Source organism: Hirundo rustica, chromosome Z, assembly GCF_015227805.2.
Source record: "Hirundo rustica isolate bHirRus1 chromosome Z, bHirRus1.pri.v3, whole genome shotgun sequence".
In the NCBI taxonomy this organism is placed as follows: Eukaryota; Metazoa; Chordata; class Aves; order Passeriformes; family Hirundinidae; genus Hirundo; species Hirundo rustica.
In genome coordinates this window covers 10195341-10339519 of record NC_053488.1, presented here as the reverse complement: position 1 = coordinate 10339519, position 144179 = coordinate 10195341, and the positions used below count along the sequence as shown (strand labels likewise).

General features: G+C 40.1%; 2 protein-coding genes across 6 annotated transcripts; one reads left to right on the top strand and one right to left on the bottom strand.

The window, feature by feature from the left end:
- The first annotated feature begins 76713 nt into the window (after positions 1 to 76713).
- Positions 76714 to 135395, top strand: KIF2A (kinesin family member 2A). Of its 5 annotated transcripts, none has more exons than XM_040089460.2 (21): positions 76714 to 76854; positions 100923 to 101017; positions 102220 to 102339; positions 102766 to 102820; positions 105022 to 105087; positions 105700 to 105800; positions 108237 to 108332; positions 109106 to 109160; positions 112195 to 112357; positions 115365 to 115455; positions 115616 to 115679; positions 116086 to 116177; positions 116413 to 116555; positions 117263 to 117467; positions 120434 to 120544; positions 124688 to 124755; positions 126501 to 126614; positions 127779 to 127929; positions 129497 to 129598; positions 131682 to 131817; positions 133631 to 135395. In XM_040089460.2, exons 1-21 carry the CDS (start codon positions 76791 to 76793, stop codon positions 133714 to 133716), a joined length of 2178 nt encoding a protein of 725 aa, XP_039945394.1. In that variant the 5' UTR covers positions 76714 to 76790; the 3' UTR covers positions 133717 to 135395. The 5 variants fall into 5 exon arrangements, with proteins under 5 accessions (XP_039945394.1, XP_058280004.1, XP_039945393.1 ...); XM_058424021.1 differs by having other exon boundaries at positions 105022 to 105144; positions 126501 to 126584; XM_040089459.2 differs by having other exon boundaries at positions 105022 to 105144.
- Positions 135396 to 135407: 12 nt separating this feature from the next.
- Positions 135408 to 143510, bottom strand: DIMT1 (DIM1 rRNA methyltransferase and ribosome maturation factor). The gene is made up of 12 exons (XM_040089463.2): positions 143393 to 143510; positions 143197 to 143270; positions 142241 to 142327; positions 141780 to 141841; positions 141581 to 141674; positions 141435 to 141484; positions 140514 to 140637; positions 139736 to 139828; positions 138966 to 139030; positions 138669 to 138732; positions 138068 to 138174; positions 135408 to 137331 (listed from the first exon to the last, which is right to left on the bottom strand). The coding sequence occupies exons 1-12, from the start codon at positions 143445 to 143447 to the stop codon at positions 137289 to 137291; spliced, it is 918 nt and encodes a 305-aa protein (XP_039945397.1). The 5' UTR covers positions 143448 to 143510; the 3' UTR covers positions 135408 to 137288.
- Positions 143511 to 144179: the final 669 nt, after the last annotated feature.

Sequence of the window (144179 nt, the reverse complement as noted above, 5' to 3'; positions counted from 1 at the left end):
AAGTTGGTAGCTTCTTGTGGGGGAAAAGGGTTTGGGAGTGCCTCGCCCCATTTTGGGTTTGCATAGCTGGGCCGCTTCACATCCCAAGTGGGAGAGGGCTGCGTGCGGCCCTGTTGCCCTCTCCCCCTCCCGTTTCCCTGGTTCTTAGACCTACATTCTTTGGCAAAATGCTCCTTCTTTCCACATGCCCAGCATGGCCCCCTAGGTGGCAACTGCTGTGGGGGGACCGATGTTGAAGGTGCCCTAACTGGGGGCAGTCCATTGCAACGTGGCCTGCCCTGCCACATTTAAAGCATGCCATTACACTAGTTACTGCGGTATGGACGGCTGCCTGGATTGGGGCAAAACGCTCCCCTTTTGCAACATGCCTGATCATGTCTGCGATGTTGGACCCGGGTGGTAATGACCTTATAATGTCCTTGGTGGCTGAATTGCATTGTTGGCACAGGCGCTCTGCTAACACAGGACCCTTTGCCTCTGAAGACAAAGCTGAGGAGTCAAGTGATGCTTGGAGCGGATCTACAAATTGTGTAAAACTTTCACTCTCACTTTGCTTTATTGTGGACCATGATGATGGTTTAGCAATGACCATGGAAGCAGAGCGGATGGCTTCCCTGGCAGCACGGGTAGTTGTCATGACCTTGTGGGCCCGTAGGCCCTTGGCTTGTGCCTGGGGGGTGATCATGGTTGGGTCTGTGCCCATGAGCCGCTGCAGGCTGGAGCCGTATAGAGGATGATCCGGACCAGTGACCAGAGCTAGTTGCTTTGCACAATTGTCCTCCCACTCTTGTTTAAAAACTATCATCCCTGCCCCATCAAAAATCAATCTGCAGGTTTGCTTTATATCAAATGGCAGTATGTCATCCCCTCCAAAAACACTATCAATGAGAGTAGAAACCATAGCTGAATTGATTCCTCTGTCAGTTATTGCTTTAACAATTGCTTGAACATCCTTAGGATTTACTGGGGAGTATGTTCTCTGGTTTCCACCTGCCCCTCCTAATCGGACTGGAAAAGCCAGTGTGGCCGATGGACCCCAATCGGCACATGCTATTTTTATTTTTCTCCAGTCTGTGAGAGGAGTTCGTTCTTTTTCTGACTTCCCCTCAACCCGAGTTGAAACATTGTTGTTACTAATTTTATGTACTGTTACTTCCTCTTAGTCGGAGCCGGAGCCAGAGTCCCAGTCATCTGAGCTAGAGTCCAATTCAGAGCCAGAAGTGGACTGACTGGCTGCTTCCGGGCTCTGGAACATTTTGGTCGGGCTCCAACCCCTCCCCTTTCCCTCAGGGCTGGGCCGTCTCTTCCCTCTTGGCCACCACCCCTTTCTCTCAGGGCTGAGCCGCCCCTTTCTTCCCCCTTGTCCTGGGTTACAATGTAAAATGTGCCCAAAGTATGTGTTCTATCACCATCTACATGAAATGTTAAAACTAGGTTGTGCACTGTTTCCCGTGCCCCCTCCCTCCAGACTATCTTCTGTTAATGGCCCATCAATGCCCAGCTGCATGACTCATAGATAACTCCCTCCAGGAGCTATCTCTGTTTAATAGGCAATCAAGGACCCATTGCAAGACTGATAAAATGATATCAGCCCATTGTGAGATGCTCCACCCAGGGGGAGGAGCCAAGCATTCCCACCTGGATAGAATCTGGGATTTGGGACAGCACAGGCAGCCTTACCCACTGGATTCCCAGAGGACAAGAGCTGCCAGACCTTTCTGCAGGAACACTGCTTCAACAAGACCACTTCATCTGGACTGCTGCCACCACGGTGTCAGGTTGTATTCTGACTCTGTCAGTAATCTTTTGTACCATTGCTTGTGTTTTATTTTATTTTATTTTACTTTTTTTTTCTCTCCTATTAAATTGTTTTTTCTGACTTGGAGTCTCTCGCTGATTTTGCCTTAAAGCCAGCACACCCCTTTTAAACTGTGTTCCTTAAAAGAATGTGCTTTTTGGCAAGCGTTCTGACTAGATTTAATTCCCCCTTTCTTCTGCTCGCATGTGCCCGCGTTATCAAGCAAACTGTCTTTGTTTCTGTTAACAACAGGCACTATGTAAAAGACCTCCTTTGTTTGCTGCTTCTTGGTTATCTGCCAAACATTCCAATCTAACTGCATTCTTATTCTCTCCCAGGGGTTTGATGCAATCCCTTGCAGCATAAGGTGGGGGTCCCTCCTCAGCCCTTTCTACCAGCGACCCCGCAGCAGCATTCCTGGCTTCCTCAGCTAAACAATCATAAAACAATTTTACCTGGTTTTTTTCTTCAGCAGCTAATTCTGGGCTTGAAGGCTTTGAAGGAAGATTTTGCTCCTGCAAGTCTCTGCAGTAGGCAGAATCAACCTTATCAGCAGCCTGAACGCAGTCACTGATGGTCAGATCGCATTTTTTTACACCCTGATAATCCCCTTTAAAAATTTCCTCTGAAAAATGTCTTCTAAAACAGTTTATATCGCAGCTCCTACACCGAGCTGCGGCGTAAATTTTAGACAATTTTGTGCAGCTTTCCACGTCTCTTGCTCCTGCAAAGCCCTTTGTAAAGCTTGCACAACCCTCCCCCATGACCTAAGATACTTTCCCAACCTAGAAGACATGGTTTCTTCAGCTAGAGATTTTGTATAATGATCCCAAATATCTGGGTGGAGAATATCCACCGGATGATCAATGATACTAAGTTGCAAAAGCCTCGTCACAGCAAGGGTAAAATCTTTTGCTTTACAATCAATTCCCCACTGCTTATGAATCTGAGATACGACCTTCATGAGGGCTTCCATCCTCCTCGCGGGTCCTGGGGCATCCCCCTCGCCAAGCTGGCCCAGCCGCTCGACCATCATTCACCTGTCCAGGCGACTCCCGATCTCTTGGGGTTTCAGCACCACTTGCTGCCTCCGCTGAGGCGTAGCAACCTGGTTCCAGGAACGACACAGCAGCCACAGCCAGGCTGCTCGGTCCATCAGCTCACAGACACCAATGTGGTGGACAGCAAATGGTGTTTTATTAACAGGTTACATGGGGTTATAAAACCTCTGTTTGCTACATCACATCTGTCTGCTTACGTTACAAATTACGTGTTGCTTACCTTATCAAGGACACTAAACAACTAATGGTTGAGAGAGGGGTTCTGTCTGCCCATACAAGGCAACATCTTCTGACCGCCTGTCCCTAATCTCCCACAAAAGTCTTAGAAAGAGTTATCTTTATTTTTGTGCACTCATGGGTCAGTAACTATCTCCAAAACCACAGAGTGGTATTCCAGCTACTTTGTGTTTAATGCTGGTTTATTAGGGTTGGGAGATAACTTCCTACTCTTCCCATTCAGGACCAGCTCTGCTGAAGACTACAGACATTAATTATAGCTGTACCTTCATTTTTTTTTACTGACACACAGCTGAATTTTTGTTACAGGTTCTGATTGCAAGGGAGGCAGCTACCATGAAGAAGAAATTCACCTTATAAGAATACCATTAGTGGTCTTGCACAGGCATCAAGAATTCAGGCAGAGTCCTGCAGCTTTGCCCACTCGAACAAGTTTCCACTGTAATTTTACTGAGAAAATAACCTACAGCAGAACTGAGGTAAGTGTAAAGGTAATGGTAATTATCCAAGTATAAACAGAAACGGTTAAAGAATCATCCAGTGTTATAGCCTTTTAGTTGACAAGCAAAATCCAGTTACTCAAATTTTGTACTAGCGTGATTCCAGAAAAAAAATTACACAAGTTCGAGTAATTTTCCAAGCTGTTATTCCAAAAGAGGTGAAGTAATTACACAACAATCTAAGCTTCATTTCTTCTCTCCAAAACCTGAAAACATGTAAAAGACATGGGTTTTCTTTAGTGTGCAGAGAAATGAGAGAGAATGAAATGAAGAAAGGGTATGACTAAGTTAGAGGAACAGAGAAAGGAATGATACAGGGGGAAGGAGCTGAGACCAGAAGGGAAGACCAGAGGGGATAACCACAGAACACCAGGAAGAGCACCAAGTGGGAAGAGGTGAAAATAAACAAGAGGTAGAGCACACCCTTGATTTCTGAAAATTCTGATGAAGATATTTCCTTGAAAAGAGCATGAGCTTAGCATGGGACATCAAGAACTATGTCGAATCAGGAGAGTTGTAGATTTGCAAGAAGAAATTAATACCTCATGCTCTGTTTACCTGATATCTCTACACCTCATAAATTCAAGGTGTCTCAGACTGGTTGTTCTTGTAGCACCCACAGAGGATAAACAGGCTCTTTCTAAACAGACTACCTGACTAGCATCTCACATCATGCAGGCAGTTATACCATTGACATTTATAAACCTTCTCCTATACAGAATATCCCCAAATCCTATCTGATAGAAATAATTTCTAAACTGAAGTGAAGTTGAGGAAGGAGTTCAAATGGAAATGTGAAAGTAGTGTTCTTAACTTTCAGTCCAGAAACTGAAAGTCTTCAATTAACGTCATTGAAGAAAACAAAATTTCTCCAGGTCTCTACAGGTGTAATTGAGGGCAGCACCTGTCCCTGTGCTGCACTCACCTAACATTTAAGAGGGCAGCGTGCTCTTCTCCAGCTGTAACTTTCATGATCTTTCAGTCTAACAGAAGTGGCTCAACAACTTTGAAGAATATTTTCTGATCCAAGATGGAAATTGAAGCGAAGAGAAAGGAGGTAGCCTTGCATTGGAGGTAAGATCACCCAATTAATTCCCTCAGTTCCACTAAGCTTCTGAAGCTAGCTTAAAAACTCATATGTAACCTGAAAGTAAGTTAACATAGACCCTCCCTATTTCAGAGAGGGAAAAAAAAAAAAAAAAAAAAAAAAAAAAAAAAAAAAAAAAAAAAAAAAAGAAGAAGAAGAAGAAGAAAAAAAAGTGCTGTATTATGCTGACTAGCTGCAGCTGGCAGAGGTCAAAGAGACCAAAGCCATTATACTATTGCTCTCTTCTGAATCTGGAATGAAATCTGTTGTATACACTGCAATGCAGTCAACAGTGAAATTACTTCCAGTTGGGTTGCTGCTATTTCTGCTAATCTCAGCTAGAGTTTAGCTGGCTGTTTTCTCCTGAAGAATCAGTGTAAAGAGGGGGAAGATAATACACCGATGAAAAGTACAGTTTCTGTTCAACATCCTATACTCAACAGCATTTACTAGGCTCCTCTAAATATAGCACTTCTTGTTTGGTGGTAGATGCTGCACACAGTTCAGATTCATGGTGCTGTGTGGGAGCAGTGACCTTCCCAAATGCCTTTTGTGCAAATCACTCCCATCAGTCTTCCTCATCATTAGCTGCATCAGTTTCTTCATCAATAGTGAAACAAAATTGCAATAGGGAATTAATTTCCACTGGCTATGTTCTTCTTTTTCATTTAAGTATTTTTCAGTTTTAAGCACACAAGTAAATTAGGACTCAGACAGACTTGTAATTAAAATGACTGAAAATCCAAGGATGAATCAGATGTGTACTGCTGCACAATTCCCACCAAAAATGCTAGTTAACGGAACCTAGATAGCTTCCCTCAAAACATCCCAGCTTTATCCTTTTGCTGGCCCCAGAAGCAGATTTATTGTTCCTAACAGCTCCTGTGAGGAAACCTGGAGCAGTGTAGGTGTCCTCATGCAGGAGCCAGGCTCAAAGTCCTGCGGCAGGTGTTGCTGGCCTGCCCATCCCCTCCGATGGTTGCTGGATGTGTTCAGTACCTCCCAGCAGCAATTACCAGAGCCACAGGCGATTTCCAGAGCCCCTGTCCATGGCAAAGCTGATAGTCATTCCAATGGCAGGCTGCTGGATTGAAGGAGCCTCTGGCTCCAGTGAAATTTGGGCCAGAGAAAGATTTCCCTTCAAAATACCTAAAACAACTACAAATCCATGAAGCTGCATGCCTGGTTTCAGGGCAGTTCTAGTATCCTTCCAAGGTATGAAAATCACAGTCTGTATCAGCCATAAGCTTTGATTAAGAGACTGAGGGGAATCTTATATCCACATGCAAATCCTCACGGCCCCAACCCTGCAGTTTATAATCCTCAGGCAGATGACTCAAGTGGAGCCTAATAACTTTAATGTGGATTGCAGCCATGCATTTTAAATTGCCAGAGATCAGAGGATGAAATTATAAGAACACAGGGGCAGGTGTTGTCTACTGTATCTTCTACAGTGTGGAGCACATTGTCAGCATTTAACAAAGGATAATAAAAATATAATAATAATAACTATAACAAAACCAATAGTAATTATGACAAAAAAAAAAAAAAAAACAAAAACATAATACTCTCTATAATATTCAGCTTCAACTTTCCTTGAGTTAAAAATATACCAATATTTATTGGAATAAACTCAGATTTGTGACTTACTATGCAGAAAGATGAGCTCAGTTTGAGAAAACTTAACCTGGAATATTGAATTATTTTGCAGAATAGAAAACATCTTCATACAGAGTTGTTTAAATACATAATAATAAAAAAATTATACCTTGTGCAGCTTCCAAATTTCAGATCATAGTCTAGTGATGGACCATTTCAGGACTGGAGGAACTCAGCTCAGATTCAGCAAACCCATGGCTCTCTCCTCAGCATCTAGCCTGGTCCTTTCACCCTCCCCAAGGCCTCTGGATCACCTTTCCCCAAACTCTAGAGGTATGTGGGCAGCCCTCGGCCAGATCCCTCCTCTGAACCTCATGGTTTGCTCAGCCTGGAGAAGAGGAGGCATGGGGAAGACCTCATGGCTGTTACAGCTCCCTTGTGAGGAGAAGACGAGGGGCAGACACTGATCTCTTATCTGTGGTGAGTAGGACAGAACATGAGGAAACAGCCTGAAGCTGTGCTAGGGGAGGTTCAGGTAGGATATCTGGAAAAGGTTTTTAACCCAGAGAGTGGCTGGGCACTGGAACAGGCTCCCCAGGGCAGTGGTCACAGCACATAGCCTGACAGAACTCAAGAAGTGTCTGGACAACACTCTTGGTCATCTGGTGTAATTTATGGGGCTATCCTGCGTGGGGTCAGCAGCTGGACTTTGGTGATTCTCACTGGTTTCTTCCAACCCAGAATATTCTGTGATTCTATAGAATGTAGAGAAGCAAAAATTTGCAGCTATCCCACTCTGTTGTTAACTACTAAAATATGAAAGTAATTCAAATTCAGTTTGCTTCAAGATCACTATCTTTTAACTGGATCTTTCTCTGGGAAACATAAGGGACTTCATGTTTTATATTTTCTCCCCTGTAGACTTATATACCAAATAATTTTTATTATTAATTTTGGTAAGATAAATAGCTCAAGCTCCTGAAGTTTGTTCTTTACAGTATTTCCTCTGTGTATTTGCTGGACCTGTTTCTAATTGCTAATTGCTAATGCTCTTCTCAGAGGAATGCAACCAGCCCCAGCAATGCCACACTGCCGGTTTTGTTAATCTTCTTGCTCCTATCTGATACTTCTGTGCTTGCATATGAGGACAGGTCAGGGTGAGACCTCTTTTTGTGTCTTTCATGGACACAGTTTCATCACTACTTATTTTGCCTTTCACAGACTTTAGATTGTTGTAATGCTAGACTTATCTACAGCAGACCAAGAAAAACATTCAATAAATCATGCATAATCCTGATTCCTGTGCAGTTATTCCAGAAAATTCCATGAAGATCCAGAAACTTTTGTAAAAATATGCTTTCTTCTGAAATACCCATGTCCTTAAGAAAAGAACTGTTTTTCAAAGCTGCTGTTAAACTAGAACATATATATATGTATAGGTATATATGTATATGCATGTATATGTGTATGTATGTGTGTGTGTGTGTATATGTGGTGGTGCAGAACTGTTTTATTAGATTTTTGTAAGAAGTTTATGTTATGGTTCATTTCACTGTATCCCCAGTTCTGTATCCCTTTTGTGTTGTCTGTATAACAAGGTGTTTTGTGTCAATCATCCCATACCTCACATGACGTGTAACATCCCCTCTGCCCCTACCCCCTCTCTGGGGCAGCTTGTCAGTCACTCCCGGGGTCCCTCCCGGATTGTGAAATCTCCGGCAGAGGGCTTCATGTGATAGGTAGCCTGGGGGAAATTCCTTTGGCTCTGGATTTTAGTGGTCTGAAGCTTGGGGGTGGGCACACCTTGTTACCCCCTGAATCCCCTGATTTGTGGTCTTTTTGTATCCTCCCTGGGACCCTCCCCCGCTTATAGGGGGTGGGAGGGAGGAGCAAACTCTCTCAGCCGCGGGGTTCTCAGCCTGGAAGCTCTCAGCCGCCGGGTTCTCAGCCTGGAAGCTCTCAGCCGCTGGGTTCTCAGCCTGGAAGCTCTCAGCCACTGGGTTCTCAGCCTGGAATCTCTCAGCCGCTGGGTTCTCAGCCTGGAAGCTCTCAGCCGCTCGCCTCGGAGCTTGGAGATCTCTGCTAATGAACATCCTTTAACCTGCTAAGCTGAGAGCCAGCCTTTTCTCTTCTGCTGCTGTTGACTGTCACCTTTGGGTCCAGCTGCTAAGCCGAGAAGCCAAAACAAACTGGAAACTTTGTGTCTGTGTTGACCCGAGCTAGCTGCGGGTCAGCTCCCACCCGGAGCGGGGACACAACCGGACGCATGTATATATGTATACGTAGGTATGTATGTATATGTATATAAAAATCTCAGAAATTACTTGTATTTTTGACCCACATTCTGGATAGATTCAATGTGCTCATTTGGGGGCTTCAGGAGAATATTGCTTAGAAACAGGAACTAGGTTGGAGAAACTATGGAGAAACTCCCTTAGGTGTGATTGATTTAGAGTTTAAATCCTGTGAAATCTTATCTACCTACAGATTTTAGTTTATATATTGCAGACCAATAAAAATTTGAAATCCTGGAAGACCAATTCCTTAACCACATCCTATCACAGCACATTGTGACACATTACAAGAGATTCTACATAGGAATTCATTAGGTCTTTCTCAAGTGTGAGATGTAAAGACCGTCATAAATCAGTATTAAATACTATAAACTACTCATATCTTTGTTATTAGATGATTTATATTACTTAATATTGGACCTGTAATTTCTATTCCCACTTGAAGCCTTTGGGGTGAGCATAAAGACTTGCATGGAAATGAATAAAGAAATGGAAGAGAAACATAATTTAAAAAAAAACAAACCCCAAAAAACTGACCAACTAAAGTAAAGTAAAATCAAACAAACCAACAGCCCAAAACTAAACAAACAGGAAATGCTCTTAAGCCTTCATATTCTTGGCAAAGGCCATGACTGAGGAGGCCATTCCCCAAGAACTTGATCAGTGCTGGTACTGCTGGCTCCTGAGCAGTTCTCTCCAGCAACACAAATTTTGCTTTAGACAGCTCTAGATTTGTTTATGTTCTTGCTGAGGGCTTTAATCTCAGTTTGGCCACCAACCACTGTTTTTGTAGCTTTCAGAAAAGCCAGGTATATTCTGTGTGTTAATTGCTGACTCGTTAGTATTAATGTGTTTACTGCAAGCCACTTGTTATAAATGTGAGAATGAACAAAGTTTTTTTTTAATCACTTTTTCTATCTCTAAGCAGAGATAAATTATACTTCATAAACTATCTATAAAATTAAATTTCTTGCAGACTATTACTTTTCTAATAATATATGGTACTTCTGTAGGAACATATTGCCAATTACAAGTCTTTCTTAAAAGGCAATAATGTAACTCGGTGAAGAAAACCAGCTCAACTTCAGCAAATGTCCTAACCTTTGAGAAGAGCAGCATGACCTTAGAGGATTGAAATTACCAATCTTCCATTAAAGAGACTTCCATTAAAAAAGCACATTTGATAAGGGCAAGCTACAACGAAGAGTGCATTTCTGTAAGCACAAAAGCAGCACAATACATTAAAAATAAAATTCAAAAACTGAGAGGCAGTTGAAGGGGAGACCTTTTCTAAGCCACCCAGTCCATCTGGTAAGTCCTATAGATTTATATTTAGCTACTGTTTACTGCATAACTTCTGTGTGAGTACACTTAGAATCTAAGTTTTCTCCCTTTACTTAATAGTAGCAATCATCTACAGAATGCTGGTCTATAATGGAATTACTCCATTCAAACATTTAAAATCCCTTATCCTTTTAAATACAGACTCTCTCTCTACAGACTACATGTTCTTTCCTCCACATTAGTCATGTAAAAGAGAACAGAATACGTACTCTTGTAGTGATGTAATAGTTGTTCACTATTAGCACCCAACCACTTTATAATTTTCTTACTATTTAAAATATTTTTACATTTTCTGTCTTAAATAATTGTTTGTTCAGGTATGTAGCCATACTCCTCTGCAATATGTCGACTTGATGAAGTAGTATATGTTTCATATTGGGAAAGAAATATCAACTGCTTCCTCTTAAATGGCTTGAAAATATCTAGTGAAGGATCCTGCTCTGCTCAGATTTTTATCCTCAATACAGTGCCAGTGCACCATCTAGGAACTGGTGAAGGAATGAGCTAACTGTCCAATGTCTGAGGGCTCTTCTTGCATTCTTGACTGTGATGATGTTAATTAGCCAAACCATGAGTTGTTTGATCTACTGCTGTGATTACTGTTAACTCTAATGTTCTGGCTCCCTGATGATATTTTTTCATTCATTTATTCATTAACTTCAATAATTTCCTGTTTCTGAGCCATTTACACCATTACAGACATCACATTATTGACTAGAGAGAAAACCCTAGGTTACAAAGACCATCTAATTCAACCCAGGAAATCTGTTTAGTTTTTGATACAATACAGACTGTCAGAAATCACAATTTCCCTCTTCTGGATCATTTGGCTCAGGAAAACTTCAACAGCCTGCTGAGCTGAAGTGGAAGCAGAAACACAGTAAAATAGAAGGAAATGAGACTGGGCTATCATGATCAGCCCATGGACCAAGCACAAGTTCCCAGCAGCTTTTGGAATCCAGGGCATTACTTTGGTTGCCCTAGAAGGCCAGAGACCTGGGCAGAGGGGTCTGGGACCTGGACAGGGGGGTCTGGCACAGAGCCCAGGGAGACACTGGCTTTGATCCCACTCCATGGGAAAAGCTTCCTACACTGCAAGATGAATTACAGGCCACAAGAGTGTGAAAGATAGTAGTTTAGCTTATCACAGGGTGAAAAACAGTGGGTTTGGGTTTTTAGTATGGAAGTAGATGGGAGCAAGATGGAGGATTTGGGGCGTTGTCTCTTGCTTCTTCTTTCTTCTTCATTCACTCCATTTCCTGTAGTGACAATGGTGCAAAGTAGTTTAAGGAGATTGGATCAAAGTAGAGATGGCCTGTTTAGTGTAAGTGATAGGTATTGGCAAATAATGGTAGAGTATGTAACAATTAGTATAAGAGACAGCGACAGCAACAGCCCAGTGTGGGGGGAGTCGTCAGATGCCTGAGCAGCTGCACAGACCTTAGCTGGGCACAGAAAGAATTGTAAGATAAGTAATAATAAACAAAGCACACAGCCTTGAAAATCAGAACCCTACGACTCCGTCTCTTTCTTGCGTCCAGCTCAGGGCTCTTCAGGAGGCAAAAAAACTCTAAAACCACCTGAATCTCAGGACAAAAAACCGAGAACTGGCGTCCCTGGGTAGGCCCTGGAAAGGGGCACCAGAAGGGTCACAGTGAACCTTCTGCAGTGAACATCACAAGCCCTCAGAAGATAAAAAGCCAGATGGTCAGCTCCGGAGAAGATAAAAGGAACAATTCTGGCCAGAGCAGCTAACCTCAAATTCATCCCAGACCAACAGATCTCCAAGGGCCCTGGAATCTGTCACCCTGAAACCTGCTGGTCAGGGATCAGGACACCTCTGAGGTGAATTCGACAGCAGCTGCACACAAGTCTTTGTGCTTTGGTAAGAACAGTTGGATCTAGATCATGGGGGGAGCCATTGCCCAGGAATAAACCTCTATTTTATCTGCCCTAAGCGGGGTGGTGTCAACACACAGTGTGGCGCTCAAAGAAAAAGAGCTTCAGGCATTGATGCTCTGGGTAGGATGTAATTATCCTCATTGTGAGACACATGGCCTATTTGAGCCAGGACAGGAAGCAGGAAGCAAATAGGGAGTTATATCATAGAGCCACAAAGAAGGACAAGATAGCTGCAAAGCTCTTGTCTGAGCTAGAATTATGTTAGAAGCCATTTCGAAGAATGCCAATGGAAATCCCCAAATTGGGCAATTGCAAAGTAGCGAGGAGGGAGGAAGTACAGCTTCATCTGCCGGCCAGTCAGCGGGAGAGGACAGACAGCTACTTTCCCCAGGTTTAATACCTCCCCCGGGAGATGGGGGAGGGGAGAGCCCTCAGCTCTCCCAGGATTTGCCACAAACAGGTTCATCAGAAGCCCCAAAAGCCGATCAAATGCCAGTCCCAGGAAAGAGGAAACTTTTAATCCATCCCAGTGACCAGGAGGAGATGGACATGCTTTATTTTGAAGCAGCTCCCGCGGACACAACACTTTTACTCCAAGACGGGGGCGAGACAGGTCTGACACAGAGTCCACCTTGGAGTCCCTTCACCCTCCCCACAGTCACCGCGCAGCAGCAGCCCACCGCTCCTTTCGCTTTCCGCACAGGAACAGTTGGGGCAGGGGGAGGAGGGAGCGGGGGTGCCGCTGGGAGAACAGCAAATTCCAACTGAGTTGGTAGCGGAGGGTGGGACGGTGGCGCGTGCGCCGGGGGCGATCCTAACCTATCTTGCCGGGGCGCGGAACGCAACCGAGGGTGGTCGGGAAGCGCGTCAGGTTGGGAGGGGGTGGATCGCGAGGGAGAACAGTTCGCGGACAAGTGGCACGGGTTCGTGCGCCGTGGGACCAAGACATTGGGGGAGGCGGGGCCCGTAGCGGCAGCTCAGCGCACGACAATGACGCAAGCTACGGGAAATAGCACAGTTCAAGATACATCTGCGTCGCAATTCGAGGGCGGGAGGTCGGGGTGGGCGGCGCCAAGCAGGGTACTGCAAACCCCAGAAACATCAGCGGCGGGTCCAGGCGCAGGGGCGGAAGGGGCGGGACGGGGCCCAAAACGCGGTCTTGCTCTGGGCAGGGCAAATTCTGACGCCGAGCAAGAGAAGGTGGCCTCTGGGCGTGAGCAGGGAGGGGACACTTTGCCAGGCGCCGCCAGGCCGGGACAGGCAGGGGCGGGACAGGCGGAGGCGGAGCAGGCAGGGATGGGGCATGGCCAAGGCGGAGAGTTTCTCCAGGGTGCCACCCCCACGTGGCAAACGTCATGGAGCTCGACTCCGCCCACCAGTGGCACACAGGTGGCGGTACCGCCTGCGTGCGGCGATTCAAACTCAGCTGCTGCGTTCCTGCAAATGGGCGCGTGTCCAAAATCATGCCAGGTTTTACAAATGCGCCCAGAAATTAAAGGCTTTTTGCAAACTCGACATACTTTGTCAGGGGCAATGGAAGAAGTACCAGGCCCATGCAGTACCGTGAGCCACCAGAAGCTAGCTGCAGACATGTCATCGTCACCTAGGGGCGGGACTGTGAAACCACAACGATCACAATGAGCGTCAGGCAAACCGAGTGGAGCACCCCCCAGCAGCGAGACAACCACGTTGCACTGCTTTTTTCCAGTTTCATATGAAAAATCAACTTCTCCTTCGGAACAGCAATTCAAACAAAAGCAGAGTGAGCCTTTGTTGATGGTGAGGGATGATGGAGCTGCTCAAGAACAACAAGAAGACATGTCAATCACTGATGACGACATCATCCACATCTCTGCTTTGGAGGCATTCCTGTCCGGACAAAAAAAGCATTTGATTTTTCATGTCAAGCATCATCACTTTTGCTATCTAAGGACTTTATGAAGCAGTTTTTTCAGCAATTTAGAGAAGCAGCTTCAGAATTTCACCAGGACTCATTGTCTTCTCTCCCTCAACTTCTTCCTCCAGAAAAAGGTACCCAGGTTCTTTGGGAACCCTTTCTTCCCTCATGTGTTCTACAATTACCTGGGAGGCCCACTCTTTCTTTTCAAGGTGTTGCAGAGAAATTGCATGATGCCCAGCAGTCCCTGGTTCCTGTTCCTCAAGCAAAGGAAAAGGAAACAAAACAGGATGAGGTAAAGCCACAAAAACAGGCAGATCCTGGAAAGGATGAAGCAGCATTAAAGCTGCAAACACAGCAATCAATTCCGGTGTCTGACAAGACACAGATATTTTGTGCACAGGTATTTAGTGCAACAGATTGGACTGAAATAAGAAAGAAGGCGTTGAAAGCAGAAACCCTTAAGATTATGGGCTCAAGAAGTGTGGCAATGCCAGTGACTTATGATACACAGGATGTGAATCCAAGATGAGAGCGATTGGATCTCATGAAGTCATCAAAGATCTGATGAAAGCCATTTGTGATAATGGATTGGGGTCTCCGTACTTCAAACAGCCATCTCCTTAAGGTAACAGCCATCAGCTGGAAACAAAATCTGTTCCATAGAGTGCCAAGAGCTCTCTGCTGAAAGCTTGGGGTCCAAGACACAGTGAAGGTGTCAGTGACCCTGGTGTACTTCATAGAATTTGTTTCCAACCTCTTAGATAAATAGGAAAACATAGACAAAGTGAAGATGATTTAGATTTGGGAAGTCAGGAGGTTTAACATCATGAAAAGCCTGATTGAAGGCAGTCATGCAGTTTTATCCTTCAAGACGGGTGTTTCAGGGAGGGTAGACAGAGCGTGGCACAGCTTTGCTGGGAGCAGCATGTGGTGTGTTCAGCACAGGTGTGCACTGTGTGGTGCATGGTATGTCATGTCAAGCGTGCAGTGCCCTTTCCGGTAAACTAATTTTATCCCAACCCATGATCTTTACTTTTTGTCCCTCCAATTCTCATCTCCAGCCCTCAACAGAGAGGGGAGAAGGAGAGGAGAAGGGGCCAAGCAAATGGCATGTGGTTTGGAGAGTCTCTGGGAGCACTGAACTGGGGAGTGCCATTCCTAAACCACAACAGGGTGCAATGGTGCCAATATGAAGGTTTAGATGCATGACCTGTAGGGTCAAAATATAAGAATTAAATATTTTTGAATTACTAATGAACCTTGGTCTTGTTCATCTTGTGTGCCCAGATACAATCCTTCTGTCATCTTCTGCCCCATTCATCATGCACAAGGGATATACAGACAGGGGTATAAAGATATCAGTGCTCTGACTGTTGATGTTTTTATTTCTTCTTAAACTTTGCAAGCAAAACAAAGAACACAGAAATGCAGAATAGGTGTGATGATAGTTTTCCTAGTAACCATGGCATATATCTTACTTAGGCCTCCATTGCATTAAGGACTGTGCTAAATGAAGAGGGATACAGCCTCTGCTTATGAGAAATTGGTAAATATTACAATCTCAGAGGAAGGAGGATATGTGAGTGTGATAAAAAGCATGTGAGGAGAAAGGATCTGAGATTTCAAAGAGCAGTTTTACCCAAATCCACGGTGATACTCCTTCAAGTCTTCCCCTATAATTCACATAGCATGATGACCTTTAAACACAGCTTCCTTGTTCTGAGTTGGGCAGTGATAAACTAAAAGAGCTATGTTTAGCATGCCCCTATTTTCATGCTAACAACATCATAAAAGCCCTTTACCTGGTACAATCATCAGCCTTTTCAAAAACTGGCAGCTGTGTGACTACTGAAGGCCTCTGGCTATCCTTTACTTCCTGAGTCTCTTTTTGTTCGTTTGAACTGCCATACCTTTTCTTACCTTAAGGGTATAAACCCTTCAAAGAAGGGGTTGTCTTTCCCTTTTTTCCTCCTTGTTGCTTCAGTCTATTAGAAACCAGAAGAGACTGTATTAGAAACTAGAAGAGACTGTATTAATGAGCATGAGAATCCTTATTTATGTGAATGTGTTTACTCAGAAAACACTCCAGATATTCTTGACATACATTTGACTGTACAGCAACAGCAGGGACACAGCCCAAAACCTAACTAAAGCAGCAGCATTTAATCCTCAGCCTCTATCACTTTATTATTATCACAGTTTTAACAGTCAGACACAAATTGTGTTACCTTCTTTTATCTCAAAACCCACTCTCAATAAAATTAACTTTATCAATAAGACAGTCACACAGTTGGGTGTGTTGTGAAATGTCTGGAAGCTAAAATGTGAGGGCACAACAGAGAGTGGAAGAATACACGGCCTCTGAAGGGGAGTAATAAAACCTTGGCTAAAAACTCATCACTTTGAAAATTTTGAAACCTCTATAATAAATAAACCTTATATCCCTTGGTAAATAAAATAAACAAACCTTATAACCCATGCATCCATTGCAGGTGACTTGCTTATTTTGTTATTTTTTCTGGATTTTTAATTTGACTGAACTAGATCTTGTCTTGATCCATGTATCTGCTATGCTTTCCTCTTTAATTTAAGGCAGCGGTTTGAGTGTAAGGAGCAGTAGGGGTCAAGAAAGTAAAGGTATTTATGTATTATTGGGAAATTGGATTTTCAAAGAAATCATCACTTACATAATGAATATAAAGCAGATGTAAAAAAAAAGGAGCTTTAAAAAAGAACTTTTATATGATGGTGAATAGGAGGATAACAAAAATATTTACTTCAGCTGAGGAAAATGAGTTCTTCTGTTCTTTGAGTGCTGAAGCATTATGCCAGAAGTTTGGGAAAGACCAGAAGAAGAGTAATATATCTAAGATACATGCAGCTAATGATCTGACGGAAATTGTTGAATAAGAAGAGCAGACAGGCAGGACTGGAGTCTAGAAAATGCTGGGAGGATAAACATGGCTGAAGGTAGATATGCTGAGAAAGTGAGAAAGAAGTGTTAAAAATTGCAGTTCAGCTGTGATCCAGAACAACAATAATAACTGTGATCCAGAAAACAATAATATTGGTGTGTCTGGAGCCTAAAAAAAAAGCATGGAAGTTGGCAAAAGATTGAAAGGAGCTCAGTTTTGGCCAAGTTAATTTTAAGCTAATCATCCAATATCTGAAGAAAAGAAGAGAGAAATATTTTATATGATCACTTATAGGTGACAGAATAGTGTAAAAGAATAGTTTAAAATATTGTTTTATTAAGGTTATTGGGGTTTTTAGGTTAATTGTATTAGTTCAAGTATGTTAGGCAGAGGATATCATCAAAGGAAAAGTCGTAAAGTAGACAGGGACCAAGAACTGTTCTTCGAAGGAGAAAAGGGGGGGAATTACCGAAAATAAATTTTGAACTGGTGTTAGGGAGGATGAATAGATACAAGAGAAGACAGCAGCACAGCAAGGAAGGTCAGCAAGAGTTTCAGGTGCAGAGTGTACTCAGAAACATCAGAAAGAGTAGAGAGATAAAGGTAGGGGATGAGGTGTTTCTCTGTGAGGTAGTGGATACAGGCTTTCATCAGAGGCGGGAAGGACAGAATGAAGGCTAGAGCTGAATATAAGAGTGGAATGTTCACAATGCTTGGCAGGGTGCACGTTTTCAGTAAGGTATCAGCTAGTGGCAGGGAGACTGTGAAACATTGAACAATCTCCTTGTAAAGCTTGCTTTCTGCTGGTATTGTACACTTTATGCTCGTCCATTTTTAAGCACAAAGTGCTGCACACGAGTGCTACACTCGTACTTTCAAAAAGGCTTTATAAATACATTTGTTTCACTGCTACCCGTACTCTTCATGTTCTTGTTCCTGCTGGCAGAATGTAGACTGCACCTGCCAGGGCCAGAGCCCTCATGTCCTGATGGATCCCCCATTGTTCAACATGGTCATGTAGCAGTGTCTACCACTTTCGCTTTCCGTTAAATTCATTTTGAGATTGATGTATTTCACTGGTAGCATATCTTGAAACTTTCTGTTTCTTGAAACTTTCTATTGACATAATTTAATTACTGTACATAATGTGACAACTTCAATAAGAAATATTGTAGTCTACCTTATTTGAATTCTCTCTTTGCAGAAAGTGTCCTTGTTCTTTCAGCTTCTGTAATATATTTTCAACAGTTTGGAACAATTCTGGGTACCATATTTATATAGTAAGGAGTTTTCACAGATATTCAAGTTGAAGATGTCAACACATTGACCATTTGGAAGGTCTTCTACTGAGCTGTAGGATTGTAAATTAATGGTTAATTTGCTTAAGCTCTTTCTGTTGTCCTTTCCTCTCCTTACTGCCTTTCTAATCAGCTAGTGCTCTTCCTTACATTCTCCAAAATTTGCCCAGATGTACAAGGAACTGCCAAGTAAATCAGATGTGTCACTGTTGTAATTCAACAACTTGGTGAAGAGATTACTGATTATAAGAACTCCTAATATGCAAGAGAATGTGTTTAACCACAGCTACTGAACCAGTATGTAAAGAGCTAAAGCTGTTGATGAAGACATCCAGCCTTGCCATGAAAGGGACTAAGACTAAGCTCAGACCAAGAAGTGTCTCTGAAATTCTCTGACATGGGGAGGCTTGAACTTTGATGCTCCAGAAAGAGCCTTATTAAAGCAGGAGGTTCCCTAGTTATGTACACAGGGTTCTGCTTTCTTAGCAATCCATGTTCAGAGTAATAATTTGGAATATGAGACATGGAACAGGCAGAGCTAGGCAATGGATCTTGCTGAACTCAACAGCAAAACACCTGTTCATTTACAAAGAAAAGAAGCTTCATTTCCAGGCAAATTTATTGCTGACATCAGCAGTGGCATAAGGGAGAAAATATGTGTCTTGGAAACTGTTTTCCACTAATTTGCAGTTCTATGGATAGGAGTACTTGTGTGTTATTTTTTGAAAAAACAAAACAAAACAAAAAGAGGTGGTGACCTAGAAACAAATTAGCAGGAAAAAGTAGGATGTAGCAGAGTTTGTTTTACTCTTAATTACTACTTTCTCGCATTTTCTCCTGTCAACAAAGAAATCACAAAATTATAATAGTGTATTTGAGATAAAAATTTAGCTGAAGAAGCATCATAGGATAATAGAAAGGCAAACGTGCCTCACAGTGGAATAAGATTGTAAAAACCAGAAAAAAATGAGAAAAGAAATATTTCAAAGCCTAGATTTTGCCAATAGACATTATCATTCCTTATAATAACAAATACTATCATACATATCTTTTCTAAAGAACAAAAGAAATTTACTAAAATATTGTTCCAAATTTAATTCTTGACTGTTTGTAATGTTTATATGGAAACACATGATCCACAGTATTGAAAGGACATGTATGGATTGAGTTTACACCTGAGCATTCAGATGACTTATAACAAATTTATTACTTCAAAATTGCTTCCTCTGTTACATAAAAGCCATTACTATTGGCCAGAATAATTATCAGGGAGACAGTATCTAATTGGCTTAATTGGTCGCATGGCTGGCCAAATTTCTTTGTGTATATTTATCTGAATTTAAGCTTTGAGTTTTACAGAATAGAGTCTATGACAAGTTACTACAGTGATTCTCTCATGCAGTAACCTACACTTCATTTCAAAACATGAGCATTTTAAAATAAACCCAACATTTTGCAAGCTTTCATGCAACATCAAAATCACACAAAATTTTACCCACAAATAAGCACTTATTTTTCTACTATGAAGATGCTAAATCATGCTATGAGGAAGGACAAAATTTTTATTCCTTAGAAGACATTGGAAAAATTCAAATGGATTTGCAAAACACTGTACCTTAATTCTGCTATTTCCTTTGCTATGTACATTTAGCTACCTGAAGGATTTACATTGTCACTCACCACCTTTGTTTCCCTGTGCCTTCCAAACCAAATTTTCAACAACAGTGAAATACCTAAAGGGACCTCAGTTTCAGTAAGACAAGAAAAAAAATCAAGTGCCTGTCTCCAAATGACTCATCTGGTTGCAGAACCCCTGTGACACAGGAATACTTCTGTCCATGACTGTTAGTTTGCTGTGAGGCCCCTGGTGCAGTTTATTAGAATGATTTCCTGTTCTCAGTTGCACATGAGAAGAAAATAAGCTTCCTCTCTCATTTTCTTCTCCCTTGAGCTCTTTGACCTTTGAAAAAGAAACATATGGAATTAAATTCTCATTGGGTAAAATATGGTGATTCCACATAGCATTATTTCTAGTTGCTGGATTAGGCATGGGCAGCTGGATGAGATGTCTGTGCCCCTCATCTGGAATTCAGCAACAGCATTTCAATCAGTGCAACCAGCTTCCTTCCACTGTCTGCCTTGGAGGTCACTGCAGATGCCTTAAAAATAAAGCTGGTCATTACTAGACAACACAAAATATTTATAGCAAGAAATACCTTGACAGAGGCATTTCATACAGCACAGGGCATTTAATTTTAGTTCAAACACCAGGTTGTGAAGTTATTGAGGTCTTGAGTGTTTTTGTCTCTTATTCCTCTTATCCTCCTTGATAATATTGATAATATAATAATATTGATAATAATATCCCTGATAATATTGTGTGCTTATATTCTGAAAAATATTCTGTTGACACAACCTTGCACTAGAATCTACAAAAGTACAAACACAAGTATTTTTTATAACTCACTGCTGATCTTTATTATTTAATCTTACAAGAATACCATGGTTTTATAGCTTAGATTTTTGCTGAACCAAATTAATGAAAAGATTACACTGCAGAATATCTGGAAACAGCACTGGAGAAATTTCATTTTCTCAGCACTTCATTTGTAGTAAAACTGGTGTGGTTGCACAATTCTGCAGCAGTGATTTGTGAAGGAAATTGTGAGGCTAAATGTACTGAAAATTTAACACATTCCCTGAGTGACAAAGGAACTCAAGGCAAATGTTACAGTAATACTGACAACACCAGTAGTGCTTGTTTAAGCATTTGCTTCATAAACATTAAAATGGAGTATTAAAAAAAGAAAAATCACACCAGTCTCTCTTCCTGGATCAGCTTTCTTGTGCTGGTTCTATTTATTCTCTTTTAAAATAAAACCTTGCCTACTTATTAGCCTTGGTGTTCTCTTCAGTGGCACTTCCTGCCAGATGCCCTTGTCCTTGACATGAGGGAGATTTTTGTTATTGATTGCCTTCCAATATCACCTCCTGCCCTCAGAAACTGCACAATGGACTATAGGGAAGTCTCTGACCTGAAGACAGTATATTCTGTCCTGTAGCACTGCAGAAAAGGCACCTTACTGGCAGGTGAGAGTGTTGGCTTTGTTCACTCATGGGGTTTTGTGTGGCTTTGCATTTCATCCAGCACACTGGCAAACTCAGGCTAAGGGATCTGGAGTCCCATGGCCAGAGAGACTGGATATACTCTTTGCCTGGTGTCAGAAAGCCTTGGAGAGTCCTCAGATACTGTGAGGCACTGGACTGCTGGTGATTAATGACTCAAAAATTGACCACTTGCAGTAATCTCACAGGTGCTGTAAGAAATTGGACTCTTGGTGCTAATGGTTCAAACAACTGGCTGGGTGCCTTATTAGTGCACAGAGTGACCTCCCGGGTGCAGGGTGCAGAAGAGCCTGAGATAAAGCTCTTCCAGATAAGAAAGAAGGCTGATAAGGGGCAAACACTTCCAGGTGAGATAAATCGTTCCTATCATACCAGTGCCCTCTCTCACAGGATGTGTCAGCTGTGAAAACTCTCCTCCCAAGTACTGGAACATTCATAGGTAGGAGGAAGGATTCACCTTGGCTGATGGGCCATGATTGATACAACTACATTAATTACTTCAGAGACAGCAGCAGCCTCTAGGAAGATGTGAAAGATGCGGGAAGTGTCCAGTGATCCAGCATTACCTCATCAAAGGGAGGTATAGGGGGCATTCCCACGTAGCCTCAGAGTAATAAACCCCATGGACATGGTGTTTTGCAGACTTTTTCTCTTGCCACTTGATGATACAGACTGCAATCACTAAAAAGAATGGAAGAGGACCAAGAAGATGTTTTTGGAATCTACAGAGTTGTAATATTTTTTCTACTTCCTATGTTTCTGTCACTTTCTTTTTCTTCCCCCCTCACCATCTCCTCTCCATCTTTCTACCTCATGTCTGCTGTCTTCCTTGCAATCCTTAATGGCAGCTGAATCAACAACAGCTATGATTTTAAAATTATAACTCAGATCCAGTATTAAAAAAAAAAAAAATCTTCACATTTATCTGTTGTTCTGGTGATGTCTGCTTGCAAAGGCCAGGTGAAATCCTCAGGTTTCATGGTGTGATTCTGTAGTAGTTTCACACCAAGTGTTGTGTTAGAAGATTATATTAAAGTGAGAGACTGAGCTGTCTAAAGCATCCTTTCTCGGATCTGATTTTGCTTTCATTTCCCATCAGTCCTGTCAATATTCTGTCTTCAGTACCCTCATAGATTTTATCCAGCTGGGATTTATGAAAAAAAAAAAAAATATATATATATAAATATAAATATATATATATATATATATAGTGGAGGAAAACCTGCTCTCTCCTAAAGAGATATCACTTGCAAAAAATCTGGGGAGTTTTCCAAAGAAAACTGACGGGAGAGTTTAGGTCACTATTTGAAGTGACAGGAGGTAGACATACTCATTACAAAGTAGCTGCAGTAGCTAAACCTTTGACTGTCAACACTTTCAAAAAAAAGAATGACTACTTTTTCTCATGTGAGTTTTTGAATTTAATAACTGAGAAAAAGCTGTGGCAGCCAAGCACCATTGGTGGCAACTGTGTAGGTGCCTATTGGTACCCACAGGAATAATTAGAGTAAACTGGAATGCTAAACGTCAAGACTAGGGAGACATGTACAGAGTTTTAGCTGAAAAGCTTTAGAAAAAAATTGTGTTACCCTGAAAAAGATTTTTAGTGCTCTGAAGGGTTCATAATCACAACGCACATTGGAGCACATTAGAAGTGGCTGAATTCCAGTGCCAAAAAAATAAGCTGGAGGATAAGAGGTGCACTCCAGGACTTAAAGCTGCACAAAGAATAAGCAGCTCTGGTTGTGGTTGGAGTTGTGGTTTCACAGAGGAACCATCCAGGGGGACATCCAGTGCCAGCACAGCTCAACCTGGACAACACTCAGTGCCAGAGAAACCTGCAACAGTTCACAGCTGGCAGGAAGTTGATTTTTATTCCATTTATAATATTTTTAAGGATAAAAGCGAGGGCTTCTTTCTTGACACTGAGAGAATGTTTGAAGAAAGGGTTTGAAGGGTAGTGTTAAAAAAGAGAAGAAGAAGAAAAAGGCTAAACACTGACTTCTCCAATTCTGGAATGTCCTTTCAAAACATCTTTCTTATATTTCTCTGGCACTGAAGAAGTACCTATAACACTAAAGACAACAGTAATTGGAATTATAAGGAGAACAGAAATCAGACCAAACTAGGTATTATCCTCAAAATTTAAACTCTAAAAAATAAGATATACCACATGTATAAAAGGGCTAAATCTCAACAGCAGATTACTACCAAGCATGTTGTGTGCACTGGGTGCAAGTGGCAAAGGAAGGAATAGCTTCCCACACTCCCAGCTGCAGAAACTGGATTGCAAAGTCAGGAAGAAGACAATGAAAACAGACAGAAAGGCACCAGTGGCTATGTGCCTCTAAACATGCAGTGCAAGACCCTTCTGGCCCATCTCAGTTGTTTGACTCAGTCTTTCTTAGGGTTCAAACATACCAAGGCTATTCTGCTTTTGATAGAAGTGACCATGCCTTCAGCTCCCAAGAGGTTTCTGGAATGATGTTCTGGATGACACAGTGGTGACTCAGGAACCACAGCACTAACTCTGGTGTGAGAGGAATTGTCTAATACTCATAGCAGTAACATGCCCCATCAGCTTCTACACCCTAAGGGCACAGTTTGCCTTCTGACTTGTGGTGCTTGTGTGCATGGTCTCCTCCCTTCAAAAGGAGCCCTCTGCTATATTTCAACAATGAACTAGAGATGCCAGGAATTATGAGAAAGGAGTGTGGACTAAACCAGAGAAATTAGATAGTTTATATCTATTTAAAGATACATGTATCATTTCAGACTAACAAGCAAAAAAAACCTGCTGGGTATTACAGGATTTGTAAAAAACAATTACAAAAGAAACAGGTTTGTGTTGCGGCTGGGTTTTTTGTTGTTGTTTGTTTTGTTTGTTTGTTTGTTTGTTTTTCAATAGCATCTTAAAAGCTAGAGAAAGAGGGACATAAGTATTATCTTTCTCAGTAACCATGAAAATGGGATTGGTCTCTATTGTGACACTGAAGGGCGGCAGTAACAGGCTTGTGTGCATTGGGCTTCTCGTACATCCTGGTGGACACTGCTGAACAATATTGCATGTTCACAAGTGCAGGGTGTAGAGGTTTTAGTATTTATTTTTTTCTGTGGGAGGGAGAGATTAGGAGAAAAAGGCAAAACAGGCTTAAGCTTAAAAATGAACAAAAATGGTTTTATTAACACACACTAAAAGAAGGTGGGTGGGGGAAGTGAAAAAGAAAACTTAAACCAAAATGGAATGACACTTTAAAACACTCTTCTCTCTCCTTACAAACTATTAACTTTCTTATTAAACAACATAGAAAGACACAACTTGTGATTTTGAGTCAGTTTCACTATTTAGACATAATCACTCATTACTTTAGGAGAAGAGTCTCTCTGAGGTTTTTCATGAAGACATTTGCCACAAGACAAAATAGTCCAGTGCTCCCAAGATCACACATCTGCTACCACCTGGAGTTTTTGCAGACTGTGACGTTCTATCAGCAAGGCCTCTCAGTGTATCTGGGGTACTATTTATGAATACTTCTTCTAGTCTAAAATCATATTCATCTCAAAGGCTGAGACCTCCTTTTAACCCAGGAGTGGGGGCTTTAAAGTTCTCAATTAAATCTCAGTTACATCAGTCCTCAATTATGATTAGAATTAACATTCTCCCCAGCAACACCCAGAAGCTATAAAGTACAGTCCTTTTCTCCACAGTTTACCCTAGAGAATTCTGGTTAAAAATGTCCACTTCTTCAATCTTATTCCAATATTATCTGTTCTTTCACTTCTAAGCCACTGACTTTATTCGGTGTCTGTTCTACATAACCTCTGCTTGCTTTCTTCTTTCTCTCAAGGAAGAGCTGTGCTTTAAAACTCCATGTAGCTAGGAAAGGGTTAAATCTGCCTGGGCCTGCAAGGGCCATGTGCAACCACTGGGCCGCATGAGGCTGAAGACGATGCAAAGCCGTGCTGATGGAGGAAGCTGGTAGATGTCCTTTTTTCCACCCCTCGGTCTCATCCAGGGCAGTCCGGCTCGGAGCTACCACAAAGCTGTAAAAGGGCTCAACCCAGGCTCTCTCCGTGCGGGCAGCGGCCCTCAGAGGCCCAGCTGGGCCCGGCCCGGCCGCACAGAGGGCAGCAGGGCCCAGCCCAGGCCTACCCGCCGCCCACATGTTACCTCATGGCTGATTCCAAAGTGAGAGACCCATCTGCTGCAGACTGGAGTTTTAAATGTCCTTTCCGAAGTCGCATTGACATTCCTTATTGGTCAAACTAGCTGCCAATATCTTGGCTAGCTTTCTGATAGGTCCCTGTCCTCCCCCCCCCCAAAACCACTCCACGGTCCTGGCAGGGAAAAACATTTCACATTTCTTTATAGCCAGAAAACAAAACTGTGCCAACCTATGATACAGGGGTCTTTCTGCTATTAGCTTGGCTTTCAGTTCTGATTGTCACCACCACTCCCCTATTTACATACATGTAACATTTCCCAAAGACCATACTTTTCACAGGTTTTTGTTTGTAATCATTGCCTAAGGAAACCAAACACATTTACCTCCACTAATCTTGCTGGAAAATCTCCAACACTTTTGCCTCCATTTCTTCTCAAGTCAGCCCTAATGATTTCAACTATTTGAGAGCATGCAGTAATATTCATGCAACACATTTCTGACTGTGGGAGTCCTAGTAATGTAAAATCTCTGCACTGCTTCTGCTTTTTCATCTGGTTCATTTGCAGACTGAGAAATACTTCTCTCAATCTATAACTTTATGTGAATCGTGTAGAAGTGAAAATCCAGGTGACGCTTTGGCAGAAAGGAAGGATTGCTTTAAGTGCTCTACAGCATCATGACATGCTTAATTTTTGTTTGTTTTTTTGACCTGTTATAAGCTGACAATTCTTATCTGTGCTACTGCTGCCTGTTTCATTGCCTAGCCCCCTCACAACACTGCAGTTCATTTTTTCAGTTACTGGATAGAGATTTTCATTTATCCTCATTGAATCACAGCCTATTTATTTCAGTCCATTTAAACTAATTTAGATCTCATTTTCATGATCCTTTTGAATGCCACCCCTGTTATCTAAAACATTTTCAATCCTTCCTAGCTTAGACTTTTATAAAATATGTCAGGCATCCTCTTTCATTTTTCAACCAAGTCTTTATCCAATGGTAGGCAACTACACAAGACTGAAGCCCATAACATGCCGCTCAATGTGTGTGACCAAGCTGGAGGTGAAGCAGTGATAGCTATTCCCTGTGGTTGGTTTTCTCAAGATCTGTGTCATGTGTTTTGGTAGTTTCCCCTGGACAGCATGGTACTAGTCTGCCTATGAGCATGCCATGGGGACTGTGCAAATAAGCCCACGAAAGTTAAATATTACATCTCTACTTTATCCCCTTACCACAAATCTATTTACACTGTCATTGAAGGAAATTAGACTGGTCTGACACAATCTGTTTTTGGCAAATCCATGCTGCCAGTTACTTAATATTTTATGAACTTCTTGGCATTGTCCCAGAACGTGTACGTTAGCAAAACGCTGATAGCACAATTAGATTGTAACTCAATGGCAGTAAGTCAAGAGAGGAGCTCCAACATTCTTCTGGTTTTTTGTATTTGTCATCTTGATAAACATCATCACTCAAAAAGCCCCATGACTGCACTCCCTCCCCTCTGTTTGAAGAAGAGCAGAAAAAGTGATGTGGCCAAAAATTTTAGTGTGACTCCTGTCTTCTCTTAGCCAAGTGTGCTCACCCACACATGGGACACTTGTACCACTAAGGACATTGCTGCTAAGGACATTCTGTGCAGAGAGACCTTAGTTTGTCCCTGCTTCAGAAAAATTGCAGCTGCGCTCTGAGGTTCTATAAGGTTAATGGCTTAAATGACAACTTTATTTCACTTCATATTGGTTGAACCAGCTGTGCAAACTCTTTTCTGATGGTCTGGGGATAAAGATGTGAAAGAGGGAGCATGAGGAGAAAGGACAGGATAATAAAATGTTTAAGCATAGGAATGTGCAAAACACACGAGTAATGCATGTGGGAGATTAGGGACAGGCAGTCGGAAGATGTCGCATTGTATGGGCAGACAGAATCCCTCCCTCAACACTTAGTTATAGTGTCCTTGATAAGGTAAGCAACACGTAGTTTGTAACATAAGCAGACGGATGTGATGTAGCAAACAGAAGTTTTAAAACTCCATGTAATCAGTTAATAAAGTGCCATTTGCCGTCCACCACATTGGTGTCTGTGAGCTGATGGACCGAGCAGCCTGGGTGAGGCTGTCGTGTCGTTCCTGGAACCAGGTCGCTACGCCTCAGCGGAGGCAGCAAGTGGTGCCGAAGCCCTGGGACATCACCCGGGAGAACGGGAGTCGCCTGGACGGGTGAACGACGGCCGAGCGGCTGGTCCAGCTCGGCGGGAGGGACGCCTCCGGACCCACGCAGAGGATGGAAGCTCTCGTGAAGGTCGTTTCTCAGATTCATAAGCAGTGGGGGATTGATTGTAAAGCAAAAGATTTTACCCTCGCAGTGACGAGGCTTTTGCAACGTAATGTTATTGACAGACCGGTGGATATTCTCCACCCAGATATTTGGGATCAATGTACTAAGGCTCTTGCCGAAGACACAATGTCTTCCGGCACAGGAAAAAATCTTAAGGCGTGGGGAAGGGTCATGGAAGCGTTGCAGAAGGCTTTGCAGGAACAGGAGACCTGGAAAGCTGCCCAGAATTGTTTAAAGGTTTCCCCCCAATTGCGTATCTCATCAGCGACGCAAACTTTCTCAGAGGAACTGTTGTTGAGAATTTTCAGAGTGTAAAAGAATGTAGTTTGAACGTTAGTGATAATGTTCAGAGTGTTGATGGAGTTGGTTCTGCTAAGTGCAGAGGCTTGGAGGAGCAAGGGCTTGCTTCAAAGCCTCCAAGCTCAGGGTCATTCGCTGAGGGAAAAAAGCAGGTGCAGTCATTTTATAACAGTTTAGCCGAAGAAGCTAGGAATGCTGGAAAAGCGGGAGACGGACCTCCACCTTATGTGCCACAAGGTGGCGCTGAATCTGTGGGGAGAAGCAGGAATGCGGTTGTAACAAATAAGGAATGTGTGCAAGATAGTTCTACTACAGAAAACAAAGAAGGTCTTTTAGATAGTAGGCTCGTTGCCAATGAAAACAAAGAGAGTTTGGTAACGCGGGGGCACGCGAGCAGAAAAAGGGAGGAGAGCGCAAAGAGAGAGCTGAAGCTAATCTTTGCCAAAAAGCACGTTTTTCTAAGGCAAGAAGCTCCCACAGTAGGAGGTGGGGGGAGCGCAGGTGCAGGGGGCGGCTCAGCCCTGAGAGAAAGGGGCGGGGGACAAGAGGGAAAGGGCAGTCCAGCCCTGAGAGAAAGGGGCAGGGTCGGAGCCCGACCAAAAAGCTCTGGAGCCCGGAAGCAACCAGTCAGTCGACTTCCAGGTCTGAATCGGATTTCAGGGCAGATGACTGGGACAGCCGATCCTCTTCAGCCGACTCCGACTCCGGCTTCAACAGAGAGGAAGTAACAGTATATAGAATCAGTAACAACAATGTTTCTACTTGGGCTGAGGGGAAGTCAGAAAAAGAACGAACTCCCTCACAGACTGCAATAAGATAAAGATGGCATGTGCCGATTGGAATCCATCGGCCAAACTAGCTTTTCCAGTCCGATTAGGAGGGGCAGGTGGAAACCAGAGAACGTATCACCAGTAAACCCTAAAGATGTACAAGCAATTGTTAAAGCAATCACTGGTAAAGGGATCAATTCGCAATGGTTTCTACACTTATTGATAGTGTTTTTGGAGGGGATGACATGCTGCCATTTGATATAAAGCAAACCTGCAGATTGATTTTTGATGGGGCAGGGATGATAGTTTTTAAACAAGAGTGGGAGGACAATTGTGCAAAGCAACTAGCTCTGGTCGCTGGTCCGGATCATCCTCTGCATGGCTCCAGCCTGCAGCGGCTCATGGGCACAGACCCAACCATGATCACCCCCCAGGCACAAGCCAAGGGCCTACGGGCCCACAAGGTCATGACAACTACCCGTGCTGCCAGGGAAGCCACCCGCTCTGTTTCCATGGTCATTGCTAAACCATCATCATGGTCCACAATAAAGCAAAGTGAGAGTGAAAGTTTTACACAATTTGTAGATCGGCTCCAAGAATCACTTGACTCCTCAGCTTTGCCTTCAGAGGCAAAGGGTCCTGTGTTAGCAGAGCGCCCGTGCCAACAATGCAATTCAGCCACCAAGGACATTATAAGGTCATTACCACCCGGGTCCAACATCGCAGACATGATCAGGCATGTTGCAAAAGAGGAACATTTTGCCCCAATCCAGGCAGCCGTCCATACCGCAGTAACTAGTGTAATGGCATGATTTAAATGCAGCCAGGCAGGCCACGTTGCAATGGACTGCCCCCAGTCAGGGCACCCTTCAACATCGGTCCCCCCATGCCAGTTGCGACCTAGGGGGGCCATGCTGGGCATGTGGAAAGAAGGGGCATTTTGCCAAAGAATGTAGGTCTAAGAACCAGGGAAACGGGAGGGGGAGAGGGCAACAGGGCCGCACGCAGCCCTCTCCCACTTGGGATGTGAAGCGGCCCAGCTATGCAAACCCAAAATGGGGTGAGGCACTCCCAAACCCTTTTCCCCCACAAGAAGCTACCAACTTTATGGCACAACCAGCGACCCAGCCGTATCTGTCCCTGTCCCAGCAACAGCAAGGACCACCCCCTGGGGACCAGACCCCTGGGTGGCCTTGGCAGTGAAGTGTGACAACCCACCAGTAATATGGGGAATTTGTACTCGCTATGATGTTTTAGATGACATTGCCATCAGTGTCCCCTTTCTGATTGATACCGGAGCAGACGTCACTGTTGTTTCTGAGACAAATTGGCCCCCACACTGGAAATTACAAGACGTACCCATGGTAGGTGGGGTCAGGGGATTGAGCCGAGCTCGCAAGAGTGCCCAATTAATAGCAATTACACTCCACACTGAAAAAGGGCCAGAAAAAACCATCACCCTTTTTCCATATGTCATGTCAGGAGTCCCACACTTGCTGGGGAGAGATGCGTTAGCCCTTTTAAAAGCCAGGGTGACAAATTTACCATAAGGGCCACTGCAGCACACCCACCCCCATTGATCAAGCTAACATGGAAGTCATCTGACCCAGTGTGGGTTGAGCAGTGGCCCCTGTCAAAGCCTCGAATAGATGCTCTTCTTAAGCTAGTTGATCGTGAATTGCAGAAAGGTCACGCAGAGCCTTCTACTAGCCCATGGAACACTCCAGTTTTTGTGATACCCAAACGGAGCAGCGAGGGGTTTTGCCTTCTCCATGATCTGTGTGAGGTAAATAAGAAAATTTAACCAATGGGCCCCATGCAAACCTCGCTGCCCATGAACTCAATGATACCAAAAGTGCAGCCTTGTGCAGTGCTTGACATTAAAGACTGTTTCTTTTCCATACCCCTGCATGATGAAGACAAAGAGCGGTTTGCCTTTTCCATCGTCTTCCCGAACAGCCAGCGCCCTATCCTGTGCTTCCAGTGGAGGGTTCTCCCCCAAGGAATGGTCAACTCACCCACCATCTGTCAGATCACAGTAGATCAAGCACTGGAGCCAGTCCAACGCAGCGACCCGAACATGACCATTGTCCAATACATGGATGACATCCTGATTGCTGCACCATCAGCAAGCCAGGTAGACCGGGTAGTGTCAACAGTCTCAGAGACCTTAGAAACAAATGGTTTTGAAATTGCAAGCGCAAAAATAAAAAAGGGACCATGTGTAACCTTTTTAGGAGTGGGGATTTCAAGCTCCTACATAACCCCTCCTCAGATAAAAATCCACCGAGACATCAAGACGCTGCATGACATGCAGCAGTTAGTAGGATCCCTACAGTGGCTCCGCAACATCATCCTGATTCCTCCTGAGGTCATGGACCCCCTGAACGACCTTTTGAAAGGGAAAAACTCGTGGGAGCAGAAAACACTGACACAAGAAGCAACACGCTCGCTTGATTTTATCAAGCAACAAATGTCAGGGAGCACACTCACCAAATGGGATGCAGACGCACCAATCGATTTATATGTCCACTTTACAAAGAAAGGAGGAGTAGGAGCGTTGGCCCAAGGGCCACCCGACAAAGCTCAACCGATACTGTGGGTGGTCTTGGGGAAACCGTCACGTGCTTTTTCCCCAGGAGTTGAGTGTCTTGGCAACCTCATCATGAAAGGCAGGAAACTTGCCCTGAAACACTTGGGCGCTGAACCCACCAAAATATATTTGCCCTTCCGCAAGCAGCTTTCTGCACAATGAACAACAATATCAGAGCATCTGGCCATGGCCCTTGCTGGTTTTGGAGGAGAGATTCGCTATGCAGGAAAGCCCCCTTGGACTCAACTGCTTGCAATCGTCCACATTGATCTCCTGCCAAAAATTGTCGACCGACCGCAGCCAGGACCGACGATCTTCACAGATGCAACTTCGCTAACCTCAACTGCAGCAGCAGTGTGGCAGTCAGGAGAACAGTGGCAATGCATCAAAACAACTGACCCTACGCTCTCAGTTCAACAACTCGAAGCAGGCGCCATTGTACTGGCGTGTGGACTGTTCCCAGAAGAACACCTCAACATCGTAACTGACTCTGTTTTCGTGGCCAAGCTCTGCCTAGCAATGTCAGGGCCCGGTGTGGCAGTGTCCACAGTAGCTATGATGCTCGAAGAAGCATTCTTTTCACGAAAAGGCACCACATCTCTCATCCACGTTAATAGTCACAATCCAGTTAAAGGGCTCTTCCAGATCGGCAATGACAAAGCAAATGCCGCTGCAAAAGGGACTGTGGATGCTGAGAGATGCCCATCAGCTACATGAGTCTCTTCACATTGGAGCCAAAGCACTAGCGAAAAAATGTGGGATTTCAACCGCCGATGCGAAACACGTTGTGGCCACATGCCCTCACTGCCAAAAATCACCACTGTGGTCCAGCAGAGTCAACCCCAGAGGCCTCAAAGCCTCAGAAGTATGGCAAACAGACTTTACCCTGTGTCAATTGCTAAAACCCGAGTGTGGCTTGCAGTGACCGTAGATACATATAGCGGAGCGATTGTAGCCACACAACACCTAAAAACTGACTCCAAGGCAACCATTCAGCATTGGCTGACAGCCATGGCATGGCTGGGCATTCCAAAGCAAATTAAAACAGACAATGGCCCAAATTTTGTTTCAAAATCAACTCAGGCATTTGTTGCTAAATGGGGAATCACTTTAGTACACGGCATTCCTTACAATAGTACTGGGCAAGCCATCGTTGAGCGAGCAAATCAAACCCTGAAAGCAAAAATAGAAGTAGTAGCAAAACCAGAAGGTTTTACTAGTTCCATTCCCTCAGGAGATCAGGCACGTATACTAGCAACCGCTCTGTTAGCACTATATCAGTTCCCTAGGGGGGATGAGACAAACAGCCCAGCCCAGAAACACTGGGCCACCCGAGTACTAGAGGAAGGCCCGCACGTTGTAGTTAAAAATGAACTGGGAGAATGGGAACAGGGCTGGAGACTAGTGCTCATAGGGCGAAGGTACGCTGCTGTTAGAAAAGACGGTACAGTAAAATGGTGTCCACTTAGGTCAATCAAACCAGACCTTCAGAATAGAACTAATGAAAACTGTGAGGTCTCATTTGCAGGATTGGATCATTGGACGCCCCCGTGACGCGTACACTCCAGTACTAGAAGAGAGTGATGAACCGCCGAGCAACGCAACAGCACCCAAAAATCCTGCACCGGTGAGATCCAAGCAACCACGGTGTCTTTGTGTAATTTTATTTTTGGGTCTTGCGGGCAGGGGACAAGCAAATGCAGTCTATTACCCTCACCAACCATTCAGATGGGTCTAGCGCCATCTCTCGAGTGATGAGGCAATCAAAGAAATCATTACAGTAGACAGCCCATCCTTTGAGTTTAAGCTAACAGACATACTTCCCCCACAGCTAGGATTCCCTAAAATTGGGGATTCTTCACTGTACCAAACCTATTGGTGCCCTGCCTCCAACCCAGGTAAAAGCTACTGTAGCCATCCGAAGTACGGGTACTGTGGGTATTGGGAATGCAAAACTATCGTGACATGTGGTCGTGCAGAACTGTTTTATTAGGTTTTTATAAGAAGTTTATGTTATGGTTCATTTCACTGTATCCCCAGTGTTGTAGCCCTTTTTGTGTTGTCTGTATAACAAGGTGTTTTGTGTCAGTCCTCCCACGCCCCTCTCTGGGGCAGCTTGTCTATCACTTTGAGGAACCCTCCCAGGTTGGAAATCTCAGGGAGAGGGCTTCAGGTGACAGGCCTCTTGGGGGGAATTCCTTTAGCTTTGGATTTTAGTGGTCCAAGGCTTGGGGGTGGGCACACCTTGTTACCCCCTGAATTCCCTGATTTGTTGTCTTGTGGTACCCCCCTGGAACCCCTCCCCCACTTATAAGGGGTAGGCAGGGATTCAAAGTCTCTCTCTCAGCATCTCAGCCTCGGAGGTCTCAGCTCGGAGCTCGGAGCCGCTCCGCTCCTCAACTCTGGAGCTAATAAATATCTTTTAACCTGCTAAGCTGAGAGCCAGCCTTTTCCCTTCTGCTGCTGTTGCTGTCACAACACTTTTGGGGTCCAGCTGCTAAGCCGAGAAGCCGAAATGAACCGGGACCATTCTGTGGCTGTGTTGACTCGAGCTATCCAGAGGTCATCTCCCGCCTGGTGCGGGACGGAACCAGACACAGAGTTTGGTGCCCAACGTGGGGCTCGAACCCATGTCCCTGAGATTAAGAGTCTCAGTGACAAGCAATAGATGGCAACCACAGCAACCTGACAAGTTTCTGCAAGTCAGGTACGCTCCCGATGGCTGTCGCGAACCCAAGTTTGGGATGGACGGAGTAATATACGCACCCCGAAACGGAAGAAAACGCACCTGTAAAAACTATGCAATGACAATTTTGCAGCCGACCCATGCGAGTTGGGCCACAGGAAAACTATGGTCAGTGTTTGTTCGTGCCTTTTGCAACTTCTGGGTGAATGTGCAAATTATTAGACTCCCACCTTCAATGCCCCTGTCATTCAAACCCTATCAGAATCTTGCAGCACGCAGACACAAGAGAGAAGCCACACCTAGCACCTCCTCCTCATCTAGTCCTTTAGCAATTTACCAAAAATCTAAGTCAGCTCCTTACAATCTATTTCTTAATATGTTAAATGCTACCTTTTTGTCATTGAACCAATCCAACCCAAACTTTACAAAATCATGCTGGTTATGTTATAATGCAGAACCTCCTTTTTATGAAGGTGTCGCCCTTGATGCTCCTTTTGAATATCCTGCAGCAAACAATCCACACAACTGTTAGTGGGACACCCCCCGGAGGGAAATTACCCTGAGTCAAGTCACAGGCCGAGGCAAATGCTTTGGCAGTGTAACCTTAGCAAAGCAGATGGGAAATATCTGTACTGAGTTCATCCAACCTAGCCGAAAAAACTGACAAGTGGGCAGTTCCATTCCTATCAGGAATGTGCATCTCTCAACAATCTGGAATAACCCCCTGTGTGTACCTTGGTAAATTCAATAACCTTGCTGACTTTTGTGTCCAAGTTCTGATTGTTCCTAGAGTCCTGTATCACCCAGAAGAAGAAATGTATCGCTCATTAGAAGAAACTGCCCAGCTCCACAAAGGAGAAGTAATAACAGGTATAACCATTGCAATGCTCCTTGGCCTAGGAGCCACTGGTGCAGCCACAGGTGTTTCAGCTCTCATGACCCAACATCAAAGACTTTCTCAGCTGCAAATGACAATCAACGAGGACTTACTGAGAATTGAAAAATCCATCTCCTCTCTGGAAAGATCTATCTCCTCGCTTTCAGAAGTTGTCCTGCAGAACAGGTGAGGACCGGACCTCTTGCTCATGCAGCAAGGAGGCCTGTGTGCCGCCTTGAGAGAAGAATGCTGTTTTTATGCAGACCATACCGGAGTCGTGCGAGACTCCATGGCCGAACTGAGAGAAAGACTGGCCCAGAGAAAGAGAGAGAGAGAGGCCCAACAAGGATGGTTCGAGTCATGGTCCAATCAGTCCCCATGGCTAGCCACCCTTGTTTCCACCTTAATAGGCCCTCTCACCATGGTACTCTTGGTATTGATTTTTGGGCCTTGCATTTTGAACAAGTTAGTGTCGTTTGTTAGAAGCCGTTTAGAGAAAGTCGACATCCTATTTGTCGAACACCTGCAGTTACCATAAAGTGCGGTTGCTACTTACATTTTATACCGCTTTTGTATCCTATTATACTAACTTTACAGCTTTTGCATTTTGATGACATTTATACTTTTATAACATTTATACTTCTATATGTTTTTTACTTAATCATGGGCGGGGGGGAAAATGTGGGAGATTAGGGACAGGCGGTCAGAAGATGTCGCGTTGTACGGGCAGACAGAACCCCTCCCTCAACACTTAGTTGGTTAGTGTCCTTGATAAGGTAAGCAACACGTAGTTTGTAACGTAAGCAGACAGAAGTGATGTAGCAGACAGAAGTTATGTAGCAAACAGAAGTTATAAAACTCCATGTAATCAGTTAATAAAGCACCATTTGCCCTGCACCACATTGGTGTCTGTGAGCTGGTGGTCCGAGCAGCCTAGGTGAGTCTGCCGTGTCGTTCTTGGAACCAGGTCGCTATGCCTCAGCGGAGGCAGCAAATGTGCATCATTAACAGAGAGATCACAAATGCTTATGGAGGGCACGTGAGAGGACAAAAATGGCCAGATCTGTGTGTGAATTGCAGAAATGCAGTGAACACAGCCATAGTTCATACTTATGTTCACTTCTTTGTTAATTTAAAAAATTACCTTTCTGAAGAGAGGAGAAAATATTCTACTTGAATCCATGTGGTCTTGTGTTTAACACTAATGGCAGGCAAACCAAAGTGGGTCTGGAGATGTTTGATCTGCCTTCTCCATTAAAGAAAGTTCTAATCCCACCAGCATAAATGCCATCATGTGAACAGTGGGTTCCATTTATGCTCCTTCTAGTCAGTGAAAAGCCATGGGCGCAGTTTGTGGACTTATGAGCTTCTCAGGTACCAGAGCCACTGTGGGTACCAGCATACCAATAAGAATAAAATCAGTACTGCCTTCTCCCCACTGTTATTCCCCTCTATAAAAAATTTTGAAAGAGAAAGTTGAAACATGATCCTACTGCCTTACATGAACATTCTGCCTCTTTTTTTTTTTTTTCTTTGCCATACTACAGTTTTGCATTTCTTCCCATCATTAAGCCATTTGTGTGAAATACTGAACTGATTAATGTGGCATTTTCCACTAAACTGTTTTAGGAAATGCTGCACCTTACCAGAGGGATGCTTTTGAATGATTTAATCTCCTTAGTATAATTAAAATTATGTTCTGAAGTTAGTACCTATTTTCCCTGGAGACACTCATCAAAATGTCAAGTGTTTCTTCTAGTGGAAGAGCAGTCCCATACTACAAACAAATATATTTATCCACTGTTGCTTGCAAGCAGGAGACCTTTGCCTCTATTCTTTGTCACTTCATTTTTTAACATGAGCAAATAGCGCATGAAATGCTGAACAGTCTTTATGCACAGAATGACGGAATATTTTTAAAAGCTTGAAGAAAAGAAATGAAGCACCATAGTTAACAATGATTAGTAGGGTTTTTTTGGTTGGTTGGTTGGTTGGTTGGTTGGTTGGTTGGTTGGTTGGTTGGTTGAGGGTTTTCTTTTGTTTTTTGGGGGAGGGGTTTGTTTTGTTTTGTTTTTGTTTTTGTGGGGTTTTTTGGTTTGTTTTTGGTTTTGTTTTTGTTTGGGTTTTTTTGTTGTTGTTGTTTTTTGTATTTTACCAGTGATTTCAGTGTGACTCTTAAAATCGAGGTAAAAAAATCTGCTTATTTAAAACCAGAACAAGTATGAAACAAAATGTTTGTTCCCACTATTTTGTCTTAGAGAAAAGCAGGGGTTTGGTGCCACCGCCTGGAGAACTGCAGCAATTTCGCCTGTAAGTCAAGTTTCTGACAGTTGTTGGGACTTAATCCACAAATTTATAGCTGCGTCTTGGGCAAAACTCTATTTTAAATGATAAGGACTGGCCTTTTCCTGAAACCTTCAGCTCTGGGCCACATGACAACAATTATCTATTCTGAAATCCAAAAGTACCAATTGGAATGTATGTCCACAGCCACATTACTTGGTACTGTTGGCCAGAATTTCTAGAATGTATAGCAGCTTATTTTATTTGCTTTTATTAATTTAAAAGAAAACCCAGATAGAAGTTATGGCATGCACTTAGGGAACTGAATAAATTTCAGCTAGAACCCATAATATAGGTGAAGAACTTGCATCCGTTTCACACGTTATTATTTATAATTGCTCTTCTTGCTCAATTTGGATGTAAAGTTCAGTACAGTGTTAGCTAGAGATAAAGATAAAACAGTTAAATATCTGTTGATCATTAACTTTCTCCTCCTGTCATATATGAGCCATTGAAGTTATTATATGAAACAGTGTATGTTTGTGCAATAAGCAACACATGATCAAAGTTTAATATTGTCCTGTCTAACCAAGGCTACTGGGAAGTATGCATCTAGTCTGAGCTCATCAGGTGAGATCCTCCCTAATCATTGAGGACAGAGACACTGCTGGAATTCTTTCCCCTGCAAAAATTTCCTAAACCTCATGCAACAAATTACCCTCTGGAAAAGCCCATCTGTCCTCACCACCCCTAGCACAGCCTGCATACCCATCACACAGTAGATAACTCAATTTGCAGATGGCCAGATGCCTGGTGGTTGCACCTCATCCTCTTTCTAACAACACAAAAGGGTTATAGAAGCCCAGTGAAAGCAATTTCTCTATGTTGTACAACAGACATTAGGTGAATGAGAGCTTTCAGGTATATCATTGGAGGAAAACAGTTCTATAACTAAGTCTATAAAGATGTAGCCTTTATTCCCAGTGGTGGCATTTGCATATATACATATATATATTAGTCATAACCACTCCACACTTCCTGCAGCTAATCCTCCTGTTTACCACAACGCTTGCAATGCTCCTGTTACAAGATCACCAGACACAGGGGGAATGGCTGTGTCACAACACTCAGTAGTTTGTTGTATAATATAATTTCATTGGTATCTTTTAAGTACACTTGACATTTAAACAGTCCCATTTCATAGTTAACAAACATTTCAACCCTAGCACATCAATGCCACACAAGGTTACTTGCTCTTACTAATCCAATAAAGGAAGCCTATTACTTTCGTATGTAATGGAAAACCACAACAAATGTCTTTCATTTATTTGTCTATTGTATCAAGCATGCATAGCCTTTAATCTGTTAAGAAAGTTTTAAGCTGAGCCTCTTTAAACCCTACATGCTCTTATTTTGTGTATGTCCATTAAGTCTAAACCCCACAGCATTCAGCAGTTGCCTATGCACAGGCAGACAAATAGCAATGCAGTCACACAGTCATCCCAAGGATGCCTTTGGGAGATTGTGCCACCCACATGCATGATCTTTCTATCTTCTGATAAACCAAAATCATCAAGGATCAGTTTGGTGGGATTTTTTAACCTTTATCAAGAAAATAAACCTCTATGGGTTTAGTTGTTTAAATAACCCTGAGAGTGTCAGTCGTACCATAATGGTGTCCAAATACCTGTGTATGGGATGATTTAAAAGAATGAGTTACACTCCATGGTTCTGGATTCAGAAGTACCACAAAACACATCCATCGCAGCAGTGTTACAGCGTTACACAGCATTATTAGCTGTTACAAGAGCCCCTGCAATGTTTCCGTCATGGACCAGCCCAGGTTCTTCTAAAGGGCTCCTGGAGCAAGTTCAGCCATGCCTACTACCACCCTGCTGGGTATCTCAACTGGTCCTTCCCACCTGCACCTGGTCCCGGCATCACTGTCCCACATCTTTTCCAGCCCAGAGTGTAAGAGGTGTCCTGGCTGGCATGGCCCAGTACCAGGCAAGCCAGCCTGCCTTCATGTGCAGGGCACAAAAGAACAGCCCAAAGTAGGTAGTCCACTGAGAAAAGGCTGTTAATAGTGATTTTTTTCATTCCTCACCTTCATTAGAGGGGTAATTTATTTATTTGCTAGCATTTTTGTTATCTGTAGAATGAGGATTACAGGATGTCCTACTTGTACAGTTCATGTGGAAAGCCAAGATGATTAAATAGTGGATATTTGTAAAGGGATGTGTCGGGATTTAACCCCAGCCAGCAACTAGACACTACATTTAGTCCCCCTGGTGGGAAGGGGAAGAGAATCAGAAGAGTGAAAATTAGAGAACTTGTGTATTGAGATAAAGACTGTTTAAGTAAAACAAAAGCCATGCACACAAGCAAAGTAAAACAGGAAATTAATTCAGCGTTTTGCTTGGGCGGGCAGGTGTTCAGCCTTCGCTGGGAAGGCAGGGCCCCATCACACATATTGATGACTAGGGAAGACAAAGAGCATCCCTCTGAATGTCCACTTCTTTCTTTTTCCCCCAGCTTTATATGCTGAGAATGACACCAAATGGTATGGGATATCCTTTTGTCCCTGTTACGTCACCTCTCAGCTTCCCATGCACCCCCAGGAAAGGATGGGGGAAGGCATTTTTAAGATTTATTTCACTTCACATTATCCTACTCTGATTTAATTGGTAATAAATTCAATTAATTTTGCCAAGTTAGGTCTGTTTTCCACACGAGAGTGATCAGTGAGTTGACCTCTCCATGTCCTTTTCTCAACTCATGAGATTTTCGTTATAGTTTCTCTACCCTGCCCACTTGAGAAAGGCAGTGATAGAGTGGCTTTGGTGGACACCTGGCTTCCTGCCAGGGTCAAATCACCACAAGAACAAATCCAGAACATAGTCATATGTTCACACATTGTGAAGAAAGTTAACCCCAGCACAGCCAAAACCAGCACAATATGGTATGGAAATGATGGAATTGGCCTCTGGTGTAGGGAACTAGCTATGAAGTGGAATATTTTCTTCTTTTCATCTTTCATCAATTCAGCAATACCTGACAGGAACACTAATCTGTAAGTTGAAAATACTATTACCTCCTTTAATATAAAATAAATCTTAAATATAGAAAAGCCCTAATAATATCACTATTGTCCAAATTCATAAGGATGTCACCGAATGTGGTGTTTCAACTGTGATGGAAAATAGTCTTTCTCAGTGTATGCAAATGGAAGCACCAATCACTTGCACTAACTACACCATTTTCTGCAACAGAGGAAACCTGGTCATTTTAGATACATCTGCTGTACTAATGTGAATTTATTCTATCCTTGGGTTTCTGGTGGAGTATGTAACAGTTGATCTTGCCTAGTTTGTTTTACAGGACCCTTCACAAGCTCTTAGACCTCTCAGAGTCACACATACAGGCTGGCAGTATGAAAGAAAATGGCTTAAATTGCTAAATATAACACCAAAAGGTCTAGAGAGAGACAACATACCAAAATAAGCACTCATTGATTTAATAAATGGACTGCATATAAAGTACTCTTGGGTGTTCTTAGAACTACTACTGATACATATTCATAATCTTTTAATTTACAATAATTTAATTTAATTTTAGTTTACAATAGCGAATGAAGAATAATATAGGAGGTGTTCTAACAAAAATATGTTGTAGGCAAAAATTGTTGAAGGCGCTGTGACCAATACACTTCTAGTTACTGCATTCCTACCAAGAAGTATGATATGATAATGTTCCTCAGAAAGGATGCAGAGAAAGATCTAGTCTTGACCTTTTAATTTGAGGGAAAGAAAAAAGAAGTATGAATATTTTTATTAAGAATACTGATAAGTATTTCCTCTAGAATGAGGTGAAACCCTGTTCAGCCTCATGCAAAAATAATTTTTAACATTTTAAAAGATGCTTAGCTTGTATCTGTTGGTTTTTGTTTTTGTTTTTGTTTTTGTTTGTTTGTTTGTTTGCTTGCTTGTTTGTTTGGTTGTTTTGGTGTGGGTTTTTTTTCTTTTTGATGGTGGTGGTGGTTTGGTGTTTTTTTTGTTTTGTTTGTTGTGCCTTTTTTTTTTTTTTTTTTTTTTTCTTCTTACTAATATTATTAATTTCTAGGATTTCAACCTTCTGAGGCTGCTCAATGGCCAGTTTGCAGAGCCTCCTGCAACTAGCCCTGCTGGGTAGCAGCCTGGTGATGGCAGTGCTCTTGCAGCTCAGAAAGAGGAATGCCATAATCTCACCCATTTTCGGAGAGGGGATCTGGATTATCACAAAATCTGTGCTGGCCAGTTAGGAAGTCACTTTTTACAGGCCCTTCTTCATCACTTTGGCACTCTGCAGCTGGTGTGTGGTTTGGAGAATGAGTATTTATATCTCGTCCAGATCTGAGACCTCTCTAATGTAGCAACAAAGGTTCCCACCTCAGGAAACACTGAATGCTTCTTAACTATCACATTACTCCCATCAGTGCAGTGGATGTCTGTTTTAAATTGGGATCCTTTGAGCTGGATAGAGGGAAACAAAGACTTTTACCTCAAAGAGGTTCATACATATAATATGAAATAACATTTTCCTTTTTCAGCATTTTTGTCCCCTGGATTCCTATCCTGACTGCTTTGTAAAGCTATTTCACACCACCTCAATGTCTGCCATGCTGTTTTTATGACCCCAAACCATCTGACTTGGATTATTGCTGAGCATGGACAAAAAGTTCAGTGTCCTCTGTGCAGAGGAAGCTAACCCAGCCTGGCTGGACCCCTCTCCACACTCTTGAGCTTCTCATTGTGCCTAGACCTCCTAACACTCTCCCTGCCCTTGGCTGCTTCCACTTGCTGAGTCACCCACACAATCAGACACCCACACAATTAGACTTCCACCTCTGTTTAATCATTGCTCAGAGTCCTTTAATTTGAACTGTCTGCACTTTGCCCTACCAGGCAGAGATTTATGTGGGCACAGCACACAGTCACTGCCAAGCAGCCGAGCTCCTGCACTGTGCACAGGCAGGATCGCTTCCCAGTCTCTTTTTCAGTCAGTATTTGCCTTTATGTGCATGTAAATAACAGTTTTCCTGTACTGTCTTGCTCCCCAGGGAAGACCACAGCTTTCCTATGATATCAGGTTCTGCCTAAGGTTGGTGGTAAAGCTTTGGCTTGTGCAGAGAAGGAAAAAAAAAATCTTATGAAGTTCCACGTGGTATAAATCATGTGCTTAGATACTGTGAGGGTGAATGTCATTAAAACATACCCAAATCAGGATTGAATTTGACCCTTATTTTTTTCTTCCACACGATCTTCAACATGGAGACTGAAATCTATTCCTTCACTAAAGTAAGCATCTGCAGCCTGTTAAAGAGCTGATTTAGTATAGTAATGCTTGTGAGCATTTAGATTATTAACATTTAAATATATTTTTAACTTATTTTAGGAAAAAATCCTAAATTTGAGAAATGAACCTATGAAAATGAGATTAATTTTGCACAAATATATAAATATATTCACATAAATAATGTTTCATGCTTCAATAAATTTAGTTTAATAAGGACATTTATGATTATGTCATATATCAAGAAAAGAAACCTGAATTACTTAACTGGGCTCTGAAACTCAGCAAATTGTATGATAATGAAATATTTAAGTTTCCACTGTAATATTTTTTTGAGATATAAATAAAGAAATACTTTGAACGGTCTATAAACCTATCCTTTCAAATGTTGAATTCAACTGTGAGAAAAAGCTTATCCTAAAAGAAATATGGAAGAGGTTTTGAGAGCTGAAATTAGTACTTCTCTCAGCTGCAGTGTAGGATATCACAAGCAAGCACACACTTAACAACGGCCACCTCTTTCCAAGTATAGAACCGAAGCAAGAGAGGTCTGACATCTACATTGACACCAGGGCAGTACAAAGCAATTGAAATGCCCCTGAAACACACCCATTTCCACTCACAGTTTTCACTGTTTTGCAAAGGCTGTGCACCAACATAACAAAAAACAGATCTTATCCCCCAGACTCCGTTTTGATTGCAAGTACCTGCCTGTAAGAGGAAACAACTTGGAGAACCTTTGAACCAAAATTTTTACCCTACTTTTGAAAAAGTTGTTACAGGTCTGGTTTCTTTTTCTCCGCCTAGGTCAGGATGAATAATATATGGGAAATACAGATTTTGGGTTTGGACTTGGATGTTTATTGTTTCTTATTTATTTAGTCTCATGTGACTTGAGCTCTAACTAGCAAGTTAGAGAAACAAGGTAAAACGGAGTGCTTCTTACTCTTTCCAAGGTTATTTAAGCACTAATTAACCAATAACAAGTTGACATCTATATTTTTATACTCTTGACCCAACAATGACCAGCAGAGGCCCACAATGAGGACATTTTTCACCCAGTTACAGAAAACCACCTAAACCCATGAAGAATAAGGAAGAAGATGAAGAAGAGGGACTTAGACAACACCCCAAATCCTCCACCTCAACTCACATGTATTACAATATACTAAAATCTTAAATCTGTCTTTCCAGAATTCCAACAGGTTGTCACATCTAGAGTTTAATTGGTATCATTCAACATCACTTTGGCCCTATAACTCTTTGGCTTAGAATATACTGGGGAGAAAATGACCAAAGGGTTTGTGCAACTAGCTCCTGAAGAATTTATTTTAAAAAACACAAAAATACTTAACTTACCAAGCTTGAACTTGCAGGATAGGTTTGAACTGGCAAGTAATATGTGATTATAGAAATGGAGCAGTTTTATCTGAGTGTATTTTCTTCCTAAGGATAAATAGTGATTACAGTAATAAAGACTAAAATTCCAGAAGAAAATACATCCATAAGGTTAAAAGTAAGACATACAGGTGAATTTTGACATAGTGTCTACTTTTAGCCTGGGCCAGATACCTTCCTCCTCACAAAGAGGAGTCTTACATGATGGGTGACATTAGTGCCAGTCCATCCTTGTGCTTCTGCTCACCTGCCACCAGCCCTCATCCAGAACCCATCCAGCTGCTGCAGGGTGGGTATGAAGCATGTCTCCAGGCACACACCAGAGCCAGGGGCTGTCTGCCTGCTGTCAGCATCCCCCAACCACTGTGTGCACCTTCACAGCCTGTCACGTGCTACATAGTTTACCTGAGGCTGGTGAGAAACCCTGTTATCAGGACAGAATATTCAGGTTCCCATGAATCCAACTCAAAACCATGACAGCTTCTATGAAGGTGAGGGAAGACCATGCCTGGAACTAGCTGTATTTCCAGTGCACAGCAGCAGAGTGCATGATTTCTGAGCCTACATGGCATTAATGTTGTTCCTCTGAATGGGTCTGCTCAAGGCCCTGTGTGCATCTTTTTTCAAAATCCACCCTTCTCCCTGACCTGTGTGGTGGTGTGGTTCCCCCAGCCCCAGCCCCAGCTGTAGCCATAAGCACCAGCGGGGGCTGTGATGGCTGCACACAGTTTACGCTGGATTTTGGGGAATGGATGAAACCTGAGAGCCAAGGGCTGTCTGGACCAGTGACCCTCACATCTTGCTGCTGTGCAGCCGTGGCTGTAAGCCATAAACCGTGGGCAGCCCAGGGCCCAGGGGCTGTCCTGCAGGACACTGGGCTGCACACCAGGATCTCCTCCTGAGCAGGAATGTCTGCCCAGGTAATGCCTGGAGGGTGAGTGATTCCTTGCAGCAGCACATTCTCAGTAAGTGATTAACTTTGACATCTCAGCTGAGTGACACAAAGCATTATATACGTGTAATCCTTCAGACATAAACCACGGTCCAAGTTTGCACCGCTAGGACTGGATCCAGCCCTACCTAAACTCCTCTCTGAGAAGTTTGGAAAGCAAAGGGGCCCTGTCAGAAACTCAGCTCCATGAATGAGCCCCCCTGACAGCTTTGTCTCACTCTGCCCACCATGCTGTCTATAGTCAAGTGCACCTTGCTGTTAAATCTTGTTAAAACATAGGCACATCTACTGCTGAACTTTGCTATATCAACAAAGCATATTGTGTCTCCTCTCTTACAAGTGAACTTCCCCTGCAAAAGTTTCACAAATCCACCAGCATTTTCTCTTCTTTCCTATATTTCATGTTACCTGTGTGCTTTCCTCCTGTACGTCCTCCCTCGGGAGTCCTTCAGGAGGTGAGACTGACAGTGGAGGGAAAAGGCGCCAGTAATGTCTTGAGGGCCACGAGGTCACAGATGTTTCTGACAGCACAAATTTATTAATTCCTTCAAGAATATTACAAAACTGACCATGTTTGGTCCACACTAAGAGACAAAAAATAAAGACATTTTGAGGTAACGTGCCCATTACAAGCCATCATGGCAAAGAATTAACAACAAGATAAGGCCAGAAGATGATCATGACATCCCCTTAGGAAGCCAGGAAACAAACATTTTCTAGGTCAATAAACCCTATCCCTTTCCATGCGGAGTCCAGGCTACAGATGGTGTGTTTTCAGGATTGGAGAGGCCACATATTATCCACTACAGCAGAACAAGTCAGTTACATGAACTTACATGAGTAGTGTGAACTTGCCTTTAATAGGTCAGGTAAGATCCAATAGAGACTCTTCATTTTTCCCAAGACCAAACAAAATGAGAGGGTTCTTGTCCCTTGTTTAAACCCAAAGGACTTAAACAGACAGATTTCTAGCCTTTTGGAGTTTGCTGATCCTTCCCTTGCAGTTTGCAGTTTCTCACGGCTCTGCATGCCAAAGTAAGATGCCTGGCAATAGCACTTACCTGCCAAAGACATAAAAAATTACCCTGAGACCTTGTTGTTGATGGGTGTCTCTGTTCAAGTCCAGAAAAATCAAATAGAGGAGTCTCTAGACCAGGATTCTATTTCAAATGACAATAGCTGCATCTGGCACAAAATTTCACTTTTCTGGTGTTGGAACAAGGCACGGTGGATTGAAGTGATGTTGGGCAAGGCCCATTTTCCTTGATGGTGTGTCATCAGCCAGTTCTCTCTGCCCTGGATATCAGAAATGTCCATAACACATCAGAAAAAGGCCTGTAGCTGGGGAGTGATGATTCAACTCTTCATCTCCAAGTGTATACTTTCATGCTTTCCTAATGTCTTCTGGTGTCCTAGGCAGCCAAGCAGCTGACCCTTCAAGAGCTAAACACACGTGGCTGAAGGAACTCCCCCTTCACCAGGAAGGGTGCCAGAATTTCTCTCTTATGGGAAGACCGTTCTGTATAATTATAATGTGTTGAGCCCTGAAGCATGGTCAGTATAGGGGCATATGGAAAGGGAAAAAAGTCTAAAAGCCAAGTTTCTACAGTGAGGCAGTCAGCTAGCTCACACTGGATGAACTGCAGTGCAGACATTAAAAAATCAGTGATAATGGACTAAATCTGGAGTTTGATGCAAATAAAGACGTGTTCATTGAGGAATCTGACTAAAACTGTGGCCTCTAAACTGTAGCTCTGCATACAGCACCAGGAGCATCGCTCAAACCGAAGAGGGTGATTACACAGTTGAGCATTGAAGAAGTCTTGTCATGGGCTCTGAGTGCTCAGACATGGACCCCTGGCTCTCATATAGAAAAGGACACAGATTTTACTTTCTTGTTCAGAAGGAAAATAATTTATTTCTCTTGCAAAGGTCTACCACTGTATATCATAAAATCACAGAATGGGTAAGGCTGGAAGGGATGGCAGTGGGTCCATGCCATTTTACTTGTAAGCCATCAATGTACAGGAAAAGAAAGGAGTGGTTTGTTGTCATAGTCAGAAAAAACATGTCACATGATGGGTTCTTCAAGCAGAGGCAATTTATAAATGGTAGTGTTGCTTTTAAGTATCCATTAGTGACCTAGCTCCTTTCTCACTCAACTGTACTATTCACTCTAATTCACAAATGATTTTTCTTCAGCAGCATTAGGATTTAAAGCACTAATGCTTTTATTCAAAGCAAAAGAATACATTTAAAGGATGTGATACATATTATTAAACAACTTAAAACAGAATAGTACATTTTATTTTGAAGTGAATGACTTGAAGAAATCTTATTCTAGGGGGCAATTTTATTTTATTCTTTGTCTCATACTGAATGTATATATTTTGGAAACATCCCCAGTTCCAACAAAATACAGACATCCCAGGGTCAGGCTTTCTTGTCCCAGAGCTGCTATGGTCTCTGTTCACCATGGGCTGGGAGCAGAGTGTGCCTGGCACAGAAACAATCTGGGAAGCTTATGTACTGCCTGCTTAATTGTAAACATTTCTTTCCAAATCCTTTTCTAATCCAAGTCTGATAAGATTGAGCAGTGAAAATTCTAGTCTGACCTGTCCAGACTTACAGATATTTTCTTGATGCTGAGCACAGGACATCTCTAGGAATTAACTTCCTCATGTGCCCTTTATTTGAACAAATTCCTTTAAAACTATTTTAGCTGAGAAGTGCAAAGGGTGTGATAAGCCTAATACACTACCTTTTTTTTTTTTTTTTTTTTTTTTTTTTTTTTTTTTTTTTTTTTTTTTTTTTTTTTTTGCCAGTGTTTTTATGATGGAAAGATCCTCCCTTGTTTATTTAAAAATCTTTGCATGAATCAACAGAAACGTGAATTCAGGATTTTTAGGTACCAGCAGTAACCTCTTGTAGTGGTTTTACATTTACTAAATTCTGGTTTTAGTACTCACTCTTTTTCTGTGGGAGAGAGACTAGGAGAACAGCAAAACAGGCTTAACTTTAAAAAATTAATAAATAGTTTTATTAATACACAGCAAAAGAATGGAAAAAGAAAGTTGGAAAATAAACTAAAACAAAATAGAATGAAACTTTAAAAACTCTCATATTTCTCTTTATAAACTGTTCACATTCTTACAAAGCAACATAAAGAGAAAAAAACTTGTAATTTTCAGTTAGTTTCATCATTTGACAATAGTTTTTTATTATCTTTTTAGGAGAAAAGTCTCTTTTAGAGTCATGGATCTTACTGATAACCTAGAATGGTTCTTTTGTGGATTTTTAAACTGTTACAAAACAGCTGCCCGGAGAAACCTGCCTTTGTAACCCCTCCCATTAGCAGGTTCTCAAGCTGCTTATGGGTCATGGGTTTTAGACTTTTGTATATTGGGGTGTTAGTTTTTAAAGATGAATAGCTCTAAAGGATTCTTTATTTTAAGGAACAGAGATATCTTTTTACTTATTCACTGGCACAGAGGGCTTCTTATATTTAGCTTTGTTCAAGCATCTTATAGGATTAATATTACTTAGTCTATCACAAACACCTTTGCTCAAATCCACACACAAATTTAAACAATCATCTCCTTAAATGTATATCTTTCCTATGATTTAAAGGAATAATTTAAATATAAAGTTTATTTCTACATCTTAAATAAGAATGGAAAAACTAACTCTTTAACCCTCTGTCTTAATAGTATTTTTACTCTCATTTTACTGACTTTATGCTGTTTTTTTCTTTATGTTTACTCTGTCTCTTTCTTTTTTCTCTCAGAGAAGAGCTAAACTCTGGAAGCTCCATGTTGCCAGGAAAGGGTTAAATCTGCCCGGAGTCTTTGTCTCTCCCTCTGTAGCTCCTGGTGTTAGATGTTCAAGGCTGCGCTGATGAGGGAGGAAGAACTCACAGAAACATCAGAGATCGGAGCGCTCAGGTGTCTGGAATCACAAAAACCCAGGCAGGATCATAAATGCCTTCTCAGCCCACCCCTTGGTGTAAATCGGGGTGGCCTCGGCCCAAATGGTGCCTGTAGCTCTTATCAGGGGCCCGGCAGAGATCTCTCCCTGCTCCAGGGAAATTTGGAGAAAGTAGCTGTTGTAAAGCAGCGACCTCTCCTTCCCTCCCACCCGGGAGCCGATGGAATCCGGCCAGCCCTCAGGCCAGGTCCCCCATAAAGGGGGAGCAGCAGGCCCAGCTCCATGTTACCTGTCTCTCTCTGGCCAAAGGAAAAAAGGAAAAAGGCCAACCTGCAGGAAGCCAAGGGGGTTTATATGGTACTTCCCAAAGTCGTAGCCAACAATTTTCAGTGGTCAGAAGAGATGCCAATATTCCAACTAACTCTCTGATAGGTCCCTGTCCTTTCTAAAGCAATTCCCATGTCCTGACCCATAAAATCATTCTACATTCTTCTATGACTAAAAAACTGAACTGTAATAACTCTTGACACCTCTACAGGTCGCATCAAAACAATTTAAAAAACAATGGCAAATGACAACAGGGATGATGGCTAAATTAACGGTTCAATGAAATCATTGTTTCTTTGAGAGAATTAAGACAAACCTAGTCATAGAATCAGTTATTTTCTGGAAGTAGGATTGTTCAAAAATTCATTAGCCTGAAATATTTCAGCCATCACTGAAAACACAGTGTGCTGAAGGAATTATGATCTCTTTCACAAGCTAGTTTTACATAAGAGACCATGAGCTTGAACAAACCAAGCTACCTCTACATGGACCTAGAAAGAGAACAAAGTCTCATGTTCTGATTTTGCTGAGTTTAAATCCTTCAGATCAGTGATTTCCAATCTCTTTCAAGTTATGGAGAACTACCAACACTCAAGACCTCTCAGGGCGATTCAAGATACTGACATCAGTCTCCTGGACTTGAAACTGAAATTCTGTTGTTCTGTTTTTAATGGCTTCCTGCCTGTCACCCTGCAGCAGCCCCCTGAGCCATCACAGGAGTGGCAGAGAGGAGGGAACTGTTGGTTTTCTGTCAGGCTAGCCAAAATGACGTCTGTCTCCGTAAGGATTCACAAAAGAACAAAGCATGCAACTAAACAAAAGCATTCTCACGGATGTATAAAAGGATAATATACACTGGCTGAGACTGAAGTCCTGCTAAGCTGAGCTAATATTTTCTGATAAACTTCTTGCTCACATTAATCCACAAACATCTGGCCCTCAGTGAGAGTAGCACAACATTTCATTTATTTAAAAAAACAAGTTTGATTATGAAAAATAATTTATAGGGGTCTATCTGCACCAGTGAGTGCATTGGGAAAATGATGGGTACTTCTGAAAGGAATGAAAAGGAAACTGGGCTTGCAGGATTTTCCTGTTAGTCACACATCTGTTTTTACCAATCCCATGATGTTTCCAGATGTTTGGCTGAGTTATTTTCTTGGCCACACAGATACCAAACACATGTCAAGTGACCCAATTATTTTTCTTTAAGGAATTCTGCCTGCAGAGCCACAGATCCTCATATGCCTTGCTGCTGCTGTGTGGGATTACAGACGGCTCTTTATTATCCATGACTCATGTCACGATGGGCTAATTGTACAAACGCAACCAGTGTATTGTGCAGCGCCTCTGGATCCAGCTCAACACTCCTTTGTTCTGTGCTCGCTGCCAGGGCTGTTGTCCCATCTCTTGGGTAGTCAGTGTTGCCTACAAAAACCTTGTTTTTTGCCACTAACTCTGCAGCCGAATTGCTAAATATGAGTTTTAAAACCTCAGTTTGCTACAAGTCAGTGAAGTTTTGTTACCACTCTCCATGGGTTCGGGTGCATGTGCACTCCTGGATGCTTGTTCCCTATCAGGCCATTGCTGCTTATCCTGCTTTGACACTGACCAAATGCCAGGCACCCACAAATGTCGCTCACTCACCCTTCCCAACCACAGCTGGGCAGCAAGAAAAGTTTAGGAGTGCTTCATGAGTTGAGATAAGGACCAGGAGAAAACATTCCAAGGGTAAAAGAGGCTCAACTTAGTGGTGCAAAGTGAGTTTATGTGGTGGTTACAGGTCAAATCTGGCTGGAAACACCAATTGTTCAATTTCCCAGCCAAAGCACTAATTAATGTGATGGGTTGAATACCCACTAGAATTATTTATTCTTTTTCTGCTGTGAGATAAGAAATAATAGGAGAGTAAAGCAGGCTTAAACATTAAAGAAATAAAGAAACTTTATTTAAATAGAACTGAAAGGAAAGGAAAAAAAATAATAATCATAATAAAACTTTCATAACACCTTTACTCCTCCCACAATCTTCACCCTCTTCCCACTGACAATGTATAAAGACAAAACCTGAGACTTAGGTCAGTTTATCACTTCTAAAATAATTTTTTCATCAGTTCTTCTAGGGAGAGAGTCTCTCTTACCATGCTATGGAGACTTGTTTACAAGAAAGCTCTCCCATGGCATTAATGTCACAGCAAACTAGCTGCCCAGAAAAGGAAAATCTGTTTGCGGTGTGAAAAGTCCCTCCCACGCTTTGCAGCTTTCCCAAAGCTGCTTTCACAGGCTATGCCAATTTATTGGGGTGCTATATTAAGGATGAGCTGGTTTAGCATAAAAACAAAAGTTCTTTTCATCCATCTCTGGGAACAGAGGTCTTCCCCTTTCATTCCCGGTGCAAGGTTTCTCATTTCTCTCATCTCCCTCTTTTCTATTCAAGCTTCTCATTGAATTACGGCTACTTTAACATTTTTTTGCTGCAACACTGGTGCCTCTACTCATGACTGTAAGGCAGAACGCTACATCCCTCCAATGCATTACATGAATTTACAGGGAAAAACACCCCAAAGTCTGATATATCAAAAATACGTCTTCACCATAGTTTCTTAAAAGAATTTCAGCCCAAGAATAAAGCATCTCCTCAATATCCTCATATCTAGAATCTGACTCCTTCTTTACTGATCTCAGTGTCCCATGTTGTTCTCCCCACATGTCTTCACTCCTTCCTTTTTCTGATTTGGGAGAGAACTGGTATTTGCAAGTCCATCTCTTCTCAAGCTTTATTGATCGAAACAGTCTTTTGTAGAGCTCTCCAACACTGAAAGGTTGATCTCGCCCAGACTCTGCCATGGAGGATCACTCACCGTGTCTCTTGCTGCTGGTCTCTGCCGACACTGTACGGAGCCGTGCTGGCCGCTGGCTTTACTTAGCGCTTTCCTTCATGAGGAGCGCCAAAACCAAGAAAAGCTACTGCTGCTGTTTCTGTCCTTCCATCCACAGCGTAGCTGGCTAGAAAAGAGCTAAGTAAACAAAGTCCATTGTGAGTCATGCTGAGACTTGCGGTTGTGCCGACCCTGGCCGCGCAGTCCTGGCTATGTGATTGCTCCTGGTGCCCGTGTATTCCCGCAGCCAGCATGGACCCGTGGGCTCTGCTGGGGAGGGGCAGCACACAGCAGAGCTCGGTGTAGCCTGGTCTGGCCTGGCTGCAGGAGCTGCACAGGCCTGGGCCAGGCCAACCTGCTTGAAGGCCAGAAGCTAGAAAGGCTTTCCCAGCGTTTGTTCGATTTTTAACATGTGTGTTCGCAGAGGTGTGTTCAGTTCTTTAATTGGTTTAACAGGTTGTCAGTGTTCAAACTAGCCACTGATTGGTTTTATCAGGCATGGAGAAAGCTGTTAATAGCTTCTTCTCTGCTTACAAATTGTTAATCAATGCAAAACTAGCACAGCTTATTATTAACAAAATCAGAGGAGGATAATGAGAAATAAAAAAAGCCCTGAAAAACACCTTTTCTTCCCTCAACCACTTCCTCCTTCCCACCTACAGTGTAGAGAGACAAGGCATGGGGGTTTGGTCAGTTCATCACCCGAGGTTTTGTTTAGCTGCTCAGGGAGAGGAATCCTTTCCCTGTGAGACCACAGGGACCCTCCCACGGGAGGCTCTTCTCTGGGAACTTCCCCAGTGTGGTTCCAATCTCACAAGCAGCACTTTCTAATGCCATGAGCAGCAGTCCTCCCAAAACTGCTGCAAAGTGAGTCCTTCCCATGGGCAGACCGTCCACCCAAAACAGCTGTGTGTGGGTGCAGTCCTCCAAGGACAGGCTGCTCCAGCCTGGAAGCAGGGCCCCCTCTCTCTACTGAATCTCCCACAGGAACACAGCTTCCCCCAAGCTACCACCTGCCCCAGCATGGGCAACCCCCATGGGCTGTGGGTGGATCTCTGCATCCCCCGTGGATCCCCATGGGCTGTGGGTGGATCTCTGCATCCCCCAGGGATCCCCACAGGCTGTGGGTGGATCTCTGCATCCCCATGGATCCCCATGGGCTGTGGGTGGATCTCTGCATCCCCATGGATCCCCATGGGCTGTGGGTGGATCTCTGCATCCCCATGGATCCCCATGGGCTGTGGGTGGATCTCTGCATCCCCATGGATCCCCATGGGCTGTGGGTGGATCTCTGCATCCCCATGGATCCCCATGGGCTGTGGGTGGATCTCTGCATCCCCCGTGGATCTCCATGGGCTGCAGGGGCACAGCTGTGGCACTGTGGTCTCACCACGGCCTGCAGCGGAATCTTGGCTCTGGTGCCTGGAGCAGCTCCCCCGCCTCCTTCTCCACTGACCTTGGTGTCTCCATGTTGCTTCCCTCACGTGTTCTCACCTCCTCCTGTTTTTTTGGCTAGGGAAAAAACCTGCACATGCCCCACTTTGCTTTGATTTTTTTCTTAATTCTGTTATCACAGAGGCATTACCATCACCTGTAATTGGCCCAGCCTCTAGCATCATGCCCATCTTCAGAGTCATCAAGGATTGGCTCTGCTGGACATGGTGGAAGCTTCTAGCAGCTTCTCACAGAAGCCATCTCTGTGACCCTCCCACTATCAAAACCAGGCTATGCAAAAACAACGCACTGCTCTTAGTCACATCTTGGTTTTTGGAATTATCGGGTTTTGTATTTTCTGTTATTATCGCCTTAAGCATCATTTCTCTGTTTCACAGAGTTGTAGGCTGGTGAAAGTCTTCAGAGCCTTTGAGAAAACAGGAATGAATTCTCACCAACTGTAGAGCTCCTGAGGGGCTTGGGAGGAGATACATGGTCACAGGGAACGGGAACAGACTTGATTTATTAATGAACAGTGTGCTTTGTCCATGGCCTGGTGGTCTATAACAGAATCTCTGAAGTCACAGACAAGCCCTTGAGTAAGTTATTTTTCAAAAAGGTGCAGTTTACTTTCAGTAAACCTACAAAAATACTGCTGTCAGGCCTCTGAGTCCTCCTTTCCCTGTGACAGTCACGGTGACCTCTAGTAAAATTGGGCAAGTAGCACAGTTAAAATTCAGCTGTGTCTTTTTACTTTCAAAAAATGCATGTGAAGCATTTGCTTTATATACATCAAGCCACAGCAACCTCCTGTGGATACCAACCCATCCCCAGGAAGATGCCCAAGGCCCAGGGAGAGGTCTGTCCCCTCGTCCTGCCTAGCTCTTTGGCTGTGAAATTGTAATAAAGGGTCAGAACCGTAAAGTGTTGCTTTAAGACAGAGAAGATTTGATGAGACTGATTGGGAAAACATGAGCGGGATGTCTTGTTTATTTTGCACCTGGCTTGAGCCAGAACTATCAACTGAATGATGTCTGCACTGCAGCTGAGGTCTCACAGCCCAAGGTTATTTCACATGACCCTCTGTACCAATCAATGCCCACACTCCCCCCACCATGAAAAACAAGCCTTGTTGGAAGTCTAGTTCATTAAGAAGAAAATGATAGGTGCAATGACCTTCTGATGAGATAGCCTTTATTGTCAGTTCAGAATATGGAGTAGGACCAAAGTGTTTGTTCTACTTTTTTTGTCGCCTATAAATCCTGACTGTGAGCAACTGAGATGCTCATTTGCTGTAATGCATTAATTGGGTTTATTTTTCATGGGATTTGTAATGTTTTTTCTATGTATCACGTGGTCTGTCCTTGCCCATCCGTGCCCACCCCCCGCACTGAAATGTAACCCAGCTCTGTTCCACTCCCACTTTATCCCTGGTTGGCCTCTGGGCCCTGCCCCCTGGGGAAAAAGCCCCGACGGGGAGTGGCGAGCTCTCTCTGGCACCGGCGCTCATCGGGAAGGGCTCCAGCCAAGCAGGGCAGGACTCAAGAATAAAAGCTGTAAAATCCCACCCAGTAAAAAAGAGCGGACTCTTACTTTTGCCATCGGTGGTCATCTAGTCTCGTGGGGAACTACAACACTCATTAATCCCCATTTAGATATTAATTTACATATCCCTCAGGATGCAACTGAGGGAGAACGTGGGGCATGTAAAGCACGCACATTGTATACCTCCAAACCCCACCTATAACATAGTTGTTCCATTCCCATGGGACAGGCCAGAATCTATGCTGTAAAAGGAGAGAACAGAATGTGTTGCAGGGAGAAAACTCCTCTGGAGGAGGAAAACATCTCTTCCTGCTTGGGATATGTCAACAGGCTGTATCTCTCCTCCACTTCTGAAAAACTTTTAGGTGAACTTTTTGCTTCTGTGTTTATGTAGATCCATTTGTGCATATATACATATAGTGCTAACAAATCTCCTTCACTGTACTTTCTGTTGTGCCACGTGTTAACACTCTTTAATTACTGTATCACCATGTATCACCTGCAATCCTGAACTTTTCTTGCTTTCTTGTTGCTTTAATAAAGCACGCTATTCATGAATCTGGATTGTGCAAATCCATATTGAATGTGATCATATTTGTAGTACTAAATTGGTAAATTGGATTATTTGTGCATCTGTGCTCATGCAATTTTTTCTTTTATGCTCAACCAGACTTAAAGTGCTAAACTGCCTATAATCAGAAATTTAGCCCAGCCACACCCAGCTCTTCCAATATCTGAAGACCAGCTGGAACACAAGGAGGTTTATTTTCTATTGAATTCCTATACCCTTAACGCGTCAGGAGTGAGACAGCTCTGTCTGTCAAGTCCTGTCTGGGAAATTCCCATGAACCTGGCCCTGGCAAGCTGCTAACTCCTACTGTGCCCTGCCATGTGTAGGGCACAAGAAACAAAACTCTTCTGAAATGCAGCTATCCATCACTGGTCTGTGTCCAGCATCTCCACACCAGCTTTCTATCATCTGAGGTACGCCAAGACCCATGTGCAGTTTGGTGACATCAAGCAAAGCACACTGAAAGGAAAGGACTTCACAGATTCTCAGGTTTTTAACCTTGTTTTAAATGCTCTAGCACTCTGACATGGCACTCTGTGATTGACATTAAAAAATGGATTTGTTAGTCAGGGGGAAAAAACAATTTAGAATTCCTTTGTTTCTACTACCAAATCGCAAGAAGAAATCCCCAAGCACTCTATAGACTTACATTATCAAAACTCAGACTGAAAGGAGCCTCCATGAGAAAATTTCAGAGAATTTCAAAAATATTCCACTCAGGGCATTAAAAAATCTGAAAACCTACCAGGATCTGCAATGCACTTTTTTTTAAAATGTACTGTCTCTGAAGTGGTATTCCACAACACACCAGTGAGACCAAAGTTTGATATCAGTACAAAGGACTAAAAGGAGACTGATTCCAGTCACTGGGTCCACAAGACTTATATTTTACAGTGTGACGATTTACAATATGCACAATAACAGCAGATCTCACTATGGCTTCTCACATGGAATCAGCTCTGCAGAGTTTAATGTAGGGGAACATCCTTCTCACTCAACTCCTCATGGCAATTCAAGGAAAATGGATGTGACCCATCCTACAGCTGCTGAACTCCAGTGCTGACCAGTGGGAATCAAGGTATGGCCCTGCTCTGAAATTTTTCGTCATTAGGAAGAAGAGAGATACACTAATAGACAGTGCTGTCCTGCCATTTCCAGTGGCTGGTTTGGACCCTCAGAAGAAGGCATAATCCAGCAGGTAAAACTTTCCTCCCTGGATACCCAACCCAAAGGTCATTTCAGTTAAGGGAGAACACTTCTACTAAATACAGTGAGTGCTGAATGACAGACAAGTGATTCAGCACCTAGTGCTGGTTCTCAGGTGCTAGGACTTCACCTCTTCTGGCTAGGGATGAAACTGGAAAAGGGAAGCTGAACACCAACATTTTAATGACTTGTTCTCTCCCAATCAAAGTACACAACCATGCAGCCTACTTATACTGTTACTACCAACAGAAGGAAAATGCAGCAATGAACTGGGAAGGAACAAATTTAATCTTTTAACCACACAGGATTAAAAAGTAAGTTGGTAAACTCATAGCTTAATCCTCTCTCTACTGCAAATCCGGTCTGCCAGCAACAGTTTTGGAGACCTTTTGTTACAAAACAGCAGTTGTATTTTTTGGCATTTGCCAAAAAGGTATTGCAATGCTCTACCTCCTCTTCAAAAATTAAATCTTCATTTAAAAAAAAATATTATGACTAATGCCTGTGGTAATAAATTGTGTTTCCTGCTTCATTAATGCGTCCTTCTAGCAGGTTGCATCAGCTATGAGGTAACAGGTCGGTCTAAGAGAGGCAATAGTAACATAGTACTCAAATAGATTAAGCACCATGGATTTCTTCTTCATTCCCTTATATTTATTCATGACTGTGATTTTTTTCCATATTAATCCCAAATCTGTCCCCATTTCTCATTAAAAAAAAAAAAAAAAAAAAAAAAAAAAAAAAAAAAAAAAAAAAGGGTGCCTGAAAGACACAGGCACATAATCAGCCTCATTAAATACATTAAAAAATAAAATGAGAATGGAGGCAAGCTGGAAATAAATTTGTGTGCTGGACCACGTTATTTTAAAAGTCCCAAGAGAGCAAAAGCTATTAATTTGGCAGCAAATTTCAGTGAATCTAAATAGTAAATAAGCTGTAGATAACACTAATTATGATGGTGCTTCAAATGTTACTGCTGCAGCTGCCAAAACACTTTCTATAGCTCTAATCTGTGACAATGTTTTTATCAAGAATTCAAAAGAAATAGCATCATTTCAACAGGCTGACTTATGTGTTTATATAGCTATATTTAAACAGGTACTGTCAGCTTCATTCCTACAAAACTTCAGGAATATTACACACTACTGAGAGAAAAAAAATGAAACAAATAAAAAAAGTCACAATCACTGCAGAAAATAAAGACCCTTTAATTAAAGATTTTTAGTTAAAAAAAAAAAAAAATCCACTGAGATATGAGATCACAGGCATATTTTTGTAATTCTTGGCCTAAAATTATCTGCCAGGTTTAGGTATTCTAACTGAGTCCATGCAAAACAGAAAAGTTATGGCAAAAATCCATCTGCACAACCAGGGCCAATTGTATACTTCATGCACGCGGAAGTTAAATCACCTTCATTCCTGCCCCAACAGTATTTCAGCAGCTACAGTGTGGTCCTATTTCTTCTGTGCATAAGATTTGAAGGTTTTATAACTGGTATTTGTGAATGACAAATTATGTTTTTCAAAGTTGAAAGAGATAAAGTAGCATTTTTCAAAAAATGAAGTTGTTATCAAAAGTGATACATTCCTGACATTAATCTGTCACTATAGTTTCTTTCACTACAGGGAAACTTGTAGTGAAACTGTAGTCCCTTTGCTACAGTTTCACTTGCATGAAAACGCATTGGAATAACCCAGTGGCCTCTACCATTTACTTCATGGATTCGTGCCATGGTCTAAAGAGAACACTCTTGCCCTAAAAGGCTCCAGAATTTTGCAGCAACTCCATCTTTTTGCAGGCAATTATCCCTGGATATTTCAAAATCTAGGGACTGACATCATGTAACTCCTGATTAGCTCTGACAAGGGTAAATGTTAGGTTTTTCTTAATATCCTATAAAAAGATTGAATTTTGACTAATATTAGACCTATTGTAACACAGGAAAATCCAAGTGAATCAGTGATTGTTTTGTTACATTTGTTGATACTTGTTTTGGTATTTTGTTCATTTGTTGTGAAATTGTGTCCACTGAGCAATTATCCGCAGAGCTTTAGGAAAGAAGAGATGGGGGAACTTTCAAAGAGTTCTCCTGCTGCTTTCATAGGCTCCTTGTTTAATTTTCCTCATTTACTCTAAGCAAAGCAAGCTTCTCAGAAATATCTTTATTACACTTCAAAAAGATAAAATTCCTGAAAAGCACATTAATGGTATATTAGGGAGATGGTTATTTATTCACAAATATTGTTATTTGTTGTCATAGGATATCTAACCAAGGGCAGAAAGCAGGAAATGGAACTTTCCAGGCTCCACTTGATAGATTTGTTCCCCTATATTGTGCAAAACAAAATAGATTCATTCTAACAGAAGCAAAAATACCCTCTTGACTGTAGTGACCTCATTGTGCTGTATTTTCAGGGGACCTTGTCAGTAGCTGTCTGATCAACTCTGATCTTGATTCCCACTGTAAACATCAAAGAGGCTTTTTGTGGTTCACCATAAAAAAAAGCATCAGACTTCAACAATGACTCTTTTGGGTTGTAGTTTTCTGGAGACAACAAACTGCAGAAATCCTGTCTACAGAAATGCTAGAAGATATCCAAACAGTTTCTGCAGCTCCCGATTCCCTATTCCAACAACTTTTGATTAAACCTCTTGTTTCTCTTACCAAAGTTTCACCATTTAGTCTTTTACACAGACCAACTCATCTCAAAACCTGTATAGTGGCTTGAGTGCCGAACTTGAAATACTTAATATTAGACACAAACATCTGTCCAACTCTCCTTTCACATACAGTAGACCAGACCTTCAACAGACCCTAACAATACAATGGATTTTGTGTCAGATTCTCTACTTGGTTACACAGGTAATGTTGACAATGTTAAACTACCAACACAACAGATTGGGATTTGGACTGATGAGAACAGAACACAAACCTGCATTTTTAGAATTTCTGAAACCATCACAGCTTCCTTGAATGTCTCTTTAGCAAAGAATAATCTTAATGCTGTGCTTGATTTAGCTAATATTGACAGTCCCTACTGCTGGCATCAATTCATTCCTCGGAGAAGACTTAGAAGAATTAGAAATCTACTAAAGTAGAATTATATTTGTGCTAAAGGTGTATCTGCAAAATTATTGTCAAGGATGTGACCTGCCCTCTCTGCAGTCACCATGAAGACATAAAGACCCATGACCTATGTCTGGGGCTGTTAGAATACTGCGTATCTTAGTATCATTAGGCTGTTCACAAAGCAATAAGAAAGCTCCCAACATCACAGAACATCAAAAGCTTTTCTAAAACATTAATGGTATGCATACTCCACAGACTTGCTCCAAATCTGTCAAAGGTCAGGAAAAAAAGGAATTTAGGATGAGATTACCTTTTTCTTTTAATGAACACTTCTGTGCAATTTATTTATTATTGTGATGTAATTGTCACTTGGGTAAAGAATCACACCTTGTGTTAAACAAACAAAATGCTTAATATATTATATATTTTTATGCACATTTGTTGAGAAAGGAGGAACTGGCACTTGGCTTGTATCTGGTGAGTTGTGACAGTGGCAAAAAAACAGGATTGCATTTTATATGTGTAATGTGTTGGTCAAGTTCGTTTGTATTTTTACAAAACATTTAAAAAATAAGATACATAAATAAATGGTATAGATTTTAGGTACTAGTGACCATAAAGGCCTGTAAATATATATATTTATAATATTTTATATATATATATACACACACACACACACACACACACACACACACACACACACACACACATAAAGTGGACAGGCTAGTTAGTGCTGGTTTGCATGGATTAAAAGTCAATACACCTTTTCTGGTACAGTGATCATTTTTTATAACATAATCCCCATAGCATCACAAAAATGTGGATGTCCTGAGGGACTTTCTGAGTAAGTGGCTCCATGAAACAACTTGCCTTGAGAACATTCTTGCCCTACAGCGGGGGAGACATCCAAACACAGTTGCTCTGTCTCAGAGAGGATGGCTGTGAGCTGGGTTCACTGATGAACTCCGAAGTATCAGGGTCTGCTCTCCCTGGTCCTCACCAGGATGTTCTCCATCATGCCTGCTGGAAACACTCCTGGCATAACCACCCAGCCCAGAAGACTCCCCACCCACCATGCCACCCTGAGCTGAAAAACTTATGAAAACCTTCATAGAAGTAGATGAAATACCACATGATTCTAGGTGTCACTGCTGAAACAAGTCCCATGGAGATTCTTATAGCAATGAGTAATTTCCAGGTACCAATAATTATGCTTTGTATACACATACCTTTCCTGTAGGGAAATAAACAAAACTAAGCCTGTGTAGCCAGTTATCAGGCAAAACACAAAGGGAAGAAAGGAATCTTTGTCTGTACTTTTCATGGTATTTTTCCTATGCCTTTTAATAGTTTCAGTGTTTGGAGTGCCAAAGTACTGTTGAAACTCATAGAATTGCATTATATAAAGTTACTGCAGATAGATTCATCATTTCTGATTATCAGAAAGAACAACTTGAATCTCAAAACATGTTCTGAGTGTCGAGAAAAAATCTAGGGCACAAGAATGTTCAGAATAACTTTAAGCTACAAGGCAATGACTGTTTCTTCTCCATCTACAAGAGGATTTCTTTTCATGTATCCAAGATCATACCCTGCTTTTCAGCTTTAAAGTTCAACATCTTTTTCTTATAAAAAGAATAAACCTCTCAAATCCTTTTCTAAAATGTTAACTAGTAAATGGATTGTCTTAAGGTTCTCTGAGTCATCTCTTGGGAGATGCCATGTCTTCCTAAGTTACACTGGTGCCAAACATTTTTGCCAAGTGAAAGGAGAAAGGGCATTCACTGTGAAGAGTGGCATTTTGTCAAAATTTATCATTGCCATTGTAAATGTTATCACTTTGGTCAATCCAGTATATGGCAATTAAAATATTTTAAACTTTTAAAATATTAAAGATATATAATTTTTGAAGATGCTGAATTTTTATTTAGTTCACTAAACTGTTTAGAAATACATTCTGTAAACTCTTCTATATATTTCATTTATTTATGTCTTTTATGGTAAAGTCATCACTCTGTCACCTCTCTACTAGAACAAAATTAATATCATAGATTGTATGAACAAGGACCCTGTTCTGCTGTACCCTGTCTTTAAAAGACAGTTATTTTTCTTTGTCTTCTAGCCCATCACCTTCTTCTCATGATTCTTGCTTTTTAGTGACAGAAAAATGGTAACACAAGAAATAAATTGTTCTCAATTACAATTACAATTATTCTCAACTATAGTACCCTGAAGTCAAATTTAATCTAACCAATCTAAACAACTCCTTTCAAAGTAAAAAATATTTTTCTTATTTGTGAATATATTACTGTTTTAACCTAGGCAACAGAAGAACAGCACCAATTCATCTTTAATCTCTCCTTATGCATGGAATCCACTATTGATTTCAAATAGGGAACTGTTGGTATGCACTGAGTGTAACTCTATACTGGAGTAAAAAAGATGCTATTCCGTTTGCCATAATTCCATTTATTTTTAGATTAGGGATTTATTTTCTCACTTTTTTTTTTTTTTTTTTTTTTTTTTTCCCCTTAATTCTGGTAGTTTTTAGCTTCAATAGTCCTCGGAGTTTGCCTTGCAAGTGCTATCAAATTCTTGAAAAGACAGAATTAGCACACTTCAAGGATTAAGTTTGAATTTAAATATTTAACACTTTGCATAAAAGTGACCCAGTTTCAAAAATATTATCAGGAAAATTCCACATGCAGCTGTAAATCTGGCATTGCTTTCTATGCACGGTTAGTTATACCGTGAGCAATTTCCAATCTAATTCGAGAGTATCTATGAGAAATATTAGAAATACATTTCTCCACATGCATCTTTTAGGAACGAATTTAGGGTGTTTCAGAAACATGCAGTAATACAGGAAATCAGACTTTAAATTTTTTATTGATCCTGGGGACTAGACATCTCCGTTTTGAGTGTCATATGTGGCTGATGTATCACTTTCATCATCATGTTAGTGATTTACCAGGAAGACTCCCATTCCAAAAAAGCATCTTTGATGGTGGCCTAACTGAAGGTAATAAAAATGATTTTCACTTTGAGTAGCCTAGGTTTGAGATGCAAAAATTCTGAAATCACAGGAAATATTAATCATTGCTCTGGTCTTTAAAAATGAAATTACTGTAGAACATTATGACATTGGATTTTCAGAAAAGTACTTATTACATTTATTTCAACAGATTTTTACAATCCTTACCAGGATTTTCAAGTCTGGGGAATAGCTGGAGCTGCATCACAGAAAAAGGCAACACAATGCCATTCAGAGTGACTTGGAAGAGCTCGAGAAGTGGAGCCATGTGGACCTCATGACGACCAGTAAGATCAAGTGCAAGGTGCTGCACCTGGGTTGGGACAATCCCCGGTATCAGCACAGGCTGGGGATGAACAGACCCAGAGCAGCCCTGGCCAGAAGGACCTGGGGGTGCTGCAGGGTGAGAGCTGGACATGACCCAGCCATGGGCACTCCCAGCCCAGAGAGCCAAACGTGTCCTGGGCTGCATCCAGAGCAGTGTGGGCAGCAGGGCCAGGGAGGGGATTCTGCCCCTCTGCTCTGCTGAGACCCCGCCTGCAGAGCTGCATCAGGTCTGGGCTCCCAGCACAGGGAGGACATGGACCTGCCGCAGTAGTTACAGAGGAGGGCTATGAGGACAACAAGAAGGACGCAGCACATCTCCTGTGAAGAAAAGCTGAGAAACCTGGGGTTGTTCAGCCTCAAGAATAGAAGGTTCTTGGGAGATCTTACTGTCCCAATACTTAAAAAGGGCAGATTCAGACTAGATATAAAGAGGGATTATTTTAGAGTGAGTGTTGTGAAACAATGGAACAGATTTCTCAGATAGGTGAGATACCCTGTCCTTGGGGCTTATTCAAGATCAGGCTGGACCAGACTCTGAGCAACCTGATCTAACTGAACATCTCCCTGCTCATTGAAGGGACTAGCTGACCTTTAAAGGTCCGTCACAACTCAAATATTGTATGATTCTACGAAGAGAGGAGATACACAGTGCTGCAGCTCCCTGCAGCTTTGAATCCTAGAATTCAAAGCCATCTGGTAAGGACTGGAAAGGGGAGCTCTGCAACTGGGGTGGAAAACTGAGTTGGCCCACAGCAGCATGCACACTATGCACAGTAGTCACCCCAGTGGGGTTCCTGGATAATGCATGATTGGTAAGTGACTGTATTTCCTTTATTAAGGCAAAATTGCCTGAAGAGGTGATAAGGTGATATAGTAAGCTATTAAAAGGACAGGTTGCCATATCTCAGTTTCAGTTTTTCAGGGAAAAGAGAAGGCTCTAAATGCATGTGGAATAATTACAGACTATAAGGAGGCTACAATGAATGTGCAGAGTTGCTCCTGGTGGGCACCGCAGAAAAGGACTGGGTTGACTTCTGGACAGGGCTTTTCAGGTTACTTCACAAGGAGGGTGAGCCTGCTGCACTTCACACTGCAAGGGCCTTGTAAGGTGACAGACAAAAAAGAATGATTACATATGAGAATTCATATGTGCTGAATTTCTGATCATATGTTTTCATCTGTTAGAAGCATATAATTAATCTTTAATAATAATTTTATTATTGGTATTCCATAGAACATTCATCCTCCTGTCCAATACCAACAGCTTTGTAAGGGTTGATAAATGTTTGCACTTTACTTTGGATAGATATGATCTTACAAAAATATTAAATACAGATCTAAAAGCTGGGCAGCAACAAGTCATAAGATCATATATATATCTTGGGCAAGACCAGAGAGTATCTTACAAGGGAGAAACCACATTACTTTTCTATCTGCTTGAAATCTACATTTTCTGCAGAAAAGTGCTATCATTTGGAAATGCATTCCTGTTGATGTACTCTAGAAGCAGAGAGAAAAAATGAAAGCAACAAAGAAAAAGCTCAGATGAAAATCAAACTGAATATTTATATCCACAAAGGGGTTAGGAAAGAATGTCAGAAATTGCAATCCAACAGAAATATATTTTCCAGAGAAACCTTTGAAATATTGATGGAGTTTCCTTAAAAAGAAGGATCTTATCTTACCTAAGTGACATTATATTACTCAGTGCAAACTGCTGAGCTTTGCAAATGGCAAAAGAATAGATAAAAAGTAGAAAAACTCTCAGGTAATAAATCACATTCTTGAGCCAACACAGATACTATGTCCACTTGGACTAGTGAGATTCCTTAGTTAAGCACTAGACTATGATCTGCAAATATTTACCTCAGCAAATAATACTGTGCTGTACATAATGATATTAACACTGTACCATATTTATTATTGATTGCAGCAAAAATAGGTTATGTTGTCACTAGGCTGACTGCTCTTTAACATACAGCTTCACATGTAACACCAATTTCACACCAAAAGACACGTTGATAAACTGTTAGATGAATTCCTATGGTTGGTCCGTCCTCGGAGCAAACCCCTATAATACAGGGAATATGTGAAATGCAGGCCTTCTGCATGTACTTGTAATTTTCTCTTACTCAGTGGATTTGGATTGGAGGACTTCTCATGCCTCTGGTTTCCTGGGATACAAGAATCAAACCTGGACCACAAAAAAATTTCAATAATTAGCTTTGTTTTCTTACGTATAAGTTTAGGCTGGAAAGACAAGCTTCTGTAGCAGAAATAGGACAACAGAGATAGCAGTAGAGTTAATGGTCTTGTGTTTGTGTTCAAGGAGGTCAGCTGAATGTTGATGGTCTTATTTGGGGGAGATATAACTCTGCATATTTCTGGTGTTCTAACACCAGTTAGGGTATCTGTGTGTCATTGGTCTAAAGGAAAAATCAACCTATAGAGAGTGTCTTAATCCCAATAACGTATTAATAACATATTTTAGGCAGGCCTAGGGAGAACTCTTTTTCTACACAGCAACAATATTTTAGACTTATCTACCTGGCAGGTTCCTGGAGAAGGTTTTACTGAGCCATCTTCTTGACCCCACTTGCTTCAATATGCCATTTTGTACTTATTCAAATCAGTCTTCCACCGTGGCAGGTATTTTGCAGTGACGCAAGTTTTCTCTTCCAGTTATTCTGATGTGAATACTTTATGCTTACATGTGTAGTGACAGGTCACTTTTAGGGATTATGACAAATTAAAGATTTCTGTGAACACAGTAAATCTTCATGCAAAAAAAATCTGTACATTGTTCACCATGGGTCTGCCAAGTGTCATCATCACCCAGAGTAATTCTGTTTGCCTCTTTTGGTGAACACTAGGAAATCATGGAAAGCTGGCTTAATAAATATGTGACAATCTATAAGATAGTCACAGAATGAGGTTATGAGAGGATCTTTTATCTCTGGGGCACATAAATTAAGTCTTTAACTATAATACCTCATTTGTAGAATATTTAGTACCCACCCGTGTCTCCATAAGGCCTATGAAATCAAATTCTTCAAAGATTTTAAGTTAAAATAAGAAATCACAGCTGAGGGGGAAAAGTTAAAAATTCTTTAAAATCTATGGCAACTTCATGGGTAGATTATAACCTGTAGGATGGAAACCTCTGTGTCCCCCATTTCAGAGTTTCTCAATATGTTGGATTATTTCACTAATTTATTTTACTCTAAGGATGAACAACTTGTGTAAAAATCACATGTTTATCTATACTTCTTTATGTTTCAGAGGGAGATGAATATAAAAAAAATGTAAGTTATGAAGACAGAAGTTACAGGATGGAGGTTTATTCTCATCATAACTAGGTCTTGCTACTTTCCTACTTGCTTTGTATTGATGGCTGTTGACATCTGAGCAAAGTAAACAACTGGGAAATTTCTGATATAGGTGTCCACGTATTGCACGTCTGGAATTGTCTGAGTTAGCCTGTTTTTTTCTGGTTTCCTTAGAGGAGGTTATAATCTCAGAATTAGAAATGAAAAATGCTAGTAACTCTAACCTCAGTAATTACTAAGTAAGTTCATTTTAATACCATTGAAGGGCACTTAGATGTTTTTGTATATAATTGCATAGGAAAAAAAAACCTCCTCCTCCTTGAAAGGCAGGGATTCTTTCTTTAAATTCCTTAGCTGCATGCTCAAGCTACCAGGTAAATCATTTGGGCGGTAGTTTAACACACAGCATTAAACTTGTTGCTAAAATTATAACAGCTATGAAGTTCAAATGAAATCTGTTAATCCAGGTGGGGGAGAAGGTTTAAGCAGGAGAAAATGGATTTGTCGTGATTACAATAGAAATATAAGGTTGCAAGGATGTGAAAGAGGTCATCTAGCCCATCCTCCTGCTCAGAAGTATATATCATCTCTAAGAGATACTTAACCTCTTCTTGAATCACCTTCACTGGAGAATTATGACAAACACTTCATATAATCTGATCCAGGGTTTAACTACACTTAACAGAAAGGATTTTTTTAATCTACAACATACCTCATGCTGTTCTTCAAGAATACATCCAGCCTGAATTGACCTCTGTTTCTGCAAGACCAGCTTGACTCTAGGTTGTATTAAGTGCAATTATTGTATATATTATGGGAATTTTCAACGCAGCATTATCACCCATTTCAATATTTTACTTCTCATTTGTTAGTTTAATATTTCAGTTATGACATTTATATACATAAATGCTGATATATTAATTTTTAGGAATTGTAACTTTCTTCCACATGCCCAGTATATCTTTTAAACAGCATGTCAAGAAGAAGGAAAAAATGCCTCTTTTAAAATGAAACTTTGAAAAAATAATCATGTGAATGAGCTTTTGAGGCCACCCTACAGAGCATCTCATTGTTAGAAAGTCCAAAGGAGATAAAATGAAACTTGCTCGTCTTTCAGAAGGTTTTCTGCCATTTGCCTGGATGGCAATGCTGCACTAAAAAGGAGAAAATCAGTTATACCTTTTCCAGAGGAAAAAAGGAAAAGAAGAAATGATCTTTCTTAGGGTAAGCTCTGTGACTCAGCTGGTGCTTTATAGCACTTCACAAGTATGTCTCGGAAGTTTAGTAACCAGAACTTAATACAAATGCATTTGTTTAAGCTGACAGAAGAGCACAACTCCAAAACATTTCCTACCTACCTTCAGAGCTAAACATAAAAAACAGTTTTCTCCCCAGTATATTTTCACTCTCTGTATACAGCTTAGTACAAGTATAAAAACTTAAATATATTTAAATATATTTCACTGGGTGAACCCAAAAATATTCTAAGTGTTTCTTCTCTAATGCACTTTATGTAGTGAGCTTGAAAATATTGGAACTCAATTATAAATATTTAGGTGAGAAACTTTACACTATATTCAGTGTATTGAGGCATGCTGATATTTTCAAATAACTGCTCTCCTGTGCCACCTGCAGCTGTCTGTGTCTGTAGCCATGCCAGGCCTTTCAGCCAGCCAGTGGATCTTCTTCAAAGGTGCCTCTGTCAATATGACAGATTTTATGCCTCCAGCTTGAGAGAGATGGAGACTTCCCACCACCTTCTCCACAAGAAAAGGATTTGTGCAAACACTAATGCCTGCTGGAGTCCTTCCACACAAAAGTGCATCTTCTCCCCATTTATACTTTGATCCTGAGAGATGCCTGTGCCACAGAATCTATTCTGATACAATTTCTTAAAAATTAGTAGGATTTCACTACCATAAAATGCCTATTCTTTCAGAGTTGCCCTCCTACACACTGAGTCTAAAGGAATCCTTGATTTCAAATTATTTCAAAGTAGCAGTTCAGGGGCAACTGTACTGAGGTAAACATCTGCTTTGACTGGGAAGTTACTGCAGTATGTTCTTCAAATCATAATGTCATTCTCATTGTTTTGGCAAAGTAAGAAGTGGTAAGACATTTGCCTAGGGACTGGAAGATGGCAGAGTTTTCAATTTTAAAAGTTTCACCATTTCTGAAACCCAGGGAAATGGAACACTATTTGACCATGATCCTTTAACATAAGAAAGAAAAAAAAAAAAAAGAAAAAAAGAAAAAAAAAAGGTAGGTATGTATTAATATTTTTCAGCTATTGTGGTTGTTACAACATTGTGCTTACTGTGCTTATAAATTATAAGAGCTCCCTAAAGACAAATTTGTTACAATACTCCTAGAAGTCTTCATTTTGATACAGACATGCAACTTAATTTTTCAAATGCACAATTGATCAGAATAGTCTCCATGTATCATTTCTTTCTAGCTTCGAAGGTGAATAAATAAGAAATGCAGTGAGATTTGGATTGGTATATAGAAGTTGATAAATGTTCAAATTTATTTTTTCTCTGACATTAACAAAGACAAAAACATTCATGAATTTATTATTTTTTCCCCATGAATCTCTCAAATTATTAGACAAACGCAGTGATTAATTAGCAGTGATTTTTTTATAAAACAACTTTGCTATTTTTTTCTTTTTTAGAAGACTCAATGAAAGTTTGTCTTTTGAAACAACACAAGGAACAAAATGCACCTGACTGCTTTATAGGAGGGAATGGATGAAAACCACTGTTTTAATTACTTTTGTTTAAAAAAAAAAGTTGTCTCACGATTTTTGCTTCATAAAATTATGCATCATTATATTTAAAAGTGGGCTCAGGTTGCACAATCAAGTAGAACAATATCTACTATCAGAGGTCTATGCTAGTGCTTGGAAGAAACCTTAGGATTGCTGTGCCATCATACTAATTTCAGTGTTTTTGTCTTCCAGGATTTGTGTAAACAAATCCAGTGCCTGTCTTCCTCTAGAATAAGTACCCTTTTAGCTTGAATTTAGGCTCTGACTATTGTATGATTGAGGAACTGCAAATAGCCCTTTTTGCATTTTTTCACTTGCATGTTGAGGAACAGGCATTTTCACGATAGAAGTCTATGTCCTCCAGGCATATTACCAAGTCTAGTGTCTGTTTGGATGTTGACACGGTATGATGCCATGGACTTCTAGCTAGTTACACAAATGTTACACTGAATGCATGAAAGGACATCAAAAAGGGGTGAAACCACAAAACAAGCACATTGACAATCTACATTAATTTAAATTTCAACATAATAATGTGCTAAAGTGCTGTGTGTTAAGAAAATTACCTTACTTATGAATATCTGGTTTTGCTAACACTGTGTGCTACTAGTGCAGAAACCTACAGATAGCGATAGAATAACCTTGAAGGACAATTAAAAAAAACCCTCAAGGTTTCTTTTCCACAAGGTGGAAGAGTTCGACACGATTTGTTGCAGAAATCTTATTGGTGGTGCAAAGATGGGGTGAAAATATTAGATTAAGCTCTAAAATAGATGCATACCTGCTAAAGTTACTTTAACGGGTAATGTGTCACTGGATAGTTTCTTCTGACAAAAAAGTGAAATTAGGTAGTAAGAAACATGTTTACCACTCAGTCAAATTGCCTGACTGGAACACTGTTTTACCATAATCCCTCTGAGATTTTCCATGAAGAGTTGGAGAGGAGTGCAAAGAGAGAAAAGAAAGAAGGAAGAGTAGGGTGAAGGTTAAATATAAATATCCGTAGTATAGTTGTTGTGGGCTAAGCTGTAGGCAGCAAGAAGTTTAGAGGGAGGTTCACCTTCTCCTCAGTTTTTCTCCAAAGGTGTTTGCAATCTAATAGGAATTCTGCCTGCCTTTAGTACAATCAGTAGGGAAGCATAATGAAACATGACCCCAGATACATAGCTGCCCTGGGCCAGACACTCAGCAGCAGCATATGGAATGAGTAAGAGAATACATGTGTGTGCCAGAGCTATAACGACCACATTACTGTCTACTGCAATAAGCACACCCAGCTTTCTTATCCTTCAGTGCTTCCCCTATTATTCTGTGAATTTTGAATGAGTGTAGTTTTCCTTGGACTGCCGTTTTCACCTTAAGGACATATTATAACTAAGACCAGCAAGTGCAGAAGTAGCTATGAATACAGGGAAGAGCAAAAGATGTTGCCACCACTACTCCAAATGCAGAGCTGGAGTGAAGAGCATGTTAAGAGAGGGAGGTGCTTTTTCCAAAAGCGCTTTGTTTCTCTCATGTCTCCTGGTTTGAAAGGATTGAAATAACATTCACACTCTTTTCACTTTTTGACTCTTTATCTACCCAGCAATGCTTTGATGTTATGCTTGCAGAAGCTCTTTACAGTGCAGCTCAGTCTGGAATAATATTGCAGTAAGTGAAATAATTATTTTATTTCTATAACCACATTTGCTTTGGGGACAACTTTACTCAATGATACTTTTCTCCACACTTTGGGCTGACCATTCAAACCAGTAGAAGTGTACAAAAACTTGTGGAGTGTTGGTCTGTGCACATGCGGAGTGATGGTGCCTGCAAGGGCAGAGATCAGTGATCCTGGGTAGCTCACTGACAGCTCTATTAAATTAGACATATGATGAGCACGTTTGAGCTTTACAGTAAAGATTCCAGCACCTACATTTTCTATACAGAGAAAGCTATTACGGCCGGACATATTTGTTTAAATCTGAAAATCTAATCATCTATGTTATTTCTAATATATAATTAGTTAATTATAATCCCCAAAACATTGTTACTCAAATCTGTTAACTTATTGAGGATTACAAGCAGATTTGTAGACATTTAAAACAATGGAATCTAGAATGCATGTGTGGAAGATAAAAGGTCAGTTATTAAACTTTGAGTGCCAAGTTGAAAACATTTTGACTGTCAGATAAGTCAGCTATGCAAAATTATGAATATTACAATAGTTCATTATTCAGAGGTAGTTACATCAAATCAGGGTTTTATATATAGCAATGCAGTGGGAAATACATTAAAGAATTTTATCTTCAAGTAAGGTAGTTCTCTTTTTATTAGTTTCTGACACTCTTGTATAGTGAAATTACTTAGGAAGTGCTGTGTCCATCAGGGGGTAGCTTTAAACAGTGATAAAATAGAGGTGAAGAGATGCTTAAAAGGAAAAAAGAACAGGAAGGGGTCTGAGAGACAGCTCAGTGGAACTGTTTTCACCAGGGTACTGAAGTGGACAAGATGAGTCCATCAGTCTAATGGGAATATATATATATATATATATATGTAATATATATATAAAATTTGCCTCTTTTTTTGGTAAAAGGCTCTCGTGATGACCTGAGAAAATATAGTTGTATGTTGCCTCCTTTTAAAATTTGTTTCTATATAATATATATGTTGACTTATTTTTTAATATTACAAGTGACCACTTGTTCTTTTAACATGACTGTTGACTACCCTGTTTACACATTTGATACCACATGCATTCATGGAAACAAAAATATATTTTCAGATTTGAGCTTTAAAGGAATAATTTCATATCAGTATGATTATAAATGTGTACTGTGATTAATCATATTTGTTCACTAGTGCTGTGAAATAGTTAAAATACTTAATTATAAATGACTTCCAAGTTATCAAGCAGGTAGATTCATACTAATAACTCAATTTTTACATTGAAATATAGTAAATTGAAATTTTTAATTAATATGATGCTGTCTGTGTGAAATGCAAGCAGATGTTAGTGTTTGCTGAAGACTGAAGAATTCCTGCTAACAGTTGAAACATAACCAGTGCATGATCCTTTTCCAGTATTTTGGATTACTAATTAGGCTAGTACAGTTTGGTTTTTTAGTTATAGAAAAATGTAGAACAATTCTCGAGGTCAGGACCTGGGAATTGCTTTAGAAAAGACAGGGACCTATCAGAGAGTTAGTTAGAATATTAGCATCTGTTCTGACCACTGAAAATTGTGAGCTACGACTTTGGGAAGTACCATATAAAACCCCTTGGTTTCCTGTAGGTAGGGCTTTTTTCTTCTTTCTTTTGGCCAGAGAGAGACAGGTAACATGGAGCTGGGCCTGCTGCTCCCCCTTTATGGGGGACCTGGCCTGAGGCCTGGCCGGATTCCATCGGCTCCCGGGTGGGAGGGAAGGAGAGGTCGCTGCTTTACAACAGCTACTTTCTCCAAACTTCCCTGGAGCAGGGAGAGATCTCTGCCGGGCCCCTGATAAGAGCTGTGAGCACCATTTGGGCTGAGGCCACCCCGATTTACACCAAGGGGTGGGCTGAGAAGGCATTTATGATCCTGCCTGGGTTTTTGTGATTCCAGACACCTGAGCGCTCCGATCTGTGATGTTTCTGTGAGTTCTTCCTCCCTCATCAGCGCAGCCTTGAACATCTAACACCTCGAGCTACAGAGAGAGAGACAAAGACTCCGGGCAGATTTAACCCTTTCCTGGCAACATGAAGCTTCCAGAGCTTGGCCCTTCTCTGAGAGAGAAAGAAAGGACAGAGTGAACATAAAGAACAACAGGATGAAGTCAGTAGAGCAAGAGTGAAAAGACTATTGGGACAGAGGGTGGAAGAGTTGGTTGTTCTATTCTTACTTGAGCCATAGAAATAAACTTTATATTTAGATCATTCCTTTAAATCATGGGAAAAAAATGCATTTAGGGAGATGATTTTAATTTGTGTGTGGATTTGAGCAAAGATGTTTGTGATGGACTAAGTAATATTCTATAAGATGCTTGAACAGAGATAAAGATGAAAAGCCCTCTGCACCAGTGAAGAAGTAAGAAGATATCTCTGTACCTTAAAATGAAAAATCCTTTGCTTTAGAGTTATTCATCTTTAAAAGGTGACACCCCAGTATGCAAAAGTCTAAGACCCATGACCCATAAGCAGCTTGGGAAACTGCTCCTGGGAGGGTCACAAAGGCAGGTTTCTCCCGGCGGTTGTTTTTGTGACAGTTTAAAACCCACAAGAAAACTGTTCTAAGTTGTCAGTAGGATCCATGACTCCAAGAGATACTCTTCTCCTAAAGAATTGATGAAAGACTATTGTCAGATAGTGAAACTGACTAAAAATTACAAGTTTTGTCTCTTTATGTTGTTTTGTAAAAAAGTGAACAGTTTGTAAGGGGAGGGAAGAGTGTTTTTGAAGTTTCATTCTGTTTTAGTTTTTTTCCAACTTTGTTTTTACTATTCTTTTAGTGTATAGTAATAAATCTATTTGTTAATTTTAAAGTTGAGCCTGCTTTGTTTTTCTCCTAGTCTCTCTCCTACAGAGAAAGTAAGTACTAAGACCAAAATTTAATGAATGTGAAACCACTACATTAATTACTGTTTCTGTCTGGTTTCGAAGTTAAAACTATGACACTAATCCAACAGCAATCAAAGTTTTGAACTGAATGCCAGAGCTTCAGTAATTGTATTCCTTTTCTTCTATTGGCAAGAGCAATACGTACCGATGCTCTTGATGCATAAAAAGTAGACATATCCAGATCTTGGAATTTTTTAAACATTATTTCAGAAGCCATGAATATGCTTTCTAAAAAATGATCAGAGTAATTCTATGTTGGGAGCCAATAAAATGCTATATTCTATATAATAATTTTTTCCTAGACCTCAGTTAAAAATACGTGACTAGATTTTGGAGCTCAAAACTTTATTCTTCTCTTTAAAACTAGATTGAATATATATTAATATTAATAATAATGAAAATTTTAAAGTTATATATGTATTTATAATACTAGGTAAGACCCAGTATTCAAGAGTAAGTTTTGCAAACTTTTTCTTTAAAAAATAAAAAGAATACATTCTTGTAAAACCCCAACTCTTTATAATGGTTGGTCATGTATTTTAAATATTTTGTTATTTATTTACTATTTGCACTCTTCATTTTCCAGGCACAAACAAGCAGTTTTCTTGGCTTTGCTGACTTCCTCTATGAATGCTTCTGAGTGTATTTCATGACAATAACAAAATAATCTCAGTTAGCATATACAGCAAAATAATTGTGTGTCTTATTTTCAACATCAAATATGCGTTTAAAGTTTAGAATATTTTAAAGGTTTTTGCTGGACTAAGGTCAAACTGTTTCAGAGATTTCAGGTTTATGTCCAGATCTATGTGTTCTTAAGACCTATTTCATATTAGAGTAGAACCTGATTTTGTGAACACTTAAGGTTGGGTATATTTTTCTCGGATACACCTTTGTTACCTCCATGGGATGATTTGTTTGTAAAAGTAGTCACTGTTTCTGCAATGACAAGAGTAAAATAATTTTTCAGAAAAGTATATATAGTTTACAGCTCATATGTTAACATATATGGAGTACATAGAGCAAATAATACAAAAAAACACTATCTCTTTTCTTATTTAACTATTTCAAATGAGGTACTTTTCCATTACTCTGCATCTGAACCAAGAACCTGAATTTGCAAATTATATAAAATGTGAAAATTTTCCCATTATATGAAAACATCAGGTAAGGTTAAAACAAACTAATCATAAATAAAACAGTGCAGATGAGCACAAAGGGTGTCATGACCACTGTGCATTTGGGTCACAATAGAGTGGGCTTTAGACATAGGAATTTTCCATCCTGGACAAAATTCAGGTTTGTAACATTCCTTGAAGGTTTAATGACAAAAATGTTGTTTGACTACGATTGTTTTTCAGGCAATAAAAATGAGTTTCCAAGCTTATGATTACAGGAGCTCATTAGACAAGGTAAGTTCCTGAGAACAGTGTTTCTAATAAGCATGAGCAGCTTAGCTCAGGTGCTGTTCATCAAGGCCTAATGGGCGTCTCTGAGACTGTAGAGTGGTGAGGGAAAGCTGTACCACCACAGCTGCTACTTTACATGTACAAAGGTTGTAGGAATTGGGAGCTCTGCTTTCTTGACTCTGACTTTCCAGATATCATACTGATTTCAGTACAAAACTGGCACTGGAGGCCGGGAGAAGAGGTGAGGCAAGGAGAGTGACAGGCTGGCTGAGAGGACACAGCTCTCAGTGGTGTGACAGGGTGCCAGCTGTTGTTCCATATAACCCGTTGATGTGTGGATTGGGGGATTATTTTTACTAGACTAGTTTTTGCTTGGCGAGTAATTAGGGAGTTTATTGTGATGCTGCTTAAGGTCACCAGAAATTGCACAGGAAGGACAATTTTAAACCATCACGTCAGGAACTGCCCTCAGAGGAGAAACCCAAGGGGCAACGCGTAACACAGTGGCCTGCCTGGGATGAAGAAGTCACAAAAGGAAAATGTGGAACTTAAGCTGTGTGTTGTTTTTATTTAAGCTCTATAGAGATACAGGGCATGAGGCAAAGGTCATAGAATAACAGGATTTTAAGGGGTTGGAATGGACCTTAAAGAACATCTGGCTCCAAACCCTCTTCCATGGGGCAGACACATCTCGTAAGACCACGTTGCTCAAGGCCTTACTCAACGCGGCCTTGATCCCTGCCTGGTTTGGGACATCACTACAGGCTCCCTGCTCCAATGTCCCACCACTCTCACACAGAATTTCCTTCTAACATCTAACCTTAATTTCCCTTCCTTCAATTTGTACCCATTTTTCCTTGTCCTATCACTACAGTACCTGACAAACAACCCCTCTCCAGCTTCCCTGGAGGCTCCCGAGATGGATGGATGCAGTTGATGGTGTCACCTTCATAGATTAATGAAATGTTTTGACTTGGAAGAGATCCACAAGGATTATCTAGCCCGTTAGTGCTGTACAGCACATTCCCAGGAACCACACTATGTGCCTTCCTTGGACACAAGAGCTGCTGGCAGGCTGGGGAGCAGGACGAAGGCTCCTAAGCTGCTCTACTGTGCACATGGGAGCCGCATGAGCAGGCAGCAGGTAGATAAAGCTATTACATTAACGCTTCAGAGCGGCTCGGCGACCATCTGGTGCCGCAGGGGAGCGTGCCTGCGTGAGTCTGTGCGTATCAGTGCGTGTGGCAGGCCGGGTCAGGGCTCCAAGACGAAGCCGGCACTGCGGCCGGGCCGGGCTTGGCCCCGCCCGGAGCGCCCGCGCCCCCTGCGCGCGCCCGCGGCGAGGGGCGGGGCCGCGGGGCGCGCGAGGGCTGCGGCCGCGCGGCGCCCCCGCCCCCTCCCGCGAGCCGGTGCCCCCGTGACGCCGCGGCGGCCGCGCAGGCGCAGCAGCGCCCGCAGCGCCTGTTGTATCCGGCCGGCGCCTTTTCTCCGCTCCCCGCCTCCTCCTCCCCGGCCGCCCGCCGCGCCCGCCCAGAGCCGCCGCCGCCTCTGCCGCGCGCGGCCTCCCCTCCCTCCCCGCGGTGTGCCCGGCCGGCGACGCCTCCGATCTCCCCCGTGCGCCCCATGAAGCGATGGCAGCGGCCAACTTCGGCAAGATCCAGATAGGGATCTACGTGGAGATCAAGCGCAGCGATGGTGAGCGGGCCGCGGGGGAGGAGGAGGGGGGGCGGCGGGGGGGGGGGGGCGGCGGCCGCGGACACCCTCCCCCACCCGGTCCCCGCATCCCGGCCGGGCGGTGCCGCGCGCGCGGGGCGCGGGGGGCGGGCGGGGCCGCGCGCGCCGGGGCCCATTGTGTGCGCGGGGCCGGGGCGGGGCCACGCCCGGCGCGCGCTGCGGTTGTCAGGGGAGCGCGGGCGGGGCCGGGGGGGGGCCCGGCGGGGACCCGAGGGGGACCCGAGGGTGGGGCGGGCACCGGGACGTGCGGGGTGGCCTTGGGTGAGGGGTGGGGTGGGGTTTCGGGCGTGAGTCGGTGGGAGGGGAGCCGGGGAGCTTTTGGCAGGGAGGTAGGAGGGCCTTCGGGGAGGGGATGAGGTGATGGAGAGAGGGAGAGAGGGAGAGAGGGAGGGAGGAAAAGCCTTTCGTTCGAAAGGGGTAACTTCTTGTCTGCTCCGGTGCTCTGAAAAATGACACAACGGTAATGCCCTGACAGGAATGCCTTTGGACGTTTCCATCACTTGGCAGAAAGCATGATGTTGTTACTTCAGATGTTCTTTGTGATTAAAATGTAGGAAGAGTACTTGCTATTTATGCCCGTGAGTTGTAATTTCTCCACTGGGGATCCAGTGTTTCTCGTCTTGCCCAGCTTCTCCCGGTGGGAGGATGTGTGATGCTGTCTGGAAATACATGTGAATCAGGGAGGCGTGTGTGACAGGTTTGGGGTGCTAACTCTTCATATTTGTCTCTGGAGATATTCAAAGCCCACCAGGATGTATTCTTGTGTAACCTGCTCTAGGTGACCCTGCTTTGGCCGAAGGGTTGGACTAGATGATCTGCAGAGGTCGCGTCCAATATCAGCGATTCAGTGGTTCTGTCTTTAGGAGGCAACTGATATGGGACGCTGTCTGAATCAATGGCAGGTCACTCATGACTTCAGCTCTTAGATTTGAGTGGGAATATGTAATCTCTTCTCAGCCTCTGTAAGGTCTGTGAAACCTGCTAAACTGAGGTGGGGTTCTGCTGTGATTTTCTGGAAAGTTTTTGTTGTTTTGTTTTTTTTTGTTGTTGTTTTGGTTTTTTTTCCCTGGGATCCAGAAGCTTGCTAAAGAATAAACAGATGTTTCTAAGCGAAGAGAGATGTGGAGGTCCAAGACTCTGAAGCTAGCATGGTTCTGTCATGAAGCAGGAAAAAAGCAGTCAACAAGCCTTATGCAGCTTGTCTTTCTTGTGTTCCATGCTGCAATTCAACCCTACAATAAAATAATGGTTGGTGTTGGCTGGACACTGGAGTACACCCAACCCCTCAATTTGTGCAAAATGCCTTGTCTGCCACGTGAAGAATCTGATCGGTCTGGCAATTCTTTGCATAACTCCTCTGGATCTCTCTCTGAGGTTTCAGAAGGCCTCACAGTAGGAACTTTTTCTGATGTCTTTGTGAACTCCTAAGAAACATTACTGTTCGGTTTGTATTCCTCTGGAAATAAGGCATGAAAATGCTTTGCTGCTCTTGTTTTCCACTCTGTAGGGTTCTACACGCTTTTTAATACCAGAAGTGATTTTGATCTCAATATAACAATACTCTCAAATATAACAATGCTTATTTTCATTACTATTAGTAGTTTATATATTTTGCTGTGTTACTGTAAAAGGTGATGCAGCACATTAAGTATATTACTCATCTGTAATATGTACAAGGGGGATGTCTTCACAGCATTTGTCAAACTAGGGTTTAGAGTATTTGTGTTGAGCTGGTCCCTGTGTGAGCAAGATTGCATTGTTGTAGTTAAGTGGTAGGTCCTGGTTATTGTGAGGTGTCCTTGTTTTTCTTTGGGACTTGAAGAGATGTCCTTTTCTGGCTCAGGCTTTTGCAGTTAAGAGTCATTCTCTTCCCATTAAACTGTAGGAGAAACTGTCCTAGGTATGTGGAAGGAAGCATTTTGAGGGATATTTGGAAGGACAGCCAGCACTAGTTTACATTGCCTCATAGAAGGTAGTTTCCTAACCTGAGCTGCAGTTCCACAGCGGTGGAAGTTAGTCTTGTTGCTGCTGACAAGGTGAGGATCTTGCTGCTTGTCCCTCTGTCAACTGAGTTGTTCCTACAGACTCGCTGCATCCAGTGTGTCTAATGATCTTTTCTTCTGATTATTTAATATGTTAATTGATTATTTGATTAACTAAACATAATAGAAAACTTTTGGATGTGCTAGTTTTATGCGCAATTAGTATGTTCCAATAGCTTATAGAGGGATCTGTGACTCCAGTAGTATCCGTATGTAGAAAATATACATAGTCATGTCAGGGTGACATGGCAGTCTTTACATGTGATCTTCTGGATCTGCTCCCCTCAGAGCTGTATCCTAGGAAGAATCAGGGCTGCTGCCTATCGTATCAGCTGCTGTTGGCTGAGAAAGCACCATTAAAACTGTTAAGGAAACTTTGGGCGAGAGGAATGTGTTCATATGGGCTTTTCTTTTTACATAATATCTTGTCTGTATTGCTGTTTTTTTCTTAAAACTAAATATTGTTTCGAGAGGTAGATATAGTAATTCTTTAGGTTTTTCTTTTTTATCTGTTTAATTGCTGAATCCAGAGAAGAATAGCTCTACTTCGTTAGTGGGGTCAGTGGAAAAGTGTGTGGGTTTTTTCATCTATCTGCCAGTAATCTTAAATTTATTATTTTTTTTTTTAATAGAGAGTTTTATTGATTCCAGAGAACTACTTTTCTTTAAGTTAAAAGGAAAGCTCAAAGAAATGCATTATTTTGGTGAAATGTGATTGTTATAACTAAGAGCAGAACATTCTGGAAAAAATAAGTCACATATTCTCTCTTTTCGACAAGTTCTAATTAGCCTGAAGTGAAAGATTTATTGTAGGACTGAATAGAAAATGAATGTTGTACAAAAGAAAGGCATTATTAGAAGTCATGGCCAGAAGCACATGGAAACCAGTTTGGATAAAGCCCTGCATTTTCAAGTGCAGACGTTGCAGAGTTGCTTGCTGTTTTTTTCTGAGTGGGCAGATACCCTTATAACTGTTACCTACAATTGCAGATAGTGTTTCCACTTACAACTGGAATAATACTAATTATGTTCATGATTCCTAAGAGGTACTAAGTGGTCACCTAGTTCAGGTTTTTATAATAACTTCTGAAATTCACTGCTTGGTTTAATTTATGCATATTGCATAAAATATGACTTGGTAGTCTGTCTTGGAAATGGGAAAGAACTACTTTGTTTTAGGTTGCAAATTGCTGAGAATGGACTGTATTTCCACATTTGAAAAATGTGCCTTTATCACATGGAAGCTTAGGGCAGTTAGTGGGAAACCAGAAGGTACCTGCCAGACTCATGGTAATGATCCTGTCCAGAAGATGTGCCCTGTTGAGGTCTAAAGATGGGCATTTTTCTGTTGATGAATTCCCTTTACACAAATAGTAGCCTGCTGCTTTATGTGTGAACTTGCACCTGTGTCTACACTTCCTGTGCATTATCCCGGTAATGGTTACAAAGACCTGTATAAGTACTTGTAGAAAGAGTCTGTCACATTTTTTCTCCGTAAGTGCTGTCTTTTGCCAAAACAAGATAAATCACTTCTGCCCTGCAGTCCTTTAGTAGGTTAATTTTTTTTTTCTTTTTCTGTCCATGTCCTCCTTAGACTGTTCCTGTTCTCTCTGTCTTTGCCTATCTGAAATACTACCTAGAAAGGCAGAGAAATTATATATTTGCTCGTTTTGAAAGGGGGATGGGAGGGAGGGAGAGGCAAATACAATTCGGAGCTCATTGTGTCAGAAATAATGTACAAGCATGAGGAGAAGGGACACTTGCAGTTAGGAGACTGACTTAAGATTTGACTGAACTTTCAGGAAAGGAATTAAGGAACAACCATAAAATGGTGTAAACAGGAAAGATCATGACTTTATGCCTGTGTTTTTCGTAATATAGGAGTTGGAGAGCTGTCAGTGTTTGAAAATAAAAACTTGAAATTGTTAAAACAAGAATGGACTAGGTACAGTTATCACATGGAGCTTGTTACTGGAGGAGAATGAATCTAGAAGCATAGCAGAATTTTTAAGAAGGATGGTAGGAATATCAAGTTTTCCAATAAAAACTAAAAAACCAAACCAAAACAAGACAAAAAACCCAAAAACCAACCTAAAAAAAAAACCCACCAAGAAAACACCAGCAACTGTAAACAGTTTCTGTTCTTCCTGAGTCTATAGTTTAGATAGCCTCTTACTGATGTGAGGTAGGACGACATTTTGCCTATGGCTGTGATGTTTTTAACTGCCTACTTAAGGATTTTCTTCATTTGTATCTGGAGCAGCTGGAACTGGTCTTGGTAGGGGATAATCCGTTCTGTCCAAAAACTGAGTGGGTGCTCCTCTCTCCTTTGTCGTGTTTAAACATCTTGGCAACTGTTTTCACCTTCAGACACAAATGAGACTACATTTTAGCAACAGTCAGGGCTGTACTTTGTTTCTTTAAAACGCAACTTCTGTGGGGCTCATGTTTCTCCGAGTTGAGCGGTCAATAGCATCCTCTATTCTGTGTAGTCCGGTATCCTCACGTACAACTCCCATTAGCAAGAATGATTTTATAGCAGGAGAAAAGGGTTAATGATGCTATAAAATTTCTATTCAGGTTTGGGTAGTCACCCTAGTTTACAAGCTCTAGAGGATAGATTTAAATGGTAATGTGTTTTTACTCTTTCCTTTGGTGACATACATCTATTTGTTCCCTGTGATTAAGGTTTTTGTTACCACATTTAAATCATTTGACTCAATTACCTAATCCCTATGTAAGCTGTACAGACACAATGTGTCTTTGTGCTTCTGTAATAGCCAGAACACACCCATGGTTTCAAGTCTGCTGTTGCTGGTCCAGTGGGTCCATCATTTAGGCTTATCCGGTGTAGGGTCTCATTGTTACATCCAAAGTTTTTTGGGATTGTTCCCTAAGAAAAATTGACCAGGAGGATATATTAAATTTTCTGCCTCCTTTTTGAAGTCACTATTAATGCGTTCAGCTTTCATTAAGCTGTGAATTTTCATTGTAACTCACAGATTCTCAGGTATTTTTGTAGGCTTTCTGTATTTTGTGGAAATAGCTTTTTGCAAGATAGATAACAAGACTTGAGACCTATTCTTCAGAGAATCTTCTCATCTCTGTTCCATAAGTGTGCTGAATACAGCATTATTTGCTGGCAGCCTTTAGAGCTGTACATGGCAAATAGGATCACGCCGTTTGTATTGCATGTTTTCCACCCAGTAATCACGTTATGGGGATATCTTCTTTGTTTCTTTTTAATAAGTAAAATTATTGTTCTTTGCACCCATGCTCTGTGACAGCCTGTTGCCTGGGCCTAGTGTTGCTTGTCTTTTCTTATGGCTTTGTGCGTGGAAGGCTTCACTGTGCTGCTATGTCATGAAGCATCATTTTTCCCCTTGTAAAGGTGGGACAAGACAATAAATCATGGGGAAGAAGTCATACTTGACTGAAGAGTAATGTCATTGCAAAAGTGTCTCTTTCTGTTTGCTATAGGAGATAAACTAGCCTTTTGAGGTTTTTTTTTTTCATACACCCACTTACTGTGGAACAAGGTAGAGAAATGAGTGGAGTATTTACCAGGTGAGCTCTTTTCTCAGAGCACAAAATCTGTAGTGTATTTATTGTGTTGACTTGTGAAGTGTTCCAGTATGGTTTTGTGTGGTGGTGTGTTTTTTTTTGTTTTATTGTTGTTGTTGTTGTTTGGTGGTTTGGGTTTTTTGTTTTTTGGGGTTTTTTTTTGTGCTTGAGGAACAAGTAACAATGGAGTAAATTAACTTCATTGCTCCGTTGCTGTTAAGGATCTTCCTTTGTAAACATTTACTGCTTATATCTTAAAGTGGAATTTTTTTCCCCCAACTTTTCTTCCTGTCTTATATTTTGTTGGGTTTTCTTGTCTTCCTCACTATATTGCGTGACAGGATCTGAGATCAGGAGGAGAATGCTGTGCTCAACCCATGGTGACCGCTAAAGCGTGCTCCCTATAATTGTTCACATTAAGTGTATTCCATAGAGGAAAATAATTCACTTACTTTTGATTCATTAAAGGTTTGTTAACTTCTGAATTAGGTTAAATTTGTACCTAATGGTTAAATTTTATCTTAGGTTTGTATCTAATGTGATACAAGAAGTAAGATATGGAAGTTCACAGTGAAGACTATTAAGCAGTGTTTACATTGTCCAGTAGTGAGATTGAATACAAAATATAATACATGGTCAGGCCATGATGGTGTTTGTGATTTAAAATTGAGAACTTTTTAAGAAGACATTGGATTTTAATCGTCAATTTCTCATTATGGCTCTGTAGCATAGATAAAACTATTTGGAGGTGTATATGCTTTCGGTGTATATTTCCAGATGTAGGATAGAAGATTTTTGTGTAACTGCAATATGTTGTTTCATCTCTTCATCTATTTCAAAAACAAAACCAAAAAAAGCTTTCAGATGTATGAACAGTTCTTTTTCATAGCTTGGAATCTTGTGTGTGTTTTCCAGATTTATGTCTCAAGTATTTTTGGAAGTCTTTTTATGTTTTTGAAGATCCTTCTAACAACCTTTTAAAATATTTGCATGTAGTTGTATATTCCAAGCCTTTAGGTTTTATTGTGACTTGGTATTTGGGGTTTTATTTAAATTATTTTCAGTAGTGGACTGAATACAGACATAAAATCATATATTCCTAGCTATAGTTTTTTTGAGCAGTTTTTTCTAGCATTTGAGCAGATGTTTCCCTACTTAGGTAAGACTGTTAGACACTTTTCATAATTAAGTTAGCTACAGCTAGTTTTGACTACCAGGTTATTTAACTTAAGACTGCTTTTCTCTGCTGTATTTGGGTTAGCTTTTAATTTAGATGTCTTGTAGGGAAATGAGGAAGGGAGGGCAGGGAATTAAAACTATGATTTAGATATGTGATTGTCTAAATAGATTGTCTAAAACTGCTGTTAGCTATATCCTCAAACCCATTCATATTGTGTATGTGTGGGCACATGGGCTATTTTCTATTCCTGCCCTATTTCCTTTTCTAAAAACATTTACAGTTTTGTATTGCTTGTGGATACTTTAAAAAAAAAATCATTTAAAAAATGAAAATATTCTGTAGTGTTCCAAATATATATATATGGATGGGAGATTGACATGATTTTCCTACACCTTTGACTTCTGTAAATGGATCATTTGAATTCTGTATTAAGTGCTGAGCTGTGAGACAGTGTTGCCTGTGTCTGATAACCTGGAAAACAGGCTTTGATCATATCCCTGAAAGGTATCATGATAAGGTCAATTTTGACCTTAGAGCTTTCTCCTACCATTGATTTGCTGGAAGTCAGTGAATTCACCTACCAGTGATAAATGTTTTCCTGACATGGAGCCCCCTATGGAGGTAGAACAGGGCTTGAATGTTGGTCTCTTGTGCCATTCTTCTCCATCCCTGGTAACTGCCCCAAGAAAATGGAGTAATTGCTCCAAGGAAATGGTGAGATGTAGGTAGTAGTCCTCATTAAAAAGTATTCTGTAGAGCTTATTTTGCTGCATTTGAATTTGCTAGATATGTGAAACTAGGTTTTACATTTATTAGACAAAAGGCAATAAAGCTGTGTGGAAAAATGCATTAGGTTTACCTTTCCTGGATAAGGAAGCATATCAGGCTATGCTTATGTGTTTTTATTGATGTCTGTAGTGCACTGAACCATTTACACGAACAGCACATGCCTAGAAGACTTCTGATAACTCTACTATTACTGTCTAAATTCAGCTGTTTCTTGTTGCTAGGAACCCAAGTTAATTTTAGAATTGCTTAAATGGAGTAGGTAGTGGGTCTCAAAGACAACTCTGTGTCTAAACTGTGTCTAACCAAAACTTTTAATGATGGTTTTCAGAAATGTGAGTTATCAATTAGATTTAATTTAAGTAAGCCACTTGAGCAGTTTTTTACTTTTGTCTTTATTTTATTTTATTTTAATTGGATCTTGTTTAGCAACATTGGATCTGATACTGTATTTTGACTCTTGAGAGATGAATGTTACTTAAAAGGCTTGAATGTGGTAGTAGAGGATTTTTTTTTTTTTTTTTGCTTTATTCAAATAAATATGCTTTCAGAGTAGCTTAGTTTTTATTTAGTGGCAGTTCTTGTTCCGTCAGGCGTATGCTGGTTTTGGGTTTCCCAGGCTTGTAAAGGCGGCAGTCTGCTGCAGTTTCTGCCGCTGATGTAATGTCAGCACCGTGTAAACTAATTGGCTTTTCCCAGTCAGTAACAAAGTGACTTGTAGATAACAAAAAGTCTTTTACTTTGTTTTCATTTTTAGGAGTATGTGGTAATTCTGTTCACTTACTGGAATGTTAATTATTTCAAGTTACCAGAAAAATCATTGAAGCTTTTCAAAGTTTTCTAAGTTTGGTATTCTCTTGGCTATCATCAGGCACTCACAGATTCGTGTAATCATAGGTATCATAAGTGTATTATTAGTCTTTTCTGTTAATTGCCTTCAGTGAACAAGCACACTGGATATGTGGGTGGAGGGAGATAGACAGTGGGCTTTGTCTAAAACTTTCTCTGTAGAAGCGTGGCATATTTATGCCCTTGCAGAGTTGGCTGTAGAAATTTTGTTGCACAGGGCTGCACATTTTGCAGTCACTAAAATGTATTATTTTTATTCTGTAGCTAAACTACATATGGAGTTTGAGGAGTATTTCGAACTGATCTATAGAAGTGTTTGCACAACTGATCTGTAGAAGATGCAGAAATATATAGTGATGTGCTAATGAAGATCTCTGGCTCTAGTAAGAGGGCAGTGGAAGTAAATTCAGCTTGAGAAGCACATGAACACTTAGAAATTTTGAGTATTCAAAAAACCTAATTCCACTTTGAGTTATGTTTCCTTGTCTTCTGTATTTTAATGATTTGAATTTCAATGTAAATTTGGGCATTTTAGTACAATAGGAATTCAGGTGGTGATGAATAATGTCAATATTTTAATCATGACCAGATGATTTTTAAGTTATGATTAGCTTTCATCAAACACAGGAGAATTAAAATACTACTTAAAGTTTTCGTGTTGGTTTGAACTTTTAGAACCTTTTAAAGCTAAAATACAAGCTTTAAATTTGCATGAGAATGAAGTCTTCCCACTTTTCTACTGGCAACAGTTGGCAGCTCTGTAATGAGTTAAGTAACGGTACATGTTCTTACTAAATATAATTTTGTGAAGTAAAGGGGAAAAAAAGCTCCAATAAACAACAAACTGTTTGATGGGATGGGTCATGAAAAGCAAAGGGTACCATATGAAAATATCTGTAGAAGCTGCTGTTAAAATTTTCCTGTGTGATGTAAGAAACTATTGTTTTTAGGCATGTATGGTCAGCTTCAGAGAAAGTAGAGAAAAATCATCAAAAGGAGGTCTCTGCCAATTATTCAAACAACTAACAAAATGAAAAAGGAGGAAAGTGAGGGAGAAGACTGGCCAAGGCATGTCAATCTTTTGTAGATGATATCCACTAAACTATTTCAATCCACCACAATCTTAAATCCTGTTATTAAACAATTTCAACAACCACTAAACCCAAATGCTGTTTGAAAGACTGCGTAGGTTTAATACCAGCCAGCAACTGAGTACCACTGGGCTGTTTGCTCAGTCCACACACTTCCAGCCCTGGTGAGATGGGGAGGAGAATTAGGAGTAGGAGGGGAAAAAAAAACCCAAAAAAACCCCTGTAGGTTGAAAAAAGAACACTTTAATGATTGAAGAGTAATAACAATAATGGTCGTCGTAGTAGTAGTGGTGGTAAAAACAGTAATGTAATTGTAATGAAAGCAGAGACAACAGTAGGAGAGAGAGAGAAATAAAATGCCAAAAAAGGCAAGTGATGCACAGAAAAAGGTCTCACCACCTGCTGACTAATATCCAGCCTGTCCCCATGCAGCAAATTGGACCCTCCCAGCCAACTCGCCCCAGATTATATACTGGGCATGACATTCTAAGTATGGAGTAACAGTATCAAACAATGATTTGGGTTGAAAAGGACCGAAAAAATTACTCACTACCACCACCTCATCACTCCTTCCACTAGACACCTGGTTGCTCAGAGCCCTATCTAGTCTGGCCTAGGGATGGGGCATTCACATCTTCTCTCAACAACCATTTCCAGTGCCTCACAATTCTCACAACAAAGAATATTTTCAGAATATCCAGTCTAAACCCACTCTCTATGAGTCAAAGGCTGCTACCCTAGTCCTATCCCTACTTGCTATTGTAAAAATATAGACTATCCCTTTAGCTAGTTCAGGTCAGCTCTCCTGCTTATGGTTTGTCCCAAGCTCTTGTGCACCTATGCACTGGCAGAGCATGTGACACTAATATACCCTTGATGTGGGGAAAGCACTAACTAGCAACAACCGGAGTATAAGTGTGTTAGCAATATTATTCTCTTACACTGTAAAAAACACAGCTGTATACTGGCTGCTAGGAAGAAAGATAACTATCCCAGTCAGTGCTGTACCATGACGTACTTCACCTGAATCTAAGTTTGGTTACACATCAGAAATACAATGAAATTTATACTGAATGCAGAGGGCCTGGACCTGCAAAAGTACATTAAGAAGTATTCTGAGAGTAATTTTGAGAAGCAGTTTTAGAAGTTTACAGAAGCTGCCTGCAAAATCGTTCTAAAGGTGTCTGAAGAACTGCTGACTAAATGCACAAAAATATGTCTAATTATATTTAATAACGCTGTATTAAAAAAAAAAAAAAAAAAAAAAAAAAAAGATACTGAACTATTCCTGCAACATGTTTACAAATTATGAACTTATGGAACAGGTAGAAATGTTCTTATCAGAAATTGATTGGAAATCTTCACTTATGCATCATCAGTAAAGGAAAAATTTGCTAGAGGACAGCAAAAATAATCCTGTTAAACACTGATGTCTTGTTCAATTTGGATAAAGTCTGCATCTCTGCTTAATTTTTCTTAAATTTGAGAAGTAGAAAGGGTTGGTGTGGGCCATGGAAGGGACCAGCAGGCACTGGAAAACCTCGCAGGAGTTTTGGAAATGGGTAGATTATTATTGTTTTATTTAGGGGTTTCTTTATACTTTAAAAGGGATATTGCTGTGTGAATATGTGACAAAATTTTTACTTTATGAAAGGTGAATTAAAACATTTTCCTTCTCTCCTGATAAGATTTTTTGAAATTGGAGGAAGTTGGGGTTTTTTAAAATCTTCTGAAGTATTTTTGCATTTTGGGGAGATTCTTCAGTCTCCTTACTGCACAATACTTCCAGTAAGCTCACCACTTCTGTACAAAGTACACTAGTGAATCAGATAGGTGGTTCATTTAGCCTAGCAACTAGGGGCTATTCAGGGGTAGCTCATCAGCCTGATCTCTTTCCAAAGTCTTTGTCTGCCTCCACTGTCCAGAATTATATCTAGGATCTTAGAAGTACAATTTTGCTTAGTCGTAGCCATTTATAGACCTGTCCTAGCCATTTATAGTTGTCTCTGAATTTATTGAATACCTTTGTGACCAGACTTACACTACCTGCGTCTTGCAGACATAAGATCAAGAAGTTCCCTGCTTTCTGCATACAGAAGTACGTTACCACTTCCATATGTCTGTAAGTTATGCATTAAAAGACCACTCCCAGGTTTAGTGTTGCAGAATTTGGTCAATAATAGTTTTCACTCATTTTGTCCTTTATGGTTGTGAAGTGCAACCAAGCCCATCCTCAGTGTTTTCCTTAAAAGTGAACATTCTTTACCTGCTTAATATCCTCTTTCTCTTCATATTCTTTTTTTCCCTTCTCTAATTCTTTTTTGTCCTTCTCTAACCACCTCTGATTCCACTGCTTCTTTTTTGAGGTGTGCCATAGTACTTGGGATGTAAGTGTACCAAAGTGTTATTTATAGTTTGAAAAGGATACTCGCTTTTAAGTTTCAACAGCCTTTTTTGTCATTGCAGGTGCATATTTAGGCAATGATGTTTTGAGAGAGCTGTGACAGCTAAAGGTTCTCTAGAGTTGTAACTTCTAGTTCCAGATTCAGCATTATAAAGCTGTAATTAAGATTTGTTTTCTCTGGGTGTGTTATCTTTCCTTGAACATTTGTCTCGGATTGAGAGACAGGTGTCTGCTAAGGAAAGCAGGAGTATTTCTTGGAATGGAAAATATAAACCATTTCTCTCTGAATTATTCTAACTTTGAAATTAAGGGGATTTCAGGCAAAGAGATGAGAAAAGGAATAGGAGTTCTTTACTAGTGGGCATATGTGTAACAAGGTGAACAATCAAGAACGACGGCAGCGGGAACAAACGAGAGCAGAAAACCCCATAAAGTCTCTTCCCGCTCCTTAAGCGCTTCCCCTTCGCCGCAGTTCCGGTCACAGCCAGCAGGGGCGCTGCTGGCTGCCGGCCGGGCAGGGCTGCGATGACGCCCCGCGGCTGCAGGGGGCGCTGTGGCGCGGCTCCGGCCGTCTCCCTCAGGCGGCGATGGCGGACGCAGCCGGCGGGAGGGATGGGAAGGGGCTTCCTCTACAAACCCCCGGCGGCGGCCGATCCCGGGGCCCCTCTGGATGGCAAAAGGAGCTGCAGCAGGAACCTCAGAGCGGAACAGCAGGGCGGGATCACCCCGGGCGGCAGGCAAGAGGCAGCAGAAACTCCGCAGCTGTAGCCGGAACCACAGGGCATCCCTGTGTGGCTACAGCGTGGCAAAAACCCAGAGCAGTGGCAGGGGCACGGGAAGCGGGCAGAGGCAGCCCGACTCCTGAACACGGCAGAGAGAGGCTCCCTGGCAGGGGAAAGGGGCTCGGGGATCCTGGGATTTTCCCTGAGGCACCCCAGCAGATGGTGAAGGATCCTTTATTTTAGTGTGGCAGGATGCCAGTGAGGTCCCAGCTCAGTGGCTGCTCTCCCGAGCAGAGGCTCACTCACAGCACAAGAAGCAGGGCAGGAGTTCCCGCCCCAAGCGGCCGCTCGGCCGTTCCCCTCCAAAACCGAGAGAGCAAGAGACCTGGGAGCTGTGCCTGGCCCCTTTATCTGCAGCCCAATTTTAGAGTATCTCTGCCCCTCCAAGAGAAAGCCCCTAGCTGAGAGAGTAGCCAGCTGCACTCCTCCCCCTTCTGCGTAGTTACTTCTTTTGTCTCTCTTAAGTACCGATCGTTATTGTTTCTTAGCAACAAAAATGGGAGAAAATTCCCAAAGAGAAAGAAAATAAAAGGAAGAAATCCTAAACCCCAACAAGGTTAAAGCTCATCTGCCACTTTTTTCTCCCCTATTCTTGGGATGGCTCTTTTGGAGTCATCTAGCTACCCGAAAAGCTGTCTTGTCAAAGGATCAGATGACAAATTCAGTGTAATATCGAGTGTTACTAAACACCAGGCTCAAGATGTTCTTGTAAATTTGTAGCTAATGTTTTGAGAGGCCTGTGTAATAAAAGGAAACATGCTTACTTTCCCGATGCCCTACTTCTTTAGAACTTGTCTGCGTGCAATCTTCTTGTATGGAGGATTAAAATATTTCACAATCTGCACTGTTTTGGCTGTGAGTTTATCTTGCACCTCATTGTAGTCTAGTGTCCTGGTACCATGATAATTCTCAGTGTACACGTGCTAGTTCACTTCCAGGCTCCCCTCTGGAGTGAACCACATGACCCGCCTCATACAGAAAACCTGAACTCCTCTGTCTGGCTCTTGAGGAGAAGCCTGAATTGCATAATTTTGCCTGTTACTGCTTGGATGGTCCTTTATTTTAGTAAGCATCATACTTTCATGTTCTTGTGCTTCTGCATGGGCATGCAGCACATGCACCTATTCATGCTCTTAAAGGCATCATAGTAGGAGATTGCAATGCTGTTTTCTCATTTTTATGTAGGTCAAGGTGAGTTAAGACGTCTTGATACTCTAGATGTGCCATTTGGGACAACAGGTGCATCTGTTACAAGGGTTCATTTACATAGAAAATGAACCTTGGACACATATCTTCTGATCATCATTTACTTCCTTTTGCTGTGCTTTAGTTGACACAAGGTTCCTTTTGGATTAAAGGTAACTGGAGGGTACATTCGAGACAGATGCATCATGCCCTCTGGCAAAGGGTCTTCAGACTGAGGTGTTAGACCCAGTGCCGTGCACACAGTGTGAATGGCCGATACCAAGCACCACCAGCTTTTTGCAGCAGACCTCTCTGCACTTGTTGCAGCAGTGTGCTACTTGCTACTACAGGCACAGCTGAGGGACCTGAGCTGAGCACTAAAGTGCTGTGCGTCTGAGCAATATGCCATGCTATTCCTGGGCAATCTACCAACCCTATACCAGTTGTCTTACGATTTCTGTCCATAATGTGGTCTGAAAGAAAGACACAGAAGGGATTTTCAGGACATTTTCTCTTACATCCTAGTACTGACTGAGAATGAAGATGTTGGTCATGGGTTTTGCCATGGTTCAGTAAGAGCATAACACAATGTACCTTGACAGCAAATGCTAGATCCTCCTCTGAGTTCCTTCCCCTCTTCATCACAAAGAGAAAGACTGTTATGGTACCCAAACAAAACCAGCATAAGTAAATAAAAGGATTTTAGGCCATAGAGCAACTGGCCATCACATTAATATCAATTTCAGAGGAGATTAGAGCTCATCCTGCTTGATCTTGCACTAAAGTAAATGGAAAAATTACAAATCTAATCGAATCATTCTAGGAATGTACAGTATCTTGACTAAAAATAGGAGCAAACAGTGTAGGAGAGATACTGAGTTGCTTCTAGTCTCTGTGTCCCAAACTAGTGTGATAGCGATGAAGCAGATTAGCATGATGTTGCATCCTCGAACAGAGTGTGAGATGACCTGAGTTTGGCCCTACCAAGGCATCAGGGTAGAAGAGGCGTTGTGCAACATTGCCAGTATTGGTCATTTTATGAAGATAAGCCATAAGTTTCGCTGAATTTAATGAAGTATTTAATAAAGTATTTAGTAGAGTATGAAAAAAGATTCAGATGAAGTTTAACACAAGAAAGGTAATGTGCTTAAAACAGGTAATGATAGTGTACCTAGTAATTTTTAACTACCAACATACCTTCTTGGGATCAGTTTTGGGACTGGCTGGCTAATTTTTCTCATCCACTGAAGTTATTAATTCCTGGTCATAACACAGAAAGTAACACTGTGCTTGGGAAGCTTCATTACTTCATTGGAGTGTGATTGTCATCTATCTGGAGGTGTGTGTCGTACTGGAAGATTAAGAGGTATGAAGCAAAACAATTGGAATAAAAATGGCACAAGGTGAACATGCTATTGCTATAGATTAGGAGATCATAAACTGTAAATGACAGGCATAAAACCTTCATATTCTAGCTAGTCATGAAGTAAGTGTGGATAGGGTGAAGCACCAAGAGGAAAAGTAAGGGCCATTTCAGAATTATTTGTCAATGAATGCTCCTGTAGAAAGTGATCTGGAGCTTCTCTGGGATATTTCCTATCTTGGTTGATGGTGTTGGAAAAGCAGATAGTTTGAAAAGTCTGAAACACGTAGAGGTAGTGCTTTTACAGGTGTGTTTGTAGAAGCCATTAAAGAGAGCTTAGAGTCCTAAATGACTGAACACATGAAATCTTTTTTTAGAAGTTTGTATATATTGACATCAAAGTGCTAGTTTTCAAACATTTCAAAGTGAAATGTTGCCAGTTTATTGAAAGTTTTCTAGGGGACTTAAACCAGCATGCATTAGTTGTATGACTCAAAAGGTGCTTCCTTCCAAATACCTTTTTCTGTGCGTAAGTTGAGAGCTCACCCGCTCCTAAAAATAATAGGATGACTGGCATGGTACAGCTGAGATAACTTGGTGGTAAATATCAAGACATCGGTGCATCTGTTGGCATCATAATAGGATGCATTGTTGGGAATTTAGCTGCTTTAGTTACGTGTATCCTCTTCCTCTCTAACGCCTGCACCTCCAGAGGCAGTGTGTAGTGTAAACTTCCCAATGCTACCATGGTGAGGTGCTATTGAAAACCTTTTGTTAAGCCACTGGTCTGACTGCCATTGATTTCACTGGCAGTTGAAGCTTCTGAAAGCAAATAAAGACAAGATGTTTTAAGCAGAACTTCTTAGTGTAAAATAATGCCCATTGAAATCTGCTTAAAAAGATATTAACACCCCACCCCCAAAAGAGACTGGGCCTGCCCTGAAGGGAAATAAAAAACAAACTGTTCCTCTAACTAGAGAAACCACAGGATGCTTGTTTTGAATGTAAAGGGAAATTTTAAAGATCAGCCTAAAAAAAAAAATAATCAGAAAAACATCAAATCACAACATTACAAGACTGGTGATAAAAAGTTAGTAGAGAAACAAAAACCATGACAGCAATGTGGGGATGCAGCTCTTGGTAACTTATTTAGAAAACGTGCTTCAGAATGGACAGCTAACGAGTTCTGCTAGGCTAAGCATGGCGAGTTGTGATTTAGTGGTTTGGAGTGGAGGGGATGGAGTGGCTTCTTGGTTTTGGATGGATGGTGAACCAAAAAGTCACATCTTGTTTGCTGTATGAGGAACATTAAAAGTACTATTTGTATTTTGAAGCTAAATGTTATGCACAGCTCAGTGACACGTCCGTGTGTTGTTTATGTCTCCCCTTCTCATTTCTTTGTGGACTGTCAGTAATATCTCTGAACTCTGTTTTTCTAAAGCGCTGTGTCTGATTGGTCCTTGCACAGAAATTACCTACGTATCTAGCCTGGGATGTTTCTGAGTTTGGTAGCTTTTTATGTAGGGCTAAGAGTAGATTAAGTTAGATTTTAATTCAAAACTGGAAAATGCAGGCAGAAATGGGAAAGTTGATTTGGGTAATATTACTTTCTGTTCTCAAAATCCCTGTCTGTTATATTGTAGATGTTTGCAGAGATGATAAGATGTGGTTGTAACATACATGTGTTGTGTCCGGTTGTGTCCCCGCTCCGGGTGGGAGCTGACCCCCAGCTAGCTCGGGTCAACACAGACACAAAGTTTCCAGTTCGTTTTGGCTTCTCGGCTTAGCAGCTGGACCCAAAGGTGACAGTCAACAGCAGCAGAAGAGAAAAGGCTGGCTCTCAGCTTAGCAGGTTAAAGGATGTTTATTAGCAGAGATCTCCAAGCTCCGAGGCGAGCGGCTGAGAGCTTCCAGGCTGAGAACCCAGCAGCTGAGAGCTTCCAGGCTGAGAACCCAGCGGCTGAGAGCTTCCAGGCTGAGAACCCAGTGGCTGAGAGAGCTTCCTCCTCCCTCCTACCCCCTATAAGCGGGGGAGGGTCCCAGGGAGGATACAAAAAGACCACAAATCAGGGGTTTCAGGGGGTAACAAGGTGTGCCCACCCCCAAGCTTCAGACCACTAAAATCCAGAGCCAAAGGAATTTCCCCCAGGCTACCTATCACCTGAAGCCCTCTGCCGGAGATTTCACAATCCGGGAGGGACCCCGGGAGTGATTGACAAGCTGCCCCAGAGAGGGGGGTTGGGGCAGAGGGGATGTTACATGTCATGTGAGGTATGGGATGATTGACACAAAACACCTTATTATACAGACAACACAAAAGGGATACAGAATTGGGGATACAGTGAAACGAACCATAACATAAACTTCTTACAAAAATCTAATAAAACAGTTCTGCACCACCACAATGTGTTATAAATATGATAGACCAAATTTTAGAAATCAAAATTTAGAATTTTATTGAGAGACGAAATAACAGTCTCGGTCAGCCACGCTTAAAAGGACAGCGTCGAGCCCGGGGTCGGCGCTGGGTGAACCCGGTAACATACTCTGCCAGTATGTCACCCCCCCAAGTTCACATTTTTGGCTTGAAGCTGCCCCTTTTTATACATAGGATCGCTGAGAAAAGTCGGGGCTCCGATGTTTTCCCCATCTGCGGCAGCTTCATTAACTATTCATGTTCGGGTCTGGGTGTTCTGAATAGTTCTTCCTGGGTAGACAGTGACCTTAATCGTTGAGCCCAGGTGTGTTGTAGATATGATAATGTCTGGAGGAGTCGGATGAGATATGGATCTGATGTGATCATTCGGTTCCTGAGCTGTTTATCTGCTTCTTCCGTGGTTTTGTGTTCTTTTCAGAGTTTCCCGGCAGAGGCATTTCTATGTCATTCTTAGCATAGTTCTCGTGTCCTTTTCCTGGTACTGTGCTGCTAGCAGAGACATCCTGCCCCCTCCCCCCTTGTGTGGCTTCTGTCTCGTTTTCTTACAAAGCATTTGGGCAAATATAAAACTTATACTTTATATGGGTGTATTATAATACAGACATATTCAAACACGAATTAACTTTAGGACATATATCACACATGTCATATGAAGGACTTGATTATTGCTGTGATAATTTAGATAATACAACAAAATGAGTAGCAACTAGGGATCATTCACAAAAATAAAGATATGTATTTAATTAAATTACATGTTATTTTTAGTATTTAAGAACTTGCTTTAGAAATATTGTAGGGACTGTGCATGTTTAATATCCATTTGGTGCTGTGATAACACTGTAACTAAGGTAACAGACAAGAAAATAGGGAAGACTGGCAAAGCTGAAATAAATTTGTATGATTACCACAAAAGTGGCAAAAGTAGTAGTAGACACAGTGAAAATAAAATACTATATCCACAGGTTTGTGGATAAATGAAACTTTGAAACAACATGAAATCAAATGCGTTTTGTGTTGTGGAGAAAGTAACTGTGGAGAAAGAAAGCAGTCAGCAGTAACTGCTGATCTTTCCTTGGGGGATGAACAGCAGTACTGTCTGTGTAGTGCAGGGAGGACTATGACAAGTGATAATTTGTGTGAATAGGGACATTCCCATACTTGACACTGATGGAGACACCAAGCCAGGAATTCTCTTTTTCCCTGAGATTCTTTCCTTAAAGTTTTCTACTGGCATTATTTGATTTTTTTTTTTCCCCCCTCCTTGAGCTCTGTGAGAGCAGGAAGACTCTTCCACCAGAGTTACCAGACTGGAACTTGCAACACAGTAAATAATTTTCTGGACTACAATAATTCTGTCTGGTATGTGCTGCTTCTGTATTTGCAGCCTCATGCTTCTACTAAACTTTTTTTTTTTTTTTTTTTTTTTTTTTTTTTTTTTTTTTTAAATATATGTAACTTGGAGTGTAAATTACTTAAAAGAAAATGAAGAAAATGGTACTTTTCACAATTTTAATTTTTGAGTATCAGTTGACAGAGGGTGAAGGTCAGTCATGTCCAGGTGTCTCCAGATGAGGTAATATTCACATTAGTTACTCATGAACATGAATAGGAAAATCATGGCTATTTCACAAATGTGTACTATAATCTTTTAAGGCATGAGTAGTTTCTATTGCAATGGTCATCCTTCTACAGCAAGGCTGTAGTAGGTGTGAATTTGTAGTATATTTTTACATTCACCTAATCTGTTGATGCACTTAAAAGAGCTAAGCTTGGCTGGTGGTCCATTGTCAGAGCTAATCTAACACATTTGTGCTCCTGAAGATGCGGCAGGTACAAGGGAGGTAACGTGAGCAAGCCATGAGCCAAGGTGAGGTCTGTTAACATTGCCACAGCCTGGTCCTGCTAAAAATAGTTGCCGGTGTTTGGGCTGCCAAGACTTAAGCTGTATGATGATCATAATATAACACTGGGTGGTAGGGTGCTCCTACTGTTTTGGGGGTGGAATGAGAGGATTGTAGTGGAAATTATGAACCTCTCTTCTCCATAGCCCATTCCAGAGCCTGAGTGTAAATTTTTAATTATTATGGCTCAAAGCTGTTTCTGAGATTTCATAAAGCTTGTGCCTGAGATGTGTGAGTACAATTTTTTGGGGCAGACACTCCTCAGTTATGTGGAAGGGTGGAGAAGAATGTGGTCCAGCTCTATTTCTTGAGTCACTTGGAAAAATACAGAGAAGTTTGTCACATGTCAGCCACTGCTGTAGTCCAGACTGTAGTTTAGACACCAACCCATATTTCACACCGATAACTTATGTTTCTGAAAAGTAGTAGGAAGATGAAAGGGCCGTGGGTTTATTACTCTGATTGATCTCTGCTTCAAAATTATGGTGGTTTGGAGAAGCTTGGCAGGTAGAAAATGTTTTCTTTACTTAGAGGTAAGAATCTAAGTACACTTGGTATTTGCAGTGAGTTGGCACTATGGGTTAATTGAAATGTTTGATTTAGCCTTGGTCATTTGCTTTCACTACTCTTCCTGAACCTTTTTGTGCACCACTAGCTGTCCTAAGAACTTCTACAATAGAGGATGTGTATATCATATGTCTGCAGATCAGATCAGTATGTTTGCTTCTTTCTATTTGTCAAATGTTTATCAGATGACTAGGAAGAAGGGGAGTGGGGAGTTGATGACTTTTCACTTGTTTGGAATGAGAATATTGTAATGTCTGTGTATTTAAGGTAATTGCAATGTGTTGGCATTACACATCTTTCTGTTGTACTGCTGTACTGGCAGCAGTATTTTTTAACACAGCAGTATTTTCTGATCATTAGAGATTAGCCAGATGTCACGTGCTGTATGACAGAACATACCCAAATAATTGCTTTTTCAAATTTCTCCATTGGTTTTGAGTCCCATGGAATTATAGAATATCCTGAATTAGAAGAGACCTGTCAGGATTATCAAGTCCAGCTCCTGGCCCTGAACAGGACAAGAGTCATAGCACGTGCCAGAGAGTGTTGTCCAGTAGTATCTTAAACTCAGACAGGCTTGGTGCTATGATGAGGAGCCCTACAGAAATGGAACAACTTCTCAGGAAAAAAAAAACCTGTTGCTTTTGATCTGAATTCTAGTAATGTGAGGAGAGGCACTAGAAATTAAGGAAATGCCAAGTGAAGAGTTGTATCCACTCTGCTTCTCTTGGTTTTAATGTGTGTGTCTTCTTGAATTATTTGTTACTTTTCCAGCTTATAATGCTGGTTTGTGTTTACACGGACATGCTTACGTGTCAAATTTTGATACCAGCTCTAGAAAGTGCACCAGAAATTAGGGTCATTGCATTGAAACACTCTCTGCAGATTGGCTCTTAGGCTTTAGCATTTGTAGCTTGGTCTTGCTTTATATGCTAGACGAGGTTTTTGCCAGCCTAATTGGTTGCTGGCATTCCTGAATTTCCCAGCTGCTGTATTCAGCTGTGTACTAGAAAAATATAATGGAATACTGTTTCCAGAGAGCAAGAGGCAATTGTAAAGATGTAAATGCTTTATCTGGCACTTCAATAACATGTAAACTTCTAGTAACACAAAGAACTTTTAGGAACAAATTGTATGAGTACATTGCCAGTTTAAACACTGTAGTGAACATTTTTTTATTTAAGCTCAGAGTATTTGGAAGATGGACATTACTTTTATTTTTGTTAGTATGTGGGGTTTTTGTGGTTTTTATTCAGCCTTGACTTTCTTGGCCAGGAAGGGATGAAATTTGGCACAGAGATGGAAGATTTATTGTGATTCTTTTGTTATGGCATACTGGCTTACTGTGTTTGTTAGAGTGTGGGGTATTTTCTGTTGATTCATCAGCCTGCTTTGATCTCTTTTCACTTATTATGGCAAGGATGAAAACTTTTTAAAATATTGTTTGTTCTCTGTCAAAAGTAACAGAGCGCAGAAACACATAGTAAAACTTACATGATGGCTCTGTGACTATTTCTGAAACCTGTTACCATGTCACAGTTTTCAGCTGCGAATAGTGGTTTTCCTCAAAAATTTTAAAATTTGGTAATACCCTAAGTATTATTGTGATATTGTATAGAATATGATTTACTAAACATATGCAGTTTGTACATTGTTTTTCTCTTGATTCTGAATTGACAGCTGGGCCAGGCCTTAAAAAAGCAGCACAAGATCATACCAATGTAAACTTAAATTCCCAGTTCCCAGAGTTTTTGTGTCCTGGCAGCCTGGTCTCAGCACACCCTTTGGAGAAGAGGCAGGAGTGACATTTCTATGGGAAGACAGCAGCTTTTGTTGCTACTTTGCTGAAGGACCAGATAGCTCATTGAAGCAGTTCTACAACAGTGTTCTTGCACAGAATTAAGTCCCTAGAGGTTATTAAAAGCTGAAGTATTAATGGAGAGATGTATTCAGGATGGGGAGGATGGTGGTCAGGAAGCACAAATGGAAGGGTTTATTCAGAAGAAGCATGGGTCAGGGAAATAAAAACAAGAGAATGCCAGAGGACAGAAACCACGGGAAGCAAAAAGTGGGGAGAGGCTTTTTGTTTAGAATGTTAAAAAACTACTTAACCTGCTTTAGCGGGGGAGTGACAGTTAGGCTTTGGGCCAGGAGAAGCGTGGAGGTTGTAAATGCATGTGTAATGTGTGTTGCCGGAAAGGCAAGTGCTGCAAATGTGAAAGCGATGCTGCCCAGGGCTGCTGGCTGCTCTGTGAGTTCCCTGAGTGCTACACCTCGCCTGAGCTGCCGCTGGTCTCTTCCTCCATGTTACGGACAAATTATTGCACTCCACATGCTGTGTGACAGTACAGGGATTTGCTGTTAACTTCTGTGATGTGTCCCTGTATTCTCCCTCCTTCCTGAATCTTAACTAGATGTGAATGTTTAGGCAGCCTTTGTAATTAAAGAAATATTAAAGATATACATTTGTTACTCTCACTGTCAGCTGAGGTAATTTGGGATATCACTCAGGGTTTTTCTTTCATTCTGTTCCTCTGCAGGCTCTAGAATGCTTAGACTGTAAAAAAAAACCCTCTTTTTTTTTTTTTTTTTTTTTTTTTTTTTTGTGTGTGTGTGTGTGCGTGTTTGTTGTTGGTTTATTTTTTGTGTTTTGTTTTGTTTTGGTTTTTGGTTGCTTGTTTTTTGAAAGAATGTCAAATTGTGACTGAATTGGCTAAAACAAAAAGTTGAAACAATTGATGGAGCAGTAAACTAAAGGGGATTTGGGGGGCTAATAGCTTTAGAAAAGAAGAGAAAGTGCAAGGCAGAGAATGCCGAGACTGAAGCATGTGTGCCAATTGCGCTGTGTTTTGCCCTGAGCAGATGCCCAGCAGCAGCAGCAGCATATGCACAACTGCTCCAGGTTGGTCACTCATACTTTGAGAGCTGCACGTACTCCTAGGGGGTGGCTCGTGGCAGGTGGAGCAAAGGATTGCTTCATAGTATGGACCCTTGTTACAGCAGGGTATGTGAGGAGCATTGCTTTGGATTCGTGTTCTTTAGAAACCTCAGTTCTTGGTACTTTAGGGCAAAGCATGGATGTGAAATCAATGTGACACTTGGGTCTTGATCCTTTTGTGTCAGTGCACGGCTGTCCTGCGCTTCCAGTTGCTCTTTTGTACTGTGCATAGGAAAATTTAAAAATTGCACTGTATTATATATTTTAGAAGAAAAATCCTTATTCCTATGGAAAATTTAGTGGTTTTGTATTACTCTGTGGAGGGCTTGCTTCCTTTGGGTCTTGCTCTGGAGAATTCAATGCAAAAACACCTTAACTCAAGCTCTGCAGTCTGTGTAAGTAGCTCTTTCTTAAATAATGGTTTGTGTTGTTCCAGGCAGTTTAATTTTAGTTGGATTACCACCTGATTGGTGCCTATAAAAAATGAGTATCAGAACACAATTTTAAAGGGTGTAATTACAGTGTTCAGATGTGTAATGTTGTATCAGCCCAGAAGCAGGGACTAAACAAGCCTTTGTGAAGTGCACCTAAGGGGCCTTTAGCACCTGTGGGAATCTTCTGGTATTGGAGTTTTCTGTTCTCAAAGAGGGAGAGTCTTAAGTGGTGTGGCTTTCCTGAGTGGTTCTGTTTACTTACCACTCAATTTTCTGTTCATTGTGCTTTTCACTGGGATGCTGACTGTCCCATTACAGCCTCCTCTGGTGTGTCAGGTCTGAGCCACTTCACACTGTGTGGCCTGCAATCACCTTCTATTTATCACCTCATTTTTTTCAACCTTCTTCTTCCTACCCCTCTCTATATATCTCAGTGCAGGGATGAGAATAGGTTCTGGAAATTTTTTCATCCAGTTAATGAATGATCACTTGTGTTTGCTTTCTAGGCCGAATTCACCAAGCTATGGTAACATCCCTAAATGAAGATAATGAAAGTGTAACTGTTGAATGGATTGAAAATGGAGATACTAAAGGGAAAGAGGTAAACATATTTATTTAGAACTTTAAAAAACAAAATGTGTAATCTATGTGAATATTATTTGGAATTTGCACTGGAAACAAAAACGAGACATAAATCTTAATTTACTTCATAATTCTTTGGTTACAGTCTGTTTAGTACAGTAAGTGTTGAGCAAATTTTCTGTTTTAAATTTGAATTTCTGAGCTCTGTGTCATACCTTTTTGGCGGTTGTTTTCATCTATTGATTTTGAACCAGATTACAAAGGCTGATTTTGTTATCCAGTTCTTACAAGTAGAAACATCAAATTTTTACGAGGGAGAATGACACGCAGTTCAGACAGGAAACTAGTAGGAGAGCTAAACTAGAAATTTTCTTGTGTTTGTATTCTTGAGGAGTTTAACTGCCAGTTTGTTTGCTTATTCACTTATTCTTGGCAGCCATTTGCCAGCCTTGTTTTCCTTATGAAATAGTTTTTTTGTGTAACACTTTCCTACCTCATCTTCCTTTAAATTTTGGACCATGTTTGCCAGTTTCAGTTTGGAGAAGGATACCAGAACTAATTGCACTTTACACTTTACTGGTTTTGTGAAAACACGGGAAAAAGAAAAAAAAAAAAGCAATGAGAAAGTCCTGGGATTTCATCTGCTGAAGACACACAGAATCTCTACAGCACTGAGGTCTTTGAAAGCTTCAGCCAAGAGAATTAGAAGTCTGTAGAGACAAAGCTCTTCAACATTTTTACAGACTCATATTTTTAAGATCCTCCCCCTCCTCCCTTACATTTTATAGCAGTTTGGATAAATTTAACATGGTTGCAGCTATGGTTTGATTTTTTGGGGTCTTTGCAATTTGTTTCTTTTGCGCTGTCTGGGAAATTTAAGATAATTGAGATCTCCTTTTTATGTTACAGAATGTCTTACTATTTTGCAGTTATTATCAAATTACCATAATAATACTAACTACTTCTCTTTTAGTTTGATCAACTTACAAAATTCTGCTATCTATTGGTCATTTTTAACTCATCCCTTTACTAAATTATGTGTTTTCAAATAATACGAAGACCAAAGATTAGTCTATTTTTAGTGAACAGAAAATAGTTCAAATCTTAGAATGAACAAACTGTGGGGTAAAACCACTAAATATATTTACTGTTTATTGTCAAACATAACAAGACAGACAATTTATGTCGTGTCATTAATGTGTTTTATGCTCTCTTTCACAGATTGATTTAGAGAGCATATTTTCACTTAACCCAGATCTTGCACCTGATGAAGATATTGAACCCAGCCCAGAGACACTACCACCACCTGCTTCATCAGCCAAAGTGAACAAAATTGTGAAGGTTGGTAATATCTACGCAACATGTTCATGGTAACTTTACAGTAGCTTTCTACATGATGTTATTCTAGAATTTTTAACCTAACTTTTGCATCATTCATAACTGTGTTATTTTCTTTTTCCTGTAGTGAATAGGGGTTCCTAAATTTTTTTAAGAACAGGTTTGGGCGGAGAGGGAACTGGGAGCTAATACTTGTATAGCCAAATATCTTAATGAAGGATAAAGGAAAGGTTTTGGAGTTTTCTGAAGCATTAGATACAGTTCAATCAGCCTTCACCCCTTCAGTTTTCGTGGTGGGATTTGGTAGTAATAAGATCTCTTTTGTTCATGTTGTGTTATTTTCATTCACTGGAAAGAAGCAGAAGTGGGGCTGCAGTTTATGCTTTCTAATATATGGTGATCAAATAAGGGAGACTTCTTTCTTTATAGAGTCGACGAACTGTGTTGCCTTCTAAGAATGACCCTCCTGCCAGAGATAATAGAGGTAAATGTTATCTCTTTCCATTTCAATGAAGCAAAAAACACAGTAACATTTTAACCTCCTGTATATCTAGTATTCCTTAATAGTTTTGCATTTGTTATTTGGTATTAATGCCTGTGACATGTAAAAGATACGGTAAATAATTCCTAGAATTTTTCCTATGTATACTTAGGAATTCATACTGTACAAATAATCTTTATATGCAAGGTTAAGCAATATATTGTTATTAAAGTTACACTGAATTAACTAATAGTGCAAAAATTTGAAGATAATTAATTATACAATGTTAAATGATACATGGAGTTTTCAAATATAAGTGTCCTCAGCTTATTTGAATGTTTCAATACACACTAAGTAGTGCACTTTGAACTCCTAACACTTTCAATTTTTTAAACTTTTTTTGTTAACAGCCTGGTTTTTTGTAACAGTCTGTGTGTGAACAGTCATAAGAATATACAAATACTTAAGTCCTACAGGTTTTTTTTATCACTCTACAGTGATAAAACTGTAACAGTGAAACTTTAACAGTGAAAAATCCCCCCAAAAATTGCTAACAGCCTGGTTTTTTGTAACAGTCTGTGTGTGAACAGTCATAAGAATATACAAATACTTAAGTCCTACAGGTTTTTTTTATCACTCTACAGTGATAAAACTGTAACAGTGAAACTTTAACAGTGAAAAATCCCCCCAAAAATTGCTGAAATACCACAGAATAGGTGAAAAGTATGTATTGGATGAATACAGATGTAATGCATCTGTAATGTGTGAAAGAATAGTTACTGCTTATTGTTTTAATTTTCTCTCCTGTGTTCACTTAACTAACTTGTACTTGTGGTGGTGATGGTGATTCTTCCAAACATTAACCTACTAACATTTCTTCAGGCTAGATCCCAGTCCGTCTGTTTAAACTTGGAGAACAAGTGAGCTTGCATATCTTTGCAAGTGATCAGACTCTTCTGATTGGGACCACTTTTGCTCTTCTGCCATTTGGCTCTGGGGGTATCAAGCAGACTGAAAATACAAGAGAGTGTTTTGGAGGTTTTTTCCTACCTCGTGTTTAAATATGAGATGTCTTACTGATGGATTATCCTCACAGGCATACATTTTGTCATTTGTAGTAAATTATCTGTTTTATGAAATAACCCTGTAACTTGTATTTTAATGAGTACTATGTCTCTTACTATTCACTGTTGGCCTAAATATTTTTCTTTTTGGCCTTATAATTCAGCTTTTCTCAGCACACTCTCTTATTTTGTGTAATCAGTAAGCTAGAACTCCAGTGATATGTGGAATGATCTGGGCATTTGTCTTGTTTGTCCCATTCAAAACCTGTTTCTGTAGCTGTTTCCGTGTTATACAGTGAGCTGGCCTTCACTTGGAATCTTATCTCTGGCAACTGATCAAAGCTGATGCCTTCACTTTAGTACTCTCCTGACACACTCTGTTAGAAGTGTGTGCAGGAAATGGGCCAGCTGAAGCAGAGCTGATCGAAGCAACTATTTGAAAAACAATTTAAAGCATTCAGCTCTATCACACAGGCAGGCATGTTCACCACTCCCACTGCATTCACTGGGAAAAGACATCACAGCATCTTCAGAAACTGGCATTCTTAACACATATAGAATCAATGCATAAGTTTAGACATATTGATTGTATCTGTATTCCTTCTGGTACAGAGGCAAAAAGGCTTGTTTCTTCTACTTACAGACTGTGCTGCACTTCACTGGCTTTAATTTCTATTGCATTGCTCCTCCAGTGATCACAGGCTCAATGAGGTTGGAGCATTTTGTAGAATCTAGAGAATGTGAAACAGTGGGGCTTTTTTTCGTACTAGTTTTTTGGGTATAATTATGATATAAATAAAATTGAAGCACTTTATGCTTCAGGATTGCATATCTCCAAGTAAACACTTCATTCTGTGTGCATAATAAGTTGTACTAATTCTGCAGTATTTAAAAATATGCATGTGTGGCATTGGTAGTTAATAATCATGTTATGTTAGTGTGCAGCACTAGGATAAAAAAGTCTGCATACCAGATATTTTTACTGATAGGCTTTTTCATGAGTATGGCTCCTCCTCATCCACAGTAATTGTTGTGTTTAGAAAGGGGCCCCATTTTATCTCATCTTAACAAGGCATTTCAGAAATGGGTAGAAAGGTTACTCCTCCGTGTCCAGATGAGCTTTTTGCTTTTCCTTTGCAGTGGTTGGTTCTGCACGTGCACGACCTACTCAGCTTCCCGAGCAGTCTTCCTCCTCTCAACAGAATGGTAGTGTTTCAGATATATCTCCAGTTCAAGCTGCAAAAAAGGAATTTGGACCCCCTTGTATGTAAACCGTGTATCAAGGACTCATTCATTCTGGGCATTACATGTACATTCTCTTGGATTATGTTGTTATCCATAAATGACAAGTGGTCTACACGCTCAGTTGTCTGTGAGCTTTCTTGAGGAGCTTTTCAGAAAGCTGTGGCTGAACATACGTTCATTTTCATTGTAATTGTACTAGTATTTTGAATTTGTTTTTCCTTTGTTTTCTTTTAACCGTGGTGGTGTTGCTTAGCTTCTTTATTTTTTTGCCAATTTTTTTGTTTTGTCTGGGCTTACTTTTGATTCAAACCAAGAGATCACATGTATCTGTCCAAATATTTTTTCAAGGTCATATATTTTGGTTTGTGAAATTATTGTCCCATTCCCATGGCATTTTTCTAGTAAATTTTATGTATTTTAGAAATTTAAATGCTGTAATGATTCTATACTAATCAGATTTGCTTGAAAATATGGTTGATAGTTGATGCTTTCTGATTATTGATACATAAATTTAATTGAAGTTTACAGTGTAAATATGGAAAGTATTTTAAAACTGCATCGTTTTTCTTTAAGCACGTAGAAAATCAAACTGTGTAAAAGAGGTTGAAAAACTGCAAGAGAAGCGTGAAAAAAGAAGGTTACAGCAGCAGGAACTTAGAGAAAAGAGAGCTCAGGTTAGTATTTTTAGCTCAACTGGAAATCATGTGTCAGCAAGAGAAATTTGCAAAGTTTTTTGATTCTTTAATAATTTTAATGAACTGTGATAATCTTGAAATTACGTGTTTTCATTCTGCATACAGATTTGACAAATATTTTGGTGTTTGGTAGGATTGCTCTCATAACTACTTCTTTAGATGGCTTTCCCCCTCTTCTTCTTCCTATGGAAGTCATTGCTTTCAATTGCTGTCTTGCTGCAAGTTCTTCAGAGAACAACTACTGATGACAGCTATTTCTTAAGGAAACTGTATTTTTGACAATAACCAACCTTTTGACTTTTAGAAAGGTCTGTTATTCTACGGGAGGTAATACAACATTATAATAAATTTTTCATTATGATCTGTGATGCTTTATATGTATTTTTGAGGCTCAAATTTTAACAGTGACTCCTAATGCTTCTTTCTTTAAACCAGTCTGTACATTTGTAATTTCATCATGGCAGTAGGTTGGCAGCCAGTTGTTAAAAACTTGAGTGAAAGAAATGAAGTTGCTAATCCTTTGAGAAAAATTTCTTAATATTAAACGACTTCCTGTCACAATGGTGTAAAAGCTTTAGCAAAGCTAGGAGTATAATCTTGTTGGCAGCTGTGTGGGTATGCGTGAGTCTCTAAGGAGATAGTACCAGTCTGCTGCTGACATGAGAATTACCACCATCAAGTAAATCATTCATACAATTTGCTTTTCATGATTTAATGATGTTTCCATGTTGACCTAAAATCACCTATGTGAAATTTGTGTTTTATAACTTACATCTGTTTACACAAAATATTAATGTGTCTTTATGTGTGAGGAATGGCCATTTGTGGTTTTATATATTAAAATACTTCGAAGTGGTGTTACTTGTAAAATTTTCTTCTTATTGCTTCTGTGAACACTCCTCTTGCATCTGAGTCTTAAACTTCTGTATGAGGAAGTTGTTTTGTAATGCAACAATAATTCACCAAGCACTGACTTCTAGTATGCAAGACTTTTAAACAGAGATTGGAGAATATTTGGTAAATGCTTTCTCCACGATAAACAATACTCTTTTCTGAATGTTATAAAGAAACATTTTGTGAAGACTTACTGTCAGCATTTTTTAGTTCAGTGTAGTCAGTGTGAATGGCATCAAGGTACAATCAGCTTCTGATCACCAGGGTGGCTTTTTCTGAGGAAGAGGATTGGCTGTGTCACAAGTGCAAAGAATAAGCTGGCTCCCTTTCAGCTTGGTAACCCCAGTCCAGTGCTTTTTGAGAGTGCCTACACTGTCCATAGCCAGATGTGTTTCAGAAATTTTATATCATGTGGGGGTAGCCATGCAAAACTTAGTAGGGTCTGAGCACCAGACCTGGCTATTTTTAGCATCAGTAGCATGTCCTGAAGTGTTGTTAAAACAGGTATTTGCAGGGAGAAGGGATGGGAAGTTGTTTAATCGGTTCTACAGAAAACAGGGTAAGCTCTGGTTCAGCTTTTCAGTGCTTCATGCATAGCCTCTTGCATGTCCATTCACTCTGGTACTGAGGGCTCCAGGTTTAAGGATGGATTATCTTCTGTGCCTGTTATCTTCTTCTGTGCCTGTGTCATGGGCTCAGCTGTCCTGGCTATGTTGACTCTCTTGCTGGTCGGGTGAGGTGAGGATTAGAAAAGGACTTTGCTACATAAGTGCTGCTCAGGAGTAGCTAAAACATCAATGCATTATCAAACCTATTTCCAGCACAAATACAAAACAGAGCTGCATACCACATTATTCCATGGAGAAAAATGAGCTCTATCCCAGCCAAAACCATCACAGCCTGGATGAAGGCTATTGAATATCCTTCTGCTTAGCTGGGTGTCTGGGACCCTTGGAAGAGTTTGCAATGCATCCAAATATGTGTATAACACAGGACCAATAGTTAGGGCAAGGTACTTTAACTGGCTTGTATCCAGCAGGATTGTGTTTATAGCAGGTGGGGTTCCTGCAGTGTCCTCTGTGGCATGTGTTATACCTGTGTCGTGAAGTATCTGTGCATCTGTCAGAGTGCCATATCTGAGATAAGGAAACATTGACTATATGTTCCTTCAGTGTGAATGCGCTGGCAAAGGCCAGAGTAATTTCTCTTTCTTGAGTAGACTGTTAATGAGTCCTCAATAAGTATTTTCTACTTACATGAAATACTTATAAGTATTTTCTACTGTATGCCAACCAAAATGACATGGGAAGTATACAATTGTTTCCTTTATGGTCAGTAAATTAGCTACATCAAAGTGGAAAAAGGTGTTAAACTTATATTACACTTGCAAGAGACATTTCTGATGTTTTGCAGAAAAAAAAGATTTCAGTTAATGTGTATTTTTTTAATAGATAAATAATTTAGGCCTTTTCTGGGAGCAAAAAAGGTATATTAGAAATTCTGTTGCTTACTTTTTCCTAGGATGTTGATGCTACAAACCCAAATTATGAAATTATGTGTATGATAAGAGATTTCAGGGGAAGTTTGGATTATAGACCACTAACAACTGCAGATCCTGTAAGTATGCCAGCAACATGGAAATGTGTTATCCTTCTATGTTTTTGCTGTGTGTTTTCATTTTTTTTTCAATGCATGCTTCTCTCTGTTAATGCAAAAAATAGATATTTTAATATATATTAGTATTCAGTATAACATTGGTTTATTTTCCTGGTAATTTGTTGATACTGAAATGAGTAGGTTTTGGAAATCCTAATTTACTAAACTATTGTTATTTAGATATCCTTTTACTATTAAATAATGCCAATACATACTAAGTAGTCACCCAGCCTTTGTATGATAATTTTTCCCGGAATGCTAAGGGATGTGCACACAAAACCATGAAATTTATTTGACAAACCTTCAACATATTGATTACTGTTTGATCTTTGAAGGGGATGTGGTCTTTTGGTTTGCAGACATGTCAGAGGAGTGGAATGCTTAAATGATCGATACTGCCAAATTCTATAGAAATCAGAGAATGTGACAATTTCTGTCCATAGCATATCTACCCTGTTAAAGCTGGATTTGCTTGCATAGTCCAATAGTACCTATTGCTCTATTGGATTAGCTCACTGTCTGCAGGGAGTTTTGTTAATGTATTGTTCTCCCTTTTGGGTTCTTGGTTGCTGTGCAGGCACAAGACATTTTTATATGTTTGGATGACTCACTGTCCTGGGAATTTCTCTTTTTTTTAATGAATGGTTATTTAATTCAAAAAGAGAAGTCAAATAAAGTTAAATATTTTGTAACTGGAATTGGGGTATAGTTCACCGAAAGACTTTCCGTTGCAGATTGATGAGCACAGGATTTGTGTTTGTGTACGAAAACGACCACTCAATAAAAAAGGTATGATGGTTGAAGATTTTGTTTATTTGTTTATCTGAAAAGCTGCTTCTGATAGTAACATTATTTGTGTTAAACAATTCTAGAATTACTGATCAAAGACAAAGCTCTTATATTAGACAATATGTGTGATGAACCTAGAAAATTCATAGACTTGTCATAACCTGGGGAGAAAAGTAGTTTACCTGCCACAATTTTATGTATTAGGAGTTGAGGCACAAAAAGAGTCCATTTTTTTCCCAAGGTCATCTAGGATGTCTTTAGTTGTTCTGGAAATGAATTCTAAGGTAATCTCTTCAGTATTCTTACACTGTATTAGGATCACTGTTATTTGAAAGTATCCTTCAAGTAATCTGCTGAGGAGAGAGTTATACCATGAAAATTTTCATACATGCTTTTGTACATATACTGTTAAATTTCCAAGTGGTCTTGAATCAGACAATAAGGAAGTATCTTTTGACACAGTTGGTGCCTAAACATGTCCAAGACATTCTCACAGAGCTAGTGGATTACAAGCAAATGGAAGATTTGTACACCCTGGAGTTGTTGCTCAGAGCTGGCAAAGTTGCCCATGATAATTTCCCATGCCACTAACAAACTGTTAGGTACTAAAAGAACTCCTTAATGACTTTTCATTTTATGTGATGAGTGTTTGAAATATTTTTCTTAGTGCCTGCTTATCAGACTAGAATCTGTATTCAAACAAAACCAAAACCAAATAACAAAATACTGTTCAGCTTTCAATTCCAGTTAAATCCCAATCTTCCTAGGAAGTTATTTTACTTTCAGTGGGAATTTAGGAACACAAATGCCTACTGGATTGCAGCCTTTCTGAATCCAGTGCTGTAGGATGTTTCTTTCCTTCTCTTTCTCTTGCATTCTGTTCAGCGGAAAGACTCAGAAGGGTGTCACTGATACTGAAGCAACAGAGGATGACATTGTTTTTGTACTGTCAGAAGTACACATTTAGGATTATCTGAAGCATACCGAAAGGAAAATGGGAGAAATGTTTTTCCCTTTCCCATATATATGTTGATACTAGTATATAGCTAGGTTTTGTCTTACTTTTTCCCCTTCACATTGCTGCTTCTATTTCTTCTTTTCATTTTTACTTTTACTGTTGGGAAAAATGTCACTTTCTACCTGTGCTGGAGGTGGACAAAATCAAATTGCAGTAAATGAAAATAAGTTGTTATGGGACATGAGTTGGGTTTCAGAAGTAGGAATAGATTTTTTGAAAGTTGCATATCTTTGGTATTAGGGGTTGGGAGCTATTAAAAAAGTAGATCAGAGGTGTTCATAGAAAGATGAATGTCTAAGTAAAAATGAGGTTGATACTTAAAGCTGTTTTGCATTTTTAAGAATAAACTAGTAAAAAAGATGTTAACTAAATAATCTGTGCAGGGGATGATAATCTAATACCCACATGATACAATCTCCTGAAAACACTCAGTTCATAAGACAAAGTATTTCTCATAAAATCATAGAAAAGTATAAAAGAATTAAAGATACTTGACTATAATCCTGTGATTAGAAAAAAATAATTTTTTTTTTTTTTTTTTTTTTTTTTGTAATCTCAAAAATGCAGAATTATTACCATAAACATTAGGGGTTCTCAGCATCACTTGTTCTGTGGATTGACTTAACATGAAGTAGATGTTCAGAGTGACACTTTGAGCTTTTAGTTCAGTGACTTGTGTTTATAATTGTGAAATATGTGATGGGTTTCAGAGACCTTATTCCTAATTTTCATCAGCAAAGAATGCAGGTTCTCATTCCAAATAGCTGGGAGGGAGTAAATGTCTTACTCCAAAATTTTTTTTAAGAAAAATCCTCTTCTGACTGGTTAAATGAAAAAGTTTTTGCTGCAGAGAATTGTCCATCATACATTTCTTTTTGTCACTGTTCCTTACTTTTTATCTGCGATTGCTGCAGAATAATTGCATTTCATTTTATTGCAGTGAAGTTGAAAAAATGATTATATTTTGACTGGAATGTGTGTTTCCATTGGTGTGTAAATGTAATGCAATGGTAACCATTGTACTGTTTGATCAGGATGTTAACTCATGAAAAGTTTTTTCTCTGGTTGTATCAAGTCATACCAAGTTCTTGAACTGCATGCCTTAAGAAATTTTACGTAGAAATGCAAGTAGGACACATTAATGAATTCTTACTGTACACACAAAGGGTCTTTATTTTTGTGCATATTATGGATCACTGGGTTCTCTGTTTTGCTGACTCATATACCATACAACAATTAACAGTAAATTGCAGTGCTGTATAGTAATTATAATCTAGGATCTCACTGTTGAAGTCACAGTAGTAGGAAGGATCATTATAATTTTCAGCTTATTCTGCTTACAAGGTAATCTTTAGAAAGGATTTTATTTTACTTTATATATTAAAGATAGCTATCTATCTATCTATCTATCTATCTATCTATCTATCTATCTATCTATCTAGCTAATATCTAGATAGATATTGTAAGTTCCAGGAGGAGTACACAAATAAAAATGTCTGTGAGGAATGAATGCAAAAGTAAAAGAAAATATCAAGACAAAATTTTAAAATAAAATGTATTATCATAAGGATGTTAATTTCTTTGTTTTCAAGTTTTACTGTCTAAGCAGTATAGTACTAGAATCGAGTTTCTTCACTAGAGAAGATATTTATAAAAACTCAAAGGATATGGCAGTGAGCCATAGAAGACTATGTAATCACTGAGGAATAAGACCTCAAATCCATAAAAAGTGTTACAGAAGACATGACAGGTTACAATGAAAGTGCGGTAATTAATGATGATAGCTTTCTATCTCTCTTTAATTTCTAGCACTTGATAGGATAGGATGACTGGATTTCCAAAATAAAATCTCTTGCTTAGCAGATTACTGTCAAGGCATCAGAAGCCCAAATCCATTGCAGTGTTGTTACTTGGAGGAGCTGTGTTATCTGAGATGTTATAAGAGTGTAAACAATGGGAAAATGTAAAAAATAATGATGTATTGTTAGTTAAATATATATTTCACTTATTTTATAGAAACTTTAATGAAAGACCTTGATGTAATAACAATTCCTAGTAAAGATGTTGTGATGGTACATGAACCAAAACAAAAGGTGGATTTAACAAGGTACCTAGAAAACCAAACTTTTCGTTTTGATTATGCCTTTGATGACACGGCTCCTAATGAAATGGTTTACAGGTATGTGTATATGCTTTCTTTTGGTGAATCTTTTTTCTCATATTTTTTCCATACTAATAACTTTTACGCTTACGTTGGTCTTAGACTTTATTCCTATTCTCTGTGTTAGCAGATGGTATATTGCTACCTCCATTCTTTTACCTGTTTACTTTTGTTTTAACTCTTTATCCCTAATTATTCACCTGCAATGTCATTTCCATATCTGTGGGCCTCAGTCCTACTCCCAGTCCTCCTCCAAGCCCTGCTGCATTCCAGGCTTTAGCAAGTATTGCCTCCCTCCTCAGCTTCTGATTACTCGAGCCACATAATCAGGTCTCCATTTGCTTCCAGGTTATTGTCTTATTATTAGTGTGTGTGCAGCACCTGAGAAATGTGAGTCATGGCTTTTGGTCATCAGGAAACCTGGAAGAAAAGGAGAGCCCTAGCACCAAAGAGCTTGCAGTCTGAATATAGGATGATTAAGAGATGGAAACAAATCAGTAGAGGATGAGAGTACCAATAAGTGAGAGAGTAAATTGCAGTATTACTGAGATACCTGAGCTAACTTGTCTTCTCGAAGCAATCTGGCTGATGTAAGGTGGAAGTGTATGGAGCTAAGTTATCTTGCTGAAAATGCCAAGTCTTCCTAATTTAAAAACAAACAGCAACAAAGACACATATCCTCTTTTAGGCTCAAGGCGTTTGGATTTCCATTTTGTTCTTTGCTTTTCTGTTTCAGTTCCACTGTTGGTACAGACTAATTCACACAGCACTTTCAAAAACATGTTTAGAAGTAGCTATTTCCCTTGAAGAAGTAACTGAATGAAATACATAGAATAGTGGGCAAAGTTAGACAGTGTGACATAATCGTGGTCAGAATCTTAGTATGTGTCTAAATACTGTGGAAATTTGGTGAAGATAATTTTTCTTATGCTTATTGTGCTGCTCGTTGTCTTAAGAAGTATTGACAGAGAAATATCTTATTTTCTGTTTTTAATCCACAGCTAGGAAGTGAAAGTTAGAATCATGCCTGGAATGATAGTGGATAACAAAAAACTACTAAAAGAGATTTTAAAAGGTTGTGAAAATAAAAACTTCTGTCATATGCTTGTTATAATTAGAAAAGGGGGTGAAAGGAAAACCTTATAAAACTAAGAAAAGAGTTGTAAACAGCAAAGCTGTGTCCTTGGAGATTTCTGTCTTTGCTAGTTGTCTGCTGGTAGCATCTTTTCTGTCCTTGATGCTGAAGAGCTGTGGGAGAGCCAACTGCTTGACGATACATGAAGTAATTCTCTTGCTTGACAATCCATTCTTCTAAGTTCCCTCCTTCCTTTATTTATCTGTGCAAACATAATGTTTAATGTGAGGGGCGGTTTTGGTATACAATGTTGTGGCTTTGTACTGAGTTTTTATTAGTTATGTAATACATTAATGGCAATTCAGGAATATATTTTAAGTTTATCCATACTGAAACACTAGATCTCTACTCTTTCTCCTTCTCCCTCAAATGGCACAGTAACGATCTTTACTTGAAGGGCAATCGGTTTTAAGGTCTTCCATAATAACAGAAGTAAGAGCAAGGTAGCTGTCATCATGTGCTCTCATCAGAGCCTCAGGGTCATAGTGAGGAAAAAAATACTGTGTTAACATACTCCAGTTTTCTCCAATATGCTAAATTTACTGTATCTCTACACTGAAAAAATGTTAAGTCCCAGGTGGAAAAGTACTACTCTATTATTATTACTACTACTACCATTATTATTACCATTATTACTACTGTTATTTTGCTTAACCTGTATTTTAAGTCTTTTTAATCCATGAACCACAACACGGAATTGCAAATTTTTTTGTTAATATTAAGAAACATTCACTAATTGGAATATATATACCTCATGAGTTTTAAAGGAGAACCAGTTTACATTTCTGAAAGACTAAGATTAGTGCAGATAAAAAATCTAGTAAAAGTATAGTTGGACTCTTTTAACATAGTATCATTTGGAGTTGTGTAATCCTTTATAAAATGTTTTAAGATACATTTGTATTTTGTCTTACTTTAAAATAGATACATTTGAGTCCCTTTTTATTAAATCTGCAAAATAAAGTTTCAAATTCAGTCAGACAGAAGTTATGGATTGTGCTTCTAAGGTGGATAGACTTTGTGAATTTTTAATTTTTATATATAGAAAGAACAAACATCAAAATATGGGAATATCCTCTTGGGGAGACAGAAGTTGTATACTTAAAAGAAGCGAAGAAAAAAAGACTAAGGCTGTTCAGGAATCATCTGGTGTATTCTTGATGAAAATTCATGATTCAGCTAGACGTAGATTCTTTACATAACCCTGGGTTGCTGCTGAATGGTGCAGTCTTTCCCATATTATTTTTGTTAGTGATCTTGTGTTTGAAAGCAGAATGAAAGAAGGTTGTAGCATCTCAGTGTTTCTGTAATTAATTTTTTTCCTTTATTGGACACTTACACTTATTTATGTGTAAACAACTGGAAAATTTTAAAAAGAGTCTTGCAGAGAGAATAATCTCCATATGTAACTCTCCATTAGTTTACCCTTTGCTTTTGGAGTTTATAGTGAAATAATGGTGATAAACAGCTGAAGTAGGAAAAATAACTCTGTGTTTCTTAAAATAAAATTAATTATCTAAAAAAATAAATGATCCTTTAGATAAGACTTTTGACAGCAAATAGTACTTCAAGTACAAGTAGAATTTTTTCATTCTTAAGAGCCCTTTCTTAATGTATGCAAAGATGTATAATGTTGTTTTGGCCTCTTGTTTTTCAAATTTAATCTTGGAAGTTGATTTGGGGAGGAAAAAAAAAATTCAGCAGAATTTTAGTATTGATGAAAGTCTTAGCCGCTACACTGTCCTTCTTCAATATCTTCTTATTCTGGCATCTTGAGGGAGCTCCAGACTCCGTTTAGTAAACTGTGGGGTGTTGGATCATTAAAACATGGAAATCATTATTTAGGGTTAGTACTTCAGTTTTTTAAGTACAGATTTTTTTGCATTTAAGGTTTACAGCTCGACCATTAGTGGAGACCATATTTGAAAGGGGGATGGCCACTTGTTTTGCATATGGACAAACAGGCAGTGGGAAAACCCATGTAAGTAGTTCTTCTACAAGTCAGCAATACTGTTTTTTACATGACACATTTAGATGGGTTCTAATAATTAAGAAATATGTAAAGTACAATTCTGTGATTTTTATGGTGCTTTTCTCTCTTTTCTCTTTTTCTTCCTTTTTTCTTTTTTTTTGTAATTTAGACTATGGGTGGCGACTTTTCAGGAAAGAACCAAGATTGTTCTAAAGGCATATATGCACTTGCAGGTGAGACTTCATTGATCAGTTGGCTTTGGGCGGATCAGTTGAGATCAATAGATTTTCAACTCTTTGTCATACAAATATAACAGTTTACAGACTTTGCATTGCAGTGGAGATTTGATAACATCAGAAGTCCATGGATGTGTATCCCTTACACAGTAATGTAAATATAGACTACTTAACAAAAATGCAATAACAGATTACTTAAATTTGTCTTTTTGGTGTCTTCTGCATCTTCCAGTGTAATGCGGCAATTTAGATTGCACTGTTTTAGGCTTGGTTGACGGACCCTATCAGTCATTCTTGCAAAATATGAGGTGCTGTAAAATAGGCTGTTACGCGTAAATGAATCTTCACTAAATGAAAACACATGATGATGAGATTTCTTTTTATTCTGGAAATGTATTCACAGCTCGAGATGTCTTTTTAATGCTAAAGAAGCCAAACTATAAGAAGCTAGAACTTCAAGTATATGCAACATTTTTTGAGATCTACAGTGGTAAGGTGAGTACCAGCTCTTTCTGAGAATGAAGGAGCTTCTCATACACAAAACTTTGAGTTTGTCACATAAAATATTTTTCCCCTCTTTGTATTAAAAGCTGTATTTCAAAGAATTCTTTACATTTCCCTTCCAATTGTGTATTTCCATGGAATGTTTTGCATTATTTGAAATGGAATTCAAAGCAGGAAATTTTTTTAAGCTCCTCTTTTAACTGTTCTGTTTTCCTCCTTCCTTAAGGTTTTTGACTTGTTGAACAGGAAAACAAAATTAAGAGTGTTAGAAGATGGTAAACAGCAAGTCCAGGTGGTGGGATTACAGGAGCGGGAAGTTAAATGTGTTGAAGATGTTCTTAAGCTTATTGAAGTAGGCAACAGCTGCAGGTATCTTCCACAGTTTACACCAATTACTCATTGTATGTTAAAAAATTAGAACAAGATTTTTTTGAGATGTCTTTGTAGTGATGCCTTTTTTAATATGCAAGGGATTTTTTTATGATGTTGTCTGCAAGTAAGGAATATACCTACATTTAAAATAGAGACGTTTAGTTTCTTTGTCTGCTAGAGAGAAATAATTGATTTTTCAAGAGGATGTGAATTGCATGCATTATGTAAGCAGCTTACTGACTTAAATTCACGTAATTTAAAACCTGGAATGCTGCCAGGTTCTTCATCTCTAAAAGGCCTTGATGCATACTGGCAGAAGTTAGCACAATTTTTTTTCCTTCTTTTTTTTTAAGACTTCAGCTTCATTGTTTTTAAAATTAGCCTTGAGGTAGAAGTGTCATCAGCACTTTTTGTGTAAGATCTCTGATAATCTGAAATATGTGAAGATCTGATTTTCAGTGGGAGGCAGAATGTTACTAATCTTCCATTTCCATCCAAAGAGATAGAAAAAGATGCATAATTATACTATGTATATCCAATTGTTAGTGTTCTATGTGTAGTGTCCACAAGAGTGTTAGACATGCTGTCAACATGTAAGAAAATACAGGAATCTGCCCTGAAAACCTATCATTGTGAGGTATCATGTTTAACATGCATGGTCCTCCACTGGTTAATGTCTTTCTCTGCTCTCCTCCTGTTTAAAGGACATCTGGCCAGACATCTGCAAATGCACACTCATCTCGAAGCCATGCAGTGTTTCAGATTATTCTCCGAAGGAAAGGGAAATTGCATGGTAAATTTTCTCTGATTGATTTGGCTGGCAATGAAAGAGGAGCAGACACTTCGAGTGCAGATAGGCAGACTCGGCTGGAAGGTGCAGAAATTAACAAGAGCCTTTTAGCACTCAAGGTAACTGATACGTTTCTATTGCCTTGGAGTAGGTGGAAGCCTACATATAATAGCAGTGACAAGTAAAATTAGTGTTTTTGCGTGCTTGTCTACATTGTCTATTGATATGACAGGTAAAAAACAATGTATTGATTTTTCCTCTAGATGCATGAGGAAACACTTATTAAGTCCCAAGTAAAAACAGTGCATAAATGTTGTGCTATCAACTTACATGTAGTTTTAGTAAAATAAAATCAGAACATCCCAGCAAAACGAACCAACCAACTGAAAAAACAAAACCCCGAAACAAGAAAACACCCCAAACAAAGAAGTTCACAAAGGGTCCCCAGTGGTAGAATTTGCAGATATTTCTGGTACGTATCTAAAATAGGAAGGCAAATTACTTACTTGTGTACTCAAGGTAAGAAATACTAACAGGAAGTATTCTTACTGATCTCACTATTTATTTCTTTTTTGAAATGAATAATAAAATTACACTGACACCATATTTACTGCTGTTAATATATTGACTAAAGCAAAACAACAGCAGCATGTCCAGAAAAAACTAGCAAATAATTGAAAAAACCCTTGAAAGATGAAATCCATTTTTATCAACTCTTCTTCGTAGCAAATTTTCTGATGGAGTCACTTTACAGATTTTCATACATCCAATCCAGGACATATAGACAGAGCTATTTCATACATCCAATCCAGGACATATAGACAGAGCTAGGAAATACTACTTAAATATTCATCTGCTTTTTTGGTTTGATGTTTTATTGTGATTAAAAGAGGTTCTCTCTAAATACGGAAAGTAATTTTTGATTTCAAACTGAAGAAACAGTAGTTTTGAATTTCTTAAAATTTCTCTCTGGTTTTAATTAGTTTTGCTTAGGCTTACTTCTCTCAGCACCAACACTGGTTTTATATAAAAAATCTGAACCCCAAGATCTGTGTGGTTACTTTTTTATTCCCAGTATAAACCTGGGAGAAGACTGGCATCTGACTAAACAGATCTGAGAACACACCATAAAATTGTGATGTCTAATGTGTCACTACAAAATTCTGTGGCATGTTGAAAAATTGGAAGCAGCAGTTCCAAAACTTTGGCCTCTTCTGATTTAACATCAAAGTAAGCAATGCAGGGACTATTGGATTGATGTTACAACTCATTTCCAAATGTAATTGAATAAAGCTATTTTGTTTTGGGGATTTGGTTTGAGGTGGTGGTTTTGTTTTTTGTTTGTATGTGGGGTTTTTTTGTACTGGATAGTGGTCATACAATGTTACTTGGTTAATTTTTATACAACTTGTCTTTTTAATTACAGCAAAAGGTTCTGCTGCTGCTGTACTAGTGATCTTCATCCAAATAATATGGGGAAGGGGGAAATAAAAATAAATGGAGGTCTTGCAGAGGTCTAAAAGGTGGTACAAAAAGATAGAAGTTTCTCAATGACGTTTGTGATTTTTCATCTATCCCAAAAACATTACACAGCCTTTTCCATTGGTATTCAGAAACTGTGAAGTTATTTTAAAGTTTCAATTAAACTACTACATTATGACAAAGTGATCTTTGTTGCTAATCCAAGATTTGCTCTTTCCACCTGGATATCAGTCCTGTCTTAACTATTCAGGATTTTGGCACAGGAAGTTATTTCTGTAATGTCTCCCATGGAAGCAGTGTTGTCATTTTGTTACCTGGTTTCCAAAGATGTGATGAAAACCAAACATTGTTTAAAACTCTATTACAAATTTAGAAGCTGGTGGTGTCCTTCTGTAATCTTTTACTAACGAGGAGATAATCCAATTCTAATTTTTCAGGAGTAAGTAAACTAAAAATCATTATAGTAAATTAAAATATCAAATAAAAACTTGCTGATTGCCATATCAGTAATTAAATATAGGATATATCTGCAGCTGGAGGATTAGTTGAACTTCTGTAGAATTATTCATGTAATACAAAGGCCATTCTATCTACTAATGCAGCTAAAAGCAAAGCTCTAATTTGAAATACTTATGAAGTATGGTCGGTTGTAGAAATTCTGTGTGTAGATGCTTTAAAAGTGCACCAAGGAAGCTTTGCATCTGAAGAGATGTCGGTTAAGGCAAAGGCAGAATCTGGAATAAACAGTCAAAATATTATGATGACAACAATGCAGAAATTTAAAATTAAAATTTCTGTGCATAAGAATAACTTATTAAACAATATTAGAGCTCTGAGTGGACAGAAGTGATGGTTAGATTAATGGTTATATTGGTGTCACTGTTCTGGTTGCTGCTGTAACTTCTGTAATATTTACATCTATACAATACTGCTCGCTGGAACCCAATCAGTTGCAAGTATTAGTGTAGCCCCTTGCCTCTGGGAATGGAAGAGAAGATCTTATCCCAGTTTCTTCACGTAAAGAGTATTTTACAAAAGGGAGTGACCTAATGTTTTCAAGTGTCTTCCAATGTTAAGCAATGTTAAGTAGAGAGCTTGCTTCCAGTAGAGAGCTATGCCTACTTGGTTTGTGACCAAGCTTTCAGAAAGCTTGTTTTTTTTCTAAGCTGTAAAGAAAGACAGTGGTAAATTCAGAATCAAACCACTGCTTTTAACTGATATGGTTAACACATGTCCCTGCCCATACTGCTGCTGCTGGCAGAAGTTTCAGTTCATGCAGGCTTTTGTAGCTGATAATTGGGAATAATTGTTGGCCTGAATATTTCACATCAACACTGTTCAGTTCTGGTGGATACAACAGTTGTCAATAAACTGGATGACATTGAGATAGTTTTTCGGCTTCTAATCCTTATAAAATTCTTTCATCTCTGCTGAGCTTAGTGAGCAGTAGAAGCCTAACGCTTATTGAATCCTAGCTTTAGCAGTAAATTTTATTATACTTTTGGGGGAGTGCATCAAATATAAGGCATGTGCTTTCTGATTCTGAATTGCGTTTTTATTATATTTATTTAACCCATGATAAAGAATCTCTTTGTCCTTTCAGGAGTGCATTAGAGCCTTAGGCCGAAATAAACCTCACACACCCTTCAGAGCAAGTAAACTTACTCAGGTGTTAAGAGATTCATTCATTGGAGAAAACTCACGTACCTGTATGGTAAGTTGATTTGGTTAATTGTTGTCCATTACAAAGAGAAAAGATACTGCAAATTTAGGCTTTTATGTTTAAAATAGGTTGCTTGCTACTTGAAGTGTGTTGGACTTAAATTTATTCACTAATTGACATTGTATGTGGAGGGGTATTTCAAAAGAGACTTTTCTCAATGGTTTAGTTTGAATATTAGGATGAATTTCTTCACCAAAGGGGTTGTCAAGTATTGGAACTGGCTGCTTAGAGAAGTGGTCTAGTCACAATCCTTAGACATCTTAAAAAGATGTGTAGATGTAGTTAGGGACATGGTGGTGAGCTTGGCCGGGTTAATGGTTGGACTAAACTATTTTAGAGGTCTTTTCCAACCCAAGTGGTTCTATGATTCTGTGATTTTAGAAAATTTGTTCCCTTCTCACTTTTTTATTAGTGTTTGTTCTAGTTTTCTAGCTAGGATGGCAGCTAGAAACACTTCTAGTTTGAGAAGTTTGTTTTTAGCAGTGCCTTAATTATAAAAGAGTCTTGTTTGTTTTGCAGAGTTCTGGAAAAGAGTGTGCAGACTGGAAATACAGTGATGACTTATGATTTTTAAATGACAAAGATTAAACTAAAAGTTGGTATCAAGGTCATCAGAATATGCTTCAGGCTCATGAGGGGGAAGTCATTGGGATAGATTGGATGAATATCTATTGTAAATACATTAAAAATATATATTTATATAGAAATATATAAAATAGAACATAAAATTATTGTAAATATTATAAATTATTAACTATTATAAGTATATATAAATATGTAAATAATTGTTGAATAGCTGTAAGTGTGCATTTGCACCAGTCTGAAAAACAGAATTCTTCTGACAGATGAGTTGAAGGGCAGATAAAAGTACTGATGTCCAGTTGTTTTATTTGTGCATCCTTATTATTTCTCTTTATGAGAATGTGAACTCTCTGCAGTGCATACTGATTCCTAGGTTTGTTTGTGTTTGTTACTTTTCACAGGCTCCTTTGAATTAATTAGTCTAGAGGCCAGAGAAGTATGCAGACCACAATGTGAAAACCATGGTCTTAGGAGAGCTTAGTCCTCCCTTTAGCTGTTAGGTATGGTTCTAATTTGAAAATGGTGGTAAAATAGCATTTTTATTAACCTTTTTCTCCTTCAGTTTTCTAATGAAACAACAGGATAGTTTTCTTTCCCACTGAGACTTACCTGACCAAGCTGAAGATGTCCCTTCTCACTGCATGGGTGTTGAACGAAATGACATTTTAGAGGTCTCTTCCAACTCAAATCATTGTATGACTCTATAACTTCATGAATCCTGTGCAGGATTAGATAGGTGCAATTCTAGCAGGTGTATCCACACTGCTGTAGGAGGTTTGAAAAATTAGCCTGTTGGAGGTTACTCTCTGCACATCAAATAATTAGCATTTGTGAATATTTCATGGAAGTTCTTAATTAATAAAAAGAATCCCTTCTGAAAGTGGTTATGTGCTTGAATTATTTTTATTTTCTGATTCACGTAACTACAATCTCTTCACAATTAAGCCTAAGAAACCTCTTTGAGGCTAAGATACGTTCAAATTCATTCTTCTGCTATTTTTTTTAGTAGTAGGACCACTTGTGGCATTCTGGTTTTAGTGTTTATTTACATGAATTTTTTAATTAAGAATGTAATCAGCAGAGTCTCATCTTAAGATACTGTCTTGCTTCAACCCCAGCCAGCAATGGGGGTTATTACTAAGGACTTTCTCAACAAGACAGATTTGATCCACTGCTTAAACGTGCCATTTGAATAAGACATTTTACAACTATGTGGTGCTTTTCAATATGAAATGCATATAAAATGATGTAGTAAAATCTTGTTATTTTTAACTTACCCAAGAATTCCTGAAATAATAAAATACCTGCTGTATGTTTTCCATTTACTTTCTGCTACACGAATCTGTAAGGAACATATTTGAGTAAAACTCGCTGGGTAGTTTCTACACTTCATTTTTATGTGACTTTTCCTTTATTGTTTATGGATATGTTGCAGTTGTAAAAGTTACATCTTTAGGGATGAAGTATTTTCTCTGTATATAACATTAAACTATGATTCGGAAACTCTTTGTGTTTTCAAATTTCAGAAAAAATATTTTGAAAGTAACTTCATTAACATTGACAGTTATGACTAGGAATTGCTTCATTCAAAAGAAATCCAGAGACTTGCAGTCAGCATAAATATTCTTTTTTAAAAATTTTATCAGTCGTTGCAGTTTTAGTGTTCTTGTCTTTAAATAGTTTGAAAAACCATTTAAAGTTTTTGAAGAGTTTAATTGTAGGATAATGAATCATCATTTGAAAGTTGCAGTGTGACTATATAGGATAGTCTCATTTTTTTAACCAGTGCTGCTCCTTGACATGTTGCATCCTTCATGTGCTGCAGTCATAACTGAAGTGGTCAGACCCCTCACCAGGGTGGGAATAGGAACCTGCAGACTTTAATGTCCAGACAGGGCCATCGATGGCACTGTGATGGCTTACAAGCAGTGTAGATAGATTCAGGATAGGAAGAATGATTATTACAGGTGTTAAAGATACTCCTGTCCCTAAGTAGTGCAACTTTTTCCATCCTCATTTGGAATTAGGAACAAGAAAGTGAGCAACAGAGAGGTCTGAGTCCTCCTGTCCTGCCTGGACTGGGCTTGTCGGGACCTGAGGAGAGGTTATACACCAAGACCTGTGCACAAGTTTATGTGTCCTGAACAGGGTATTCACACAGACCAAGGCACCTACAGTAGTACTTCCCTAGAGCAGCTGTACCTTATGCTCTTTAAAATGTTGGAGCAATCTCCTAGTGTTACAGCAGTGGTAATAAATAGGTAAAGCAAAAGCCACACACACAAAGCAAAGGAAGACATGGAATTCATTCACCACTTCAATTGTCAGGTTAGTTCAGCTGTCCCCAGGCTGTATCACATGTAATGATGCCTTGGGAAGATAAATGCCATCAATCTAAACATCCCTGTCTGTGGCATACTCTGAACATTAAACTATTGGAAGGGATGTATGCATTTTTCAGGTTATTTGAGTTTGTAAGGGCTTTAGGAACTTTTAGGTTTTGTTAACTGTTGTTACCCAAAACAAGAGAAATGCAGTTTTGTGATCACAAATATAAGCTTGTTGTTTTCCTTAGTAATTTATGTGTACTTTAGTATTAGAGGTTTAAACTTAGGTCTGTATGGTCACTTCCACCACATATTTTTCCTTTCTCCCCAGAAGGAGAAATTCCTCTTGGGATGACTACCTCTGATTTTATACAGGAATGTCAGCAGCAGGATGAAAGAGAAGACTGGAATTATTTAATCACCATCAGTTTCAGTCTCCTGAGTGTGTGATGCCACAAAAATGTTAGTGTGCAGGATCGCAGAGGTGTTTGTTCTGGGTAGAGCCTTTATGACTCTTTAGGAAAGAGCACAGGTAGAAAAATTGGACTATAGGGAGAAACTAGGATGAATAATGATCCCACTTTTCCCAATCACAGTTTTATTTTTTGCTGATTTCAGGAAAGGTGGTGCAATCTTCAGATAATTCAGTTAATTTAACTGGAAAAAGAAAGACGTTTAGATTCCAGATACATCTTGTGCAAGGTTTGCCATCAAGTATTGTTTACAGATAATTGATATTTGAGAAAAAATATATCTGTACTTAGGAAGATAGTTAAACTCAAGCTCATCTTTACTACTGTTTAGTTTAGTTTCTGATGTGGCTAAAATCAGCACAGAATCTCCTTGAACAGAGGAGAGTCTCAAAAGATACATAAAAAATAATGTGGTAATTGTTTATAGGATATATTAGACTTAAGGTCTACTGAGTTGCATATTTCCTTTTTTGATGAGTGCATTTTTTAAGTTACAATTTCACATTTACAAAATATGTTACCAGGATGGTTGGGGAAATTGAATTTCTGTGAATTCTTGATATTCCTTGTAAGGTTAAAAGAATTAAATTGAAGCTTTGACTGGACATGTGTCCCTGAAATGTTGTTGTATAAGTACAACTGTACATAGAAGATATTTTTTGTAGAAGATCAGAAATGAAACTGGAGATTAAGAAATATACGCATTTAAATTGTACAAAGTGATTTACTAACTTGTGGCCTGTTTTCTCCAGATTGCTACTATTTCTCCAGGGATGGCATCATGTGAAAACACTCTAAATACATTGAGATACGCAAATAGGTATGAAAAATGTTATTTCTTAAAGCTATACTGACTGTTGATGACAGACATTTGAAATAGTGTTGTTCCATGATGTGTGATAATTTTAGCTACTTGAATAATTCAATGGTAGTTGTGTTTCTTAATAAGATTAAAACCAGATTACTGATCCAGGCTCACATTTCATTTAAATTGTCACTTTGTACAACCATTACAATCAAATCTATTAAAACTGTATCTATGCCATTATTCAGAGATGAATAATGTGGATTACAAGGTATGTGGGACATGCTGCCATTAGTTTTGCCCTTGCATTGAAAAGACCATCTCTTGCATTAGGGATAGTTGGTGTTCGTGACAGTTCCCTAGGGTGTTGGCTAAGAAACCTTTCTGTGATGTGATTTATTTTCGATCCCTTTGGTGGAAGAGTGTGCAGTTGCCAGTCTGTATTATATAGGCAGTCTGTATTATATATACATATAAAATTTCATGCTTCCCAAATTCAGGCAAATATTTGAGGACCTTTAGTAAATGCTTAAAAAGGCATAAAATCAACAGTCTTTATAATCACTGTAGAGAAATTAGCACCGTGAGAGGCAGATGCATCACTTGAGACCTGTACTCCTCTGAGAAAGTGTTCAACTCTTTCCAGTGACTGTGAAAGGAGCCCTCACCTGCTGCAGTTCTCCTCTGTTTAAAATCTATGGATTTAAAATCTATGGAGATGATGCAGTCAGGTCCTGTGTGTCCCTGCAGCCAGACCTGTGACTCAAGAAGTGCCCCACACTTGGCTGCAAAGGACAAAGGTGGCAGACAGCCTCTGGGCCATCAGAAACCCATCATCTTTGCCAGAAGAGACCACCATCTGGGGGTCTGTTTGCCCCAGTGAGAGGTCAGACAGAACCACAACTGCTTCTCCTTGGCTAGGCACAAAGGCCTGCTAGGAAGGCTTACTGCCTGCTTCTCTCAATCTCCAAGCGTCCCTGTGTCTAGGTTAATGGAGCTAGTAGTAAACCTGCCTGGCTTGGACCAGTCTGTGTCATTTCCTCCCTGAAGAGAAAGAAGCATCTACTCCTCTGCTTAGAGTAACATGATGCAGGACCTTGCACATTCAAGAGTTGTTGGAACTTGTACTCCTTACAGAGCTTATGTTGCTGAAGTGACTCCATAAAAAGTCACTACAAAATGAATAAAGCACCTCTTTCTAGTGTACTAAATAGTTAATGCTGAAACTATTTCCTCCCCTCACTGTTAAAGTTGCATGGTGTTATGGAGTATATACTTGTCACTGTGACGTTGCTTCATGTGTTTTGTATAGTTTACTTTTTCCTAACAATACATCATTTTCATAGTAGTTAGTTTTAGGTGCTGGACACTAGTGTGTGGGCAGTGACAAGAGGAGGTGAAAGAGAGTTTACACTTTTGTAGCTGTAATGATTTGATATTTTAAAAGGAGTCATTTAGTGGAATATTGAAGGTAGACCAAATCATATAAACTGTATAAGCTGAAATCTGGAATTACTCTTTTCAAAACCCTGCTGTTATAGTCTCCTGCAAATTAGCAGCACTGGTTTTGTTCAGTTTTGTTCAGTTTTGTTAGTGATCTGAACTGTTTGCAGAGAGTTTAAATATGTCAAAACACTTGTTTTATAAAAATAATTTTGTAGTTAAACAATTAAAGAAGTATGCTAAACAAAGAGTTGTCATTTTAACTGTGTTTATGAGAACATTTTCTTTTAATTTGCCACTGTATTTTGCTGCTGCAGAGTAAAGGAATTTGGAATTAGTCCTTCGGACATTCCCTTCTCACAGGGTAGTGGCAGTCGCTCTGATCTCTCTCCTTCCTATGAGTATGACGACTTTTCTCCTTCAAACACCAGGTCTACTTCATTCTATACATGGAACGTTATTTTTAAGTTTTCTTTTTGGCTTTGTAATTTTACAGACCAACCTTTCATTAGTCCCCTTGCCTTGAAAACATACTTTGTTTTTATTTTGGTTTGGCAGGTGATGGTTCTGCATGATATGCAATCATCTTCCCAGTATTTTGTTTACCCTCCTTAAACATCCACATTCTGTATCCAGGCTTGCTAGTTTCCTTCATACATTTAAAAAAAATAGAAATGGTGATGTCACCTTTGTACATTTAGTGGACCAAATCTAACAATTCTGTTAGGGTAATTTGAATATCTCTGAAAATTTTCTTACTTATGTGTGTGTGTGTATATATATATATATATATATGTGTATATGTGCGTGTGTGTGTATATATATATATATATGTTATTGAAAGTTTTTCAGTGCTCTGAAGATAAATGTAAAATATCTTCCATTGTAGTAAATAAGTGCTATTTGAAAGATTAAAGAAACTAGGAATATGTTCTAAAAATTGCTTTCAGACTTTCATGCATCTTCCATAGGTTTGCTTTTAAAAAGCCTTTTTTGTGACAGAATTGTGATCAATCTTTAAATTACTTACATGCTGCAAGAGCCTACCATTTTATTAAAATATTTTTATCTTTGAAGTTAATGAAAGGATCTACTTGTTCTCTGAAATATTTGATTGCAAGTTATTTTTTTCTTCAGATTTCTATGTTCACTTGCTTATAACAGCTAGTGCAGAGCTGATTGACTTAACTTTTTTAGAGCCCAACTGTCTATGCAGAAAAAGAAACATTGTGATGTCTAAGGTGCTAAATAACCTTTTCTTTGAAATACCACCCATTGTCAAAGAGTTAATGTTGAGGGGCTTGAAATTTTTGCCCTCCTAATTGTTAACAAGTGGTAAGATTTCAGTCAGAAAATACTTCTTGCTAGATTACTGTAATCCACATGCAAGTTGTAAAAATGCAAGGGTCCGTGATTTTAGGACCTGGACTAACATCTTTTTGTCACTGAAAGTACATTAAATTTGTGAAGCTGACATCATCATCTTCCTTATTAAATTAATTGATTGTACATAAACCCATAGAGCTTTATTTTTGGTTGTTACTCTTTTGCACAGGAGGTTACTAATTCTCAAATGAAACATTTTCTGCCCATAGGGTGAAGGAGCTGACGGTTGATCCTAGTGCTGCAGGAGATATCCGTTCCATTATACACCATACTCCCAATCAGATGGATGACTTGGAGACACAGTGGGGTGTGGGAAGCTCTCCTCAGAGAGATGATCTCAAACTGCTTTGTGAACAAAATGTGAGTGGTTTACAGAATTACATGGAAAGAGATGATGACATACAGAGGGCAGAACAAATCCAGGTGGATAGCCTGTTAGTAAGATCTTAAATGCATACAATATATCTCTTCACCTTTTCTCTTTATGGTATTAAGCTCATTTCTCTACAAAAGAAAAACCAAACCCAAAAATGTTTCTTGAAGGGTTTCTTTATCTTCCTTGCTGATTAAGGCTTTTAATGTCTAGGCAGGCTGTGGTGATGATCTATAATCACATTCTTTTAGGCAGTGGGAACTATCCTAAAACTCATCTGTTTTATTTAACACCCTTTGTGGTTTTGAGCATTATTTTCCCTGCATGCAAACCTTCAATTGAGTTTGCCTTTCCCTGCATATAGAAATCTGGCTACCCATCATTCCTCCTCCTAGCATCCTGGTTTTCCTAGGGTGAAACCCCAGTGCATTGTTTGCAAAGTCAGCTACACGATGTTCCCAGTATGCCTCCCTGGGCTGGAGGAGTAGAGAGCGGAGAGATGTCTTCTAAATGGCATTCTTCCTCATTGCTAGTTTACAGCTTTAGTCCTGGTCCTTAAATATTCAAAAGGGATTAAAACTCTATTTGTGAAAATGTCCTTGAGAAATAGAAAAGAAAAATCCTTACAATCCTAACATTTTTCACAAGACTCTCAGTCTTGTTAGACATCTCTTTGTGATATCTGCAGTCTATCTCACTTCAGTAAATGACTTCTTTTCCAGGACTCTGTTTCATAAGAACATGGTAGTGATTCCTAGAGCTTCCCATTGGATGTTCCTTCCAACTAGATATCCTATTATATCACTTGTTCATTGCTCATGTTGAATGAATTTAAGCTTTACTTAATGTTTTAAAAAATATTTCAAAGGCATTGTTTAAGGAATCTACACTGTCTTGCTAAACATTAATTACAGCCTACAGTACTTCTCTCTTCTATTGTTGACTATTCATTTTTAAAGAAGCCTTCTTTGTCCCAGTTTGTAAATCTGTGTGTGCATCTTCTAATTTATCAATCACTATGTACATTTTAGATTACTCCCTTCATATTTATTTAACTTTTTTTCCCAAAGGTTTGATTTAATTTTGATTTCCTGAAATTCAGTGAATGTAATTACTCTTCTCTTTTTTTGAATTTTTTTTCCTGCCTGTTTCAGCATACACAACAAAAAGCCCTGACAGAGACCCAAAGTTTTCTGTGGGCATTAAAATCTATTAGAAATGATAATTATTCCCTTGAGACTTCATCTTCGCATTATTTTAACTTGTTATTTTAGTGTGGAATATTCTGATTTCCAGTATTTGCTAGGATTAGCGACTGGAAATTTTTGGTAAATATTAATTAAATTTAACTCTGTAAACATTTGGGATTTATTGCCCCTTCTATTAATTCCTGGAGATTTTCTTAATACTTCTTAGAAGTATTGAGTTCTATTTTTTGACAGGCTTTGCCTTCTGCATTTTTTTTTCCATGTTCTGTGATGAAATGGGTCACATTCAACATTTTTCTGCAGCCACAGTTCTTTCCAGGCTAACAAGGTTAACTATTGTTTTTAGGAAGAAGAAGTTTCTCCACAGTTGTTTAGTTTCCATGAAGCTGTGTCCCAAATGGTAGAAATGGAAGAGCAAGTGGTAGAAGACCACAGGACTGTCTTCCAGGTAAAAGATGGAGTTCCACTTTGTTTTATCCTAATTCAGGAATTTATGTTTTCCCAATGAAAGTGCATACTTTTGAAGATGGAGGAGCATCTGATCTGTAGCCTTTCTGTCTGTCAAAGGTTCCTAAACTGATTTATTATGTTAAGCTGATTGGAACAAACAAATAGGAACAGATTCCATAACACCTGATCTTAGTCCCCATGATTAAGGAGAAGTACATTTCTTGGTCATTGCAAGAAATTGCATTGAAATTTAGTAAAATTTTCCTTTGCTGGGCTTTGCTAATCTCTGTCAGCACCATTTCTGTTTGGTCATCTCCCTCCAAGTATTGTGTCTGAATCTGTGTATTCTTTTGTGACATCTCCCTCTCCAGAGGAGACAAATGTATTTCAGACTGCCTATTTGCTTTCAATCTTCACAGCTATGTAAAGATTTCACTTGCTGTTAGTCAGAGCTTTTGGAAGGAATACTGCCCATGTAGTGCTGGTCAGTGCTGTGGAACCTTTTACACGCACAAAATCGTGACAATGAGTTACTTGTTTTCAGAAGGAAATGCGGGTTGCTTCTGTTCATAACCTTAAAGCCTTCAGGCAAGTTGTCTGTTTGGCACATCTGTTCCTGGAGAACAGCAGACCATCAAACCTGTAGGGAATACACATTATCAGCTCAGGTATCTAGCTTAATGGAACATTGATGTGTGTTCATAATAAAGCAAGATGCTAAATAAAACATCTTACAGTGGGTGGAGTTATCTAGTTACTATGGAACATTAGCTCTGAAGTAAAACATAACAGAAGTGTGAAAGTCATGTCCTAATGTGACTTCTGGAGAGACAAGCTGCATTAGTTTAAGATGTAATTGCCTCTGTCTGTCCATCTGGCCTTCTGCTAGAGATTACTGCTCCTTCTGGCAGTCCCTGGGAGGAAATGTGTCCAAGCCTCAGGTCCCTTTGTTCAAGCATGGCTTGTTAGTTTATGCTGTGTATGTAGGTGGGCTGCACCGACACAAAATATGACAGCTGTACCAGTCATCATCTGTCAGTGTTCTCCTGAAAGCAGCTGATACACAGCATCCTTTCCTGACAAAAACAGCTAAAATACACCAGTGCAACTAACTCTGCTCTACGTGTTCAGGAGTCTGTGTCTTCAATGTACAAGATTATGTTAGATGAGATGAATCTTAACCGAGAGTAAGCTCCATCTCTCCTGAAACCCAAAAACCAAACTAGTTTGGACTACATTTTCAGTTTTGCTTGGGCTGCGGAGCACAGAGGGAAATACTTAGTATGTCAAACCAAGCTTTCTAGTATGCCTAGAACTGTCAGCTGCTTTCTTTTCTTGAAACCCAAGCATTTCCAACTGGGCTCAGTTCTTCTGATCACAATTTTGCATGGTTCTTTAACATTTAAACTCCTGGCCGCATGCTTCTTTGCTACAAGCTTTTCTTTCCCCTTTTTTTTTTTTTTTTTTTTTGTTGTGGTTGGTTTTTTTTTTGTTGTTGTTGTTGTTGTTGTTGTTGTTGTCGTTAGGTTTTTTTTTTTTCCCCAATGTTCAGAGTGCAAAGATGAGCTTTTTTAACCAACGTTTATTGTATTCCTGTGTGTGGATTTAGGTCAAATAATAGAGTTTAAAACAGGTATCCTTTTATACAGCTTCTCTCAAAACAGGGTAGAATTATCTTGGCTCCTTGAACGTAGTAACAACTGTGTAATTATGTAGTGGTAAGCAGCCCATACTTAAAGCCTGACTTCAAAGTTTGACTCTTGCCTAAGGGGACAGGAACATGACAAAGTTCTGTTCCGTAAATTTCTCAGCTTCACAACTGTCTAATGTTCTGAATTTGAAGAGAACTGGGTAGCTGGGGCTTACCTGTCATGATGTGGCCACTGAAATTAAAAAATAATGTAGAAAAAGTGCATTTTGCTGAATTAGGAATAAGGTTTCATTTTTGAATTGAAATCTATTTTATTGAAGTGACTAGGCAGTAAAATGTGTGGCCATTGTGCAAAAGAGTCATAATCGGCTCTTGGTCTTGACACTTTGCTGATTTTTGTGGTTTTTTATATTTTTAAACTTTTATCTAGGAATCCATTAGATGGTTGGAAGTTGAAAAACTACTTCTTGAGATGACAGAAGAAGTAGACTATGACGTGGATTCTTATGCTACCCAACTTGAAGCAATTCTAGAGCAAAAAATTGATATTCTGACTGAACTTAGAGGTAAGTTTCTTTTAATCTCTTCTCTGTGCATTATTAGCATATGCCGTGGAGACTTGAAATAAAAACAAGGGGAAAAAAAAAAAAAAAAAAAAAAAAAAAAAAAAGTGGATATATTCTAAAGTCTTTTGTTACTGCTTATGCTGGCCACCAGTGGAAGGAACATTTATTCTGCAGTCTAAGAAAAAGTTCACATCTATGATGAGTTCATTCTAATATAAAGGAAGAGTCTATGCTTTACCTCCAGGAAGTACAAACTAAGTCTCGCAACTTTTTTTTCCAAAACACTAAAGGAAGGTAAGAAAATCCAAACCAACTGTATGAAAAAGAACAGAAGGCTATGCATTAAGGAAAAAGCAATAGGAACTCCCTTGCTGTGTGTTGTGCAGTGTAGCAGGGAGCCTGCTCTCATTTTTAAGACTGTGCTTGAGAGTGCCATCAGACTCTGAGTATTTTAGTTGTTTACTTTTTTTTTTAACAGCTTTTGTTTGAATTTTGTCAGCCTGTCTGTTGAAAAACAAACTGAAGCTAATTCATAGTGCCCAAAATTAACTCTTCCACTTGTCTTCTAAAATCAGCTTGTCAGTTTGGTATGTCCTGGAGATAAATTTTCCTTTTCATTTTTTGTTAACTCTTTAGACTCCAGGAAACATACTGCTACACTGGCAAAAGCTCAGGGGTGGTTTTTAGGGCTGATGGAACCGTTTGCTTGATCTATGTTAAAAAATTGTAAGTTAAAATCTCACTTTTTACTCAGTCTGAGTATCTGCTTGGAATACAAAAAGCAGATCAGTTGTGGCCTGCTTGCCTCCTGAGAATGCCAGTTAAACTTTTGCTAGGAGCTGGAGTTTCCTTTTGCTTTTATGGATGATGGCTTTTTCTTCAGAAGATGGCAATTTGAGACACCAGCAGTGAAAAAATGCAGTTTAGGTGACTATCTGTTCTTCAAAAACTTAGCAGATTCTGTTTTTCAAAAGGCTACTGTAGGTAAAATGCTACGAGATCTTGCATCTTTACAGCCAGGTTAATATAACTGTAGTTTTACAGGAGATAACTTGTATCAAGGCGAAAATGCTGTCTTGGTATCATCTGTGTTCTGCTCATGGCACATAGTGGTCACTGAATGGTTCATCCTTTACTTCTGTCACTGTGGGACTGACATATTTTTGCCATTTTTTTGGCTTCCTTCTTCCCATTCTTGGGCGTATTACTGGGAAATAGAAGGGACAGGAATAGAAAAATGAGGATGCCACCCTTCCTTAGGTTTCTCGTATTCTTACTGAATTACCATGAAACCAGTGAATGATGCATTTAATTATTTACAGTGAGTAAGTTCCAAAACTTATTCACAAATGTTTTTCACATTCATAAGAAAACAGAGGGGACTAGAATTTACTCTTCTGGGTTCTAGACTGTACACTAAATATGATTTTGTATGTTCATAAGAGTGGTTTGGAAGGTACTGGGAAGGAAAAGGATATAGGTGGTGTGTATCTCCCTAGAGTCTCTAAGATAGAAGGAGAATGGAAGTGTGAACACACTACAAGATGGGAATACAATTGTGCCATTTACTAAACCTATCCTGCCTAGAGACAGGGGTAGTATCCAAGAAGAGACTAAGTTGCTAAGCAACTTGTTTGTACGGTTTTGAATGCTAGCTTAGCTCAAACCACTTGTAGTTTGTAGTGTCAGCTATTTTTGTGGAGGAATGTTCCCTGTTGTTTGTTAGGGCTGGGATGTGGAAGATCAAGGCTTAGTTTCAACATCTGTTGAGCACAGGCACATCAATACTCATTCTTTTGTTTTTTCCTTAAAGACAAAGTGAAATCTTTCCGGGCAGCTCTACAAGAAGAGGAACAGGCCAGTAAACAGATCAACCCGAAAAGACCACGTGCCCTTTGAAAAGGGCCTCTGCTGCTAAAGGAATTCATGAACCCGTACTGCTGTAGCACACATTTGTTACAAAACCTAGTGACCGAGAGAACTCAACTACTTGAAAGTAAAAACATTAGAAATATTTGTGAAAATGTCCCGTTTCTTATTCACTTGGATGACATTTTCAGTTTTATGTGAAATGCCTCTATGATGTCTACAAAATGCTTCTAGACCAGACAGCACAACCATGCAGGGTTCAGATCTGTGAAGCACTTTGTTTTAAATATTTCATTTATTCAAATAGTGAAACGTTTGGAGATACTTGCCATATTTTTAATAAAGTAAAACTGTGGACATTAAAATGTCACAGCACTTCCTTCTGACCATGTTCAGTTTTATGACAAAGACCAGCTGTGCAGTTTAAAATTGTGGCGTGCATGCACACCTCATTAGTGGTTTTACCTAACTTCTCTTCCACAGACAGCTGTGCTTAACTTTTCCCATTCTGTGCCTTGATGAAGGCTACTTAACCCTAAACATCCTTTTTCTGAAGCACAGCCTTAAAAAATACATTCCTTACTTCTCAATATGAATTACTTTAGCGTGTGTACATTCTTGGTGTGTTTCAAGAAGACCTATTTTTTGGTGGCTAGTTTCATTTCACAGGATGTGCCATATCATTTTAAGAGGAACTGCAGGCTGTTGAGAGTGGATGAACAGCTGGACATTCCATTTTTCTTGTAAAAATCTGGAATCTTGTCTTAGTTGAATACCATAAAGAATGGTAATATAATTCTAACATTTTATCTGTAACAATTAAAAAAAAAGCCAAAAAAACAAAAAAAAAATCGACAAAAACCCACAAAAATATAAATTAGTTGATGTATATTAAAAGGTAATGTTTTAAGTACTGAGAGAGTTGTATCTTAGGATAATGCAGATAATATGATATGTGGTATGGTGTGATAATGCTATGTATGGATAAGTTAACTATCAAACTTTGGGGATAAATATGTCCATACTGGCCTTTCACATACTGTTTTAAAAACTTGGATTTTGATGCATGACAAAGTTACATGTACATTAACTGTAGTTTGCAGGTAGCTTGAGTAGTTCTGTTGCTTTAAGAAGTAGCTAATACCTATTTTTCCCTTTGTACAGTGCCAGCAGCTGAAAAGTGGGGTAAAATTGCATCATTTGACGATTTTGCACAATACCTCTACCTAGCGCTCATAGAAATCCCACAAGTACCTGAATTCTCACAAATGGCGCCATGTGTATCAGCACTTTTTAGGTGGTGGCACTCAAGTTATTTTTGCAAGTCAGTATCCAAAAAAGATTGACCTTTCATGTAAGAACTTGTCAAATGAAGAACTGTAGACCTTTGTAGGAGTTCTCCCTCTTTCCAGGAGTTTGTTATCAGCAGACTTTCGCTTGGAAATGTTTAAAAATTACTTTTGGAACACAAGCCTGTTGTTTGTGCCAGACCTGGGGGAGGGGAATAAAGGGAAGGCAATGAAAGGAGAGTTAAATGAGCCAGAACTTCTTGTAGTGTTTAATGTTTGTATGTCCCATAGAAAGGTAGGCTATGGGAAGCTCTTGTCGCATCATGGTTAAAAATAAAAAATCCTCCTGTGTGTAAACATGCAAACTGAAACAATGTAGATTTTACATAATGTGTTTAATAAATTAAGCTATTAAATGAATTACATCTGAAAATTTGTTATGCTTTGGGAAGGGTTTGAATTTATAAACACATCAGTTACATTTTTGAAAAGGCCTCTTATTTCAAAATAAAGCCAACTCTTCTGTATAAGGTATATAAAAAGAAGTTCCCCAGACCACTCTCCTGACTTTAGTTTTGCACATCTTGAAAAAAAAAAAAAAAAAAAAATCACACCTCTTTCTGAACTTTTTTTTAAGATCATCACCCATCACAGCTAAAAGAAAAAAACAATGGAATGGAAAGCAATAGCTTCTGTTAGCAGGTGGCTAGTATGTTATATAATATCAGAGGCTTTCCCTGAAGCTGCTCTAGACATTTCTTACTTTCTAAAAAGCTTCTGAAGACTGCGGCATCCTACAGACGTAACAGTGACTTCTATACAATTCCTCCATGCAAGCAAGCCTAGCACCACAACGAGGCTGTGTCTTACTGTGGGTACAAAAAAAACCAGTTAGCTTTCAGCACCTTTTTACAAAGCCCTGTAAATTACATGTGTCCTGTCAAGTAGCACACGCAAGCAGAAACTGTGTCTACTGCCAGTCTTTGTGCTAGAGCCTGCTTAGCCAGACCTACACTGATACTGAAGCAGTTAGAATTGAGAAAAATTGATAGGGCTGGTTGTGGCACTCGAGTTTCTGCAGCCCATTGCCATAATGGACTGAAATTACTTGAACACAATTTGGACAAGCTTATCCTTGATTCCTTTTCAGTAAAACAAAAGCATTAAGGAAGCTGACACGTATCTTCAGCACTCTTCCTTCTGTATTAGTCCAACCACTATTCCTTGTGGCTATTTACCTCACTCATCATTTGGTTCTGCATGAACCAAAGTGAAGCAGCACTAGAATTACTGAATTATTAAATTTTGAAATCAACGTGCAATTCAGCTTTTGAAGTCAATGCTTCAGGATGCCTGTAAATTTGATTGCCTATTTTTATACATGCCTCTGAATCAATGACTTAAAAAACAGGACGTCAATGGGGCTGCTAGCTGGACTCAAGTCTTAGGACGCCTCTTCCAACCTTAATGATTTCATGATGTGTATAAATAAAGTTTTTCTTAGAGGAGGTTTTGCTAATTTGCATGCATTGCTCTTAACCTCACTGAAAGCTATGATCTGTGCTCAAACTTTTCCCTGTCTTAACAGTGAAGTAGTTACCTTAAAAAACAGCTGCTTGTATCCCCACTGTACTTATGAGCCCTGGCCCATTGGTAGGTTTTTTTCCAATTCCTACACAGGAGGAAGGGGTAAAGGCAATTCTGTAAATCAAACCCAGAAGGTAAATTCTTTTGTTTTCTGAGAAACACTCACTTGGATTCTCTAAGAGCAGAAGATTACTAACAGGCTTGGAGCGCTCATAGTTACAAGAGGGATGAGAGGGACAGGCATCTCAAATCAAATCAAAAGGGTGGATTTAAATATACTTTAAAACAAACACAGAAACTATTGATTAAAAAAAAAAAAAAAATTACTGCAACAATTACCGCAACATTCTTTTTGTTGTACAGACCCCTTATGTGTTCTGCTTTTGAGTACTGTGCATGAATATGCTGAGGTGAAGTCCATGATCAGAGAACACAGATTACAATTATCATCAATCCATGTTTTGGATATTTAGAGAATAACACAGTCATGAGGTAGCCCAGCACCTCACTTCAGCTCTGAAAGAATTTACTGCTTTTAAAATACTGAGCAGCAGCTTCTTGCCTACTGTCTGTGATAAAACCATATCTAACATTTTATTTTGAGTCCAAGCATATACGCCGTATTCTGTTCATTGCTTTTATGAGGAGTTTGTCCCATTGCACTCAATCTGGCCCGGGTAAAACTTTGGTGAAAAAATACAGCATCTTTCATTCTTCTGGCAGTACCTATGAAAAATGGATGCCTTCTGAATTGAAGCCATGTAGCAATCTGAAAGAGTGAAATATGTGTATTACAATTCTAACAATTTAAACTTCAGCTTGAGGCGTTTTTAAGATGTGCAAAGAAAATAGCATGAAAGCAGCCATCACTGATCAACTGCACAGACAGAATTCTTACAAACATGAAACTAGAAGTTATTAGCAAATTTTGCATTTTAGAGATGCAGGTTTATTTTCAATGCAGTTACTTATGTTGGATCCTATCAGGTTCACTGTGTTTCTTCAGAGAGCTTACCTGTCTTAGTTCTCCAAACGACAAACAGCTAGAACTTTTATCTTGAATTAGGAGAGGATTCATGATGCCACCGGGAGTAAGAGTGAAATACAGCAGTAAATTACTCATATTTAAAATTATGCTATAGACTATGGCCTAATCCTCAAGGCAGAGAAAGGCTGTATAAGACTCCAGGGAAACTTTAATCATCAATTTACACTCTGGCCATTTTTAAAGGAGACACAGAAGGGTCTAGTACACAAACACCTGAAATAGGGATCCTTAGCTAACTGCTCCTCAATATTATAAACAGCATATAAAATACATAAGTTGGCCTTGAGTGTTTGCTCATGTTCAGGACTGGATGCAAGGTGTGTCTGGTACTGAGTGGGAATCCCTGCTATTCCTGTGCAATCTAATACTGATCTGTGCTACACAGGTACAGAGGCAGACAGAATTTAAAGAAGCTTAAAAGGAAGACATAAAGAAAAAAAAAAAAAAAAAAGAATACCGAATGAAATCATCTATATCCATTGAACGGGCTCGTTTTTCAGAGTAACCTGTATCTTTTAGAACTGTCTGTATTTTCTCTGCAATTTTGAAGTTTTCAGGGATTTCCTGTCAATGAAAAATGGGATAGAATTTATTTTCTACTCATAACCCAGAAAAAGGTTCATTTAAATAATCTAATTCTTTCCTGTTTTTAGAACAGTTCCTGTTTCATGTGATAAAAAGTTATACTTTTTCTTTTATGAATTATTGTATTGTTCTATTTTATCTGAATTTTTGTATCTCAGTTCGTTATATATGAACCACAGCAGTATTGAAAAGCAGACATGAAATGTTTTACTAAATTAGTAAAAGACCTTGAAACAAACATATATGGACAGTATTGTAGTAACATACTTGATTTTAAGCTTTTTCAATATGATTTAATGACCCTTTTATATTTTTCGCTAAGAAAAGAGGCAAGTTGCTCCCACCTCCAAACTTTTTTGGAAAACCCTTGATGTGTTAAGCTTTTCAATGTTAATTTTTTTTACTCTTATAAAAGTCAGTGTGTAGGTCACAGTACACAGAAATAGAATATAGCAGATTAAGAAGGAACTTACTGTATTATGTAAGGAACAATGAATTCGGTAATTATGATCCAGCAACTGCTCTACAGCACTTGATCTGAAACAAATACATGTTTAGCATGAAAACTGAGCTGTAACTATTATTCACTTGATTAGTTGTTAATGTCTGCTACAAAAAAACTCCTAGAATAAAAAGCTTGTGGCATCAGTGTAAATCTTCCACCATGGTTTATCACTATGTAACACTGCTATGCATTTGCACAAAAGAAATATTTTAACTGGATAGGTTTTCAAACTTCAAAAAGATTTCCTTTGATAGAAGTTACTTACTTAAATGCTGCAGATAGTGTCTTGTTTTTCCTAACAAAGGCTATCCTTACCAGACCATCCCACTCCTGAAATTAAAAATTTCAGAATTTTAGGAAATCACATACAGCTTTTACAAACAAGAACAGTCTACTGGCAACTTCAGAACAATACTGAACACAAAGGAAAATCCTTCATGAAAATGTCCTTCTAAACAGCACAAAACCAGCTGTGTCTTGGACAAAGCAATAGAAATGGAGAAGAAAATACTTCACACCCCAAACCCTTTGCACTGTACTTTTTCATGCCTAGGTGCTACTGCCTGCAGAGAAGGAAGGAACTTAAAATCTGGCTAACCTTGAGCAAGGCTGAAATGGTCTTTAAGTGTTTCAAAAATTAAGAATACTCTTCTGTAACTTTTGTCTTCTGAGATTTCACATACTCATTTGAAGATAAATCTCATATATTCCTTTTATCAAAATCTGCAAAATCATCAGCCAGAAACACTTCTGGGAGACATAAACCATGATGAAAGGGACACTGTAACTAGCAGTTCTCCAACCGAACTTGGTCTTATGAGAAATACTGTACACAAAGTTGCACCCAGTTGACGGTGGCATGTTCTGTTACTGTCTTAACACAAACCTGATCAACACAGAAATAAGCATTTTGGAAACTCAAATAAATAGCTGGTAGTTTGTACTAGAATCAGCACACAGAACTGAGTAGTAAGTGGAAAGAAAAATGAAATTAAGTATTATCACTAGCATCTTATACTGAGTATGACTGCTCACCTGGAAGTTGATAGGTGGTGGTGGGTTCTTTGGCTCTATTCTGACAACACTGGATTCAACTTTGGGAGGAGGCCTGAAGTTGTTCTTTCCAACCTGTTAGTTAAGATCAGTCAAGCAGATGTGTGAATAAGAAGCAAATGCCTCACATCACTTGCAACACTCTTCTTCTGTGTTTGATAGCTAAGCTACTGCGCTGGCTTGAAAGCAAAACTAGCAAAGGACTCCAAATCAGAAAAAAACGATTTAATAGGAGGAAAAAATAAGGTAAAATAAAATAAAACACATGCAATAGTACAAAAGATCACTGACAGAGTCAGAATACAGCCTGATACCCTCTTAGGGTGATGGTAGCAGTCCAGATGAAGTGGTCTTGTTGAAGCAGTGATCCCACAGAAAGGTCTGGTAGCTCTTGTCCTCTGGGAATCCAGTGGGTAAGGCTGCCTGTGCTGTCCCAAATCCCAGATTATATCCAGATGGGAATGCTTGGCTCCTCCCCCTGGGTGGAGCATCTCACAATGGGCTGATATCATTTTATCAGTCTTGCAGTGGGTCCTTGATTGCCCATTAAACAGAGATAGCTCCTGGAGGGAGTTACCTATGAGTCATGCAGCAGGGCGTTGATGGGCCATTAACAGAAGATAGTCTGGAGGGAGGGGGCACGGGAAACAGTGGTGCACCACTTAGTTTCAACAGCTCATGTAGATGGTGATAGAACACATACTCTGGGCACATCTTACATTGTAACCTAGGACAGCTACCTAAATGCAGAATGACATACCTTCATCAGATGGTCCACTCGAGCCAATAACTGAGTATTAATAGAGAGTCTGCAGTACAGTTTACTTCCTGGTTTTGCAACCAAACGAAGTGCAAATTCCCTTTGAAACATAAGGATTGCACACCTGAGAGTAAGAGAAATGAGAAAATCAGTCCTTAGTAATCAATTTTTATGCCAGAAGCCAACTAACACACTTGGATAACACAAGATTTGCCTCAGCACTCAGAAGAGTAAAAGTCCATAATAAATAACTCTGCCTTCATTAGTGTGTTGACAAAAACCCCAAACCCACGACAGAACTTGGTGAAACCACCTAAGTCTCCTTAAAGCTGTTACATAATTTGATTATTCATACTGCTAAATGGATCGGGATCAAAGAGACAGTCTAGTCTCAGAGTTGCCTAACTGTAATAAATAATTTTGAATAACTCTATGCTGAGTCCTTCAAATCCAAGCTTTCCAAAAATTGACTGGTAACGTTGCCAACGTTCCTCTGAGAGGAATCAAGGGCTGATGTCTGACACAGACAGGGCAGCTACATTTTTAGGTCAGACAAGAAGAAAGTGACTTGGCATTGATTCTACCCTTTCCAGTCTAACTTAGGTAGGAAGGTATTTGAAATGCCATGATACCCTCTTTATCCCTGGAATAATACTTAGTTGTAATAATAAGAAGGTGTAACTTCTGTTTTATCTGCTGGGCACTCACTGTAGCCAAGTTTAAATTTTCTCCTCATGCTCATTACATCAACATAAACTTCATTTCCAGGCACTGTCAGGCTATGTATTACAGAAAAAACTTAGTGCAGCGCTGATCCATCAAACTGCTATTTTAGGAACTAAAAAAATACTGGATTTGAAATTATTTCAAAAATTATTTTCCTTCTTCCCATGTAATAGAGAGCTCTATTGTACCACATACCTGAAAAAAGGTCTATGAAGCAACAACTTGAAAACAAAAGGTGAAGAAATCTGAGGGGGAAAAAAAAAGTTAGTATAATTTCTGGGAAATTAGCATTTAAAAAAAATTTTTTAATGCTGTTTTATGCTATGTTGTTTGGCCCCTACCTGGTAAGGCAAATTAGCCACACATGCATCAAAGAATGGTAAGTCTGTTTTCAAAATATCTCCAACCTTGATTTCAAGTTTGTTTGCTAGACACCTGTGGGAAAAGATGAGGCTATCCTCAGATTAGCATGTTGCCAAAATTTGTAGCAAAGTAGCTCCCCTGCTTAAAATGCTCCCTGTTTCCATAACTGATACCTACGTGCCCTGGACTCTCTTCTGAAGCTCACCAACAAGTCTAGGGTCAATTTCACATGCAATAACCTGAAAAAAAAAAAGTACATATTTGCAGCTGCTAATTGGAATTTAATGATAAAACCCCCAACCCCGTATCTGTTGCTATGGATTTAAAGAATCCCTACTAGGGATTCTAGTCCCTACTAGGAAAATATCCCTACGAGGCTATGCACTTTCCTAGCTCTCCAAACACATGCAAGCTTTACCATATAAACGGGTAACAGCAATGTAGTTTCATAAAACCATACAAAATTTACATGATCAGCTAAAAACCCATTGGAATTATTTAAATGATAAGAAAAACATCAATGGAGTAATTCTACTTATGTGCACCACGCCTGTGAAGACCCTCCTGTTTGCCACAGTCTAAGCCACAGCATAGTCAGAGCTCGAGAACGGAAAGTATGCAAGGGAACTTGCACTTACCTTTTTTACTTTCTCCAGCATTTTTACTGTCAGGTTTCCAGTTCCGGGGCCCACTTCCAGAATGACATCCGTGCGTCGCAGGGCAGCCTAAGGACAAACAGCATTTTGAGCGCCTCCCTAATACCGATTTCGCGCAATCATTTGACTTCAGAATGAAAGCAAGCGCTTTTTACACAGTAAAAAGTTGGAACTGCGTATCAAGGGAGCGTTTATTAAGGAACGTGTGGAAAACGGGGAGAACAAGGAAGTCCTGGCGCTGGTTTATGCCGCATCGCTGGCCACGTGTAAAGAACCAGCGAGCAGCCACGTAACGAGAAAAAAGAACACACAAGCCGCCACACACGCACACACAAACACGCACAAACACACACGCACACACACAAACACGCACACACACACTTACACAGAGACACACACGCACACACAGACACAAACACACACAAAAACGCACACGCGCACACACACACAGACACACACATACACACGCACACAGACACGTGCACACATGCACACACACAAACACGCGCACACACACTCACACAGACATGCACACGCACACACACAAACGCACACATGCACAAACACACATACAGACACACGCACACACACACATATACACATATACACACAAACGCACACAAACACGCACGCACACACACGCACACACACATGCACACACACGCACACACACAAACACGCACAAGCGCACACACACACAAACACGCACAGAAACACACACACGCACAAGCGCACACACACACAAACACGCGCACACACACACGCGCACACACACGCACGCACACACGCGCACACACACGCGCACACACACACGCGCACACGCACGCACGCGCACACGCACGCACACGAACAGGCTCCGTGACGGCCCCGGCCGCGGTTCAGCAGCGGGGCCCGCGCACCGGCCGCGCTTTCCCGGCACGTCCCGCCGGCGCTCCCACCTTATCGATGATGCTGTTCACCACGAGGGGGTTCTTCAGGATGTGCTGCCCGGCCCCAGTGTTGAACAGGATGCCTAGGGCAGAGACCACCGTGTTACCGTGGGCAGCCGCGACCCGCCGGCACGCAGCTCGGGTGCGAGCGCCGGCCCGGCCTCGGCTCTCGGGATCCAGCCCGCCCGGTCCGGTCCACACTCACCGCCGGCGCGGCCCTCCCGGCGCTCCGCCCGCTTCCCGGCCCGCGCTTTGGGCATCGCAGCGACTCCGCTCGGATCCCTCCAGGCCCGCTCGGTCCGGCTCGGCTCGGCTCGGCTCGGCTCGGGCCCTCTCGGTCGGGCTCGGCGCCGCTCGGCTCGCCCCGGCCCTGCGCCCCACGTGCCGCGCGGTTCCGCAGCTGGCGAGCGGCCCCGAGCGCGGCAGCCGGGCGGTGCAGCGCCCCCCGGCGGAGCGGCGGACCCGGCCCGCGCTCGGTCCTCCGGGAGGAGCGGGTCCGCCCCGCCCGCAGCGAGCCCCGCGGCACGTCCCAGCCTCGGCGGGACGGAGCGGCCGTGAGCCCTGCCTGACAGCGGTCAGCGGGGCGGCGGAAGCCAGCGGCGCCACGAGAGCTTTCCAGGGGTTGTTAGTGAATGACAGACGGCGGGAAAATAGGTGTGTTTGGTGTGCTGGCCTAGTGCCTGAGCACACGGCGAGTGGATTGTGGGTAGAGGGGCAGGGTGGAAAGGAAAAGGGAAAATGACTGATGAATGAAAGAGGGGGACAGAGAGGGAGAAAGGGAGAGAAAGAAAAAGGGAGAGCGAAAGAAGGAGGGAGAGGAAAAAGAGGAAGAGAGAGAAAGAGAGAGAGAAAGAAAGAAAAAAAAGAAAAAAAAGAAAAAAAAGAAAAAAAAAAAAGAAAAAAAGAAAGAAAATAAACGGATATTGCAGGGCGACCCACATCAGTTTCTGCCAATAAGGTAACACGGCGCTTTAACCCCGACTGCAGAAAGC

Coding starts and splice junctions, on each gene's coding strand:
- KIF2A (XM_040089459.2), top strand. CDS start 76,791: ATGGCAGCGGCCAACTTCGGCAAGATCCAGATAGGGATCTACGTGGAG. Junction 109,161..112,194: donor ACGACCACTCAATAAAAAAG/GTATGATGGTTG, acceptor CTTATTTTATAG/AAACTTTAATGAAAGACCTT. Junction 124,756..126,500: donor ACATTGAGATACGCAAATAG/GTATGAAAAATG, acceptor TTGCTGCTGCAG/AGTAAAGGAATTTGGAATTA.
- DIMT1 (XM_040089463.2), bottom strand. CDS start 143,447: ATGCCCAAAGCGCGGGCCGGGAAGCGGGCGGAGCGCCGGGAGGGCCGC. Junction 143,271..143,392: donor CCGGGAGGGCCGCGCCGGCG/GTGAGTGTGGAC, acceptor TCTCTGCCCTAG/GCATCCTGTTCAACACTGGG. Junction 139,829..140,513: donor GAGTGGACCATCTGATGAAG/GTATGTCATTCT, acceptor CTTAACTAACAG/GTTGGAAAGAACAACTTCAG.